Consider the following 144,179-nt stretch of genomic DNA (forward strand, 5'->3'; position numbering starts at 1 on the left):
ATGAATCTTGGGGAGAAAGCCCATTGTTTAACCAACAGCCTGGAAGAAGTCGCCATTTGTAAATCAGCGCGGAATGCTTTTCCCTTGTCATGCTTCGACAGTCATTTTTGTATTTTCTTTGAAAATCCCTAACTTTTGCCTGGACCGCCCTTTCGGGTTTTCAGTCCACCGGGAGTATATTCCTTTTTTGTGCCCCTAATTTTTGCCTGGACCGCCCTTTCGGGTTTTCAGTCCACCGGGACGCTCTCTATTGCCTAAGCCGCCTTTTCAGGTTTTCAACTTAGCGAGCTCTTTTTTTTGTATTTTTTTGTATTTTTAGACTGTGAAAGCATCTTGTTCGAAGCAGAGGTCCTCTTCATTGTGCTTAGCCATGTTTCTCTTTCGGAGTGTAGCCGTTCTCGAGGCGGATGTTGATGTACGCTTCGACTACTCACAAGTTCAAAGAGAGTGTGTTTGTTGTTCACACTTTTCAAAAGATGTAAAAAAAAAGTTTTTGTATTTTGAAATTTTTTGCTTTGAGTATTGCCATTAAAAATAGAAGAAATTTTGCAAATAGAATATATGAGAGTTCCAAATAAATGGGCACAAGCTCAAGTTTGATGAATAGAGTGGTGACCTACCAATGGCGTGGCTCCACGGATCTTTTGAAAATTTTGGAAAATGGTAAATATAATGGGAAGGGTACATTGAACACAATAACCGTTATACTTCCTAACAACTTTGAGTGCCCCAGTTCTGAGTCTTTAATCTGCAGATGCTTCGAATCGGAGGTTCTTTTGATAACATGTATGCCCCAAGCGGATTGTGCCTGACCGGATGCAGTTACTTTGTCATGATCCTTAACTTTTGCATAGATCGCCCTTTTGGGGTTTTCAATCTATCAGAATAATCATCATCATTTTTTTTTGTCTCTAATTTTTGCATGGACCGCCCTTTCGGGTTTTCAGTCCACCGAGACGCTCATTTTTGCCTAAGCCGCCTTTTCAGGTTTGCGGCTTATCGAGCTTTTCTTTTTTGTATTTTTGACAAAGTATTTCTTGACTGCATCGGCGTTCGCAGGACGTGCTAGCTTGTCAACATCTGTAGTCACAAGAGTCATTGCACACGAGCCTTCATAGTCGTCCACTTGTCCCTTGGAGTCTGATTGGAAGGTAGTACAAAGTTCCATTCTTGAAATTCATGGGGACGAACCTTTTTGTTAGAAGCTTGTTTCAAACCTCTTTTGATATATTTGTAGAAGGTCGTCATGCGTTTAAATTTGATCAAGCTTGGACTTTAGCAGAACTCCTATTGATGGGACTTTTGACCTCCACGGGAAGCACGACCTCCATGTTGTATATTGAGGAAGGAGGGGGTTTGCCCCTGTTGAAATGTGCACTGAAGTACAATATCTGAGCAAAGCGAATGGTAGCACCTCAAGCCAGTTTTCGTCAATGAATGCCATCTTCTGGACAATCTTCTTGATATTTTGTTTGCAGCTTCGACGGCTAAGATGCCCCAGTATGCGAGAGATCTTGTCGGGAGTCCCTTCATTCTTATTTTCTTCAGCTTCGGATACAAGGAACTCAAAGTTGGAAGAGAGTACATGATCAACGTGTTCAACGGGTTTATTAATGCATAATTTGATTATTGATATAAACATTATAATTATGCAGATATGTGGAAATGATTAAAAAAAAAATTTGGTTTTTTTGTATTACCATTTTTCCAGAATAAGCACAAAATAAAATCAAAGTCGGGATCAAAACGACATTTTTATTAATGATGGAAAATACATGAAGCGAAAGGCCCTACATGTAACGCCCCATTTTTATTCTATTACTTTTAATAGATGTGTGAATATTTTTATATGACTTTATCTGTTAAATATATGATTTTATGTGAAATATGTGTTTTTGGTGATTTTATGTGATATATGGTGTGATGCTATTTTATTATATGATTTAGGGAGTTGTATATTATTTAAATGAGTATGGCTTTATTATTTGTGGAAACATTAGGAGAAATAAAAATAGGAGTAAAATATTAATTATTTTGGTTAATGGGAGTTAATTAGTAATTATGTGAGTTTAAGGGAGTTAAGAAAAATAAAGGAGAGGTTATGTTTATTGGGAAATAGAATAGAGAGGAGTCAGAAACATTTTTCACGTACAAAAGAAAAACATAAGTTTTGGGAGAAGAAGAGAAAAACCTAGAAGAGGCAAAGAGAAGAGGAGGAACAATTCTGTAAGCTTTTGATTCATCTAAACTAAGGTAAGGGTGGGATTCCTTTCAATAATCATGGTATATAATTCTGATTTTTGATGATTGTGGTGTTTTGGGCATTAGGGTTAGAAAGTTTTAGGTTAATTGCTTAATATGATGAATTGTGTTGTTGATGCATGTTTCTATGTTATTTGATTGCTATATTGCCTAATTGAGCCTGAAAACTACTGTTGAAACGTATTTTGGGTAATCAGGGATCAAAAATTGGGATTTTGATTGAAACGTCGGTGTCTGAATGTTCTACAGACCAGTGATTATGTGAGGTTGGGAAAACGATTTTTTTTGAGTGGTTTAAACTTGAATTTTCCTGTAGAATATGATAGAGCTTAGTGTCAGGAGCGCATGAGCGAAAACGGCATCGAAAACGGATTAACGGTTTAGGTTTTACGCACGAAAACGTGAGAGGTAGAAAATCTGATGTTGTCTGTCGAACTATGAACGTGCCACGATGGCATCCCAACGTGCCACGATTTTTCCAGGAACGAAACCATTTTTAGGCTGTCCAAACGTGCCACGATGGTACCTTAACGTGCCACGATGAAGTATTGACTTAGACTATTTTTGACCTATTTCTATGCCTCTAAAGGGGTCTTAAGATGTATAGTAAGACCCCAAATCAATAAAATTAAGTGTTAGGGATTTAGTTGAGGTGTTTTATGGATATTTGACTTATGTTCTATTGATCAAAACTTAATTGCTTTTGGGGGATGTTTTAGACTTTGAGATGAATGTAATTGATTTATAAATATATATATGTTGTTGATTCCCGTTGTTGACATCGTTGTAACGTCTAATGTCAAAGTTGGGGAGTGTGTCATAATTGTTGTAGGCACATATGTTGTTGTTGTAGTCGTTGTTGAAGTTGTATGTTGATATACACAAGTCGAGTCCATATGCATACTCATGTTCTGTTGGGGGCTTATGCCCTGGGATGCTTTAACCATCCAAATCGTTGGGGGCTTATGCCCTGGAATGCTTAGCATTCAACGCGCGTAGATTGGTACCACCTGCATGATGCATTAGTTGTTGTTGTCGTTGTAGCATTGTCGAGTTGTTGTCGTTGTAGCATTGTCGAGTTGTTGTCGTTGTCGCGTTGTCGAGTTGTCGGTGTCGTTGTGGATAACGTTGTTGTTGTTGTTGTTGTTGCTGTACCTTGTTGCTGAAAATAATTATGGCGTTGCTTATGTGTTTATTTAAATACATTATTAATGATGCCTGTTGTGATATGCTTTGTTGTTTTCATTAATTTGATGAATTATATATTATTATTATTGGATAAGTTTCTCACCCCTTCTGCGTATATGTTGCCTCGACCGTGGGTAATGTGCAGGTACTGATGACTTGTAGGTTTGGTCGGCTCAAGTGTCTAGGGCTCTGATACATACTAGGATGGGGAAATCGTTGCGAATGTCTTCTCATTCTTTTATGTATCACATATTTTGGAAAAGACTTGCTATTAGAGTTCATCGTTGTTGAAAATAAAGTTGAATTATGTTGGGGCCTTTGTGCCAAGATTTTCATTGATGTTGAATTTTGGTTGAAATTATATTTTTAAAGAATTATTCCGCTGCAGTTTATTAAGATTCTTTATGTTGGCCATAAATAAATAGATATTTTCTATTTATGAATTTTTGAAAAGTAGTGTGACACTCCGTTGTGTGATTACTCTGATTATAATAATTAATATTACGTTGTTGGGAGAATGGGGTGTTACAATTGGTATCAGAGCAGGTCGGTCTGTCCGGCCAATTAGTAGAGTCGTGTCGAGCCTAGTAGTGTTGTGTGACAATTTTGTATTGTCCTTGTTGTTGTTTGTTATTTGTTGTGCAATCCCTAGTATGAACTGGTTGGAGTACAACCATGTTCATATTAATTGTTTTAGAAAGACGGTGTACTTTTCTTCTGTTGAAGAAGAAAGTGGAGCTGAGTTCTTGACTACTAAGCAGTTAACGCGTGATGGAATTTCGATGTTTTCTTGATGGCGTATTTGTCTGTGGAGAATCAGTCGATAATTGATAGATTGCCCGTTGTGAATGAATTTCCTGAAGTTTTTCCTGATGAGATTCCAGATGTGCCACCAGAGAGGGAGGTTGAATTTTCGATTGATCTTGTACCGGGTACGAAGCCTGTGTCGATGGCTCCTTACCGTATGTCAGCCTCCGAGTTGGCAGAATTGAAGAAGCAGTTGGAAGAATTGCTTGATAAGAAGTTTATAAGACCGAGTGTCTCACCTTGGGGAGCGCCGGTATTGTTGGTGAAGAAGAAGGATGGTAGCATGAGATTGTGCATAGATTACCGTCAGCTTAATAAAGTGACGATAAAGAACAGGTATCCACTTCCGAGAATTGACGACTTGATGGATCAATTAGTGGGTGCTCGCGTGTTTAGTAAAATTGATTTGAGGTCAGGTTACCATCAGATTAAGGTGAAGGATGAAGATATGCAGAAGACGGCCTTTAGGACACGGTATGGCCATTATGAGTATAAAGTGATGCCCTTCGGTGTCACTAATGCGCCAGGTGTGTTCATGGAGTATATGAACAGAATTTTTCATGCTTTTCTGGATAAGTTTGTTGTTGTATTTATTGATGATATCTTGATTTATTCTATGACTGAAGAAGAGCATGCAGAACATCTGAAGATTGTGTTGCAGGTGCTGAAAGAGAAGAAGTTGTATGCAAAGTTGTCAAAGTGCGAGTTCTGGTTAAGTGAAGTAAGTTTCCTTGGCCATATTATTTCTGGTAGTGGTATTGCAGTTGACTCGTCGAAGGTTGAAGCGGTATCACAATGGGAGACTCCTAAGTCAGTTACAGAGATTAGAAGTTTTCTTGGTTTGGCTGGTTATTACAGAAGATTTATCGAAGGATTTTCGAAGTTGACACTTCCATTGACTCAGTGGGATGCTCAGTGTGAGAATAATTTCAATGAGTTGAAGCGAAGATTGACGACGGCTCCAATTTTGATTTTACCAGAGCTGGATAAACCTTTTGTGGTATATTGTGATGCGTCTAAGTTGGGTTTAGGTGGTGTGCTTATGCAAGATGGCAAAGTAGTGGCTTATGCGTCGAGACAATTGAGAATACATGAGAAGAATTATCCTACACACGATTTAGAGTTGGCTGCTGTGGTTTTTGTGTTGTAAATTTGGAGACACTATTTGTACGGTTCCAGATTTGAAGTGTTTAGTGATCATAAGAGTCTGAAATATTTATTTGATCAAAAAGAGTTGAATATGAGGCAGAAAAGGTGGCTAGAGTTGTTGAAGGATTATGATTTTGGTTTGAATTATCATCCGGGTAAAGCCAATGTAGTTGCAGATGCCTTGAGTAGGAAAACGTTGCACATGTCGGCAATGATGGTGAAAGAATTTGAATTGCTGGAACAGTTTAGAGACTTAAGTCTTGTTTGTGAATTGGCACCTCAGAGTGTGCAGTTGGGAATGCTGAAAATTAATAATGATTTCTTGAAGAGTATCAAAGAAGCCCAGGAAGTTGATTTGAAATTTGTAGACTTGATGGCTGCTAGTAATCAGAAGGCAGATGGTGATTTTCAGGTTGATGATCAAGGAGTGTTGAGATTCCGAGGTAGGATTTGTATTCCTGATAATAATGAATTGAAAAAGTTGATTTTAGAAGAAAGTCACAGAAGCAACTTGAGTATCCATCCGGGAGCTACAAAGATGTACCACGACTTGAAGAAACTGTTTTGGTGGTCTGGGTTGAAGCGAGATGTCGCACAATTTGTATATGCTTGTTTGACTTGTCAGAAATCGAAAGTTGAACATCAGAAGCCTGCTGGTTTGTTGACGCCTTTAGATGTGCCGGAAAGGAAATGGGATAGCATCTCCATGGACTTTGTGACGAGTTTACCAAACACTCAAAGAGAGCATGATGCCATTTGGGTTGTTGTCGATAGATTGACGAATTCGGCACACTTTATTCCAATTAATATCACTTATTCGGTAGCTCAGTTGGCGGAGATTTATATTCATAATATTGTGAAGTTGCATGGTGTCCCGTCGAGTATTGTGTCGGATAGAGATCCGAGGTTCGCTTCGAGATTTTGGAAGAGCTTGCAAGAAGCTTTGGGCTCTCAGCTGAAGTTGAGTTCAGCTTATCATCCGCAAACAGATGGTCAGTCGGAAAGGACGATTCAATCATTAGAAGATTTGTTGAGGGTGTGTGTACTTGAGCAAGGTGGAGCTTGGGACAGTCACCTACCATTGATAGAGTTCACATACAACAATAGTTACCATTCGAGTATTGGTATGACACCTTTCGAAGCTTTATATGGTCGAAGGTGTAGAACTCCTTTATGTTGGTTTGAGTCGGGTGAAAGTATTGTGTTGGGACCTGAAATAGTTCAGCAGACTACGGAGAAGGTCAAGATGATAAGAGAGCATATGAAAGCGTCGCAGAGTCGACAGAAAAGTTATCATGACAAGCGTAGGAAGGACCTTGAGTTTCAAGAGGGTGACCATGTGTTCTTGAGAGTCACTCCTATGACCGGTGTGGGTCGTGCATTGAAGTCCAAGAAGTTGACTCCAAAGTTTATTGGTCCTTATCAAATATCTGAGAGAATTGGCACGGTGGCTTATAGAGTTGGTTTGCCACCACATCTTTCGAACTTGCTTGATGTGTTTCATGTGTCGCAACTTCGGAAGTATGTAGCGGACCCTTCACATGTTATTCCTAGAGATGATGTGCAAGTTAGGGACAATCTTACGGTGGAAACTTTACCTTTGAGGATTGATGATCGTAAGGTGAAGACGTTGAGAGGCAAAGATATACCTCTAGTGAGGGTTGTTTGGGGAGGAGCAACTGGTGAAAGTCTTACTTGGGAGTTGGAGAGTAAGATGCAGGAGTCATATCCTGAGTTGTTTGCTTGAGGTAATATTTCGAGGACGAAATTCTATAAGTTGGGGAGAGTTGTAACGCCCCATTTTTATTCTATTACTTTTAATAGACGTGTGAATATTTTTATATGACTTTATCTGTTAAATATATGATTTTATGTGAAATATGTGTTTTTGGTGATTTTATGTGATATATGGTGTGATGCTATTTTATTATATGATTTAGGGAGTTGTATATTATTTAAATGAGTATGGCTTTATTATTTGTGGAAACATTAGGAGAAATAAAAATAGGAGTAAAATATTAATTATTTTGGTTAATGGGAGTTAATTAGTAATTATGTGAGTTTAAGGGAGTTAAGAAAAATAAAGGAGAGGTTATGTTTATTGGGAAATAGAATAGAGAGGAGTCAGAAACATTTTTCACGTACAAAAGAAAAACATAAGTTTTGGGAGAAGAAGAGAAAAACCTAGAAGAGGCAAAGAGAAGAGGAGGAACAATTCTGTAAGCTTTTGATTCATCTAAACTAAGGTAAGGGTGGGATTCCTTTCAATAATCATGGTATATAATTCTGATTTTTGATGATTGTGGTGTTTTGGGCATTAGGGTTAGAAAGTTTTAGGTTAATTGCTTAATATGATGAATTGTGTTGTTGATGCATGTTTCTATGTTATTTGATTGCTATATTGCCTAATTGAGCCTGAAAACTACTGTTGAAACGTATTTTGGGTAATCAGGGATCAAAAATTGGGATTTTGATTGAAACGTCGGTGTCTGAATGTTCTACAGACAAGTGATTATGTGAGGTTGGGAAAACGATTTTTTTTGAGTGGTTTAAACTTGAATTTTCCTGTAGAATATGATAGAGCTTAGTGTCAGGAGCGCATGAGCGAAAACGGCATCGAAAACGGATTAACGGTTTAGGTTTTACGCACGAAAACGTGAGAGGTAGAAAATCTGATGTTGTCTGTCGAACTATGAACGTGCCACGATGGCATCCCAACGTGCCACGATTTTTCCAGGAACGAAACCATTTTTAGGCTGTCCAAACGTGCCACGATGGTACCTTAACGTGCCACGATGAAGTATTGACTTAGACTATTTTTGACCTATTTCTATGCCTCTAAAGGGGTCTTAAGATGTATAGTAAGACCCCAAATCAATAAACTTAAGTGTTAGGGATTTAGTTGAGGTGTTTTATGGATATTTGACTTATGTTCTATTGATCAAAACTTAATTGCTTTTGGGGGATGTTTTAGACTTTGAGATGAATGTAATTGATTTATAAATATATATATGTTGTTGATTCCCGTTGTTGACGTCGTTGTAACGTCTAATGTCAAAGTTGGGGAGTGTGTCATAATTGTTGTAGGCACATATGTTGTTGTTGTAGTCGTTGTTGAAGTTGTATGTTGATATACACAAGTCGAGTCCATATGCATACTCATGTTCTGTTGGGGGCTTATGCCCTGGAATGTTTATCATTCAAATTGTTGGGGGCTTATGCCCTGGAATGTTATCATTCACCTGTTGGGGGCTTATGCCCTGGGATGCTTTAACCATCCAAATCGTTGGGGGCTTATGCCCTGGAATGCTTAGCATTCAACGCGCGTAGATTGGTACCACCTGCATGATGCATTAGTTGTTGTTGTCGTTGTAGCATTGTCGAGTTGTTGTCGTTGTAGCATTGTCGAGTTGTTGTCGTTGTCGCATTGTCGAGTTGTCGGTGTCGTTGTGGATAACGTTGTTGTTGTTGTTGTTGTTGCTGTACCTTGTTGCTGAAAATAATTATGGCGTTGCTTATGTGTTTATTTAAATACATTATTAATGATGCCTGTTGTGATATGCTTTGTTGTTTTCATTAATTTGATGAATTATATATTATTATTATTGGATAAGTTTCTCACCCCTTCTGCGTATATGTTGCCTCGACCGTGGGTAATGTGCAGGTACTGATGACTTGTAGGTTTGGTCGGGTCAAGTGTCTAGGGCTCTGATACATACTAGGATGGGGAAATCGTTGCGAATGTCTTCTCATTCTTTTATGTATCACATAATTTGGAAAAGACTTGCTATTAGAGTTCATCGTTGTTGAAAATAAAGTTGAATTATGTTGGGGCCTTTGTGCCAAGATTTTCATTGATGTTGAATTTTGGTTGAAATTATATTTTTAAAGAATTATTCCGCTGCAGTTTATTAAGATTCTTTATGTTGGCCATAAATAAATAGATATTTTCTATTTATGAATTTTTGAAAAGTAGTGTGACACTCCGTTGTGTGATTACTCTGATTATAATAATTAATATTACGTTGTTGGGAGAACGGGGTGTTACACTACACAAGTTCACTTTCGTCTCGGGCAGGACGAAAGGATTTTTTTTTTGAAAAGACAAACAACAAACACATTAAATGAGCAGATGAGTAGTAGAAAGAACATTGACAGCGACCCAATTGCGGCTACACGCTCGGATTCAAATTCTTGAAAGGCAAGACGTTGTCATCGATCAGTTTCTGGACTTCAATCTTCAAAGAGAAACAGTGCTCAACATCATGACCTTGTGCCCCTTGATGGAAGACACAAAAGAGATCAGGTCTCCACCAAGCCGGCAATTTCCTCGGTACTGGAAGAGGTGCCTTAGTTTGTACGAAGCTCTTTTTAAGCAAATACGGAAGCAACTCTGCGTACTTCATAGGAATCAGATCAAACTGCAGTGCTCTTGGAGCCTGTTGTTGAGGTTGTGGCTGGACAAGTAGCTGACCTTCGGGGGACAGGGTGTTATCTTGGATTAACCTCTGAACTACAGTCTTGAAAGCAAAACATCGCTCGATATCGTGACCTGGTGCCCCTTGATGAAATGCACAAGAAAGGTCAGCTCTATACCCCATTGGCAATCTTTTCGGCACCGGAGGAGGTGGTCTAGTTTGGATTAGGTCCTCCTTAAGCAGTGTAGGAAACAGCTCCGCGTATTTCACAAGGATTGGATCAAACTTCGATGCCCCCTTAGCCTGGTTTTGAGGAATAAACTGTTGCAGAGCCTGTTGTCGAGGTTGTTGGGGACATAGTGGTTGAACCTGTGTAACCATCAGTGAAGATACTAAGTTAGTTAACTTCTCTACCTCGACTCGAAGCGTTGTTACCTCTCCGCGGAGTTCGTGGACCTCTTGCTCAAGTTGATCCGTCTTTTGTGTTTGCACGAATGTCTGCATATGCGAACTGAAATTGAAGGACGACATCGGACCACTTTACTGTTGGATTGACCTTTTTACGGAAGAGAAAAATTTGTGAGACTCGAAATTGAGACTGAAAAATGATGCATGACATGCTTATGCAAAAAATGGACACATTTTTTTTTTATCAGAGGATTTGTCAAAGTAATTGTAAACATCATAAGGAACATTGTTTCATTTGATAATTTGAGATATTAAAAACGGTTCCCAACAAAGCTAGGGTCTAGTTTAAGACTTTTGAAACTGTATTCCTTGGTGTCCCTCTTTATAAGGTCCACACATCCAATGTTTACAAGAACTTATCTAAGTCCTTCAATGTTTTGATGAATTTTTTTTTTATGAATGAATGCATGCATGCATGATTATGCTAAAGAACGGAGAAAACATGGTGTGGTTAAGTCCATAATGTTGGAGTCAAGGGTAACAACGCCATTTGGTAAGGACTATGGTTTCAAATGTACCTGTATCACGGGTTCTACCAAGTTCCCAAATTACAACTACCCTTATGAATATATCGGTGTATAGGAATGCTCCTAGTCCAATATCATCCACAAGGAAGTCTAGTTTGAGTGTAGTATCGCGTGACAACTAAAGTCAAGAATGCTCTTGGTTTAGCCACCGCACTACGTCCTAAAAAGGCCAAGATGGGTTAAGGGTTACTAAGGTCCACAGCTTCGACGGACACTCACATTGAAAGTAATAACGTCAACACAAACGCTCATGTTAACAAGACTACTACCTTCCGTGAGGCCTCCACCGAGTAGGGTTATCACATGTACACATGGTCCAAGAATGCTCTCGGTATGGCACTACGATTATACCCCGTCCTATCTTATATTTCTCTCAAGTCCGGGTTAGGACTTATCTCACCACTCACGTTAAAAGAATGAAGAAAGAAGAGGAATGGAGAACATATATACAAGTATTTCCATCTTTTATTTTGTTGATTTTTTTAAGCAAGTTATAGCACAAAAATTAAATAAGACCAAGTTAGGCTCAACCCTCTTAGGGGGTCCCCAGTGAAGTCGCCATTTCTGTCGCGTCATTTTTGGAGATCAAGGCTATTTGATTAGCTTTTGACTCGCTTTATTATTTCACGACTGAACATTTAATTTTTTGAGAAAAGGGGAAAAAAGTTCAAACACCCCACATTGAAAAGATTTAGGTTCGGGGGTTAGTTACATAAAGGGAAGGTGTTAGCACCCTTTATGTCCGTAGTACTCTACGGGAACCTCTTGGTTTTATTTAATTAGTGCGCTATAACTTGCTTATTTTTTTGAAAAAAAGAAGGGAATTTAAAATGGAAAAGGGAGGACCTAATTATCTACATTTTATTGATTTGGAAGGACGAGTGTCCTCTGCCTACGTACCCGTGAGGGATCAAAACCTCGTAGTTCGGGGTTAAGAAAATGACGTTTGATTTGTTTTGGTGTTTTTTTATTAATTTTGAAAAAAGGTTTTAAAATAAAAGCCAAGTGGCAAAATGAATTTGTTTGTATTTTTTAATTTGAAAGAAAATGGACTCAAAATAAATTAGATTGATTGATATTTGATTAAGAAAAGAAAATAAAAAAGACGTCACTTGATTTAGGATCAAGGTTTATTTAAGAAAATATTTTTGTGTTTTTTGATTATTTGCATGTTTTTGTTGTTTTGAATAATTGAATATAAACTAATGGAGCAGAAAAATAAAACGTAGGCACCTTATGGTGGCGTTGGACCACCACAAGGACCTTTTACCTAATCTAGCAACATAAAGAAAGGCATACACGCACACACGCACACATGCACCTAACTATTACATTAAACCTAGGATACATGCTATGGTCTGCGAGAAAATAAATATGCATGATAATATTTACATCGAGGCCTAAATATACATTCTAAAATATGCGAAAAAATAAATATGCATGAATTATTTACATCAAAGCCTAGATATACATTCTAAAATCTTGCTATAAAATAAATGCCAAAATAAAAGAAAATGTGAAATATAATAAATCTAGCTTAATAAAAAAATGGAACGTAAAAGAAATAAATAGGATGCGATGTAAATTAAATATGCATGCAAGAGTAATTAAAATGAAGGAGATACCAATTCTGCAATTTCCGAAAACTTTAGTCGAGTATGATTCCATTGCTGAAAGCTATACGCATGTAATCGAAACTGAACGGAACAGCAGTTGCAACACACAGGAACCAGCAGAACTGAAATGACCGCAACAACAACAGAGGCACGGCACTGATGAATTTCGACAGGCACCAAAATGTTTCTAAATAATGAAATTTTTCTCTAAAAGCTTGGTCCAGGCTGCGATGAATTTTTTGGCCCCCCCTGGACTGTGCAGGTTCTCCCTTTTATAGTATTAGCTTAAGCTTTCAAAAGAACAAACTGAATTCCTGGCTTTTAGAGAAGGAAATGCATCTGTTCATGAGTTTGGGATTGAGATGGTGTGCGACAAGCTGTCTTTGGATTGGGATGAAAACCGGTTTTTGGATTTAGATTGTTGAATACGCGAAAGGCTATGCTCCTTTGGATCGGGACAAAATTTTGGATTTTTACCTTTTGGATATGGACAAAGAATAGAAATAAAAATAATTTTGGATATGGACAAAGAATAAAAAATAACTATAAAAGTGATAAAGACTAAAAACAAGATAAACAAAATTAAAATTCATTGAAGACTTAAATAAATTAAAGTTAATTAAAAACTTAAAATAAAAGATGGAAATTAAAATTGAAAATAAAATAAAGAGAGAAGAGGGTCCGACTCGGACAAAATATGAGGTATTTTAAAATACCTCTCTGTCGAATTTTTTTCACTGAAAAGTCAAAGACTGAAAAGAGTCAAACGACACGTGTCAGCGTATGTAAGATCCTTAGGTCAAAAATTGGGGTATGACAATGTTATTTTTGCCTTAAAAGACCAAAAGAAATATTTTGTCTTTATTTTATCAATATCATTATCAATCAATATATGTGTGTAGGTTTTGTTTGCGTAGCGTGTTACACGTGTGTGGATGAGTGGATGAGATGATTGAATTTTAATGTACAGAGAGAGACCCCAACATTTACAGGTAGGCACTCGATTCAATACCATTTGCGATATTTTTTTGGCTGAGAGGGAAACATGTCCACGCATTGAAGTAGAAATTATGTCCCTTCCCTTTACACAAATTATCGAACTTATAAAATGTTAGTAAAAAAGGTATTGTTCTAAAAAAAAATTGAACAAGAAGTATTCTTCTAAATTAAATTGAATATGAATTTGCATAAAAAAAAAACAACTCACACAAAAATAGTATATACAAGTTATTCAATATATAAGTTAGTATTTTTTTTTTTATGTTAAAGACAATTTTATTAGTGAAAGTCTGACAATAAATCAAATGTCAAGACTGCAGAAATACAAGACGGCGTTTCTTCAATCCATATGCAATCTAAATTCTTAAGAGCATATTTTGCTAGATAATGAGCAGATTGGTTGGCTTCACGCCTAATATGCGAATTATATAAGTTAGTATTAGTTTAAAGTAAATATATTATAAAGTTAATATTCATATTGTATAGTTTTTGAAAAAAAAATTACAAAATAAATAAATATATTATATAGATCTATTAAGATATTTGATTTTACAAATATAAAGTATATATTTTTTTTTGAGGGAAACAAGCTTATAGCATTTCATTAATAATGATAGTATCAATACAATTGGGTATATCATAATAAATAGCGGGACTAGCTAGTAACGTGGCTTCTCTAGCAAGAGCATGAGCAACCCCGTTAGCTTGTCGCCTAACAAACTCCACCCTAGAGTTAAAAAATAAAGAGGTAAACAAAGAACGACAAGAAGAAATAATGCAACCAAATTCGGATGTGTCATTCCTGTCATAGAGAAAAACATCAGATGTTAGCTTCGAATCCGTTTCAAAATCAACATTATCGAACTGCATATCACTTAACCATTGCAAAGCAAAGTGCAAGCCGAGCGCTTCGCCCACATCTACCGGAAGAAGACAAGGGTGCGGCACAGTTTTTGCCAACACAAAACTCCCATCAGATTCCCGAATACAAATACCAATACCTGTTCGATTGAGGGAATTAGAGAAAGCGGCATCGATGTTGCATTTATACCTCCCCGGCATAGGGTGCTGCCACTGAGATATCATCACCACATAAATTCCAGAAGTGTTGGTAAAAACCCGGACTATAACCATCAGGACCTGAGCATTTGTCAGGGTGCATAGAAAAAATTGCCGAACGAAACTCAGCCTTAGTGAATGGTGCCGTGAGTGTGTCATTATCAACAGTGGAAACAGAAGACTGAATTACATCAATGACAGGAGAGAAAACACTTCCTTGTTTTTTAAAAATATTCACCAAAAATTTGACGGGCCACATCACATAAATCTTGTTCGTTAGTGACTTTATTTCCTGCATCATCATCAAGAGAAATAATACGGTTTACCTTTTTCCGAGCCGTGGCAGATGCATGAAAAAAATATGTGTTTCTGTCTCCATCCTTATACCAGTGGGTCTTTGCACGTTGTCGCCAGTAAGCATCATCTTGCGATAGTAGTCTCTGCATACGCTTACGTAGTTCAAACATACGACCTTGATCTTCACCAGCAGCGCCAAGCCTTGTTTCTTGTAAGTGTTTGCGACACTCTTCAATATCTTTTTTTAATTTGTGACAATGTAACTTTTTCCACGTCCACATGTCTTCCACGCATGAAGATTACTTCAGCATAAGAGTACTTGTCGAATGTTCCTGCCAAGAGTTAGTAACAAAGTCCCTAAACCCCGGTTCAAGTTGCCACGCATTTTCATAACGAAAGTGTCGTTTATTAACCTGAGCCCGAGGTGTAGGCGCCACATTTACAAGAATAGGATAGTGATCGGAAGAAGGTGCCACAAGAGTCTCAACAACAGCATTAGGAAACATATTAAACCATAAATTATTAGCAAGTGCTCGATCTAACCTTTCTTCCACCGCACGTGGAGTGCCAAGAATTTTAAACCATGTATACGGATAACCTTCCACCGGAACATCGGATAAACTTGAATCCATTACCGCTTGACGGAAACCATTTATAAGCCATTGGGGTCTAATGGTGCGCCCTCTCTTCTCATTGGCATCCAGAATGTCATTAAAATCGCCAAAAATACACCACGGACCTGAAAATTGAGTAGAAAGTTGTCGAAGAAAATTCCAAGCGGCTATTCTTCGACCTCCATTAGGATAGCCATAGTAGCCGGTAAGTCGCCAAGTACCAAGAGAGTTATTAACAATTTCAACAGTGATGTGATTATTAGAAAAGTTAACAAGCTAACAATGTAGAGAATTTTTCCAAAATAAAGCTAAACCCCCGGCTCTACCGGTGCAGTCTACATGAATGCACGCATCGTAACCAAGCAAAAAACGTAGTTCTTCAATTTTAATTCGGTGAGCTAAAGTCTCACTTAGGAATAAAAGATCCGGATTGAAGTGCCGGACTTGGTACTTAAGGTCGGGAATTGTACTCGGGCTACCTACACCCCGACCATTCCACGCAACTAGGCTCATTTATCTAGGCAGGCCTGATCATCAGGTCCTGCCATTACAATTTGTTCATCACCTAAAGGGCCGACAATTACATTCATATCAATATCCCCTCCCCCCGTGACTAACATTTGAACCTATTACAAAATTTCCCACATCCCCATCAGCAGCAAGTGTTTCTCCATTCTGAACGGCCAGCACACGCTTTCTTTTCTTCAAATCCGAGCCACTTACCTCTTGTATGTCATCATTAGATTCACTTGAGAATGGAGCAGCAGGTAAGCCAAGCACCAAAGGACGACTTGGAAGCAGGCTAGTAGCTGAAGTACCTGTGGAAGAAGAAGCCATCAGATGTATTTTGGAAGCAGAATTTGCACCTTTACCTTTTTTAGCTAGCACCGCATTATGGGCAGCAAGCACATCTTGTTGCATAGCAGTAAGTTGCGTCTGAAGAGTGAGCTTACGATCATTGAAAGTTGCATAATTTCCCACACCTTCAGTAGCTGCAGTTCGGCCAACAAAAGCAGCTTGCTTGGTGAGTTTGATGCAACATAGAAGCAGGAATAGGATCTTGCAACCAACGATTTGTGGCAGCGGTTACAAACCTTTGCGTAACTGGTTTCAAGTCAGCTCCCCAATTGCGGACGCCATCATCAGAATCTAATTCGAACAACTCGGGACACACTTTGTCAGTATGACCAATCAATCCACACCTGTGACAAAACACACCCAATTTTTCATATTTAAAGTTAACAGTAACAAAAGCACTGTTTGTGGCACGGACACGCCACTCTTTTTTCAGTGGGACAGTGACATCAATAGCGACTCTGACACGCATATAGGAACTATGAATTGAGTTGCGATTATCATATGCTTTGAAAGTGCCTAAGAAGCTTCCTATGCCTTGACCTACTTTTGGTTGGATGAATCCGAAAGGCAGACCGTGAATATGGAAATTGTCATACAGCCATGGACCCTCATCAAGAATACGTGCAGCATCGACTTTGTGGTGAAACTGGAAAAGGTAACGGTAAGACACTGATTTGGTGATCGTAACCTTCTTTCCTGACTTCCATACTCGAGACATACGCTTGCTGAAATAGGCAAATTGAATCTCACGATCAGCAAGGACTCGACCAATAAGACAATGTTCAAGAATGGCAACAGTATCAGGTTCAGTTTCAAGGTTAAGGGTTAAACCCTCTTCAGACAAGGTGAGACCGTCAAGGTTAAGGTTGGAAGGATCCATGAGATCGGCTGGGAAGGAGGAAACGATGAGGGAAACAGCAAGGAAACAGAGGAGACTCGGTTTAGAAACAGCAAAACGCATACAAAACACAGGAAAACTAAGGTTAAAACGCGATGGAAAACAACAGGGAAATGAGTCTGTATATAAAGGCTATCAGGAAACATCTAGATCATGGATCATATGCAGATCAACTTCTCACAAGGTGGATCCGGCCCAAGGTGCGGCAGCAGCCCAAACAAGGGAGGCGCTAGAAACCCTAAGTGGAGGAAACCCTAGGAGACCATAACGAACGTAACTTAGAAAATTACATTTATAAATTTTATTAATAGAAAAAAATCTGTTAATACAAAAAAGGAGCATACAATCAAATGGAGGACCAAATCTAAACCCCACTTAAAAGGAAAAGGAAAACAAAATAGAGGAAGTGAAGGGGACCAAACTTAAACTCAGTGATCAAAGAAAACTGAAAATTGGGCAAATCTACCAAGTCTCAAACAAAAAAGAGGTGGATAAAGTAAAACAAAAAATGTATATCTGGGTGGATTGTGTTGTTGTGTATTTGTCTGTTAACATTTTGGTTTAATTCTGGATTTTTGTCCGGTTGGTTTTTTAATACAACTTTTGTTAATCTTTGATTATTATCTGTTTAGTGTTAATTTGTGATTGCTAGATTAGATTAATGTCCTCTAGGTATTTTCTATTTTCATTTTATTTATTATATTTTCCATTGCTTAAAAAAAACATAAAAATATACATCTTTTTTATTTCGATCCAACCCATGTTCGACCCAATTCAAACCATTAAATCTTCAATTCGTACCTACACTAGTTCAATTTCAAATCCAATTTTGATTACCTTGATTATGATTATGATGTTGCTAATGTGTGTCATATCTTTTTTTTATAGGAGTCTATATGAAATTATGGAGTCAACTTTTTATGTTTTTATTTGTGACCACTAAGATTGTTTTCTTAACCAACAAATCTGACATTAGTCAAATGTAAACAACTTGTCCTCATAAGAATGAAGATTTGGAGAATTTGAGTTTGGCGTTGTTAAAGTCATCCATATCTGGTGTCTGACAACAAAGAAAAAAGGCACGCTCAATCAATTAAGCCTAATATTAACATGAATTTGATGAAATTGATTTATGAAATTAACATGAATTATTCTTGTATTAATATAAAAGGCGACTATAGTCAAGGTTACCATTACCTTCGTACTAATAATAAATATATAATATATAATAAATAAGAGTAAAGATGCATTTTAGTCTCTAATAAAAATTGTGTGGTCTAATTTAGTCCTTGTAAATAAAATAAACTTTAGCCCATGAGAAAATTAAAATGTTAAAACAACATTATTATAAGAAACAAATTGTAGAGATGAAATGAGAAAAAACATATTTTATCAATTTATATAAGGGATGGGACGAGGCATATTCTCCTCACCCTAAATTCTCTTTCTAAGAAATTTTTTCTTTTAAACTTCTTAAACGACTTAAGTACCGACTAATCTAGAAAAAAATGTATATAAAGGCTGCAAATTGAAATAGCTTTCTAAGTTTTTTAACTCCATATCCTTTTGGCGTCTTGGCCTGCTGTGGACGGTGTGATTCTCATACCTTTGTGGACACGTCCACGCAGTTTTTTTATTGGAGAGTCTCGATTTCTTAATACAAAGGCTTGAAAAGTCCGTGTGGATGACATTGTCTATTCTAGATGAATGACCCATTGTAAGGACAAGCTTATTGACCTCACCTCACTTTTGTAGATTTCTCTTTTCGCGATTAAATGGTGGTCGGACCTCTCTTCCTCGTAGGATCATAGGCTAACTTAGGTGGTGTCGTGGCCTACCTGGTACATACATACATACATACATATATATATATATATATATATATATATATATATATATATGCATGCTAGAGGGGGAAGTTATGAGTCCCACTTCTATCAGTTGACTTGTCACGGGGCCGCTAATGGGTTGCGTGATTTCAATGGGTCCTCCAATGAAGGGAAGGAGGCATCATTCCCTTCATTACGAACTCTTTGTCATGAGTTATCTTCTTTATGCCACACGTCAACGACTTCTTGTTTTCTATCTGATCATTTTTTGTATGTTGGGTTCCCCATGACAAATCACAAATGTCACACAGTTTGGTCACGCATCTTCATGGCAATTTTCTCTTGTTGCTTTGGAATTGTTAGATTTCACTCCATTAGGCTTCTTGCATTGGCAATCATTATATTTTCTAAGATTTCAGTTGTACTTGCGAAGCTATTTAAACGACTTTCATTGTCTCCTTTGTATTTCTCACATTGTTCTTTTACTCCTTGGTTCTCTACTTTCTCGAAGTGATTCACATGGAAGTTTTTATCATCACCACTTTCCTTCATCATTCCCTTATATCGATTTCCCATTCAAGTAAGGCTCTTTCTCTTCCTTATTCTTTAATAATTTATTGTCTTCATACTTATTGCACTATTTAGGGAATGATTGGATTTTAGGTTTCGAAGGGTAGAGTGTCCTTACACATGTCGTTGATCCTTATGGTCTCGTCTATTTGGGAGAGTTTTAGCCCATGCCTTCATCTTGTAGTGATAGATGGAGGTACTTACGTCTCCTTACTATCGATCTTGTTTCCCTCCATCAGGCGATTATGGGTAAGTTCCTTAGAATGCTCAACGAGTGATAATGGTGTTCCTCGTAATCCTAGATTCGAGGTTAGCGGGTTTGTCTTTGCGAGGTAAGTTCCCAACGATTATGGCCGCGAATATGGGACTTGATTCTAGGTTTTCTACGAGTTCGATTATAGCGGTTATGACCACATATAGTTAGAGTGTCGGGGCTTGATTCAAGGTTTGCCCCCCGATTCTTTGCCTTTAGGAGGTATACTCGTTTTCCTTACTTGTCTAATCCTAGCCTCTTTTTTGTGGACATGTCCAAGGATATGACTACGAAGAGGAGTTACCCTTGAGGCGGATGCTTCATTACTGCCGGATTTCAGAGTTGATTTCCTTTCGTGAGTGAGGAACCAAATCACACACACCAATTGAATCGTAATACAAAATCAATATATAAACTTCAGAAATAAAAAACTTAAAAGTGTTTTCCCATTTTTGTATCGCTTTATTTTTTAATAACCTACTAGACTACTATCAATATGATATTTATATTTAAATATTCATTTATCAATTTAGTTTCTAAAATATTGTCACAAAAATTAATGAGAAAAATTTGTTAGGACATTTTTTAAATATTTATAATCTCATTAATTTATTTGAGATTAATTTAGTTCTGACCAACTTTGAAAAGAATTAATACAAGTAAAATTTGATAAAATTGAAGATATTTTTTAATTATTTATAATCTCATAGGTTTATTTAAAAACGACTTACAAAGTTAAGAAATAATTTGTTGGTTTACTTGTTATGGTGTGGTAAATTTTCTCTGTTTTGAAAATTAAACCGAATTGATTGGATCGGGTCAGACCAGACCAAATCCGTTATTGGATTGGTTTATGAAAAGGGTTTTGTTTGTGATGAAGTGAAAGGTAGAACGTGGGTGGGAAGACAACAAAAACCAATAATTATATTTGTCACTACCGCATGTTTTCCTCCAAAAGACCAATTTCATATTTTTTTTTTATAATTTAATTATAAAATGGTCAAATCAATGTGGGTATCATGGAACTCGTTATTCAGTTTTTTGTGGCACATAGTGTTGCTGATAATTTTTGCGGTCTATATTTTTTTAGCTTGTTTTCTGGAGTTAGGATCTTTTTCATTTTCGTTCTCCATTTATTTTTTTCAATACTGACCGTTTTAAACGTTTTAGAGTGCATAAAATATATTTAGACTCGTTTAATGTCTTATTTTTAAAGGAAAGCCGAAATGTGTTTATTTTCAAGCCATCACAGACAATATCAAATTAAAACCGGCGACTTGGAAAGGGTCTATTCTTTCTATCATGAGTCGTGTTCAGCTGATTAAATCAGCTATTCATGGTATGTTGGTTTATTCTTTTCACCTTTATTGTTGGCCTATTAAACTTATGAATTTACTAGATTGGTGGATTAAGATTTTTTTTTTGTGGAGTGGCAATATTATTACTCAAAAAATTTGCACTGTTTCATGGAAGAAAATTTGTCAGCCTTGGGACTCAGGGAGTTTGGATATAAAATCGACTAGAGCGCTGAATGAGAGCCTAATATTTCAATTGAGTTGGAATTGTTTTGCTTCGATTATCAGTGGTCTCATATGTTTAAGCATCAATTTTTTTACGACATGCCTTTGCGCTGTCACTTTCAATCATCAGTTTGGCATGGTATTATAATTCATATTGGCATTGTCGTTGCAAACTCGGTTTGGATTGTGGGTACGGGTGAGCACATCAATGTTTGGACTGATAATTGGTCGGGATCTCCTCTTTTTGATATGTTAACGCTTCCTCAACATTTGTTGTCGTCCCTTGGCAGAAAGATTTCAGAAGTTATTTTTGACAGCAACATTGACCTTCCTCTAGATGTCATGCGCAACCAGGAAGTGGTCTCTAATTTGTCCAAGATTATTTTGCCTCTTTCTTCGCTTACAGACAGATTGGTTTGGCCTCGTTCCACGGATGGGTTGTTATCAGCGAATAATGCTTTTTCCTTTTTGAATCCTCCAACTATCACAATCCATTGGGCATCCCTAATATGACGCCAATCTATCCCTCATTCTCATTCCTTCATTTTTTTGGCATCTTATGCATGGAAAGATCCCCACAAATGATAATCTTTGGGGGATGTACTTTGGTTTCCATTTGTTCTTTGTATGTCGGCTTTTGAGACCTCAAAGCATCTTTTCCTTTACTGTCCTTTTGTCGTAGCTATTTGGAATTTTTCGGGTGCTAGGTTGCATCTGTTTATTGATTTAACATTGGTGGTATATTCTTGATTGTGTTTTAGAGCTTTCTCGTTTTCAAGTGTGGGATGTTATTGTTGCTGGTATCCTTCATTCTTTCGATGCTATTTGAATAGAACGTAACTTAGTCTGTTTCTAGGATACTAAAATTTTGTTGCATGCTACTAAGATTAAAATCATCACGGACATGGCTTTTAGTTGCATGCTATCACGACCTTTCATAATCCTTCTATTGTGCCTTGTCGTTTCCATAACAAATGGCACAATTGTCATCAGCTTGAGCTTCACGTGTTAGCATCTCATGTTTACAGGAAAGAAAATGGTTGTGCGCATAAGCTTGCTAATTTGGGTCATGCTATTCAATATACAGTTTGGTGGGACTCTCTTTCCATAGTTATTAGGGACGACGTTTGTAGGGATTGCTATGGTTTGCCTAACTATCGTTTCCCTTAGTTTTACATTCTCTCTTTATATTTCTCTCTCTCTCTCTCTCTCTCTCTCTCTCTCTCTCTCTCTCTCTCTCTCTCTCTCTCTCTCTCTCTCTCTCTCTCTCTCTCTCTCTCTCTCTCTGTGTGTGTGTGTGTGTGTGTGTGTGTCAATATAAAGTATGAAATAAGTATATGGCCATTGTCCCATTAAGTTATTTACTTATTTAACTAACCTTAATTGTGTATTTTTTTTCCTTAAGTACTCGCTCCAAACTTAAATACAAACAAAGATTTTTTTACTGTATTGAATAATTAATATATATGATCTATATTATAAACTAGAACTAGATACATTATTTATTTCCTAAAAAAAAAAACTAGATACATTATTTATTTAATGAATCGGAAAAATGAATCTTTACTTATGTTTGAAACCAGGGAGAGTATTGTGTGTTATGATATCAAGCGTGTAATAACAACTCTATTACACGCTTAATAATCTTAATTTTGACAACAACCAAAAAAATTACTTGATGATTGTTAATCTTCGCTCTTTATATGCTCAAATTTGTCAAAATAGAGGACCAGAAGCGCAATTCAGGTAAACTGAGACATTTTTAGGAGGGATGAGCATTGAGCAATCATTTTTTACTCTTGCCTCTAATATCACCCAGACTAGTATTTCCTTTCCGTCAAATATAACAGTTCCTAAGTCTCATTTAAATCATTGTACTAAATTCAATATCTCTTTTATTTTTGTCGACAAAGAACAATATACTAAATATTAAGCCATTTCTTATTTGATTTTAGTGTGAAATTGCAACAGCAATGGCTCATACCCTTACATTGGTTCTTTTATTGGCATTATCTCAACTATACTTAAGAGCTCTCTCCATGATGTTGGGAACTCAATTCAAGAGCCTCTATCCTCCTTCATGTTAGGTCAACAGAATATATATACATCGATGTGTAATGTTAGTCCTTAAAAAAAATCGATGTGTAATGTTAGGTCAGCTATCTAATTATGATACAACATTTACAGGAAACTAATATAACAAATTACAACCAAATATTATATTCTATCATGATGTGTACTAGTTTCGTGAAAATAAGATCTCTTAAATCACCTTTAGATTGCAATATATATGCATTCAATGAATCTCTCTCTTTTACCAGATCTCTTTGAGCTCAGAAAATCAAGAATCCTTGCTGCATATTTCTCCTGGTTACCACTTACCATCGTTTTTTGAGTTTGGAATTTTTTAAGTTTACATTACAGTAAATCGAAAATATGGTATTTAGTATTGACACTCTTTCGCGTAGCTCATTGAGGATGAACAACACTAAAGTTTATTAACTTGATTAATGAACTAGGGTTTAGACCTCTTGGTCATGGAGGCTGTGATATAATTCAATGAAATACCTTGATTATATTTTCCATCATCAGTCCTTGTTTTGAATTCAAAAACCAGAGCTTTGACTTCGGCACGTTTATTAACTTCCTACGTTCTACACAATACCGCATATGCTCCTTCAACTTTGGTATAAAACATACAAGTACATACACAACACGAAGGAGCAATGCAAACCATTAAAACTTGCCGAACTATCCATCCATTTTGAGATTTTATGATTTTTGAGTCAGTTACGGTTCTTTCTACGATTTCTCTGCGTCCTGTGGACCAGATAGCAGGTTAATTCTCGGTCGGTTCAATCAAACTAGTCAGTCCAGTCCAATTTGAATACCTTGATCTAAACCAGTGGTGAATTATATTATATTGGATAGTTCATCCAAGTGATATGCTATTTTATACAACAAGTAATAATATATAAGATATTTTTAAATCATCAGTAATGTGACTTGATTTTTTTAAACCTAACACAACATCACAGAACCAAAACCAACTCAGCATACACTTAATTCTAATAAAAAAAAATTAGACCACATGTATTTGGTCATGGTGAAAAAATGATATATTTGTTTAGTGCAAAACAGAAAAGAACAAAACCATTACACAGGTACCAAGGGAATCGATTACAGACAACAGAAAATTTACACACATATTGAAGCTGAAGTTAAATAGAAGCATGCATGGAAACTTGCAATCACATGACAGTGAGACAAGAAGAGCACGAAAATAGAAGCATGCAGTAACATATATAAATGGGATGTGCATATGGATTGAGAAACGGTGGGGTCTAACCAGCTTGCACTGGATCAGGAATAACCAAAACATCTAGCTATATATGAGAAACAACTAGATGAAGATGGCTCTGTATTAGGCTCAGGTTTATTTTTAGGAAGCTGCTTAAAAAATGCTTTCACAGCTCCAGTTACCCCATCCTCATTTTCCATAGCTTTGGCAAGTTCGATTGCATGCTCCTTTACCTATAAATATAAGGAGAAATTAAATGTAATAGTTATCTTCATTCAGAGCGCACCCAACCAGAACAGATGTACACAAGCTTACCGTTGCGCCAAGACTTGCCTTCACCCATCCAACAAATGTAAACCAAACAATAAGTTTTGAACATAGAATTCAATTTTAATTAATCTCGTATAATTAATAGTCCAATTATCACAGCTTCAACAAGTTTGTGACACAGTAACACCCGAAAAAAAGTGTCTTTGTAGAAACTCTACTGTGAGATAGAAAGGTAAAGTGACACCAGGGAGCAGCTACATTAGGTGGTTAAAGTAATTTTGTTGGTGATTTACTCCATGGCCAAGGAGAAAGACTACATCGAGTATATTCAACTTAAAGCTTCCCCGCCAGCCTCTTACTCAGCTACTATTGCCTAATGCCTATAGAATAGATACAGCTTGCACATGTATTTGTTTTGGATCATCAATTAATAGATGAGATTAAATTAAGTAGTTCGAACTTCGGAGTTTTTTCTCATAAGCTTCTTGTATATAGGGGAACACTTCATTTATTTAATAACATGCATTAATAATTTGCAAATCAACGGTCACATCGCATGGAATTTATCCTAAGCATCTACTTATGAAAGAAGAAAGCTCCTTTCATTTGGGTGATATGCATAAAGGTTTAAGGAAGTTAAATTTTTCTTTACCTTTGGATCTAGCATAAAATTTATGGCAGCAATCAACTTAGGAAGTGAAAACACGTCAATTGGGATAGGTAGAGGGCCGACTCCTCTATCATGTACTCTCTCACCCCAAAAGGGTTGATCGCCAAAAAAAGGAACTATGGTCGTTGGACACTGCCACATAAAAATACAAGTTATTAAAAATAAAACCAAATGATATCAAATTTACTAGGGATTCAAGAAGGTATTGTTTCTTACTGCAGCTTTCAGTCCCGCAGCTGTTGTTCCTGCTCCTCCATGATGCACCTACAAAAAATGCATGAAAAAAAATAAGAATTTGCAGTGTTAAATAATTGGGTAAAAAAACTTAAGTAGGAAGAATTTAGAACTTCGATAGAATAATGATATTGTTGTTATCTTCAAATGTGATTTTAACCTTTAAAAAATTGCTGAATTAAGAGTATTGAAATTAATGATCTTACCACTGCTTTGCAGTGTAAAAATAGCCAATCGTGGGGAACGTTATCCAACAAGTATATAGAGTCCTTTGGTTCTGTCACTGGGAAAACAAATTGTTAAAGAAACAAAAAACTAATAAAGAGCTCAAATGTATGCATGAATAAGCAGTATCCTTACAGTCCCCAAGACCTCCCCATCCTTTACTGATGATGCCCCTCTGTCCCGTGGTTTCCAGTGCTTCAACAATTATTTCTGTCATCGCTTTTGGATCTTGAACAGGCTGTAACGGAAATGAGATAAGTATATATAAAGAGGGGGAGGAGGGTGAGGGTGGGGCTGTGAGAGGAAGCCATGAGATGTAAAAGTATAGAAAAATTATTTGTTATAAAGGAAAAGAAACTGTGCAAGACATATACGAAGCAAGGAGAGGATATCTTTGAAAAGAAAACTACAAAAAGAGAGAATTCCTAAGAACCATCAAACTAAGTCACGAAAACTACAGTTGCACATCCCAATTTTACATGCACATAAAAGAAATATCCTTTGAGAGACAAATCCAAGCATTCTCCTTCAACAAAAAGGACCGCAAAATTGTGAACATAGCACATTTTCACAGAATCTTAACCTCTTTCTTTCAAAACCCTATAAATCTTATTTACAGAAAAGTTTCCAGGTAGTTAGGATAAACCCAAGATAGCCCACAAACAGCAAACAGACTTGCACAAGCAATTAGCAAATTAACAGTGAAAAGTAGGCTGTTTTAAGTCTGCATCAAATAACTAGAATTAGTCTTATTCAACCACAGTCAAGGCGAAAGACTCCGACTAAGAAGGTGCTATGAATTTCCAAATATAATCATTCATGACAAGTTTCCCACAATTTAGAGAATGAGTTAAGCTATACAAAGAATGACTTGCAAAAGTGATCATTAAAATGCCAAGCTATCATTAACACATAGAAATCATGTGGATAAGATACATACATGATGCAAATAAATACACTCACCAGGCTACCAAACCCAACGTAAATCGGCCTGTCACCATCTTCAAGCCATTTTACAAGGGACTCGGGAGGTTCGTAGTTTGATGCTAGATCAAGAAAGCAAAATCCTACTACATCAATTTTCGGTCCCCAATCTGCAAATAAAAAAAAAATATATTTAATACTTAGTAGAATGACCTGAGTAATTTTTTTGAAAATATACAAGAGATTGCACATTTATATACAAGAGAGAATCCCTTGCAAAATTAATAACTAATGAAGGGAATGAATAACTACAATAATAAACATTGCACCCAAGTTGAGGTATATGCATTATATGCACCTTGTTAAATATATAATTGATATGAGGTCCTCATAGAGATTAGTGATTGTGAAAACTGAATAATATATTTCAAGTTATGAATAATGTAAAACCACTTATGTGTTCATATAAGCTTTTCTAATTTTACGGGTCTGACTAATGAACTACTGATCTGAATACAAATTACTACTAATAATAAAAATTACTATTAATAATAGTAAAAATACATTCTTTACAGCAATGATACTACTGTAATTGGTCAGCTGATTGTTGGAACTCATGGAGGGATTGTTGATGGTGTTTGAAAGGAAGTTTTATCTAATGAAATGACACTCAAACTTCAATAAATTTAATCCTCTCATGAAAAATTGGGTTTGAGGAAAGATGCAATGTTGATTGGTCATCACAAACAAGTTGCACAGGACCTATGCTAGACTTCATACCACTTACAACAGATCTTCTATTAGAAAGCAATAACCTGAAGTAGATCTTCTTACATTCACATCACTTGCCCAATATGCATATGAATATCCAACAGTATTGATATGGCCTCTGTCTGAATAAGCAGGTCCTTTTTTCAAGTGACCCTTTACATACCTCAAGATCCTAACCACCACGACATTCCAATGGCTATCACAAGGTGAGTTCAGAAATTGACTCACAACACTACCATCAAACGAAATATCTGGTCTAGTCATAGTGAGATAATTCAGCTTCCCAATCAACCTCCTGTATGTGCCTTGGGTCAGGATACGGCTCTCCTTAAAAGCTTCACATTGGGGTCCATAGGAGTATCAACTAGTTTACACTCAAGTATCCTGTCTCTTCAAAGATATCGAGAACATATTTTCCCTGAAAAATAGCAATGCCTTCTTGGGGCTGAGCTACAATCCCTAGAAAATAACGCAATCGACCTATATCTTTTGTTTGAAAGTGGCTGAATAAATGCTGCTTTAGGTCTTTAATGCCTTCTTGATCATTACCGATAATAACAATGTCATCTACATATATTACAAGCTAAATGACTTTGTTCAAATATGAACATTTAAAGAATACAAAATGACATGTTTCACCATGAATCATACCAAACTGTTGAATAACCTTATAGAATTTTCCGAACTAAGCTCGAGGTGATTGATTTAGACCATACAATGATTTTTGTTACTTGCAAACAAGGTCATACACCCCTTGAGAATAATCAACACTCACCTTACAAGTTGGTTTTGAAGGGTTGAATTAGGCCAACCCAAATTCTAAGGTATCAGAGCCTATACATGATCCGTTGGGCCATGTGATATCTATGCACCACCATCAGGCCACTCGTATGACGCTCCGGATGTCCAGTCATAGGCGTGATTGGAGTGTGTTAAGAGTCCCATATTTGATAAGGCATGAGCATATTTGCCAATCTAACACGACTCACAATCAAGAGATATTAAATGTGACAGTTGAGGAACAAACACTTTTGACTTACCCATATTTGGATGACCCAAACGGCGATGAATCGTGATTACAGTTGATGAAGGAGACTGAAGGTGATACAAAACCATGTGATTCAGAGCCTGTTCAAACTGTCTTTGCTGTACTTTGGTCTTGTATAAAGAAAGAGTCATAAGTAAATGTATGGAACAATTGAGGGAATAAGTAAGTTTACTGATTGAAATCAAATCAAAGGGGCACTCAGGTACAAATAGCATGTAATCTAAGGATAGAGATGGCAAAGGTGAAGCTTGTTATGTATTTTAGGAGGCGACAAGTTACCCATAAGAGAAAGATTACCAACTACATGATCAAACATGCCCGAACCAAAAAGTCATGATCCCATAGAGTGAGATATGCAAAAGCCAACGTGACCGAAGTTGAAACATGTCAGCCAGACAACAAATACAAACAACAATGATAAATGTGTAGTGGCAGATATGCACAACAGATGCAAAACACAACAACCAGGTTGGCTCGAAATCAGAACCAACAAACCTCTAAACATAAGTTCATGAGATGAGGTCTGAACATAAGTTTATGAGTACTGCAACACACACCCTCACACTCAAGACTGAACCTCTTAAGCAAGGAGAAATGTGGGTAGCGCCAATCTTTATATGCCACGGGGAATGATTAACATGAGATTGACCCAATACAAATTGAGGATAGACTCCAATATCAACTTAGATTTTGAGTATAACTCAAGTCAACAAAACCAGTGTATAAGGTGAAGGTTGTTCAAGCCTTATAAGTTGTAAACACAAATAAGGGTATGCACACAAGATCTGCATAAAAGATGAAACTAAGATACCAAGGAAACTAACTATACAGATAGAACATAATAGAAAGTATTCTCCTAAATATATGCTACTTTCCAATAGATATAAATAATTTATTAAGCACTATTTTCATTAGTCACAAAGACCACTTAAAAATAGTGATGGTCATGAAAGCACAAAGCACATATTATAAAAATCAAGGGACGTCACTCCCAAAATTATAAAAACAGCAATGAGTGAACTTAATGTATCAATGACTACAAATACAAAGTATGAACATTAGGATCAAAGTAACCACCTTTTGGTTTAGGAACAAGATGAGGACTCCACATATATGCATGAGGAATGTCAGTTTCAAAACCTTGTGAGCCACTTAAATATGTGACTGGTCGTAGCTTCAACTTTTTCTTCCTAAGATCATTAATCATATCTCGCATTCCAAGCCAAATTAACAAGTCGACAATTTGATATGAAACCTGAAGAGTTATGAATGATCAATATTAAATCAAAGATGGTTGCAACAAATTAGGTGGATGATAAGAACCAGATTTAATTAATGAACCGACCCTATAACCAGCTTGTTGCTTTATACGAGACAAAGGATGTGGAAAGTCAGCCGTTGGCCTGGGTGAAAAAGATAAAATGCATACAATGAACTTTATTCACAAGGGGAACTATAAGAAATAACCAATTTTAAAAGAACCAAAAGAAAAATTAGTAACGAAAGACTAAAGGAAAATATGAAAAACTACGATGGTATCACCAAGATGAAACTTACGACCATGGCATTGTGAAAAAAATATGAATTGGAATTTGTAAGGCCTCTGCAACATGGGTATGCCCTGTTTTAAGTATATAACAGTGTCAACAGCAAAAACAATGATATGCATTACAAAGTAGTATCTTCCAATATCATCATAAAAGTAGAAAAATAGGAATAGCCAGCAAGAAAAGTGAAAGAAGGATAGCATTATCAGAAATAATAATCCAAAATTCAGATACAGAAATGAGAAAATATTCTATCATGTACAAATATTTTCTTAGATTATTTGTAATTTTGTTTCCTAAGTTCTAGTAGCTCTGTTAGTATATCCTATCCAACTCTATATGGTAACAAAGCTCGTGTTTTGATCTAGCAACTGTTAGGGAGAATAACCCCAAACCCGTCGACAAGACAACAACGACCATCGCAGCACTTTTCAGGGAAACCAACCCGGACTTTCATCATTCACAATCCCAGTGTAAAGAACTTATTTGAATGGTCGGCTTATGAAATTGACTCTAGATGATAGGGGAAAACTATGGTATCTTACTGGACACACCACAACCTTGAAACAACGACCTTCCCCGCAAAAATGGTTCTGTCCTAAATTATTTTATTATACAGCAACTGATCACATAATAGATTGTCCTAAATTTACCATTGTGCAAGTAACAGCAAAACTGAAATTGCATATGGCCCAATCTCAGCAATAACCAGAATTGGTTCTGTCCCATATTTCATTGATTAACACTCCATATGTCCTTAGGGTGTGTTAGATACGCATAGAAGTACAGTAAAAGCACAACAACATAGAGCAAACTCTTAAGCTATTAGATAGCTCCATAATGTCGTTAGGGTTTTTTTATTCATTTAATATGAACTGTATGATTTATTAATTTTAGCGATTGAGATTTGGTGCAGGTCATGTAACTTACACCTGGTGTCAGTGGATCCTCTCTCACTCTCCGTGTGTGCGGGTGCGTATGCGTGTGTGGGCACGTGTGGGTGTGGGTGTCGTATAATATATAGAGTTAAATTCAAGGACTAAGAATCTAATCTGTCAAGCATATCAATCTTGTCTGCTAACTAAAGGGATGGCAACGGTTGTATTAATTCTGTATATGGATCATATGATGCTTAGAGGATATTTACTAGATATAAACAGGTTAAATAACACATTCTCCATATATTTTGAAATTAAATATCCCAATCCCATAAGATATGTTTGGGTGGGGAAGTTGCAACATATTTTTTAGCTTAGGATCTAAAATATCTCATTCAGATGAAATAATTTTCTGTCTTTATCTCTTGTCTTTTTTATTGGCTAGTATTTTTCCAACTAACTCTGCCTATACATTTCATCTTTGTGTGTGTATGTTTGTGCGCGCATGCCTTGTGTGTATTTATTTCATCCTTTTATTTGTTAGTGAAGTTTTATTCTGACCAACTCTTCTCCAAAAATTAAAAATCAGTACATATATATGTATCTATACACACACTATATACATATACATAAGTGTACATACATACCAATATTTGTGTGTGAAGTGTGTGTGTGTGTTGAATAGCCTTAATACTTGAATATAGCAGCCCCAACGCCACGGTAGCATTGGCTTTTCGATTGCACATAAATCGTTACTAAATAAACATACACAAATTAAACCAACCGTATTATAAAAAATTTAAGTAAAAAGAAAGCATACCTAATGCTGTGGGATTGGCCATGATTGCATCAGCTTTAAAGCGGACACCCGAATCAATATCAGGTTCTTTACAAGCAGGAAGCAGAGAATTAATAATTTCTTTCATTTGACTTCTCTGAACAGGTATCTCAGAGGGTCCCGATGGCAGAAAGCCCTTATTTTTAACCATATCTGCACAAGCATAAAAAATCACAGTCAAATCATAATACATAGTTGTAGGGAGGACAGTTATATTCATGATCTGAACTTTGTAAACAGTTTATCCATGACACAGCACATTTTGAAGCGATTTAAGACATGTTCCCAACTATTTTCAATAAATTATTGGTTAAGAATATACATTAAAGCCAATCAAACACCAGAAGAAAAAACTGCAGTTGGGTACATAGCACATACAGCCAGCAAGGACTTTTGGATCGCCCCCTAACGGATAAAACTCCAACCCAGCTGTCAAAACAAACTCCTTAAAATTTGAATGAGTTGCTAATCTAACACGATGACCATAGTCCTGCACGTGAATGTGAATAAGGACCTCAATTTTGTATACAATAATAGTTTGAATACAATTGTTAACATTAACATAACTTAGTACTTCATATGATATGTTTTTGTCAGAGGATAACTAAATCAAACAATGTATTAATTCAATAAAAAATCAACTGCAGATGGGAAGCTTCAAGCTAACTACACATATCAGAGACAAGTTAAAAGCATTACCAAAAAATAGAATACAAGTTTGTAGTGTCTCTTTCGCTTCATTAGTTTATAAGCTTGTAGGAGCATTTTTCAAAAGAGAAAAGAACACAATTATAAATATACTGTCAAGGATCGACTCTCCAAAAGGCATAAAGTTATTACATGAAGAGTTATGAATTGTTTTATATCTAAAATGCAAAAATTCAACTATTGACAAATTGGGCTTCAAATGCGAATGATGTAGTACTGGCTCACCTTGATCTAATAAAAGCAACAAGGATCAATATATTTACCGATTGGTCATATAGGCTATGATAGTGCATCGCTAGTATCAACGACCAACTATCCACACAAAGCTTAGAGTGTTATGACTTGTGATGAATCTTCGAATTCGTGGTTGAGCCTAACACTTATAAACACTTGTTCAGGCCATCTCTCAACCAATGTAGTACTCTTAAACAATAAAGACTAATAATTGGTTTTAAATCTAGCATATACATAAGGAAATGTCAAAGCATAAAATCACTCGCTTATTGTTACCATAGAACCATACATCACATTCCCATGAACCAACAACTAGCAGCAGATGAAGGAGGAAAAGAGATATTTGGGACATAATAAAATGCCACCATTACTATACCTGTAAGCGTTTTCCTATTGCGACAAATGGTTGTACATCTCCTCGTGTACCAACAATCAGCATCACTATATTCAACGGAGGGATGTGATCAAGGTCTGTTGCATCATGTGAATCATCAATATCATTATTTACATGTCTGGATCCAGCACCAAGAGCTTCAGGTTCAACATCTATGGGAACATCAAATTCTACAGTTCCGTCATCTTTTACGGTAGCTATTCTGTTCAACAATCTAAGCTGCACAGTTGTAAACAAAAAAGGAAAAGATGGTGATGATGGTCAGAAGAAACAAAAAAAGGAAAAGAAAATAAGTTATGGTGTAATATAATCATATAACAAAATCCTTCACCTACAATGCAAGGTAATTACACAGATCGTATAATGCAATAATGTATTATCAGAAATCATGTCTATTAACACATCATTTGTACCAATTTTGATAAAACTTTAAGTGGGAAAATAAATAAATTATGACATGGATTTAGCCTTGGAATACTTTTAGTCTTCTCTTTTTTTTCTTCCATTCTTTTTTAATTTATACACCTTTAATTTTCATACACCCATTAACCGCCTCATTTTCTCTGTATCTCTTTCTTCTCATCACATCACTAACATATCATATCTATCATATCACCCTCTCTATTCCTTTCTCTCTCAACGTGTAGAATGGATATCAGATGTCTATCAAATATTTCCATTCCTTAATGGTAAGTTTGATCAGAAGAAGGTTGTCAAGTAGCAAAGCCGACCATAGCAGGAAGTACAGTTAAAGTGACCCTCTAAGAGAATAAATTATTCAAAAGAAGATTTAAAGTGAAAGGGTGAGGTGCCTAACTCTAATTTCAACTACTGACATATGCTTAATGGTAAAAATTTATTACCACTAACAGGAGAGGAGCATGGTCTCACTTGAAACGCTCCATTGTCCATGCATATTTCTTGGTTTAAGTTGATCGTGTATAAGCTAGCTACCATAATTTTTAAAACAAATCACTAGTACATTGGTTAATCCTCCAAAGTCTTCCAAATAGTGTTGCTTTAAAATGCTCATAAAGTAATAATAAGGGAAATCAAGTATTACGTAAAATCTGGTAGTAACCTAGATGGTTGAATGCAAAATTGAAAACAGAATTCCCAGAGAATGAACTACAGAATATCGATAACTATATTATTCGACACTAAAGGAATATCTACATGTCACTAGCACAACTAACTCTTTGAAACCAGCATGCCACCTGTTTCTTATTTCTTTATCCTATATTATTTCAGTATTATAGGTTTCTTAACCCCTGGACCAAGCATTACATACTTTTCTGCATTTAGTACCTTATCAAAATCCCCCATTTTTCTGAAACTCCTCAGAACAGGTGAGGTTTACTTGAAATCTGTTCAAATATGTATTAGATTTAAGTTATATTTGTTCAGAAAATATCCCTGTGATTAAGTTTGTTGGTTTATGCTTGTAATCTTCCCAACCCTCATTTTCCTAACCACATCTCCTCATCCAAACATGACAAGATATTTTTTTTATTTCTTTTGGGGACCAGAACATTTTAAATTACGGACGTACATACAAATATTTAACACTTTTAGGGAATCAATGCCATCATATAGATAAGTTTCCACAGACATAAGGGAAAACAAAAAGATAAGAAACATCATAGATGACAATAGCATACCTTTTCTTGTACAGAAATTTTGTCATTAAAAATTTGTGCTGCATCCTCAGGCCTTAGATATCTCTGCCGATCTGATTTAGATCTTTCTAACTTAAACTTACTTGGACTTGACTCCAATTTATCGCCATGGGATATATTTACGGGCAATGTGGTCATTTTGCGCAACCCCTTTCTTGGAATGCCTAAATACAGGCAGAAAACAAAACCATCATAGTTAGAGCTAAAAATGAGCAATGAAATCGAACAAAACAGTGGTATCAAATATAATATTCAGAGAAACGAGATGAAGTGTATTAAAATTCTAAACGAACATGGCACATTCAATTTTACTAAGTTAAGAGGGTTTCACTTTTGGATCTACAAAGACATTGACAAGCTTTTCTCAGCTAATGAGTTTTTCATATGTCTCTGCCTCCGGTTTCTGCTATCGGTTTTTCATATGTCTCAACTAATGAAATTAATTAGGTACTTATCAAATAAAAAAAGATCAAAATGCCATGATACCACTGAAGCAAATAATAATGTTAAAATGAGTAAATGCTTGTATAATAATTGAACATATTTATACGTGATAATGAAAGTGAGACAAATATTAAAGTGATAGCTGGATGAGCTACTGTCTCTGCAGTTTGTTTCTGACACAGCCTAATGCGTGCCTCTTAACATTGTGGTGGTCATGCAAATTTTTCTTATGGTCTTGCCTTTTCTTATATTAGTAATGGACACTTAAATTGGACATTTGTAAGGATCACCAACTTGCTGAACTCCATGATTTAACATGGTAAGCAAGAGGAAACATTGTGAAAGGTTCTGGATGGCTTTGACTTGTGAAAAAATGCTAACTACGCATCCCTGCTGCATAGTTTATATCCGTGTTCTATCTTTTGATAATTTATTCTCCGGAATATTATCTTCGGTTGTAAGGAGTTATGCTCCCTCCTGCTAGATATCAGAACATTAAGTATAACATCGACGATTGTTGGTGATAGGATAATGATGGTAGTTCATCTAACATGGAAGGTTTATATAATATATACTGGGTTTGGATACTCCAAATGAGGATGATTTGATTCAAAAATTAAGTTTAACATAGATCACTTACCAACAAAATCTCTCTTAATAGTTTGACTATTGTACTTTTGTACTATCCTCCAACAAGTCAATCCTCCACTCCACACAGCCCAAACAACCTAATAAGAAGAGAGGTACTCTACGATTTTTTATACACCGGCAACTACCAGAATTTTCTTCCTAATATGAGACAACCAAATTAAATGAAAATAAGTTTTATACAAAAAAGGAATAGTTTAACCGGCATGCATATTTAACACTGTCATCCAATAAAAAATCATCAATTTGTCATATCATAGAACTAATTTCAAATTATCTTTGTGGCGGAATACAAGATGCTCATTGAACGTTGGAGTAAAACTATTTTACACTATCAATGTATTTACTATTTTTTCATAAAAGAAACTATATATAATGAAACATACGGACGCATTAGTTTGCGCCTGGTGCAATATACTTACTCTTTCTAGGGTCACACTCCCTAACACACTCTTTAACACACTCCAATAAAAAATAGCCACATCACCCATTATTTTTAGTCATTTAACCTGCAACCGGTACAAACAACAAATACTTTTAACTTTTAAAAAAACATTTTTTTTTTGTTCACCATCTTCCTCCACTGACTTTCTTTTGTGCCGATGGTGGTGGTGGTGCTAGAGACATCAACAATATCCTCCTCCTTCAAAAGCAACGGTACTATACTAAGAAGACCCATTTCTGTTTTGCTTCAATTTTTGTCCCTTGTACACCCCTTTTCAAGAAGAGCAATGACGATGTTTCCTTCATTGAAGACCCATGGAAACGTGTCATCATCCTCAACTTTCATCTTTTCTTTTAGGTTGCAATTCCAAAAATTGATAAGAGGGGTTGTTGTTAGAGATTGAAAACGAAATTGAATTAAAACATGAGAAGAATGAGGGTATTGAAATTGAGAACCAGAATGGGGAGAAATGGAAATGGATCCTTCACAATTCTATTTTATTAGATGAATTAAATTGATATGTAACCCATAACCCAGATCTATTTTATGAGATGAATGGAACCCATATATAAAAAAGGAATGGAACCCATATATAAAAATTGATTTAACTCCCCCATCAACAGGAAAGCTCACAGCAAAGAAACATGTTGCCAGAGAAATGGGTTGTGGTTGCAGCTCATGACCCCTTGGAGATGACGAACCAGCAATTGAATTCATAAGAAATAAAGAAAAAAAATAATGTTATTTTTCTTCACCTGTAGATCCGGTTACCAGGTAAAGGAGTTAAGAAAATGGATGACGTGGCTTTATGTTATTGGAGTGTGTTATAGGAGTGTGTTAGAGAGTGTGATGGTAGCATTTCTCCTCTTTCTATAGGGGGTTGAGTAGCTAGCTACTGACATTTATCATTCAAAAAAAAAACTTCATCTTTCTATCTAAGGAAATGTTATAAATTGTAAACGAAAGAAAGAGATTGGTAATTTTACTAAATTAATCTAATCAAATATTGGTGCATTTGTATACACTTTTTCAGTCTAAAATTATTCTACATGTGCATCTAATGTCTTGCGACTTGAATTAATAAATACGACAACTCATGTTTTCAACCATATTAAAAAGTGAAAATCATGAGTAAAATAATTTTACTAATTAATTAAATTCTTTAACATTATTATAAATATGCAAAGTATTTGTGACAATTTAATTTTTACAAATTTGTAAGAATTCCAAAAAAATGCTTGACATGTGGTACTATACTCCACAACTCATTCCCATAAACTTATCATGTGGCACATTTACAATAATTTTATTTGAAAGACATTTACAATAATTTGTGACGTGGTTCATACTCTCATTTGCATAAACTTATCTTGTGGTCCATATTTTTTCACGTCATTTCATTAACAAAAAATAAAACGCATAAATCCAAAAAGTAAAAACAAAACCATATCAAAGTAAGAACGAGAAAGTAACCAAAAAATAAGTAAGAACGAGAAACACTTCAACTTTCTATTCAAATTCAACGCCTCTTTCTCTAAATCAATGAACCATTCACAAATTCAACATAACAAAATTGAACTATATATATGCATGAACTATATATATATATATATATATATATATATATATATATATATATATATATATATATAGAAAGAGAGAGAGAGAGAGAGAGAGAGAGAGGAAGAGAGAGAGAATTGTAGAAACCTGATTTTGAAGAACTACTTTCACCAGAAGAAACTCCAATGGAAGAAACAGCATCAGTACTATCCACAATTTCATTGGCAGTGCTTTCGTTTCCGGTACTGACTTCATGCTCAACTCTGATCGATTGATTGCTCGAAGAAGATGAACTGGAGGAAGAACGCCGTTGATGCTCCGGCAATTCCGCCATTAATTACCTCCGTCGTGTACGACGCGCGCGGGAAAGTGATTATCAATTTCGCGTTCGGGGAGTTTGTTTGGTGAAGAAGGTGGCTTATATACTACTATTACTATATCTGCTGCTTCCCTTTATCATACAATACCATCGTACCGTTGTAAAAATCAAACCGGACTAATTGGACCGAACCGGAACGACCGGATTAGATGGTTTATTGAGTAAACCACTTAGTTAGTCTCTCTCGCATATTTATTATATTTTCAAAGATTGTTTAAATTTATTAAACGATTTTTTATATTTAATTAAGTACTATCAATTAGATAATTATATTTTAATAATTTATTAATTTGATCCATATATTTAACTACATTTGTTATAAATTTAGTGTTTGACATACTTTCAAAAAATTAATGTCAATAAAATTTGATAGATCCAAAGACTTTTTTGAAATATTTATAATATTATAAATTTATTTGGTATCAATTTAATCTTAACATATCTTTTGAAGAATTAATACGAGTAAAATTCAATAATAACTTTTATAAAATATTTATAATTGTAGAAAATTATTTTAGAGCATTCTACTACCTATGGTCAATTTTTTAAGTAAAAAAAACCAAATTTTTTTTTTTGTTTATTGAATCTAAAAAGTGTTTTTTTATTTATAACAAATTAATAATGATCAAAAGGATTACAAAGTTAATAATTAATTTGGTTTAATTTACTTTGTCGTGAAAATTGAACCCGATTGATTGGACCGGACTAAACCGTTTGTTGGATTTATTTATGTGTGGGTTTTTTGTTTGTGATGAAGTGAAGCGTGTTACACGCGTGAATGAGATGCTTGGATTTTAATGTACAGGTTGCGGCAATCGATTCCATAGTATTTGGAATACTATTTTTTATTTTTTTGGCAGGAACGAAAGGGAAACAAGTCCACGTAGAAGTAGAAATTATGTCCCTTCACTTTACACAACTTAACAACAAAGTTTAAGCAACAAATAGCTTTAATTTAAATTTTTATACCTGCATCTACTATTAATATTTTTATATTCTTTATGCCATTTAAAAGAGAGAATAAAAGCATAACGTGAGTATGACATAGAGAAATATCTAAAAATTGTCACAAAATAATTGTATAAATAATTATATAAATATCATTTCTCTTTTGAAAAAGAAAATCATTTTTAACCGTAAATTCTGTTGCAAAAAAAGAATATAGGACCACCAATTTCATGTTTTATTCAGATATTTAAACTATCTTATAAATGTGTATTTGGCAATGACGAATCTAGATAAGCCACATTGGGGCATGTGCCCCACTAAACTTATCATTTCATTGAATGATTTATTTTTTTTCAACTAAAAATTCAAATGTCACCTAGTTTAAGAATTTATTGAATACTCCCTTCAGACTATTTAAAGATTATTATGATGAGATGAGATGTCACAGCGAGAGAAATCAACTTGTAGAAAACTTTGCAATGCTTAAAGATTCAAGAGTGTGGGTCAAGAGTGTCTGCAAACTTTTAGCAAACTATGATAGATGTAAAGTAAGCACACTAATACCTTATTAGAGTTCAACAGTCTTGAGTTGTAAGAACACAATACAACTTCTAAAAGAGGAATGTGTTTCCTTGATTGTGGGCAACATACTCCCACATATAAAAGAAGAGTTGGTTGCCCATGAGTTTTCAGACTTGAGTCAGCCGGCTACCAAAGCGTCTAGGATTGAAAGTTTCATCCAAGAGAATGATATTGAAACATCTAACCATACAACAACCTCTAATGATTATTATGATGTATTTGAAGACATATCTGATTGTCATGGTGCTTAGGCAGCTAATAACATGGCAGCCAATAATATGGCTCAACGGATGTAGTTAGAAGAAAGACTGCTGCATATTGGTTTCTCGCTGCATTTTCTAAAATAATCTGTTGTCGGGCTAACAATTTCCAATTTCAAAGGTAAATGGAAACAGCTGATGTGATAGAATGTAAACAGAAAGGCTTGTCAATTGAAGAAGAAGACCGAGTGATAACACATTTAGTTGCGCTAAACCGATAGCGCATGACTACAATCTATAAACCACAAATCTTGGTGACACATGAGTTTCCCAGATCAGGTGTGGACAAAGGGAAAGAATATATGCAAATTGACAATAAAATGAAACAAGTAGATAAGGCCTTGTAGTAGTAGACAGGGATGTCGATTTGCTCTACGCAAACCTACTATGTAAAATTAACTCATTTTCCTTTATCTATATTGTGTCCTCCATTTTTCTCAAATCCGTCACAGCTAGCTAGCAGTGTGTAAATATAAATACCTTAAGGAAAACGAGTAGCATAAAACAAACTAATGATCTACATGGTGTTAAGAAAAATTTACTTTAACTTCTCTTAGAGGAAAAAGTCAAAGTCAACTAAATAAACAAGATATAAAAAATCAATAATTGAATATCGGATTATTATTTGTAAATATAGGATGAATAATACTGTATCCAAATATTACAGCTTGTCAAAAACAAAGTCTCCAATATATTACAAAGAGACCATTTTACATCTCATTTCACAAGACATTCTAGTTCTTAGACAATTGACACTAAAATTCCAGAAAAAAAATATCAATTTTAAAACGAATGAAGTATCGTTCATAATCGATACACATCTTTCAGCCAGTACTCTTGAAACAGTGTAGCAAAAAGTTGACTGATACCAATTGATTATACAATCAAAAGAATAAAATATGGGACATGAGAAAAAGAATTTGAAGCTGTGCTCCTAAAATCTACTGTCAATTGAGTAACACATTCACCTTAATTGTGGAGTCTGTTAAGATAAAATCCCTATCATTTTCAGCCTTAGGATGATCAGAAGTATTTATTCTTACTCTGATGTGTACTAGTTTCGTGAAAATAAGATCTCTTAAATCACCTTTATATTGCAATAGATATGCATTCCATGAATCTCTCTCTCTTTTACCAGATATCTTTGAGCTCAGAAAGTCAAGAATCCTTGCTGCGTATTTCTCTTGGTTGCCGTCGTTTGAGTGTGGAATTTTTTTAAGTTTACAATACAGTACAGCGAAAATAATAACCTGCATCAAATGAAAAATATAGTATTTAGTATTGACACTCTTTCGCTTAGCTCATTGAGGATGAGCAACACCAAAGTTTATTAACTTGCATTAATGAACTAGGGCTTAGACCCCACTTGGTCATGGAGGCTGTGATATGATTCAATGAAACAGCACCCACGAAAGGTTATCGTGCATTAATGGTGTTTTTCAATCACATGTCTAACAACCACCGAAGAAGATAATCAAAATTATACATTTTAAGACGTGAGCTGATAATTTTGGATGAACAACAGAGAATTGAACAATGATTCAACTGACGAATAGAAATTTTTTGGCTTTAAAGAAATGGTTCAATGGGAATTTTACGAAAGTTGTCGGGCGAGTGGAGAGGGAATGCTTTGATAGAGAACAAAACAGAGACCATCAGAAGCATACCTCACTTGTTCCTGGGCTAGTTCCGACACAACTGTTAATGCGAATTTTATCATCTTCAATAGCTATATTTTTATCCAGGTCATCTTCAGTCACTTCAGATTCAGGATCAGCTTTTGGAGAGGCAAGATCATCCAATTCATCGTACCACTGTTGTGCAACACCAACCTGAACCAAGAAGGGGGAGTGAGTGTAAATGCATAACCAGACTGCTTTACTAAAGAAAGTCTCCATTTGCAAAAAGGACCTTATCTATGGATCGTGGATCATCCATTCCAGTGATTTCAGCTGCTGCACCTCTTGCTTGGCGCCATATACAGGATTCATGTAATGGCTCTACAACCTCAATATCAGCAGGAACATCCACACACAGCTGTATGTCAATATTGCCTGCAACAAATGGCACAAAAGTTCTAGATCAAAAATGATACTTGAGAAGTAACAATTTGCAGTGAAGTATACTGTTGTTGATGATCAAGTACTAAACACAAAATCTAAAAGATTTCAGAACAGCAAATGCAGAATGTTTAAATTCGGAAATACCCAATTTTAGAATGCCAAACTGACCTGGTAGCAAATCAAATTGTTGAAGATGATCAATGCCTGTATCTGAAAGTCCGTTTCCACTGCACAATCAGTGATATGATTGAAAAGTTAGTAAGTTAAACATATTCAACAAATAATGTAAATGTATACAAACAAAAATGAAGAGTTTGGGCATAAAAGAACCCATAAAGTTTCCAGAGAAATAATAACTTACCCAGCATAACATGTCTCCAGAGGGGAATTCAACCAATAAGGAAATCCAAGTATCCCAAAATTAGATAGCTGGAAATCCAAACAGACCCCAGATTCAATATTGACCTTCAGAATCCTTTGTCGAACTAGCGAGACAAAAAAATAGGAGTGAACAATTTATGAAATTGCATATACACGACAACATTTAGGGAGCAAGGAGAAAATGATTACTCTTATCACAAATGAACATGTGATTCTGCAACTTTGTCAATGAAGATAAACGATCAGAATGTGGGAGGTCATCCAGCGCAAACACATTATTAGTTTTCTGTTGAAACTGGTCACAGGGAATCTTATCGAAGGTGGATAAATTCTGTCTGATTAGCTGTCCGCAGATCTCAAGAATTTTAGGAGAACCTGCTTTTAAATAATAAATAAATGTTAAACAATCTATTAGCTATAGCAAGATAAAAGATGATTTTTTAATGTGACCATTCAACTAATACAAATCAAACCTTCACAAATTTTGTCAACTTTTCCTGAACCAGAATCCATGGTCCATAAAGTTTGAAACCTGGAAGTACAGATGATACGTATCAATGGGAGAGAAGATCAAAACTTGAACCATGTACTTGAACATCATGATCAATACCAAGTAGGGGGTTGAGGTGTAAATGTATATATACCAAAAAATGTCAAAATTACTGAATCGCTCACCTGCGATCTATAATATATATAGTGTCATCATCATCAGTTTTCAACAGATGCCATGGGAAATATAACGACTTCGGATCAAATACTTCAGATTTTTCCATATTCCTCACACTGGTTTCTAGACCAAGCTTATTCAAGATCCAGTTGAATATTCCACCTCCCTTGTTATCGGTGCTTATCGGGTGAAGAGTTTGTACTAGACGTGCTTCCATGTCCGCTCTCCTTATAGCATGGTTCTTTCGAAAAAGCAACAAAAGAAAATAAATGATAAGGGATAACTCTATCAAGAGACAAATGTATATAAATTTGCTAAATAAATCCACAAAAAGAATGAGGAACCGCAAATCAAATAAATAAGCAATTATTTTTTTTTTTGCTATAGACAAACAAGTGAAGAGAAAAGTAGCAGTCATTATGGCCCACACTCTCCATTGTAAAATCTAGTAACAACTACTAGTTCGAAGTCATTCCCCTAAAATTTAATATGTAGAGTGTTAGGTCTCTTGGTTAACAGCAAGTACTACTCCATCCGTTTCAAAATGAGTGTCACTTTAGTAAAAAAAATTGTTTCAAAATGAATGTCACTTTCAATTTCCAATGCAATAATAACTTTTTCTTTCCAATTGTAACCTTCAATTAATACTACATTCACTGCTTCCAAAGTATAACTTTTTCTTTAGTGAAAAACAAACCAATAGTTAATAAGGATAATTTGGTAAAATAACAATTCTCGTTCTTTTAATCAATGCATTTCTTAATATGTGCTTAAAAAACCTAAACGACATTCATTTTATAGAATTATTGAACCTCCCACAGCTTATCGATGAGAAGACGTGAGGGATGTATAGTGGAGGCACAGGGTGAGAAGTATAAATCATGACATAAAACAAAAGGATGGGCTATAAGGCTAGGTTACATGAATGGGGAGTTTAACCTCTATCAAGAACAGGGGAGGCAGATGCTAGAAGCAGAATGTGAAGGGGACGGGGAAGGGCATAAGAGGATAATCGTAAGGTATATCAATAATTGATAATGTACATAAAATTCCCATCAAATGTACAAAGTTGGCTAGAAATTTGATGATAATTGTTGTATAAATCCAAATGCATACCTCTGAATCCAAAAAATATAAGCAATCCTCAGTAGCATTGTAATAAGAACCAGCCGGACGCCTTAATTTAGCAGATTCAAAGTCACCATCTTCGAATCCTGGGGAAAAGCCTATCTGAAGAAGATACATGAGAGTATAAATGTAAAGTCTTAGTTTTACTATATTCTCTAGATACCAATAATTAAAAGAAAAAGGTTAATGCCTTTTATCATGATAAACAAATGAAGCATATTACAGGGGAGATAAATGGAGCATGCACATTGATGTTGAAAGCCATCTCTGTCTTGCTATCAATAGACAAAATGGAGAAATAATAATGATTTATAAAGGATCTGGAATAGTTAATTAGTACATACACAGTCCATAATCTTCCCATTGTCATCGCATACAATAATTCTATGATGATTGCAATCAGAAATGAAGAGGCGGTTCGCACTTTCATCTGCAGAGACACAACCTGTAAAATTGGACAAATGATGTAGAAATATTAAATTAGTTAAAAAAAGAACCAGAACCAGAAACGTGAAATATAAGTTACCATTTCTTAACAATTCTGAAGTTATCAATTCTTAAATATCCTGAAGATTATCTATTAGAAATCTTGCAATTTAATTTCTCGACGTGATATTCCAAATGATACTTAAAGTCTAAGAGACTATTAACTTGAATATCCCCGTTAGCAAAAGGAAGAACAGTCTACACATACATATAGTTATATATATCTATGTAGTCAATGCAGATAGCGGAAAGCAGTATGACCGTTACAATAGAGTTTAGGGAAACGATACAAGAAATTTATACTGTACACACAATTTGAAAAATAGTAGAGAACCCATCATTAACGACATATATCAGAATTTACGCATAATGTAAATCCTATTGAATTTCAGCTGGTGTTCCTTGTTTACATTCAATTCGGTTAAACCCACATCAACTGATCGATAAGAGATAGACACTTTATATTCACATGTATGCATTTCTAATTGGGAGGTGGAAGAAATACAAAAAAAAAAATTAATTGACCTCTTGGTTACCTGGGTAATATAGAACTAAATTCTGTAGAGGAGAGCATAAATATTCATCCTTAGTGATAAGATCCTGCCTCCAAGTTGTAGACCTCACAACATTAAGCCAATCAGAATCATCACTTGGTTGCATCTGTAATTCCTGAATATCTAAATTTGATGCCAAAGTCAAAAACAGTGTAAATCCACACATAAAACATGAAAAACAAACAAGTGACACATTCTGTACAGTGTTGGAATGTGCCATTACCTTGGCATAAAATTTCGGGACTGACGTCCTTCTCATTGTAAATCTTTGGGCTCTTAAAATTTCTAAATAATATGTAGCATGCACCTTCCTTTATCTAAACATATCAAAAGAATTATTGTAAGTAAAATGTAGGCAATAAAACCAAATATATGTTTGTAAACAGATAACCAAGAAATAAGACAGCTGGTGCAAGAAAACTGTTAAGGACGAAACCAACTCTCCAAGAAGAAACTTAAGTTATGTCAATTTTAAACAAAGGTTCACAATTTTATTTTTTTTTTTAAAATGGTCAATGTTAGATTAGTTTGGTCTCCTTAGTAAGCCCCCACCCAACAATTCACAAATGCTGTTAAATCTAGCATGCAGCACGCTCTTTATATAAGGAACTTTTCGACTTGGTGCATGAACATTACACAAGCTAATTCTATCTTAGGTTGAAATTCAACTTTTTATTTAGAAGAGTGAGGATGTCAAGGATCGAACTCATTGTCAACTCATCAAAGAGGCCATGTTAAAGACCAACTCTAAATAGCCAAGATTCATTGTATGGTAGAGTAGATTCAATGCACCTTCTGAAATTGATTTAGCCTAATTATTCCTCTTATAAATTGTATCTACAATTTATTAGCCTTGTAAATCTTGGTTTATATAAACTGACATTATGCCAAGTGATCTAATCATTGAAGCCTATTCAGAATCATTTCATCTTATACATCTCAAAGTTCAAACATCTCAAGATGTTTCCGATAAACATAGAACATTTGTCACGGTAGATATATTAGTCTCTACATGCACAAATAATAATGTATATCAAAAGCTACAACAACAACACCTACTAGGTGAGATTGGATACATGGATCAAATCAAACAATTATTATTCAAAAGCTAAACAATGGATTTTACCACACCTGAGGAAATGTCCGCTGAGACAACAAAATAGGGAATGTGATATTTTCTGTCATCAGAAACTGGATTTGGTTCTCGCGATCCGAAGAATTAATTAGTTTAATGCCCATAATAGTGATATGAGGGAACCTGCAACAATTATTTTTTATTATTATTATTATGAAAAGTCCATCCCTAATTCCATCAAGTTTAGGAGGAATGGAAATAATAACCTTCCTATACCTCTCCTGAATTGCCTTCAACTTTTGAAACATAATGCCGCAATCAAAATCGTTTGCAGCAAGAACCAAAAAAGTTCCATGAATTCCATGAATTGCAAAAAATTCTTCGTTTTTAACATATCTGTTTAACCAGTAATGATCGGTGCCTGAAATTTCAAATGAAAAAGGAATTATTTATTGGAAGAACAGTACAGATATGGATTGTTCGATTAATTAAATCCCAATTGTTTTAACCAATGTGTCTTAGAAATGGGTACATGTGAATTGTAGCACAAAAAATGTTGCATACAATTCAAAACAGATAAGTTTAACATAGCAAATAATTATCTCATTCAACTGAAAGTGTTGCCAACCACAGAATGAGGAAAATAGTGGTTTGTTCAAATTCGTCTACACTACATCACTATAGCACCGATATTTTACAACACTTAGTACTAAATCGCATATCACAGAACAATAGACATTGGTTCAAATTTTGCAATGCTATAGCTGCTATTTGACAACACTATGAAAGACAAAAACAAATACCTTCGAGTTTATCCAAAATTATAACCAACACTTAAATGGATTAGCAAGACAAATACCTTCAAGTGTATCGAGAGATGATTTTATGAAAGACAAAAGATCAACTTCAGGAGCATGTTTATTTAATAGATCAACTGATGTTGAGAACCTGAATATGGCTGTCAATCAGAAGTCAGGAAACCTAACAAAGCAAGAAAATCATGAAAAGCAAGGATTCCAAATTCAGCAGCCTTAAGTAACTTTTCAAATTTCAATGCCTATAATATACACTTTTTTCAGCTTAGTCCCTATATAAATTATTGTCAATTATGATCCCTCTCAAGCATAGGAAATTTAACTTTTAGTCCTTGTTGTTTTGGTTTTAACCCTGTTACTTGGACAGGGTTTGTTCTATAGGTTTGTACAATCGTGTCCTTGATTTCTAGGGATACATGAACACAAGTTGGTGGATGAATCATGACCGTGAGATCAGAGAGTGATTAACGGCCAAGATGATCTCCAAATTTTAATTTCTACAATATTTGTCTATGTTGGAATTAATCTTTCAACTTCCAATTTCCAAAGACTAAGTTTATCTAAAAAAAATTCCAATGACTAAAATCAAATTTGTCAACATATTACGGGCACTAATTCCAACATGCATGGATAAATATTACAAAAACTAAAACCAAAACAACAACAACCATAATAAGGGCCCATTTGGATTGGGCTTATTTTGAGCTTATGCAAATAAACAAGCTTTTTATGAATTATCCATAAGTTTGTAAATGTAGTTTATGAAAAACAGTTTATAAAGATACAATTTTTGTTAATGACAACTTATAACTTAACATACAAACTTATTTATTTGCATAAGCTCAAAATAAGCCTAATCCAAACAAGCCCTAAGAGTTTACACTGATAGTGTATATGAATAAATTTCCAAAAATAAACCATTTTTTCATCTGATATGAGCATTGTTGCCTTTCTTTCTTACCGGCTTTTAGCTTTTTGTTCTGTTTTCTTGGGGCCTAGCCCCCCTTTTCCTAAAAGAAAAACAATTTTTACACAAACTATAGACAAAACCAACTTATTTGCAGCTTATAGCACAAGATAAGCGCTTATGTATAAAGTCAAGTTGTTTTTGTATATGCTATAAGTAGTTTTTATAAGCTATATTACAGAACTTATTAAAATAAGCTGAAAAAAGCTTTTGAAAATTGTCATAAGTTGTTTTGAAAATCACCATTACATGAATAAGTTGAAAGTTGAAAAAAGCAATTAATTACCTATGTTGATGAAAGTGAAACCCTCTGACTAAACTATGATTAGCAATTGGTTTAGGTGAAAATGGCACCGAGTTTAAACCTTTGTCACATTGCTGCTTATAACAATCACCTACAAAAAATAAAATATTAAATTGAGTTGATAAAACTAAATTAAATGAAACGTTCTTCTCAAAGTTGTGAAAACACGGTATAAGACTATCCTAAAATTTCAATACATTCAAGAACTATGATGGCTACTCGGTACACAATGATCAAAATGACTATTTTTTCTACTTCATCATCATACCCTTCTATTGATTCTCTAAGATTTCAACGTTATTCACCATTACAAGAAAAACCAATTAATATTTCATGTAGAGAAGCACGGTTGTGCTCTTTTCAAGGGTCAAAAACAGTGAATTGTAGAAAAAAGATTGGTGCTTGAAGCTACTAATAGTGAATGTATTGAAGTTGTGTAAAACATGGTACCTGAGTAGTAGAGAAGTGTTGAGATTTGTTTTACACGGCGGCACCTCAAAGACAGAGACACAGACATCTCTCCCACGATGGCTATGTGGGGTTTTCTGAGGTTTTATGGTGGCTGCCGTAATGAATGTTTTGTTCTGAGAGGTGAGGGTGGGTTCCCGACCCGATCCGATAAGCAGATCTGTGTTACGTGAATGATCCGACCCGACCCGACTTTAAATATTAGTGAGTGTCAGAACCAAATTTTATGAGTTCAGTGACAGTGTAAACTGAATTTTACACTGTCATCCAATACTTCAAACTTATTTTACTGAATTTAAAAAATATTCTATATCAGGTTGAAGATCTCTTGTTGAGGGGACGACACCAGTGCAGAAGTTTCTAGCCGAAGCAGAGGAGTAAATACCCAAATTTGTCCTTGAATTTTCACGAATCGGACAAAAACGTCCCCCAATTCATCAAAATGCACGCTTTGTCCCTGAATTTAACAAATGTCCATCAAAATAGTCCTTCCGTCCAAATGCTCCGTCAGAGTTGCTGAGCTGTCATCCTGCATGTCATGTTGTCTTGTACACGTGTCAACAGGGAAAGCCAATGTGTACAAGGACCAATTTGATGGAAACGCTAAAAATTTCATTTTTACTTTTTAAATTCAATTTTCATGTTTTTCCAAATTTACCCCTCTATTACTCATACCTTTCCATCCTCACATTTCAATCAAATTATCAAAAACGTCCCTGACCTTTCTCCTCCCGCTAAGACCTTCATCATCTTCACCTCTCCAAAATCATCATCATCTCCAGCGAGGAACGTTGCAAAAGATTCCGTTTTGACAACATATTTCGTCGTTTCTTGTAACACCCCGTTTTCCCAATATAAATAAATATAAAGAATATCAGAGTTTTCTCATCAGAAAACGGAGCATCACATTCGTCTTACAACATTATTCACAATTATAATAATAGAAAATACTATTTATTAAAATAACCAGCCTTTATAAAAAAATCCAATAATCATATGCAGCGGAATAGTTTTACATCATCTTATAAAATCTTTGGCACTAAAAGGCCACAACTTAACATCTTAAAATAGTCTTCGTGAAATTAGTCCAACAATAATAAAAGAAATACGTAACAAGGAAAACAATGCATCAAACAAATCCCCCTGTTACGTATCAGAGCATCCTAGACGACACGACGGAGATCACTCACAACTGCACTATTCGTCGTTACCTGCAAGTTACCCATACGAAGAGTAACATTTTCAAGCAGAAGGGGTGAGATACATAATCAAAAATAATAAGCATGCAATTCATCAATGGAATTTAACAACGTAACTACAACCTTTAGCAACTTATTACTTCACATAACTCTTCATTAACAACTCATTGATAGCAATCAATTTAACAACAACAGCAAAAACAACTTAGACATCGACGACACCAACTCGACTATGCAACATCATCAACTTAACATCATTTAATAAGGATAAAGCAACCAACAACATCTTAAACATCAACATTATGTATATATTCATCATTATATAACATTAACTAATATCATCCATTAAGGTCAGAACAACAACAACATCATCAAGGGCAGCAACAACATCTTAAGCAATCATCATTTATTTCATGTTATGACGACTTTACAATGCAACAACAACTCCTCATCTTAAACAACAACATCTTAGACAACTTCAATATGCATGTGGTACCACCAGGGCATTGAGCCCCCATCTCTAAGGTCATAAATGGACCTGTCGGGCATTAAGCCCCCATCTCTAAGGTCATAAAGGACCTGTCGGGCATTAAGCCCCCATCTCTGACTATGCAACGACACAACTCTAATGCAACGACATAACTTTCGTACAACAACTTGAATGACATAACATCATAATATTATGTATCATATAATACTCACATAATGTATTCCAACATATCAACAACAAAAACAACATATACATTAATCAATTACATTCATATCAAAGTCCAAAACATTCTTCAAAAGCAATTCAAGTTTGATCAATAAGACATAAGCCAAATACTCATAACACCTCAACTAAATCCCTAATACTTAAGTTGAAGTTGGGAAACCAACCATAAGTTTTTGGACTAACTTGGGATTAGTTATGCTAAATTTTCTTAAAGTTTTCTGAAGACCCACTTGGACTATTTTCATCATAACTCAAAATCTACAAATAATTTTCTAGTCACTCCAAAGCCATTAGAAAGCTAACTCAATTATCTACAACTTTCATTTTTACACCAAAAGCTAATTCAAAACAGAAACGGGTGAAAAATGTGAATATTTCCTAGATTGGCCTGACAGAAAATCGATGGCCGATTTTGATAATCGGAGGCCGATTTTTCCAGAACTAAAACTGGAAATTTAGATCAGAAAATGGTGGCCGATATTGACAATTCGGTGGCCGATTTTGGGCTTCTCAGCAGTTCAAAAATCAGTTTAACAATGCGTTTTTCGCTTAAGAATCACTCTTAAAACCCAATTTTCAATTACCCAAACCCCAAATTTGATAGGGAACATTGCCTATGATCATCCTAAGACCTGAACATCAATTCAACATAGCAATTCATGGGAAATTCATGCACTTTCAACAATTAAATTCATAATTTAAAGACTTAATTTCTCAAACAACAAAACTATGAACAACAACATAAGATTAACCCTAATCCCTAAAACTCACAACCTACAACTTCTGTCAAACCCAATTTTAGAAGAACATACTTAAGATTAGAGAATATGAATCCCACCCTTACCTTAGATTATTTTTTTGAATTCCAACGGCTGCGTTCTTCGTTCTTAGGGTTCTCTCTGACTCCTCCTCTTTTCTCCAATTGTACGTGTTATTATTTTCTTTCTCTATAAATGACTCTTAACCCTTTCTCTAATTGCTCTTCTCCCTAAAAACTACTCTCTTCCCTAATAATTATTTATTTCTAATAATAATACTCCTCCCCCACATAATAATGATATTAATACTTATAATATCAACTATTAATATATATATTCCATCAAAATATATATAATAAATCATAAAATATTCTACTAAAATGCAATAAATCAATTAAATAATAAATATTAAAAGTAGGGCGTTATATTTCTTAAGGTAACGTCGTTTCGTTTTCCATTAAGTCTTGTTCGTTTTCTCCCTTTTTTCTGTCCGTTTTTGTGATTTTCGTCTTCAGTTTTTAGGCATTTTATAAAAAGGGTTTATTTTGTACTATGATTTACATTTTTATGTTGTTTTGCTTGTGATTATGACTAATGTTGGCAAAATTTTGTTGCTGAAAATGTTAATCCTGGAAATCTTGTTGCTGAAAATGATGGACAAGTTGCAGAAACTGCTGAAAATGTCAATGTTGGAAATGTTGTGGTTGGAAATGTTGCAATTCAGGGACAAAATGCTCTCAATGTTATTGCAAATGAAGTAGTGCATGTACAGGTATGACTGTTAAATCTTAAGGATCGATTTGACAGTTAGTGATATAATTTAGGGACTTATTTGATTGCATGTTTTATGATTTAGGAACTGATATGATTGAAAATGTTGTTGCAGGGTGTTCCTGCAAGGAGGTATGACATTAGACGACCAATTATTTCAAATGAGAGGCCTAAGCAAACATCAGTGAGGGGTCCTGCACCAACACATCCAACTGTTCCTGGCGTTATTAGAGTTCCATATCCAAATTATGGTCCATCCGATTCAACTCAATCTATGTTCATGGTGTTTATCCCAACCCCCGAATTTCCAAAGAAGTGATACTTGATGCATGTTTAGATTATGCTTTTGGAATATTTTGACTTTTTAAATTATGCCCCCTAGTTGGGTTTCTTTTTGGTTATGTAATATTTAACTTGTTAATGCTCCATAGTTGGGTTGCTTTTGCCTATGTAATATTTCAAACTTAAGACATATGACTTATTTAATGTTATTTTCAAGGATGAAGTTGTGTGTTATGTCATTTTTACTTTGTTTTGCAAATATATGCTTCAAGGATCAAATCGGATATATGTTTATATAATTCAAGGACTTATTTGAAGGTTTTTTAATATAATTTAGGGATCGATTTGATAGTATGTAAAAATTAACAGGGACTTTATTGCATAATATTTTCTGAAATCAATCAATTTCGTCCTTCGAAATTTTTGTCACTATCGATCAATTTAATCCCTGCTTACGTGGCATCTGACATGGCAACCCATGTGAGAGGTTAACAGCCACGTCATCGCCGTTAACACCCCAAATGGATGTAGGGACTAATTTGATTGAGATATGACAAATTCAGGGACAAAGCGTGCATTTCGATGAATTGGGGAATGTTTTTGTCTGATTCGTGCAAATTCAGGGACGAATTTGGGTATTCACTCCGATGCAAAGTGATCCCGAGTCTTCCAATAATCAAATAATTCATATAAATCGATTTCTTGAATAGAAAAATTTATTTTATGTTTATATAATTATGTTTTAACATGTTCTAATTATAATATGATTGGATGAACATAAAAATTGTAAATAATTTTTACATTAACTTTGAATAATTAAAAAATAATAATAATTTATACATTTTAAAATTTTAAACTAAATTCATTCATATTTATTAAGTTTATTTATTTAAATATTTTTTATTAATAAATTTTAAATTAGTTGATAATTTTTTTAAAAAAAATACTGTATTTTTAACAAAGCCCGATGGCCCAGGGCCAAATGGGCTTGGGGAAAAAAACCTGAGTGCATTTTTGGGCTAGTTTTTTTAGGCCTGACCCGGCTCAAGTATGGGCTGATGGGCCGGCTCATTAGTCCGACCCATTTTTGACAGCTCTACATTTAACTATGTGAAATGGAGTGAGTAAATAGGCAATTACTCCCCTGAAATTGTATGTTTCATCAATTACCCCCCTGAAATTGCACAAAGTTAATCAATTTACCCCCTCCGTCAAATACTTCTGTTAGTCAACATGACGTTTTACAAATACCCCCCTGAAGTTTTGCACTTATGTGCAAAATGGCCCCCGAGCATAAAAATTTATATATTTTTTTCTTATACTTTACTCAAAAGATATTAAAGACAAACAAGGAAGCTTGAGAAATGCATTTAGGATTCAAGGAATAGCTTAAAGAGTTACTTGGTGAAGGGTACTATGGTAAAGGAGGATTATCAAAAATGTTTTTTGAAAAGAAATACATTGGCGGAGATGAGGAAATTCAAAAACTTCATGATGACAAGAAGCTTGAGAAATTGCTTGATTGTTGTGAAAGGATTGATGACATTGAAAGAGGTGATGGTGGATGTGAGGCTTGTGGTGATATAAAGTTTGTTCCTTGTGAAACATGTTATGGAAATTGTAAAATCTACTATGAAGGTGATTATGAAGAAGATGATAATTGTGAGGTTAGTTGGCGGGTGTGGATTCCAAAGGTGTTCTCATTGCAATGAAAATGGCATAATAAGATGTTCCATATGTTGTTTCTAGTTCCATATTTCATTTTGACATTTAACAATGAAAATGGCATAAGTTAATTGTTAATTGTTTGCCTTTAATATCTTTTGAGAGTGTATTTGGTTTAGCTTTGGATAGAATTGATTATGGTAGAATTGATTATGATAAAATTGATTCTGACAAAATTGATTTTTAGAGAATTGTTTTGTGTTTGGATGCAATAATGTAGAATTGATGAAACAGAATGAATGTTGTTTGGATAGTTTTGATCAAAATTGCTTTTGAATGCATCATTACTAAAATGGACATAGCTAAATACAAATAAATGGACATAGTTGAATGTATGTGTAGATCAATACTAAATGTAGATATATTATTTAATTTATGTTGTGAAAGTGACTCAAAATTGGAGTTTGGAGGCCAAAATTCATGATTGCTGGAACCGGGAAAATCGGCGCCCGATTTGCAAAATCGGGGCCCGATTTTGGACGCATGTTGGAAGCTGTTGGTGCTGGAAAAATCGGCGCCCGATTTTGCGTGCTGCTATTTTTAGAAACGTATTTTTTGGGCCAGATTTGGTACAATTTTATGGGAGTTACTTTTACTATAAATATAGGCATTGTATCAGTGTAAACCTGTTGATAGAGGGGGCTGAAACAAGGGTTTAGAAATCAAACTAGGGTTTGTATAGAGTTTGTCTCTTGGCAACAAACTAGGGTTTGAAGGTTGATTCACCTTGGGAAACACTATTAGGATTGAGTCTCTTGGTTACGGGAAGAGGCTGGGATTTGGGTAGAATTAGGCGGGAGACTTATTCTTGTAACCCATTGATATCTCTTTTGTAACGTTACTCATCATATAGTGGAACAGAGGGCTGCTCTCTCCCCCAGACTAGGTCAATTTGGACCGAACTGGGTCAACAAATTCTTTTGTGTTCTTTCTTCTTTTCTCTCTCTCGCTGTTTTCTACTTTTGGCTTGTGTTTATAATTGTTTCTTACACTTTGATTTTGGTTGCTTAATTATCCCTTGCTCCACACATCAAGTTGTTATTGGTGTGTTTTCTCATCGAATTTGCAACAATTTAAATAAATAATTTTTTTCTATATATTAATTTAAAAAATAATAAATACGATCATTAAACCAAATTTTTTTTGACAAAATATTTGTTCTATGTATTTTATATTTTTTGATAAAATATATTTAAGTTAAATAATAATAGAGTTGGTTGCCAAAAATTAAAAATATAGCGTAAAAGAAAAAATACAGTTAATCTGAACGTAAAAACCGTAAAGAAAAATCCAAAACTTAGTAACTCTTGACCATAAATATTTTTTTGGGGCTTTTGGTTAGTTAAATTTTTTGATTAAATTTGGTTCATCAAATTAAATACAAACCAAAAAGAAGGAGAATCGATAAAAGAATAGTGCTAATCTGCGTCCAATAAAACCAAAACGACCGGCTCAAAAAAAATAGTACTAAATACTAATACAACTTCGTGCACAACAATTCTTCAAAAAAAAAAAAACTTCGTGCACAACAAAAGAAACCACCAATTGCATTTTATCAAAATATACTGAAAAGAGACTTGAACATCAAAAAGTTCTTCATAGTTATATCCAAAATACAAATTAAGCATCTGGACAAATATGCTAACAAATCGATTTTACAAACCTTGAAGCTGCATTAGTTGGTCACGACATCCATGAAATGTGGGTCACTTCCCATTGCCTCCAAAACCTCGTAAGGAAGACATACTTGAAGGTCAATACTACCTTCTTCTATTCCAGCAAATACATTTACAATTCCATTTATTTTATATCCACTGCGAACTGCTATAGGTTTTCCCCATCCGAAATCATTACCATAAACATCAAACCATGGAGAACTACTAATGGATAAGAAATTATTATTGGACATGCTAGCAACCCTAACAAAGCTTGGATTTCTTAGCCAAGACTCATAGTGATTCTTCAACTTCTCATCCGTGTGTGAAGCAATTAACTTGTTCATCTCACAAGCACCTTTATATAATCCACCTTCGTCCAACAACTCACCAACTTTCATTTTGACCATACAACTTATAATCGAGTTTCCAAAATAATCTTCTGGTAACGGTGGAACAAACCTTGGTCCAACTCCTATCACGACTAGATTATATACTTCTTCTTGTGGGTCAAATTGTTTGCAACGGGTGACAAAGCACCAAAGGTGAGTTAATAGCGCTTGTAGAGATGATATTTTGATTGTACTAACCTCTTCATTGATTTTCGATTTCAGTTGAATGATTTTCTCCTTTGTGAAATGAAATAACCTATTTGATAAACAAAGTTTTTCCTCATTAGACGCTGAAAAACTCAACCCATCACAATGGCTATTTTGTTGTTCCATAGTGAAAGGAAATCGTATGGGAAGTTGAATACCATTTGGAAACCAACGCTCTAGTGTTGGGGGTTTGGATATTTGATCACCACAACAACCACGTGATATTTTAGCCCATGAATTAATGAAATGCCACACGGACTTTCCGTCAACGACAACATGGTTGAAGGAGCAACCAATGAAAATACCGTCAACTAGCTCCGTTACTTGAACAGCCAACAATGGTTTTGACGTGCCTTCATAGTTTTTATCTCCGATAAAGGCAAAAAATGAATCGACAATTAGAGGAACGTAGACCGGTCCCAAGATGTCATCAACACAAGTATTCTCTGCTGCAGCGTGGATAAAGAGTACACCTGCATTGTTGCATATAACAGAACACGAGACAATATTGTCTTTGTGTTCCGTTATTTCAAGACGGCCGACAAGAGGTTGGAAAAAGGAAAGGGCAGAGGATAGAGAGTGTCTCAGCCGTTGGATTTGGGTTGCTACCACCGGATGGTGATAAAGAAGGCCCTTTTTGTTGGTTGAAGCAAGTAGAAAACGGAGATCCCATGGAGTTAAATGGATTGTATGATCACTTGATTTTGGTGCCTTGATTGTATCAGTGGAGAGAACTCGGACGACATCCATTTAATTATTTCAGGTTATTTTATACGTTGAGGGCTTGGAAGGACATATATATAGAGCGATTTATACAAGAATATTTTGTTTTGAGGTAATATAAGAAACTTGATCACCGTTAAAAAAATATACAAGAACTTGATCAATTAAAAAACTTGGTATATATTCTTAAAAAAAACACTTGGTATATATTAACCGAGTATAAAAAATACATGAGAATATTGTTAGGGGATCGCGGCATAAACATGGAACTATGATGTTCTTATGTCTTATGACACAAATATGTGGTTGCTAGGCTTATTCAAACAGAATATAAGGTTGGTAGGTTGTGGTAAAAGATTCCGTGATAACTTAAACAAGTGGAAGGGTTTGGTTTCTGTTTATTCAAATGTTTTTTTGTTGTTGAAAAAAAAAAACTAGGTTTGAAGGGGAGAATCTACTTTAAAGGCAGAGGCAACAAAAAAAAAAAAGTGAATGGTAGTGAAAAATAGAAATATAGTGAGGTTCTCGTTGAAGCATCTTGGTTACATGAGTTGTCTCCGATGAACCGCTAAGTGGAGGTATTATCTTTTAAATATTTGGGTTTGTCAATTGGTGATAATCCTAAAAAATTATCCTTTTAGAAATTTGTGGTTGATCGAATCCGAGAAAGATTCTCTTCTTGAAAATGTTGAAATTAACTTGTTGATGAGTGGTCGCCTAATTATTTTAAAAGTTGTTTCAACCTCTCCGGTTATATATTTTCTTTCATTTTTCAAAGCTTATTTAGGTTCCATTCTTAAAATTGAGTCTCTTTCAAGCTTGCCACATATATAACTTGTTCTAGGACCTCGCAGAGATTTTGTAAAAACATCTGCCAACTAGTCATTTGAATTGACAAAGCTTGTGACAATATCGCCTGATTTAATATTCTCTTTGACAAAGTGGCAGTCTATCTTAATATGTTTGGTCGTCTCATGAAAGACTGGATTTGAGGCAATATGCAACGCGGCTTGATTGTCACATATAAGTGTCATTGGTAGAGGTTCTTCGAATTGAAGTTCCCTGAGTAACTGCTTCAACCAAATGAGTTCACATGTTTGTTTCTTACTCTTCTAGGATATCAGGTTTCCTCCAACAAGTACACAATACCTAGAAGTGGATCGTCTATCAATAGGTGAGCCTGCCCAATCAGCATCTGACTAGTCAACTATCCGAGTATGTCCTCTATCTTCATAAATGAGACCTTTTTCTGGATCCCCTTTGATGTATTTTAGAATCCAGATAACAACATCCATGTGTTCTTGGCAAGGAGAATTTAAGAGTTGGCTTACCACACTAACTGCAAACGAAATGTCCGGATGAGTGACTGTAAGGTAATTCAATTTCCCAACCAATCTCCTATACCTCCCTGAATCAAATAACGGCTCCCCATGATTGGGTAGAAGTTTGACATTAGGATGCATAAGAGTATCAACTAGCTTGGCGTTCAAAAGACTTGTTTCTTCAAGAATATCCATAGCATATTTTCGTTGTGATATTACCAGACTATCCTTTGATTGGGCTACCTCAATCCCCAAAATATAACAAAGTTTACCAAGGTCTTTTGTCTGAAATTACCAGTGTGTGCAACCGAAGCAGTAGAACCAGGATTTGGATTACTCTGACACCATCAGACAAAATCTTCGTAGCTGAACTGAGACCCCTGAGTTTTAGATGTTGGTTAAACATTGTCAGAAGGAGGATCTACCTGGGCTGTATTCACTTGAGGCTTACCATGCAACTTCCAACAACGACTAATTTTGTGTCTGAATCGATTGCAATGGTCACACTTGGGACGAGACTTGGATGAACCTCTGCGAGAGAGGTTCTGATTATTACCAAGAGATCCAAGGGCAGCTGTATCACTTGGGGCAGGAATTGCAGATGACTCAGTGGAATACTTTGATGGCACTTGAAGAAGGATAAATGTGGCAATATCCATATCCGAAACATCAACAAACACCAAAATTTGATCCTGGATGGAAGAATACTCGGGAGGTAAGCCATAAAGAGCTAGTAGCAAGAAGAATGTGATGCGTTGCTTAAGCTCCTTCACCTGTTCAGCAGGATTACTGGCGGCGAAAGGGAGAAGCTCATTAAATTCATTAAGCGTAGTGTGAAAATTACCAATATTGGTATTGATAGAGCCTTCTATCGTCTTTGAATGAATGATGTTCATCATTCGGCGACATACTCCATAAAGAAGTTGTATGTCATTGGTATAAATTTTCTTAGCCTGACTCCAAATCGACTCACATGTGACATGAGGACGAAAGATCGGTTTGATGTCTGGATAAAGTGTTGACTAACTAACACTGCACAACTGAGCATCAATCTTCTTTTACATTGATTTCTCACTTGTAGGTACCTTGTCAATCGATTTAGTGAGACGGTCTTCATATTTTTGACCTTCAACCCATAGTTTTATGTCACCAGACCAACTTTCGTATTTTGACCCGTTCAATTTTTCAACTGAAATGGGACATGTGATGTAGTTGGTAAATATACTTTTGTTAGCATCAGAGGTGGTACTTTTGACAAATTCAGAACTGTGTGATGGAGAAGTGCCAGGCATGGTGAACGGTTAAAAAAAAGAACAATACGTTTTGTACTATATCACACAATTCCGTGAATGAAAACTGAAAACTGACTCCAGATCTAGAATCAGGGAAGAATTTCGAGGCTGACGATCAAAGAAGCAACCAGAACATAAGCTGCACGTGCTTTCACGCGCGATGGAAGTAAGTAGCTCGTGAGAGGTTGTTTGCGGCAGCGATTTCGGTGGTAGGTCGGATTCGTCAAGACAATTCAGATGGTGGGTTTATTTCTCGGAAAAATCGTCGGAATAAGCAACGACGCCGACAACAGCGGTGGTTCGGCGAGGAAAGTGGGCAAACCGGAGTTGAAACACGGTTTGCTGAATATTTTTTTCACCGGAAGACAGTGGGTCAACCTGGTATTCACAGTGTAAGGTTATCTCTCAATAGACTCTAGATACCATGTTGAATAAGAGAGAACAGAGAGGCTGAAATATCGTGTGTCTGAATAGCACTACAGAATGTCTTTTTTATATAGGAGTTAAGTAGCTTAAAGACTAAACTATGGTATATTTACATAATTGTGATAGGTTGATGAAATAATAGGAAGATAAAAATAAATATAAAATGAGGTGTTGAATGAGCGCCGAAAAATATACAAATGCACAAATATTCTACTAAAATATAAGCAAAAGTTTAATTTTTATTTTTATTCTATAGTTGAGTGCTTAAGAGTAGTACAAACTATAACATTTGATGACGACAAAGAAGAGAGTATACAATACATCTTAGTGCACAACACAAGTAACCACATGTACTGCATCAACTGAGTGTTTAATTTATTTATATTGTACTAATCTTGTACTAGTTTGCTCGTTCTTAATAAAAAAGAATTTGCTTATAAAAAAAGAAAGAAAACACAAACTGGAGATCAAAACTTCTTACCATAAATAATGAAGAAAAAAAACCTACGACTTGAACATAAGGAAATTATTCATGGGTTGGCATCTGAACAATATTGTACCAAATTGATTTTACACACCTCACGTTGCATTAGTTGGACACAACATCCACAAATTGAGGGTCACTTCCCATTGCCTCCAAAATCTCGTAAGGAAGACAGATTTGAAGGTCAATGCTACCTTCTTCTATTCCAGCAAACACATTAACAAGTCCATTCATTTTATATCCACTACGAACTGCCACAGGCTTTCCCCATCCGAAATCATTACCATAAACATCAAACCTTGGAGAACTGCTAATGACTAAGAAATTGTTTTTGGCTATGTTGGTTATTGTTGGAACATGTGTGGAAATTGAGTTAAAAGACTAAACACAAATTCCCATGTTGGGTAGAACTAGTGTTGTGTGAATTGAAAAAAGTGGAAGTCCCACATCGGATGGAACACACACATTAGTAGTGTTTATATAGTGGGGGTGTACCTCTAATTAATGGGGGTACATAAGCACTAGAGAAAAAATATATATTGATATATATATTTTATTATTTGGAAATGATAAATTTAATCATTATTAGAAAGTGCTTTCTTAGTCCCCAAGTTTTGCTAAAATATTTTGGTACATAATATAATATATTTTTGTACTAAATTTAATATATTTTAGTACTCAATTAAGATATTTTTGTACTAGATCTAATATGTGAATTACTTAATCGCAAAGTAATATGTTACTTGTTCCCAAAGTTTCTCATATTACTTGTTCCCAAAGTTTCTCACTTATTAGTTGTGAGTTTTCCCTATAAATAGAGAACTCACATAGTGCATTCCACACACCGAAAAGAATTTCATTGAGTTGTCGGGAATTCTTTTCTTCTCTTCTCCCTCCGACTTGTGTTAACAAGTTTCTTCTGCTTCTACTCCTTTCTGTCCCTTTCGGTTTCAAATAGAGCGGTTATGTACCGTATCGAGTGGCTTCGATCAATCGATTGAACCATATTTTTAAGAGTGTTCTTAAGACCATAGTCCCTTTTCGGTTTAATGTCCCTTCGGAATTAAGAGTGGTCTTAAGTTCATAGTCCCTTTCGATAATATATGTCCCTTCGGAATAAAGAGTACTATTAAGATCATAGTCCCTTTCGTAATAATAATGTCCCGTCGGAATTATGAATGATCTTAACAGTATATAAATTATTTAAATATTTTTCTATATGAGGAGAAATGGTGGTATCACCATATTTGAGTGGTCGTAATACCATATTGAAAGTTTGGAGAACTTAAAGGTTAGAATGGTGGAAACACCATATTTGAGTGGTCTTAGCACCATAATAGAATGGTAGTAATACCATATTAAAGTGGTTTCAGTATTAAAGAGTGGTCTTAGTACCATATTTGACGGTGTAATTCTCGAACGATTTTCTACAGTGCAGTAGTTAATCGAACAGTTGTAGCTGGACTTGTTTTATCCTGGAGGCGGCGTGGTTGATAGTCTACCTTGCACAATTTTGGGTAGTGCCACGAAACGTCTTAAAGAGAGCGACCTGGTCGTGACTCAACCTAGTAACAACTTCGGTAGATAATAGAATTTGGAAATCCAAATACAACAGTTTGGAAATCCAAAAACAACAATTTTAAGACGTTTCGATCTGCTATGTCTACCGAAGGAATTACTTATTGAGATTTCGTTGTCCCTAAATACATTAAGGATAAATCAAGCTATAAAATTACATCTTTCGACTGAAACAATGAAGTGTATGTTGTTATAACAACAACACTAAGAAATTCACAATACGGTTCTGTGAATAAATAACCTTAATTGGTACATGAATAGAACCCCCGAGTGTTGATGCATCGTTTCTAATTTTCTATTGAATCTTTGATGATTGACAAAGACAAACATTTAACGTAACACAGGGCTGATCGAGTAGGATAAAACTAATTGTCAAGGATTGGGAAATTTTGTACGGTGCATTGACAAATGAAAAAGGATGCTACGGTTCTAATTGAAAGATGAGTGTACATTGTTAGAATCAATGTGTGCCTGCTCTGCCAAAATTGCTTCAGTTCAGCACGTGCACTAAATAAATTTCTTTTGGTAAATGAAAGCTACAACATATATTATATTTATGTTATCGATTAAAACCATGTGCTAGAGCATCAATTTTGGCAGACGGATATAAATTTGAGCACTCAATTATTTTAGGATGTTAATCCTATAAGAACAGGTCTAGTGACTTGTACTCTATGCATTCTTATGAGAAAAGACTGCACTTTGATGACATGATCAAAATTAAATCCTGCTTCTATTTTATTAGTTGTGTGATTTTAATATTTGACATGTGAACAAGCTTTTAATTTTAAATTTGAGTAACTTGGATTTAATTCCAACGTTATATGATTAGACAATTTTATTTATTGCAGTCAAGATATATGAACCAAAAGTTCATATAAATCAGAATTTAGAGAATATGAATCTCTAAACATAATAAATTATGATATGTGTGAATTTGATGACACATAAACTAGAAATGATAAAATGATATTTTATCATATTTATTGATGACTGTGCATTTTGGAAAATAAAATTGATATGCTTGAATGTTCAATTTTTATAACAAAAATTGAAATTTATGTTGTATAGAGAACCCAAGTCTAAGAACAAAAATTCTAATTAAGAAATTTTTGAAGAAAAGACAACTCAACTTGTCTTATTTTTTGAACTTGGGATTGTCTGACATAAGTTCGGACTTTGAACCCAAGAGAGTTAAACTCACTAATAGAGCCTGTGAATGTGTATTCATCGGGTATGCGATAAATAACGAAACATATAGGTTTTAGGACCTAAATGTTAAAGTGATCATAGAATTAAAAGATGCTGATTTCTATGAAGTAAGTACCCCTGTAAATTAAAGGATAGTGGGGGCACTAGTGGGGGTAAACTAAATTCCGTAATTAGAAATAGTTATGAGAACATCGTACGGGATGTTATAGAACCTCAAAGAGGTAAGAAAGCAAGAATTGCTAAAGAGTATGGACCTTATGGTTTATACATTGGAAGAAGATTCATTAAGCCTTAAACGAAGCTATATCCTTATTTGGATGTCGAATTTTGGCTAAAAGCAATAAACGATGAAATGAATTTTCTAGAGTCTAACAAAACATGACACTTTGTTGACTTGTCTCATAGTTGCAAAATCAATCGGTTATATTTGGATTTTGGAAAAAGGAACTAAAACCTGATGGAACGGTTGATGAATACAAGGCTCTCCTTGTAGTCAAAGGTTTTAGACAAAGAGAAAAATATAGACTTCTTCGACATTCATTCACCAGTCACGAAAATGCTATCCATGAAAGTACTAGTCCCTTTAGCCGCCGTTCATAACTCGATAGTACTCCAAATGGATGTGAAAGTTGCCTTTTTTATGGTGAATTAGAAGAAGAAATCTATATGAAACAACCTAAACGTTTTGCGATTCATGGACAAGAAAACAAAGTCTGTAAGTTAGATAATTCTTTGTGAGGTCTAAAATAAACTCTTAAGGAATGACATGAAAAATTTGACATTCTAATGCTATCGAATGAGTATTAAGTGAATGAAAGTGACAAATAATATTTGCACGATCATATGTCTCTATGAAGACGACTTGCTCATATTTGATTTAAAGATTCATGTTATGAATTATGTGAAATCATTGTTTATCAACAACATTGATAAGAAAGACCTAGACAAAGTTGAAGTAATTCTTGGTTTCAAGATTACTAGATCAGAAAAGAGAACTTTTTTGATAAATCTCACAAAGTTGAGAAGTTCTTAAGGAAATATTATTATTTCACCGTAAACTTGCAATCATATATTATGATCAAGTGTAAGAACACTTGAGATGGAGTTAGAAAAACTGATGCGAGCATCTTTGGCAATACTTAGGTATGTCACTGAATGTATTAGACCCGACATTGCTGATGTCGTAAACCTCTTGCGCAAGTTTACTAGTAGACGGATGAGAAGCATTGCCATGCTATAGAAAGAGTCATGAGGTGCCTTAAGAAGACTATGACTCTAGAATTACTTCATGAGGAGTAACCTATTGTACTTAAATGGTACAAGATATAAAATAGAACATCTTTCAGATGAATATTTAGCGACTAGTGTTTGCATATTGAGCATCACTAGAGAAGTTATTTGTTGAAACAAATGATATTGACTCAGTCCACTATGGAATGAATCTGAGATGAGAACGCTAGAGAAAACTAGTGAAGAAGCAAGTTGATAAGATACTTGCTAGTTGAAATCCCTTAGTGGATAAAACCGTTTCCAGAAGTGTTAATTTATTGTGATAGTCTGCAGCTATTACAAAATTGAGAATCGTTACCACAATGGTAAGAGGCGATTATTAAGGCACGAACACATAGAGAAATAGAGAGCTAGCTACTCTCAAAAGGAACGGTTAAACTAGATCATGTACGTACTGATAAAGAATTAGTTAATCCTTTGACGAAAGGAATTACTAAAAAGAAAGTCCTAAACACATCCAATAGGATGGGACTTATGCCCAAAGGTCACAAGTGATGGTAACCCGACCTACATGACTGGAGATCCCAAGAAATAGGTTCAATGGGTAATAACAAGTCACAAGTGATAGAACATGCTATGATAAAAGTAAGAAAGCATGATTCCTGCAGTGCAGTGATAGAAGGATGAGATAATAGAAACTCTTAATGAGATCTATACTCTATTTGGAGTGGAGTACATAGCTACAGGAGTACTCTTGATAGACTCACCTATACGAATGTGGAACTAAGGGCCGGTTCCTATGGGATTCGGGGCAGAATACCTAGAGCGTTCGTTAAAACCGGGATACACGTGCAAGGCCATAAACGCACGGGCTTTTAGAATACACCTTATGAAAAGGTTTGTGTGTGAGTTCTATGTCTGAGATAGAGTTCAATGCTGTAAGCAACTCTTGTTAATCAGAATTTTACTCGCTATGCAAAGGTTCAAGTTGTAAGCGACACCTTTGTTTACTAGCAAATCTTATGGAGACGTTTTTGACGTTACTTCTGAAACCATTTTTTAAATTCAAGTGGGGGATTGTTGGAACATGTGTGGAAATTGAGTTAAAAGACTAAACACAAATTCCCATGTTGGGTAGAACTAGTGTTGTGTGAATTGAAAAAAGTGGAAGTCCCACATCGGATGGAACACACACATTAGTAGTGTTTATATAGTGGGGGTGTACCTCTAATTAATGGGGGTACATAAGCACTAGAGAAAAAATATATATTGATATATATATTTTATTATTTGGAAATGATAAATTTAATCATTATTAGAAAGTGCTTTCTTAGTCCCCAAGTTTTGCTAAAATATTTTGGTACATAATATAATATATTTTTGTACTAAATTTAATATATTTTAGTACTCAATTAAGATATTTTTGTACTAGATCTAATATGTGAATTACTTAATCGCAAAGTAATATGTTACTTGTTCCCAAAGTTTCTCATATTACTTGTTCCCAAAGTTTCTCACTTATTAGTTGTGAGTTTTCCCTATAAATAGAGAACTCACATAGTGCATTCCACACACCGAAAAGAATTTCATTGAGTTGTCGGGAATTCTTTTCTTCTCTTCTCCCTCCGACTTGTGTTAACAAGTTTCTTCTGCTTCTACTCCTTTCTGTCCCTTTCGGTTTCAAATAGAGCGGTTATGTACCGTATCGAGTGGCTTCGATCAATCGATTGAACCATATTTTTAAGAGTGTTCTTAAGACCATAGTCCCTTTTCGGTTTAATGTCCCTTCGGAATTAAGAGTGGTCTTAAGTTCATAGTCCCTTTCGATAATATATGTCCCTTCGGAATAAAGAGTACTATTAAGATCATAGTCCCTTTCGTAATAATAATGTCCCGTCGGAATTATGAATGATCTTAACAGTATATAAATTATTTAAATATTTTTCTATTTGAGGAGAAATGGTGGTATCACCATATTTGAGTGGTCGTAATACCATATTGAAAGTTTGGAGAACTTAAAGGTTAGAATGGTGGAAACACCATATTTGAGTGGTCTTAGCACCATAATAGAATGGTAATAATACCATATTAAAGTGGTTTCAGTATTAAAGAGTGGTCTTAGTACCATATTTGACGGTGTAATTCTCGAACGATTTTCTACAGTGCAGTAGTTAATCGAACAGTTGTAGCTGGGCTTGTTTTATCCTGGAGGCGGCGTGGTTGATAGTCTACCTTGCACAATTTTGGGTAGTGCCACGAAACGTCTTAAAGAGAGCGACCTGGTCGTGACTCAACCTAGTAACAACTTCGGTAGATAATAGAATTTGGAAATCCAAATACAACAGTTTGGAAATCCAAAAACAACAATTTTAAGACGTTTCGATCTGCTATGTCTACCGAAGGAATTACTTATTGAGATTTCGTTGTCCCTAAATACATTAAGGATAAATCAAGCTATAAAATTACATCTTTCGACTGAAACAATGAAGTGTATGTTGTTATAACAACAACACTAAGAAATTCACAATACGGTTCTGTGAATAAATAACCTTAATTGGTACATGAATAGAACCCCCGAGTGTTGATGCATCGTTTCTAATTTTCTATTGAATCTTTGATGATTGACAAAGACAAACATCTAACGTAACACAGGGCTGATCGAGTAGGATAAAACTAATTGTCAAGGATTGGGAAATTTTGTACGGTGCATTGACAAATGAAAAAGGATGCTACGGTTCTAATTGAAAGATGAGTGTACATTGTTAGAATCAATGTGTGCCTGCTCTGCCAAAATTGCTTCAGTTCAGCACGTGCACTAAATAAATTTCTTTTGGTAAATGAAAGCTACAACATATATTATATTTATGTTATCGATTAAAACCATGTGCTAGAGCATCAATTTTGGCAGACGGATATAAATTTGAGCACTCAATTATTTTAGGATGTTAATCCTATAAGAACAGGTCTAGTGACTTGTACTCTATGCATTCTTATGAGAAAAGACTGCACTTTGATGACATGATCAAAATTAAATCCTGCTTCTATTTTATTAGTTGTGTGATTTTAATATTTGACATGTGAACAAGCTTTTAATTTTAAATTTGAGTAACTTGGATTTAATTCCAACGTTATATGATTAGACAATTTTATTTATTGCAGTCAAGATATATGAACCAAAAGTTCATATAAATCAGAATTTAGAGAATATGAATCTCTAAACATAATAAATTATGATATGTGTGAATTTGATGACACATAAACTAGAAATGATAAAATGATATTTTATCATATTTATTGATGACTGTGCATTTTGGAAAATAAAATTGATATGCTTGAATGTTCAATTTTTATAACAAAAATTGAAATTTATGTTGTATAGAGAACCCAAGTCTAAGAACAAAAATTCTAATTAAGAAATTTTTGAAGAAAAGACAACTCAACTTGTCTTATTTTTTGAACTTGGGATTGTCTGACATAAGTTCGGACTTTGAACCCAAGAGAGTTAAACTCACTAATAGAGCCTGTGAATGTGTATTCATCGGGTATGCGATAAATAACGAAACATATAGGTTTTAGGACCTAAATGTTAAAGTGATCATAGAATTAAAAGATGCTGATTTCTATGAAGTAAGTACCCCTGTAAATTAAAGGATAGTGGGGGCACTAGTGGGGGTAAACTAAATTCCGTAATTAGAAATAGTTATGAGAACATCGTACGGGATGTTATAGAACCTCAAAGAGGTAAGAAAGCAAGAATTGCTAAAGAGTATGGACCTTATGGTTTATACATTGGAAGAAGATTCATTAAGCCTTAAACGAAGCTATATCCTTATTTGGATGTCGAATTTTGGCTAAAAGCAATAAACGATGAAATGAATTTTCTAGAGTCTAACAAAACATGACACTTTGTTGACTTGTCTCATAGTTGCAAAATCAATCGGTTATATTTGGATTTTGGAAAAAGGAACTAAAACCTGATGGAACGGTTGATGAATACAAGGCTCTCCTTGTAGTCAAAGGTTTTAGACAAAGAGAAAAATATAGACTTCTTCGACATTCATTCACCAGTCACGAAAATGCTATCCATGAAAGTACTAGTCCCTTTAGCCGCCGTTCATAACTCGATAGTACTCCAAATGGATGTGAAAGTTGCCTTTTTTATGGTGAATTAGAAGAAGAAATCTATATGAAACAACCTAAACGTTTTGCGATTCATGGACAAGAAAACAAAGTCTGTAAGTTAGATAATTCTTTGTGAGGTCTAAAATAAACTCTTAAGGAATGACATGAAAAATTTGACATTCTAATGCTATCGAATGAGTATTAAGTGAATGAAAGTGACAAATAATATTTGCACGATCATATGTCTCTATGAAGACGACTTGCTCATATTTGATTTAAAGATTCATGTTATGAATTATGTGAAATCATTGTTTATCAACAACATTGATAAGAAAGACCTAGACAAAGTTGAAGTAATTCTTGGTTTCAAGATTACTAGATCAGAAAAGAGAACTTTTTTGATAAATCTCACAAAGTTGAGAAGTTCTTAAGGAAATATTATTATTTCACCGTAAACTTGCAATCATATATTATGATCAAGTGTAAGAACACTTGAGATGGAGTTAGAAAAACTGATGCGAGCATCTTTGGCAATACTTAGGTATGTCACTGAATGTATTAGACCCGACATTGCCGATGTCGTAAACCTCTTGCGCAAGTTTACTAGTAGACGGATGAGAAGCATTGCCATGCTATAGAAAGAGTCATGAGGTGCCTTAAGAAGACTATGACTCTAGAATTACTTCATGAGGAGTAACCTATTGTACTTAAATGGTACAAGATATAAAATAGAACATCTTTCAGATGAATATTTAGCGACTAGTGTTTGCATATTGAGCATCACTAGAGAAGTTATTTGTTGAAACAAATGATATTGACTCAGTCCACTATGGAATGAATCTGAGATGAGAACGCTAGAGAAAACTAGTGAAGAAGCAAGTTGATAAGATACTTGCTAGTTGAAATCCCTTAGTGGATAAAACCGTTTCCAGAAGTGTTAATTTATTGTGATAGTCTGCAGCTATTACAAAATTGAGAATCGTTACCACAATGGTAAGAGGCGATTATTAAGGCACGAACACATAGAGAAATAGAGAGCTAGCTACTCTCAAAAGGAACGGTTAAACTAGATCATGTACGTACTGATAAAGAATTAGTTAATCCTTTGACGAAAGGAATTACTAAAAAGAAAGTCCTAAACACATCCAATAGGATGGGACTTATGCCCAAAGGTCACAAGTGATGGTAACCCGACCTACATGACTGGAGATCCCAAGAAATAGGTTCAATGGGTAATAACAAGTCACAAGTGATAGAACATGCTATGATAAAAGTAAGAAAGCATGATTCCTGCAGTGCAGTGATAGAAGGATGAGATAATAGAAACTCTTAATGAGATCTATACTCTATTTGGAGTGGAGTACATAGCTACAGGAGTACTCTTGATAGACTCACCTATACGAATGTGGAACTAAGGGCCGGTTCCTATGGGATTCGGGGCAGAATACCTAGAGCGTTCGTTAAAACCGGGATACACGTGCAAGGCCATAAACGCACGGGCTTTTAGAATACACCTTATGAAAAGGTTTGTGTGTGAGTTCTATGTCTGAGATAGAGTTCAATGCTGTAAGCAACTCTTGTTAATCAGAATTTTACTCGCTATGCAAAGGTTCAAGTTGTAAGCGACACCTTTGTTTACTAGCAAATCTTATGGAGACGTTTTTGACGTTACTTCTGAAACCATTTTTTAAATTCAAGTGGGGGATTGTTGGAACATGTGTGGAAATTGAGTTAAAAGACTAAACACAAATTCCCATGTTGGGTAGAACTAGTGTTGTGTGAATTGAAAAAAGTGGAAGTCCCACATCGGATGGAACACACACATTAGTAGTGTTTATATAGTGGGGGTGTACCTCTAATTAATGGGGGTACATAAGCACTAGAGAAAAAATATATATTGATATATATATTTTATTATTTGGAAATGATAAATTTAATCATTATTAGAAAGTGCTTTCTTAGTCCCCAAGTTTTGCTAAAATATTTTGGTACATAATATAATATATTTTTGTACTAAATTTAATATATTTTAGTACTCAATTAAGATATTTTTGTACTAGATCTAATATGTGAATTACTTAATCGCAAAGTAATATGTTACTTGTTCCCAAAGTTTCTCATATTACTTGTTCCCAAAGTTTCTCACTTATTAGTTGTGAGTTTTCCCTATAAATAGAGAACTCACATAGTGCATTCCACACACCGAAAAGAATTTCATTGAGTTGTCGGGAATTCTTTTCTTCTCTTCTCCCTCCGACTTGTGTTAACAAGTTTCTTCTGCTTCTACTCCTTTCTGTCCCTTTCGGTTTCAAATAGAGCGGTTATGTACCGTATCGAGTGGCTTCGATCAATCGATTGAACCATATTTTTAAGAGTGTTCTTAAGACTATAGTCCCTTTTCGGTTTAATGTCCCTTCGGAATTAAGAGTGGTCTTAAGTTCATAGTCCCTTTCGATAATATATGTCCCTTCGGAATAAAGAGTACTATTAAGATCATAGTCCCTTTCGTAATAATAATGTCCCGTCGGAATTATGAATGATCTTAACAGTATATAAATTATTTAAATATTTTTCTATTTGAGGAGAAATGGTGGTATCACCATATTTGAGTGGTCGTAATACCATATTGAAAGTTTGGAGAACTTAAAGGTTAGAATGGTGGAAACACCATATTTGAGTGGTCTTAGCACCATAATAGAATGGTAATAATACCATATTAAAGTGGTTTCAGTATTAAAGAGTGGTCTTAGTACCATATTTGACGGTGTAATTCTCGAACGATTTTCTACAGTGCAGTAGTTAATCGAACAGTTGTAGCTGGGCTTGTTTTATCCTGGAGGCGGCGTGGTTGATAGTCTACCTTGCACAATTTTGGGTAGTGCCACGAAACGTCTTAAAGAGAGCGACCTGGTCGTGACTCAACCTAGTAACAACTTCGGTAGATAATAGAATTTGGAAATCCAAATACAACAGTTTGGAAATCCAAAAACAACAGTTATCCTAAGAAAGCTTGGATTTTTTAACCAAGACTCGTAGTGATTCTTCAACTTCTCATCAGTGTGTGAAGCAATTAACTTGTTCATCTCACAAGCACCTTTACAAAGTCCACCTTCCTCCAATAACTCCCCAACTTTCATTTTAACCATACAACTTATAACTGCATTTCCAAAATAATTTTCTGGTAATGGTGGAACAAACCTTGGTCCAACTCCTATCACGACTCTATTAAATACTTCTTCTTGTGGGTCAAATTGTTTGAAACGGATCACATAGCACCAAACGTGAGTTAAAAGCGCTTGTAGAGAAGATATTTTGATGGTACCGTCTTCTTTGTTGATTTTTGATTTAAGTTGCACGATTTTCTCCTTTGTAAAGTGGAATAATCTATTTGATAAACAAAGTTTTTCATCATTAGATGATGAAATAGTCAACCCATCAGAGTGATTCTTTTCTAACTCCATAAAGAAAGGAAATCGTACGGGACTTTGAATACCATTTGGAAACCAACGTTCGATTTCTGGAGGTTTAGATATTTGATGATGACAACAATTACGTGAGATTTCAGCCCATGAATTGATGAAATGCCACAAGGATTTTCCGTCAACAACAACATGGTTGAATGTGCAACCAATAAAGATACCGTCAACTAGCTCCGTTACTTGAACAGCCAACAATGGTTTTGACGTGCCTTCGTAGTTTTTATCTCCAATAAAGGCGAAAAATGAATCGACAATTGGAGGTACGTAGACCGGTTCCAGGATGTCAGCAACACAAGTATTATCTGCTACAGCGTGGATAAAGAGTACACCTGCATTGTTGCATATAACGGAATACGAGACAGTGTTGTCTGTGTGTTCCGTTATTTCAAGACGGCCAGCAAGAGGTTGGAAGAAGGAAAGGGCAGAGGATAGAGAGTGTCTCAGCCGTTGGATTTGGGTTGCTACCACCGGATGGTGATAAAGAAGACCCTTTTTGTTGGTTGAAACAAGTAGATAACGGAGATCCCATGTAGTCAAATGGATTGTTTGATCACTTGATTTTGGTGCCTTGATTGTATCGGTGGAAAGAACTCGGACGGCACCCATTTATTTATTTTCAGGTTAGTTTATACGTTGAGGCTTGGAAGGACATATATATAGAGCGATTATACAAGAATATTTTGTTTTTTGAGGTAATATAAGAAACTTGATCACCCCAAAAAAAAAAAAATATAAGAACTTGATCAATTAAAAAACTTGGTATATTAAAAAAAAACATGAGAATATTGTTAAGGCATCACGGCATAAACAAAATAAATGGTTGGTAGGTTGTGGTAAAAGATTCCGTGTTAACTTAAACAAGTGGAAGGGTTGGTATCTGTCTCTTTAAATGTTTTTTTTCGTTGAAAAAAAAACTAGGTTTGAAGGGGAGAATCTACTTTAAAGGCATAGGCAACAAAAGAAAAAGTGAGTTCTAGTGAAAAATAGAAATACACTGGCTTGTGTCAATACAAAAGGGGAGATTGGTCACTTTAGTCCCTAAGTAGGAAAGGAATCGTCACTTTAGTTTCTGAATGTAGATAAATTGCAAAATAGTTTCTGAATGCAGACTTTGTTAGTCAATTTAGTCACTGAATGCAGACTTCGTTAGTCAATTTAATCCCTGAATGTAGACTCCATTAGTCACTTTAGTCCTTGAAATTGACCAACAGAGTCTACATTCTGGGACTGTTTTGCAATTTCTCTGCATTCAGGGATTAAAGTGACTACTCTTTACCCATTCAGGGACTAAAGTGACTAATTCCCCATACAAAATACTAAAAAAGGGCCACATAGGGCAACTTTTTAGAATGCACAAGGTTCTCGTTGAAGCATCTTGGTTACATGAGTTGTATCCGTTGAATCGTTAAGTGGAGATCTTTTAAATATTTAGGTTTCTCAATTGCTGATAATCCTAAAAAATTATTCTTTTAGAAATTTGTGGTTGATCGAATCTGAGAAAGATTGTCTTCTTGAAAATGTTGTCTTCTTAAAAGATTGTCTTCTTAAATTTGTGGTTAACAAAACTTTATTCTTCAATGATATTTTGTTTCTAAATACAGCTTGCAGAACAGAACACAAACACACCATGTATAGTAGGTCATAGCTGTTAAGACTTTCTTTGTTCAATAGGTTTCTTGAATTGACTGATTCAGTATACGCTCAAATGCATTTACACTATAATTTTTATATTTGCAACATAGTAGATTTACACTATAATTTAACTACATATGCTCATTAATTCCTCATGCTACAGCAACACAAGTATTCTCTGCTGCAGCGTGGATAAAGAGTACACCTGCATTGTTGCATGTAACGGAACACGAGACAATATTGTCTTTGTGTTCCGTTATTTCAAGACGGCCAACAAAAGGTTGGAAAAAGGAAAGGGCGGAGGATAGAGAGTGTCTCAGCCGTTGAATTTGGGTTGCTACCACCGGATGGTGATAAAGAAGGTCCTTTTTGTTGGTTGAAGCAAGCAGAAAACGGAGATCCCATGGAGTCAAATGGATCGTTTGATCACTTGATTTTGGTGCCTTGATTGTGTCGGTGGCGATAACTCGGACGGCACCCATTTATTTATTTCAGGTTATTTTATACGTTGAAGCTTGGATGAACAAATATAAAATATAGTTGTGGTTGTGCGCTTTCATATTCCTACATTATGAGTGCGAAACACTCAATTCATAGAACGATTATATAAGAAACTTGATCAATTAAAAAACTTGATATATAATAAACGAATATAAAAAAGACATGAGAATATTGTTAAGATAACATCATGGCATAAATGTAACTATATTATGTGGTTGCTAGGCTTATTCAAACAAGATAAATGGCTGGTAGGTTGTGGTGAGATATTCCATGATGACTTAAACAAGTGGAAGGGTACGGTTTCTGTCTCTTCAAATATATTTTTATTTATTTTTTAAACAAAAAGTAGGTCTGAAGTGGAAAATATGTACTTTGAAGGCAGAGGCAACAAAAAAAAGTGAGTGTTAGTGAAAAATAGAAATACAGTGGGCTAGTGTCAATAGGAAATATTAAAAAGGGCCAATCAGAGGAAACATTTTAGAATCTTGGTTGAAGCAGTTGTCTCCGTTGAAGCATCTTGGTTAAATGAGTTGTTTGAATTGCTAAGTGGAGGCATTACCTTTTAAATATTGGGTTAATGGTGCTTTAACCCCCTGTAATATAGGCCATTTTCAGGTTTACCCCTGTAAATATTTTTTTTGATTTACCCCCTGTAAAATATTTTTTTTTCAGAATACCCCCCTAATAGGCATACAAAAACGAATTTTTATTTTTATTTTTTACAAAAATTTTGGTTTTTGTTTGGCCTATTAGGGGGTATTCTGGAAAAAAAAAACTTAGTTGTGCAATGAAACATCTAAACATGTATTCTTTGATTGTCTGTTCTTTGAAAAAAAATTAGGTGGATGTTTTATCTTGGTTGATAATTAGTTGTGCAATGACAAACAATTGTTTGGATCATGCAGTTCAGTTCAGTTCTCAAGTTTGGTTTCTCATAGAATGAAAGTGAATGAATGTTTTCATGAATTTAGGATCTTCTCCATTTAGTGTGCAAATGAAAGTAAATGGAGAGCACACTAAATGGAGAAGATCCATTACTTTCATTTAGTGTGCAAATAAAAGTATTAGGATCTTCATTTAGTGTGCTCTCAAAATATTACAAAATAATGATTCAAATAAACGGAGAGCACACTAAATGATCTTCATTTAATCATCAAAATATCATGAAAACATTACGGAGATCAAAGTAAATGAATGTGCAAATGAAAGTAAATGAATGTGCAAATGAAAGTAAATGAAGATCACACTAAATGATATTAGGATCTAAATGATCTCCATTTAGGATCACACTAAATGGTTCAAAATATTACAGAACTGTAATCTTTCGTTAATCATCAAAATATTACAAAAGTCAGCTATCAAAATTCAAATAAACGGTTCAAATACTTAATCCTAAGTCAATCATGATCACAATCAACGTCATTTGTTGCTTGCCATAAAACATGATTAGAATATGACTTAAATCCCAAGTTTTTCAAATTCAGAACTTAATAAAAAAAGATCCTAATACTTCTTAGCCTTTTGACATAAACAAAAAGGATCACAAAGTAGCAAACTACTTGGAAGGGGAGGAATAATATGAGGATGAAGAGGTTGATGGCTTTGCCATAAGCATTGTCTCCAAAATAAAATCAGAAATAGGTGGCTTAATTGGATAAGGAAGCAAAGGAAATAACTTGATAGAAGCGCAAGTCTTCCAATAACTTCTGGGAGATTTCTTGTTCATCAAACAACTTGATGTTCCTTATTATCTATCTGGAACTCTTTTCCAATTCACTTTTAGTCTGAAGTTCCATAAATTTTGAGGAAGTAGAAGGTTTATATTTGGATCCTGCTTTCTCATTGATCAAAGTATCAATGGATCTAAATTGAGTAGGAAAGCTTGGAAAGACAAAAGTGCTAGATTTTAAAAATGGATTTGACATGATTGGGGCAGATGACAATTAAGGTTGACTTTAAAATGGTCTATAAACACGACTACGAGTCTATACAAAATTAAAATTGACTTTAAAAACATATGTTAGTGACACATAAATGACATATATATTTATAATAGAACACCAATTAACATAAAAATTAAAATTTCAAACTCCATAAAAAAAATTAAAAGAAAAACCCACAATTTTTTTTCCCGAGTTGGATACCATCGAAGACTGTGGATCTCACAATTTTGGTGATCTTTGACCATATATGGAAGAAATTGGTTGCGTTTTTAAGATTGTGTTTTTGGATTATTATTGCCATATTTCTTTCTGAATTTTATATATGTATTGTTAGGATGTATCTCACTATCTTCATTGTTAGTCTTGATTTCAAATTGTGGGTGGGGAATGTCCCAACTCTTGCTTTTGATTGTATTATTTTTGGTTTTGAATGAATGAAATTATTTTACTCTAAAAAAAGGTAGAAAAGTAAGTAGACAATATCCTAGTTCCTTCCTAGTTGGTTACTGTATATACCAAACAAATCATAAAACATATATGTTTATGGCTTCAAACATCCAAACTCATGTGAAGTCTTGTTCGTCATTAAAATCACCACCGTCGTCATAGTCACCATCATCTTCACCAACATCCTTACTATCATCATCAAGCACAACCCCAAATAAAATACCTTATTCATCATTAACAGGGACCTAACTAGGATTATTTTAACCTCCACCTAATTCAACATTGCATACACCACTTTGCACATCATTATTAAAAACATCAGATTCCACAATATACATAAAAAGAGAACGTCGTCTATAAAGGAAGAAGAAAATGTCGTCGGCGTAGGTGAGTATGACATGGATTCTTCTATCTTTGGTGAAAGTGGGAGTTTTGTTTCTAAATCGAGAGTGAGATCGAAAAAGAAAAGAGGTTTCTAGATTTTTTTTCCTTTCAAATTTTGTTTAGTTTGAGCTTAAAAAAAAAACAAAGAATAGTTTTTTCAAAAATACTCATGGACTCATAAAATTGTTAGACTCAGGAGTCTATGCGAGTCTGTATGAGTCTACATGAGTCTACCACAAAAATGATTCTATGAGCAAATCCATTCGTTTTACCCTTCTAGACTCGTAAACTCGTACGAGTCTACGAATTTACTCGCGAGTTTGACAACCATACATGACATTTTTAGATTTGGTGATATCTGATATTGTTTGACCATACCAGATAGGTTCCTGATTGGTGCTTATGATCGAGGAATTGAACATAAGCATGATGTTTTCAAAATGGTGAGCTTTAAAACTCACACACACATGTGAGGATCCCAAGTTCAAACTCGTATCGCGACGTTCATCTCAACAATTTTAATATTTGTCAGTTGAGTTAAAACTTCTATACTATTGATTACTATTTCTTGACAATAAATTAAAATCGATCAATTTTAAAAGTATGGCCAAAATCAAGTGTGACCTAAAGTTTTTTTTTTTTAAAAATGACAAATATTAGTAATTAGTTGTTAGATAAACTTTGCTCCCTCGTTTGAGTTCAAATCCAGAACGTCGAGCTCTTTATCTCTTAGCTGAAACCAGTTGAGCTACACAATCTCGAAAGGTGTAACCTAAAGTATTCCTACACCTAACTTGATGACTTCCTAATAAAAAATATATAGATTACTTAGTATTTGTTTGGCAATGCCACATTTTGAGCTTTTGCCTTGTAGCTTATATAGCCTAGAGCTTATAAGCTCGTACGATTAAAAAAATTCGTTTTGTAACTTTTTCTTTTCTTCTCATGAGTTTATAACTTATCATTTTTCTCTCAATTTTAACCTTGTCATCTTACTAGAAATCCAACCATTAATTTTACCAAACACCATAAATTATATCACCTAGTTTATCCGGTATAAGTTAACTTATAAGCTATTCGTCATAGGTTCATCAACTATAATCATATCATATTGACTTTTTCAAAAATAAAATTGACATCATATTGGTTTACTTCTTTTGAAGTTACATTGTACGCTCAGCACGAAGCTAGTTAGTAATCCAAGAGTTAGACCAGCGCATGTTCATTACCATACTATCATGTTCATAATAAGATAAACTGCTTATTAAAAAAAATAAACATAAACTGGGGATCAAAACTTCTTACCATAGTCCCATATATAATGAAAAAAAAAAAAACTAAGACCTGAACAATATTGTACCAAATTGATTTTACACACCTCTCACGTTGCATTAGTTGGACACAGCATTCATGAATTGAGGGTCATTTTCCATTGCCTCCAGAATCTCATGTGGAAGACAAACTTGAAGGTCTATACTACCTTTTTCTATTCCGGCAAACACTGTAACAAGTCCATTTGCTTTATATCCACTACGAACTGCTACAGGCTTTCCCCATCCAAAATCATTACCATAAACATCAAACCATGGAGAACTGCTAATGGATATGAAATTATTTTTTACCATGTTAGCAAGCCTAACAAAATTTGGATTTCTTAACCAAGACTCGTAGTGATTCTTCAACTTCTCATCGGTGTGTGAAGCAATTAACTTGTTCATCTCGCAAGCACCTTTACAAAGTCCACCTTCCTCCAACAACTCCCCAACTTTCATTTTAACCATACAACTTATAATTGCATTTCCAAAATAATTTTCTGGTAATGGTGGAACTAACCTTGGTCCAACTCCTATCACGACTCTATTAAATACTTCTTCTTGTGGATCAAATTGTTTGGAACACATCACCGAGCACCAAAGATGAGTTAAAAGCGCTTGTAGAGAAGATATTTTGATGGTGCCGATCTCTTCATTGATTTTTAATTTCAGCTGCACAATTTTCTCTTTTGTGAAATGAAATACCCTATTTGATAAACAAAGTTTTTCATCATCAAACGACGAAAAACTCAACCCATCAGAGTGATTCTTTTGTTGCTCCAAAGTGAAAGGAAATCGTATTGGCCGTTGAACACCATCCGGAAACCAACGCTCTAGTGTTGGGGGTTTAGATATTTGATGATGACAACAACTACGTGAAATTTCAGCCCATGAATTGATGAAATGCCATAGGGACTTTCCGTCAACGACAACATGGTTAAATGAGCAACCAATGAACATACCGTCAACTAGTTCCGTTACTTGAACCGCCAACAATGGTTTTGATGTGCCTTCGTAGCTTCTAACTTTGTTTAAAACAAAAAATGAATCGACAATTGGAGGTACATAGGTGGGTTCTAGGATGTCAGCAACACAAGTATTCTCAGCTGCAGCATGGATAAAGAGTACACCTGCATTGTTGCATATAACGGAACACGAGACAGTGTTGTCTGAGTGTTCCGTTATTTTGAGACGGCCAGCAAGAGGTTGGAAAAAGGTAAGAGCAGAGGACAGAGAGTGTCTCAGCCGTTGGATTTGGTTAGCTTCAACTGGATGGTGATAAAGAAGACCCTTTTTATTGGTTGAAGCAAGTAGAAATCGGAGATCCCATGGAGTCAAATCAATAGTTTGATCACTTGATTTTGGTGCCTTGATTGTATCAGTGGAGAGAACTCGTACGGTTCCCATTTTTTTCTTGAGCAATATTTCTATTCTATTATTTGAGGTTGATTTTTTGAGGTTGATTTGCTCAATTGATCACAAAATCATGATATTTATTTTGTTGCGAAGTGAAATCACCCAAATCATTGAAATAAAGCTGAAAAATTTCTATTTGAACGATCATTTGTCCATGTGTATAACAATTTCTAGAACAACTATAAATTTATAACCTTTAAAAAAAAAAACTATAAATTTATCAATTGATATCTTTTTTTGGTGGTAGACGGGATACATTGTCTATACCAACTGAGACAATAAAATGATAAAATAAAAAAATAATTTAAATATGATAAAAAAAATTATCGCAAAAGTTATACAAAATGATCATCCAGATATCATTTCTCAAAAAAGTTCAATCACACAAATAGAAAAATATTATTATCTCCACCTATCGTTATCTCCACCTGATTTCCTTATCTCCACGTACAGTCGCATGTTGTTTATCACATAAAAACAAAATGTTGTTTAATTCGATGAGATCATGAACAAATTGGAATTCTGCTATTTACCCAGCAGTTTTCGCTCATTCCCAACTGAAAAGATCATACTCCTGCGTGAGTTAACTTACGCTAGTGTAAAATTTGTGTGAGTTAAAATTTCTTCTTCCCTTTCTTCGGTAACAATTTTTAATTTTTATTCTTGGTTTGGTGTCACTTATTCTTTGTGCGCTTTTGTTTAATAATTAGGCTAAAGTGCAACTTTGACCCCCTATCTTTCAAAAAGTTGCGATTTTGGCCCCCTAAGTTTAAAAACTACAATTTTGATCCCCTATGTTTTAGTCCCTTTGCATATTTGGTCCTTTTGGTCAATTTTGACCAGGTCAACGCATACGTGGCATGCCACGTGTGTAATTAATTAATTAAAAAAATAAAAAATCGAAAAAATAAATTTTTAAATTAAATAAATGAAAAAAATAATAAAAAAATATTAAAAAATTCTGGAAAAATAAAAAATAATAAAAAAATATTAAAAAATTTTGGAAAAAAGAAAAATAATGAAAAAATAAAAAAATTTAAAAAACGAAAAAATATTACAAAAAAATGAAATAAATTCTTGAAAAATAAAAATATTAATAAAAATGATTAAAAAAACGAAAAAATTTTCACAAAAATTCATGGACAATTCCAAGAATCACTTATTCGAAAAAGTAATGTCATGGAAACATTTATTTCCCTAAAGAAGAAATATGTACCAAATTTGTGGCCAAGTTGTATTCTCGTCGGTGTTTTTGTGTATACTTTTTTCGTTTCCTTGCGCCTTTAGAATGTCAAATTTTCAACATTAGAAAATTCTGTAAAAGATTCTGGAAAAAATTTGAAAAAAAATATTCAAAAAAAATAATATCAAATTTTCCAGATTTTTTTAAAAAAATTCCGTATTTTTTTTTAAAAAAATCTGGAAAATTTGATATTATTTTTTTCGAATTTTTTCATTATTTTTTATTATTATTTTTTTCATTTATTTAATTTAAAAATTGATTTTCTGGATTTTTTTTCATTTATTTAATTTAAAATCTGGAAAATTTTTAAAATTTGTTTATTTTTTAATTCGAAAAAATAAAAAAAAATTCCGTATTTTTTTTAAATTTTTTAAAAAATCTGGAAAATTTGACATTATTTTTTTCGAATTTTTTCATTATTTTTTAATTTTTTTTATTATTTTTTTCATTTATTTAATTTAAAAATTGATTTTTTGGATTTTTTTCATTTATTTAATTTAAAATCTGGAAAATTTTTAAAATTTGTTTATTTTTTCATTTTTCCAGAATTTTTTAATATTTTTTTATTATTTTTTTTCATTCATTTAATTTAAAAATTGATTTTTTCGATTTTTTATTTTTTTAATTAATTAATTACACACGTGGCATGCCACGTATGCGTTGACCTGGTCAAAATTGACCAAAAGGACCAAATATGCAAATGGGCTAAAACATAGGGGACCAAAATTGTAGTTTTCAAACTTAGGGGGCCAAAATCGCAACTTTTTGAAAGATAGGGGGTCAAAGTTGCACTTTAGCTTAATAATTAATGTTGCAACTTTTCGATCATATCATTCCTTATGCTATGATCAAGAGCATCTTTCTCAAATGCTCCTCAAAGTAGCGAACAAATCTTGTAATTATGAGTTAATTTGGTTTGATTAAAAAAAAAAAATGGCACCAAAGTTTCATTCTTATAGCTTATAGCTTATAAGCTCATATGATTAAAAATAAATTTGTTTTATAACATTTTTTTTTATGAGTTTATAACTTATTTTGATAAGCTAATTCAATTAGTTTATATTTTGTCGTTTTTTCTCTCAATTTTAACCCTGTCATCTTACTAAAAATCCAACTACTAATTTTACCAAACACCGTAATTACCACTAATAATTTTACCAAATCCCGTAAATTATCTTAGCTAATTTGTCCACTATAAGTTAGCTTATAAGCTATTCGTCATAGGTTCTTCACTTTTAAGATATTTTTAGTGGCTATCCACTATTATTATTATTTTATCAAACAAATCTTAATCATATCATTTTGACTCTTTCAAAAATAAAATTGACATCATATATTGATTAGTTGGTTTACTTTTTTTGAAGTCACATTGTACATTCAACACGAAGCTAGTAACCCAAGAGTTAGCCACCGTATGTTCATCACCATACTGTAGTGTTTCCAAACATGATGTTAGACGCCGCCGACCTAATTTGATGTTCATAATAAGATAAACTGCTTATTAAAAAAAATAAACATAAACTGGGGATCAAAACTTCTTACCATTGTCCATAGATAATGAAAGAAAAAAAAAACTAAGAACTGAACAATATTGTAGCAAACTGCTTTTACACGCCTCTCACGTTGCATAGTTGGACACTATGAAGCATGGACACTCCTCGGATGAACCGTATTCCGGTGTCGGACACGACACGCCACCGACACATATAATTACACTGAAATATGCGATTTTCTAGAATTATTAGCGGTGACAGTGTGTCAGTATCCGTGTCGTGTCCAGTGTCCATAAATGTGCTTCATAGGTTAGACACAACATTCATGAATTGAGGGTCATTTTCCATTGCCTCCAGAATCTCATGTGGAAGACAAACTTGAAGGTCTATACTACCTTTTTCTATTCCGGCAAACACTGTAACAAGTCCATTTGCTTTATATCCACTACGAACTGCTACAGGCTTTCCCCATCCAAAATCATTACCATAAACATCAAACCATGGAGAACTGCTAATGGATATGAAATTATTTTTTACCATGTTAGCAAGCCTAACAAAATTTGGATTTCTTAACCAAGACTCGTAGTGATTCTTCAACTTCTCATCGGTGTGTGAAGCGATTAACTTGTTCATCTCGCAAGCACCTTTACAAAGTCCACCTTCCTCCAACAGCTCCCCAACTTTCATTTTAACCATACAACCTTGGTCCAACTCCTATCATGAATCTATTAAATACTTCTTGTAGATCAAATTGTTTGGAACGCATCACCAAGCACCAAAGGTGAGTTAAAAGTGCTTGTAGAGAAGATATTTTGATGGCACCGATCTCTTCGTTGATTTTCGATTTCAGCTGTACAATTTTCTCTTTTGTGAAATGAAATATCCTATTTGATAAACAAAGTTTTTCATCATCTAATGACGAAAAACTCAACCCATCAGAGTGATTCTTTTGTTGCTCCAAAGTGAAAGGAAATCGTATTGGCCGTTGAACACCATTTGGAAACCAATGCTCTAGTGTTGGGGGTTTAGATATTTGATGATGACAACAACTACGTGATATTTCGGCCCATGAATTGATGAAATGCCACACAGACTTTCCGTCAACGACAACATGGTTAAATGAACAACCAATGAAAATACCGTCAACTAGCTCCGTTACTTGAACCGCCAACAATGGTTTTGATGTGCCTTCGTAGCTTCTAACCTCAGTTAAAGCGAAAAATGAATCAACAATTGGAGGTACATAGGTAGGTTCTAGGATGTCAGCAACACAAGTATTCTCAGCTGCAGCATGGATAAAGAGAACACCTGCATTGTTGCATATAACAGAATACGAGACGGTGTTGTCATTGTGTTCCGTTATTTTGAGACGGCCGGCAAGAGGTTGGAAAAAGGCAAGGGCAGAGGACAGAGAGTGGCTCAGCCGTTGGATTTGGTCAGCTTCAACTGGATGGTGATAAAGAAGACCACTTTTGTTGGTTGAAAGAAGTAGAAACTGGAGATCCCATGGAGTCAAATCAATAGTTTGATCACTTGATTTTGGTGCCTTGATTGTATCAGTGGACAGAACTCGTACGGTTCCCATTTTTTTCTTGAGCAATATTTCTATCTATACTTTGAGGTTGATTTGCTCACTTGGATGGACATATTTGGATTTGTGGCTGTGCGCTTATATAAAGAAACTCAATTGATCACAAAATCATGATATTTTTGTTCCGAAGTGGTATACCACACATTCACCCAATCATTGAAATAAAGCTGAAAAATCATGATATTTGTCTATGTGTATAACAATTTCTAGAACAACTGTAAATTTACAAGTTGGTATTTTTTTTGTGGTGGCTGGTGTTTCAACCCGAGACTTTACATATATTATATTCCCTCTGTGTCACAATATTAGTTGTTTAAGGTTTGTGCACGATTATTAAGAAAATAATTAATTGTGTTGATTTCAATGGTAAAATTTAGCTTCTGTAACCAAAAAAAAATTTCAATGGTAAAATTAGTTGTATTTACTAAAATATCCTTATTAATTGTAGTGGAAAAAATAAGGGTATAATAGTGGAAAAAAATAATAAATTCTGCATTAATAGAAGAAAAAGATAGAGAACGATAAAAACTACAAACGTTAACAACACCAAGTCATATCAACCTTTTCGAGTGAAGCTTGAAAATTGTATCAAGCGAAATTTTCAAATAACTTTTAAATTAACCTTCTCTCTCATGCTTTAATTGTGTTTACATTTCTTTCTCTCTCTCTCTCTCTCTCTCTCGCTTTCTCTCTTTACTGTTTTTGTTCAATAAGAAGAGGGAATGAGATTGAGTCAAAAAAATTTCCAAAAAAAAAAAAAAAATTCTCTAAAAAATTGTCACAAAATGATTGACAAATATCATTATTCTTTTATTAAAGCACTGCAATTGATATTACTAGTTGTTCTTACAAATGACATATTTGAGCTAGCAGGGGAGTAGTTGATGATTTGTCCAAATGTAATGAAACATGGCTATATTATAGATGCTTGTGAAGTTTTCTTTTAAGAGAGAAAAATAACTTTCTTAACGAGAAGAACAAATAATATACCCTAAAATCATAGAGAAGTTTAAGGGGTACTCGACAAACAAATAAATAGATCACAAAACCCTAAAAATTAAGACTAATAAGAGGACCAGAAAACCACTGATAAAACATACACACTAGTGCAAAAATCACTTTTTAAGTCAAAGATTTTAAATGGGTGGATATCCACCTGATTTAAAAACTCAATTCAGGGGCACGGTTGTAAATAAGAGTCAAACTCAAAATGGTGATAATGATAATAAATCGGTCCACATGATTTAATTTATTGAAATTAAAATTAAAATAAATATAGCATCAAACTTAACCAAACAACTAGATCTACACCCTTCTTCCAACAAAAAAAAAAACTAGATCTAGATCCTCTTCCAAACCCAAACGCGAGCTGCTCGTCTCTGTGAAACCTTCACGGGAAATCCGCGATGCTCGTTCTACCTCTTCTCCAACTCATCGGAATTGTAGCTACTTTATCCAGCTCCGAACTCTTCTCCAACGAAGGCTTCTACCTCAACCTCTTACGGGAAGTTTGGTAAAGTTTCTGCTCAGAGAGATCCATCTCCGGCGGGGAAGATGAAGAGATCTTCATCACCTGTACCATCGAAATGTGTGGTTCCGAGTTTGGTTTCTGCTCGAGAGGAGAATCGGAAGGTTTCACGGGAAGCAGCTATCATTGTTCCGTCGAGGTATAGACAGCCGTCTCCGAGGGCAAGGAAGCAGCCTTTGCCAAATCCTAGAAGCAGCCGGCAGAAACACTAGAAGGAGAAGAAGATGCCGACTGGTCATGGTTTGAGATCTCGCACGAGAGATTCTTTCTCTCGTCCATTCAGGAAGAAGGGTACAATCGCTCTTGCCACTTACCTCAGAACCTATCACATCGGCGATTATGTCGATATCAGAGTTAATGGTGCCGTTCATAAGGGTATGCCACACAAGTTCTACCATTGGTGCTATTGGTGTTGAGGTTAACAAACAAGTAAGATTCTCATCAAATCTCATTTCCGAATTTTAGTTCTGTGGTTTTCTTTGCAAATGTTCTCAATCCCTGTTTAGAGTTTTGTACATTTGAAATTTAAGCCGTTTCTTATTGATTTATTGTATTTTAGGGTTTATGATTTTCTATGCGGATCTGTGTGTTTTGTACTTGTTTAATTACATTTTGGTTCAATAATGTTTATTATTGTTCTTTTCATAATTTTAGTGATAGTTTGGTATTATGTTTGTATTGTTTTATTTTCTTGTTATTTAACTTAATGATACTTGATTTCAGTTTTGATGAGTATATTGTATTATATTATTTTTATTTCAAATGAATTATGTAAGTATTTGAATTTTGTAAATATACATGTGGAATTTATGTTGTTTCATTTTGTGCAATTTAGTAGTTCACTGGGTATGATTTTTTATGCTAATTTGTGTAATGTGTACTTTTCATGTATAAGTTAGAGAATCTTTTGTTTTGTTTAATTCATCCTGTGTATGAAGCATCCGTTTGATCAATGTAATTATATGTTGTTATTTATCTGGTTCATTTCGTAGTGTTTGCAAGAGAGTTTATCCGGTTCTTGCTCTGCATGATTTTTAGTATATTGAAATATTGCTATTTGTGGTTCAGGTGAGGAACAAGATTCTCAGGAAGAGAATCCATGTTCGAGTGGAGCATGTTGTGCCATCTAGGTGCACCGAGGAGTTTCGTTTGAGGAAGAAGGTTGTCTGGGGGAATCAAGTTTTCGCCGGCTGTTGGAGATTCCACTGCAAAGAAGAAGATGGTAGCTGGGATTTCTAAGATTTCTGATATGTTGGCTGGGTCCGCCAAGACCGCGAGGAAGAATTGGGATGAACAAAATGTTGAAGGCCAACCTAAAGATATGAGTGTTGGTTCTAAAACTAGGGTTGATTCTCAATCAATCTTGAGAACTCAGGTAAATAAACATCAAATTTAAATGTTAATTTTTTTTTTTATATATATGGCATGAATTAATTAATGAATGCTTAATTGAAATTCAAATCAGAAATTATGAATTTAGATGGAGCTAAGAATGGAAAGTTTCAACATATTTAGTGTGATTTGTATTGAAGTCATTCTGATTTTTTTTTGTCAGGTTGCAATGTCAAGGAGATTGAGTGATGTGAAAAGCCGAAAATCAGATGACAATGATTCTTCTTCTGTGGATGAGAATACTATAGACTCTTCTCCTCAAAGTTGTTTGGAGGTAGAGAAATCCAAGTTTGCAGCTATTTGTGGCATTACAATTCATGAATAGAAATGGACTGATGGAAGTGTTCCTCTTGATGCTGTGTTTGGCAAACTTTCAAGGCTTGGAAAGGTATTAATTTTGGAAATTTAACATTGATTTGTAGTGGTCATATAATATGGAAATGCACAAGTATGATATAAACAGATTGTGCCACCACTAAAAATTGCAATCTGTATCTGACTCTCACTTTTCTTATAGTACAAAAATGCATGCAGTGTGATTGATTGTTTATGCATTAGAAATGATAGGTTTGTAGATGATAGCCTGGCTGGTTTCTTGTAACCTTGGATTGACCATTATTTTACTGTTTTTCTTCTTTTTGATTTGAAGGCAAATTTGATTAAAGGTTTTTATTTATTTATTGTGAACTGAATCCAGGATGCAATGGAAAGGAAAGCTCTTGCTTCTGCAGCTGCTGCTGCAGCATTAGAAGAGGCTAATGCCACTGAATGTATAATAAGAAATTTAAGGTAACGATTTCCTTTGACCTGGTTTTAAATATTGGAACTGCGTCTTTTATATACCAAAGTTAAGTCCATTGGCATTGTTTTCATTGTATTTAAACTTCAACTGAATGGTCCATTTTCTAATGGCTGACATGAATTTTACTTTTTTTTAATGTTCTTTCTGCATGCTTCAGCATGTTGTCAGACCTTTGCTCTGTTTTCAGACCTTTAAATATGTTATTTCAAGCATATAGTGAATATTCTAAGCATGAATGCTTATTTCTAAAATGGATTCTTGTATTATCTTATCTGATATTTATCACCAAGTCACAAATTTGAGTCAGATTTTTGAATAAGATGCAAATCACACATGGAGCTGAGTTCATGGTTGTTTGGTCAATTGCACTTCAATTATAATAATGGATATGTTGATGATTTAAAAGTTGGTTTTATGAAGTGTAATTGCAATGTTTGAGTATGTGACAAACTGCAGGTAGATACTCATGATCATGATGATCTTTCATATGGAGTGGCCATGAAATTATTTATCTGACGGTGTGGCTTTCTCCAGGTATGGATGTGATTGAATTGATGTATGCATACCTGATTTAGTTACTATTTACAATGTCCAAGTTCTGTATAACCATGGTTTTGTGCATTTGTCTATGCAGAAGATAGCTCTTGCATATAGTGTTGTATCTTTAATGTAGATATGTTTACCACTAAGATTATACCTACAACCTGTTACCCCTCTCTATCCCTCTCCTTTTCTCTGCTATTATCTCAAACACATAAATTATATTCATGTATTAATTTTTTAGTAAGATAATCAATTCTTGTATGATTAGTACTCTTTGATTGTGAACAAATAGTAGTCATGGTACATGTTAAAAATATTACTACTCTTGGTTAAGAGGATATAATTTGTTCATCCTACTTGTAAGTTATAAACCAAGAGCATTCTAAAAAATAAGTAACTTACACTAGTACAAAAATCACTTATTAAATCATACATTTGTTCATCCTACTTGAAGGTCGTGGGGGAGTTTTAGATTTCAATACATGTGCTGAACAATTACTCTATGAAATTGGGGACCCCAATGCTTATGTGACTCCTGATGTAGTAAGTTAGATTGTTTGTTATGAAGCACCAAACATTGATGATTTATGACTAAAGGGTAAAATATAAAAAAATAGAACTCTTATTATTTTTAAATTTATTTGATTCTACTGCCTGACAAGAGATACTACTATACTATCCAGCTTACTTCCAATTAATAATATATTATTCATTTGCTTTATTAGGTTAGATCATGGATGGAAGAAATATTTCCCGGTCTTCATCAATCCATAATATTCATTCACTTCATTTAATATTTCCTTGATATTAATTTTTTTATCTCCATTTATTGGTATCTAGATTAATCGGAAACATGCAGGAGAGCTTGTTGATGAAACACAGGTGAACATCGCATTGAATTTCTACTAGGAGATTGTAGAAAGTACAAAAAAATATGATCCGATACACTGCAGAAACAATGATTAAGGAGAATGAAACATTCAATTTTATGTCGAGTATGTCAAGGCTTCAAATTGGATAGCATGTTTTAGTATCTTTATATTGAATGTATTTGGCTAAGAATGGCCAAGGTCTTGCCATGCACTCTTCTCATTGGTGGTCTTCACCTCCTTCCTTTCTTCCCCAAATCTTGTATAGGGATAGTTTAGGTCTTTCTTTTACTAGAACCTCTATGTCAGTAACTATGCTTTGAAACAATGTTAAGTTGCTTTTGTTTGGTTTTATATATTGTAACTTTGGATTTGTTTGATATTGTAACAATGACAGGTTTGATATGAAATTTGATTATATGATATTTCATATTAGTGGCTATGTTCATGAATTTTTTTATTATTATATTAAATTCAGTACCATAATTGTGTTTTAAAAAAATTTAAAACACATAGATTTTAAATGGGGTGAACCGATTTAAAATATCAGATTTTTGACTCTTGTTAACCTTTTTTAAATGGGTTCATCCGATGTAAATTAAAAGATTTAAGATCGGTTCAACAGATTTAAATTAAACGATTTTAAATCGGGTAAAGGGGGCTGACTTAAAATCAAATTCACTTTTTAAATCGGCCACCTATAAATCAGATGTTCACCCGATTTAAAATGTCATATTCACCCGATTTAAAAAGTGTTTTCTGCACTAGTGACAAGGCCCCACTTTCTCTCTAGCGAGAATCCACCTCTAAGAGGTGACTTTGATTGCATCAACAATTTCCTCTACCCTCTAACTCTTAGCAGAGAAAATAATACATGTTCTGGATCAGCCAAAAGCATAGTTTGTCGTCAATAAGAGCACGCTTTTGTAAAGGCCCAAGTGAGCAAGATGACACCTCATAATATGACAGTTGTACTTATGTTTTCAAGTTTTATTTTGCAATTTGAGAACTTTCTAGAGGTTTTAGAGTGAGTTACTCATGGTCTGGGGAAAGTTTTGTAATGTTTTAATTTGAGTCATTGTAATTCACTTTCTTCCCTAACCAGACAACTTCATAGGCGTTTTGAGTCCTTTTTAGTATAAATTATTTAATTCTGCAAAGCAAGACATCTCGTGAAAGTTATGGAAGCTAGATGATAAAGCACAATGAAGATTTCAAGACAAAACAACTTAGAGAAATTTTGTCTCAAGTCCCAAACTTATATCAAGGATGGGAATCACATGAAGAACCAAGTAAACAAGGGATTTTGCCTCTGGTCCATGCGCCCCACACATAAACCCATGTGCCTGATAAGTACCAAATTACATTTATTTTCTATAGAACTTATCAATGTATTTTGCAAGTAATATAATATAAAAACCCTCAATTATATGTAAATATAGTTTATATAACAAATTATACCATAATGTTATTATGTTATATTTCCCACACCTTGTAGTAGGTTTTGGACATGATTACACTGGGACGAAGCATTGCGATGCAAGTACACTCGATGGAAGCCAAGCCAAAGCATATCAAAGGCATTTGGGAAAAACCCGATTCACTAGGAAAGTTGCAGCAAAGTGAAAGTGAGCCAAATCATCAGAGAGTTCTAGGGGGATTTGCAAAAGTCGGTTCGCTAGGCGAGCAATGGTTAGCTAGGCAAACTAAGGTGGTTTTAGATAATATGAGAAGACAATTGACTTTTCCCTCCAAAGAAGAAAGCTTGATTTGCTAGGAAAACATCACTTTGCCTAGTGAATGACCACTTGCAGAAAGACTATATATAGACGTGTCATCAGAAGCCAAAAGACTATTTATAGATGTGTCATCACAAGTTTTCACTAGTACTTATCATTTGTAACTTAACACTTTTAGAGAGAGGAAGGCGTGAGCAACACCATAGGAGGGCTAAGAAGTTTGGAATCATGTAAATTAGCAAGTGTGCACTTTTTCATTTAAACCAAAAAACCATTTTTCACTATTTGAAGTCACGATGAAGTCAAGTATAATTTTGTAAATTTTTATCAAAGTGAATGTAAATTGGTAAGGTGGGTGTAAATTAAGGTGGATATTTATAATTTACACCTTAATGTTTTTAAGTAGATGTAAATATGCAGCCTCACATATTTTTTTTTTTTACGAAATATATATATATTGGTTTTGTTAACAAATAAAAAAACAATATATATCGTCTCAATGAATTATTCAAATGTCAAATTTTTTAATTTGACAAGAATGTCAAGATTTTAATATTCAAATGTCAAATATTTCTCCATAAAAAATGTCAAATGCGTACCAATATATTGTAAGAAATAAAACTTCGAAGAGTTTAGTCTAATTTTAATAAAGGCTTAATTGCATGTTTGGTCCCTTATGTTTATTTTAGTTTTCAAGTTGGTCCCTTATGTTTTGAAAGTTTCAAGTTGGTCCCATACGTTTATTTTAGTTTTCAAGTTGGTCCCTTACGTTTTGAAAGTTTCAAGTTAGTCCCTTATGTTTATTTTAGTTTTCAAGTTGGTCCATTATGTTTATTATTTTAGTTTTCAAGTTGGTCCCTTATGTTTTGGACCGACTTGAAAACTAAAATAAACATAAGGGACCAACTTGAAAACTAAAATAAACATAAGGGACCAATTTGAAACTTTCAAAACGTAAGGGACCAACTTGAAAACTTTTAAAACGTAAGGGACCAACTTGAAACTTTCAAAACGTAAGGGACCAACTTGAAAACTAAAATAAACATAAGGGACCAAACATGCAATTAAGCCTTTAATAAACTGGTCTTATATTCAAAAGTTTGGGATGCAAACTCCGTTTTTGCCCTTGAAAATACATACGTAAATTCCTTTATAAAGTACATACGTAAATATTCTTTATAAATGAAAGTCCACGATCACAACTATATATATATATATATATATATATATATATATATATATATATATATATATATATATATGTTCATCCAAACCTCAACCTTATGTAATACTCCTTTACAACTTAAAACAATATGGGTGCATTCCAAGTACTCTCCACCAATACAATCAAAGCAATGAAATCAAGTAATCATAAAATTGATTTAACTCCATGGGATCTCCAATTTCTACTTTATCCAACCAACAAAAAAGGCCTTCTTTATCACCATCCTGTAGCATCAGACCAAATTCAACGGCTAAGACATTCTCTTTCTTCTGCCCTTTCCTTTTTCGAACCTCTTGCTGGCCGTCTCAAAGTTACAGAACACGAAGACAGTACTGTCTCGTGTTCTGTAACATGCAATAATGCAGGTGTAAACTTTATACATGCGGCAGCAAAGAATACTTGTGTTGCTGACATCCTAAAACCCACATATGTTCCTTCGGTTGTTCGTTCATTTTTTCCTTTCAACGGAGTTACAAACTACGAAGGTACATCAAAATCATTGTTGGCAGTTCAAGTGACGGAGCTAGCTGACGGCATCTTCATAGGCTGTAATTTCAATCATGTTGTAGCTGACGGACAGTCCACATGGCATTTCATCAATTCGTGGGCTGAAATGTCACGTGGTTGTCATCATCAAATATCTAAACCCCCAACACTAGAGCGTTGGTTTCCAAATGGTATTCAACAGCCCATACGATTTCCTTTAACTATAGAGCCACAAAAGAATTACTCTGAGGAGTTGAGTTTTTCGTCATCTGATGACGAAAAATTCTATCTATCTGAGAGGATATTTCACTTCACAAAGAAGAAAATCATGCAATTGAAATCAAAAGTCAACGCAGCGATTGATACCAAAAAAATATCTTCTCTACAAGCGCTTTTAACTCATCTTTGGTGTTCAGTGATTCGTTCCAAACATCTTGATCCACAAGAAGATGCGCTTAATACGTTCATAATAGGAGTTAGACCAAGACTTGTTCCACCATTGCCAGAAGATTATTTTGGAAACGCGATTATAGGTTGCGGGTTTAAAATGAAAGCTGGGGAGTTGTTGGAGGAAGGTGGGATTGGTAAAGGTGCTTTGTTGATGAATAAGTTAATTGCTTTGCACTCTAATGAGAAATTAAAGAATGATTATGAGTCATGGTTGAGAAATCCAAGCTTCATTAGGCTTGATAGCTTGAGCACTAAGAATTTTTTGGCCATTAGCAGTTCTCCATGGTTTGATGTTTATGGTAATGATTTTGGATGGGGAAAGCCTGTGGCAGTTCGGAGTGGAAATAGAACAAATGGAATGGTTTGTGCCTTTGCTGGAATAGAAGAAGGTAGCATTGACCTTCAAGTGTGTCTTCCTTACAAGATTTTGGAGGCAATGGGAAATGATCATGAATTCATGGATATGGTTAACTAATGCAGCGTCAAGATTTGAAAACTTGATTTGGTACGTATCAGTTTATAGATATGCTTGAATTTGTATTGTGTAATAATCATCTTTGAATAATTTTATAATGTTCAAGTCTTTGTTTTTTTCATAGGTAGGTAAGAAGGTTTGATTTTGGGTTTCTTTAATCAGGGATTCAATACATGTGGTTACGTATGTTGTCCAATAAGTTGTAGTAGATTTTTTTTTTTTTTTTTTTTTGGACTTGTAAGTGGGGTATTATAAATAATCTTATGTGTGATAAGTACTCAACTATGTAAGGGAAACATCTATGCTATTTTTTTTTTTTTTTTGAAATCATCTATGCTATATACATTAAGAAAATACATGAATTTGAATTGCATTTTTCCTTTTTCAATATTTCCCTTTATTTAATGTATTTTATTTACCATTTTATCTTTTTATAATATTATTTAAATTATGAATTCGAAAAATAGTTAAACCTCGTTAAAATAGTAACTTTATACCCCACTAAAATAGGAACAATATTATCTTAAAAATGGAATGGGATATATTGGGCTGGATTTTCAATATTCCAACCTTTAAACAAATATTCCAATAATAATGTTATATTTTTGGTGTCATTGATAAACATAAAAGTTTATACTATTATATTTGCAATATTGTTATGAAATTGAAAAAGATAAGCATGATTTATTATAATAAGTCAGAAATTTATGTTATATACACTAATGAGTGTAAAATACGAACAATAGTTTTTATGAAATTTTGATTAAAAATTAATTTGATATTGATTAAAAATGTGGGTATAAATAATATATATTTTGTACTTTCGTATTATAACAAACTATACTTGTCTTTTTCAATAATATCAACATTAATATAACAAATATAATATCTTTCAAAAAATATAACAAATATAATATAAATTCTTCTCTTTTTGAATGACACCAACAAAATAACATTCATTTTTTTTTTTTGAACGGCAACATTCTTATAATCTAAGTTGCTTAAAGGTATAATTGAAAGGAGAAAAGTAAGTTCAAAACGGACTGCTTTCTTTATATATAGTATATATATAGATTATTTTAAAAAATTATTATTATGAAATTCAAATTTTACTAAAAATGGTAAAGATTATTAATATAAAATATTCCTTCTAGTTTTTATTTTTTCAAAATGTCATTTTATTTCATTTTTGTTTTTTATATTTATGTTTAACGAAACAAAATATTAATTTTATACAAAAATATATTTATTTATTGTATATACCTTAACTGAATAACAAACTCTGGTTAACTAGTTAGCTTAAGTTGTTAAAAAAAAAAAAAAAAACTAGTTAGCTTAACTCTAGTTAGAATCCGTTAGATTTGACAAGAAGTAATGATTAGAATCGGTTAGATTATTAAATTCAACTTGAAGAAGTAAGATTATTAAAAAAAAATTAGAATAGTCTTTTTTTTTATTTTTTTAGAATAGTCTTATCTAGTTGAGATTCCTAATTAAAAAAAAAAATGTCTCTTATAATTGAATATTGTGTACTTGTACGATGTAGTTTTTTTAATCATTTGAGTATATTCTCTTGGCGATAGCTTAGGTTTCTTTGAGAGGAGCTTATATAATAAAGTATCATAGATTCATAGACCTCTTTGGATCGGAAAAAATATATACTTATTTTACATACTTATTTAAGAGAATATAAATATAAGTCAACTCAGTGACTCACCACAACATAAAATAAAGAGAAATGATATTTTGACAACCACTTTTCGACAACTTTTGGACAACTTTCTCTCTCATACTCACATGATGTTGTTATCCTCTCTCTTCCTTCTTCTCTCTCCATTGTTTTTGACCAATAAGAAGTGAGAAAAACAAAGTTGTCAACAAAGTTGTCATCAAATGGATGTCAAAATATCATTACTCTAAAATAAAAGAGTAAGGGTCATATTAACCAGTACCCCTGGGGCACTAGTTAAGGAATCCAAAAGTGGAAATTTTAAGTAAAAAAGACTTTAAACTTTTAATGCAATGACTGCACAATTTTCAATGCAGCATGCTACTATATTTGACTTCTTAACCAGTGCCCCGGGGGCATTGGTTAACAGACTCTAATTAACTATTATTATTGAAAAAACGTACTCTAATTAACTAGTTAGCTTAACTCTAATTAGGTTAGATTAAGTAAGCATTGGTTAGATTTCGAAGTATTACATAAAGGGGAATGCTACAACACACCCACTCACTTTTGTGAAGGTGTGTTTTAGCATGTTACACCTTTTTCATCTAGACAAATAGATCCTTTAGTTTATTTTAGAAAAAGACAAAATTAAGGGACACAATTGTAATTGACATTAAATGTTTATTTTTTATTTCTAAATTCCCTATTCTTGGGTCCACCAAATTCTTTTCCTTAGTCTCTTGGTCACTGTTCTTCAATCTCTCTTCCCGTTTCCTTCTTGTTCTTTACTCTCCACTATTCTTGCATCCCCTTGATCACCAGCTCTCTAAATTTGCGAGTGATTTGTTATATATAGATTATGAAACAAATCTTAAACAATCAGAAGCTTTTGATATGAACAAAACCAGTGCTGCATATTTTTTGTTACTTGCGGGTACAGTGAAAGATATACGATTCTATGCTAAAAATCATGAAAAACTTAGAACACGAAAATGCATATCAAGCTTTTTCTTCATGGCATCAAATTTTTTTTGTCCATTTCATACTAAAATGATAGTATGATATGTATAAATCATAGGAAATTTAGAGAGCTTAAAAGCTTTTGATTTGTCCATTTCACTGCCCACTACTTAAAACAACTTTTAAAAAGAAAAAGTGGTTTTTTTGTCCATTTCATAAAGGTGCATCATGCTAAAACACACCTTCACAAAAGTGAGTGAGTGTGTCGTAGCATTCCCCTTACATAAATAGGTCTACACCTAATTATTTAGATACACATAGTTACTTACAGCTTAAGCTATATCACATCACTACTAATTCTTTGTATCCAATACTAGCTAGTACACCTTAGTTAGTGTGAAGATATCATTTGTATGTAAATATATGTTATAAACACTAATCATTCATGAAAAGAATTCATTTTCGTTCAATTTGTTCCTTCATAATATCAGATTTTCTCCCCTTCCTCGAGAGAAAGTTAACTATAATCCTAACCTTTCATCGTTTTCATTGAGCTTCATGGTCTTCGTTGAGCCTCACTCACTTCATTGATTTTGCAGCAAATCTTATTTTCTCGTTTGTTCTTGACATGTTCAAGATTATATAGTTTCTTTGTGCCATTCCTTTCTTGTTCATGTTTTTCATCAAGTTTGGTGCATTTGTTTTTTTTTTATTAATCTTCGTCATTTTCGGGTTTCCAATCTTGCAAGTTATCAAGATTTTTGTTATTTCTTTAATCATTCTCGATTTGATTGATTGTTTTCATCAAGAATCTTCGTATCTCTGCAAATTCATCATTCCTCCGCGCCAAGTACCTCTTCACAATTTGATTAAAACTAAAAATATAAATGTTTGTTGCTTTGAAGTTATAATAAACCAAAATAAGTATGATTATCTATTTCAATGACACTAACAATATAACAAAAAAAATATAATCTAATTTTTTTTTAATGAAACCAACAACGATCTTTATTATAGAAAAAAAATGTTTAAGGGTATAATTGGGATAACGAAAAAGTAAGTATAAACATACTCTATATTCACTAGCGGAAAGGCGGGCACTATCGTGCTCGTCTGTCCGTTCTTTCTACTGCGCTAACGCATGTGATTATTTTATTATGTTTGTTTGTATAATTTTGATTTAAATTTTTAAAATTTTAAATATTATGGAAATTATTGATACATTGATTTATAAACAAATATTGTCAAGGCATATAACAAAATTATTTTTGAACTCAACATATTTTAGTTTGCCTGCATATAAAATTAAGGTAAAATAATGATCATTTATTGTTTATTCTAATAGTAATTAGTAACATCATAACATAAATGTGTATATTGTGTAAAAGAAACATCGTAAATAAATGTATAAATGACATGTTATGTAAAAGAAACATTGTTATGATTGTGATAAAAGAATATCTTTAAAAATTACATTTTTCGTAAAGTCTTCATATTCTCCTTCTATTTTCCCTTCTTTAATGAGAACTTTTGTTGAATTTGAGAAACTTGATGAGTCAATAATTAGTCTAATTTAATGCATTATTTAGTTTAGTTTTATAAAGATTTGATTTTATTTTATTGCATATTTATTTCCTTTTTTAATATTTTACTTTAAATTGCTTTTTATTATATTTTAGGAACGAATATATGGTGGAAGGTGTCTTGGAGCAAAAGAAAGAGGACTGGAGCAAATACAGTGCGAAAATACGAAGATACGGAACAAAAATATGTTCCCACCAAGTCAGAAGCTTGGCACGGCCAGTGCCAACATGTGGCACGGCCGTGCCACCTCCAGAGGCCTCTTTTGCTGCTTTTTCTTCGGGCCCAAGTTACCCTGTTGCAGCTTTACTGTTTTGCCCTTTTAGTTGCTTAGTTTCTAAGTCAATTGTAAAGCTATAAATAGAGTAGCTCTCCACCATAAACATTCACCCTTTACCTTTTACTTTGAATATTGCAAGTATTATTTCAATAAAGTCTTTATTTCCTTTTACTTTCTTTTCTCGCAATTTACTTTATCGCATTCTCTCTTCTTCCCCATGTCTACGATGAACATGAGTGAGTAGACTTCTTTGTCTTGGGATTGTTGGATAAGACTAATGACATAATCCAGATCAAGCCAAGCCTTAAACCCTAATTATTTGTTACCTTAATTCCTAATCTAAATTCACCGCTTTAACATGAATTAATTATTATCAAACTGTGGAAGCGAACGCGGAGGGTTTGATAATGGTTAATTCATCATCTCAAATATCAATTCATAAAGCGAACGCGGAGCTTTGATATTCGAACAAGTGAATTTAGACAAGGTTTGCGAAACATGAGAATAGTCTAGCAAACCTTGGGACACATAAAGTTTCGATCTTCAAGGGTCCCAAAGGCAATCACCCATGAGAATAGGTGTGGTTGTTGGAGGGATACACTCACTGACTTCGAGAGAAGCTGTGATATGCTAAAGAGAAACTTGTCCTTATAAATTAAGATTAATGCATAATTATAAGTTTAAGGCTTGCTTGTGAAAAGAATCGTTATTATGATGAACCAATGATCCCAAAGCTTTTTATTAATATTGTTATTTACCTTCAGCAAACAAACCTCCCTTTTACTAAACTTTCTCCTCCTCTAATCATTCTTTTAAAGTTAGTTAAATTAAACAACTCCCTAGCGGAACGATACTCTTCTTACTACTGTTACTTCGATAGGCCGTGCACTTGCGGTTTGGCCCTATCAAGTTTTTGGCGCCGTTGCCGAGGAGTTAACTAATTTGATTAACTTTTTCTTAGTGATTAGAATTCTCTCTTCTTCTTTCTCTTTTCTTTTTATTTTTAACTTTTTATTTTTCTGTTATCATTAACTTCTTGGGTTCTCAATTTTTTATGCGAAAAACCATAAATCGAGTGGTTATAATCAACGCGATCGAAAGGTAGTTGCATAAACGAAAGAGAGACGCACGAAATAACACCGTCATGGCCAATCGCACTCTCAAAGAGTATGCAACGCCGTCTACGGCTGAGCCACAAGCTGTTATTGTGTACCCAACGGTTGAGGATGACAACTTCGAAATTAAGCCTGCCCTACTTAACTTGGTGCAGCAAAACCAATTCTCGGGATCCCCCACTGAGGATCCCAATCTTCACATCTCTGTTTTCCTACGAATTAGTGGAACCATGAAGGAAAACCAAGAGGCCGTAAGACTTCATCTCTTTCCCTTTTCCTTAAGGGATAGAGCTAGCGCTTGGTTCCATTCCCTCGAAGTCGGTTCCATTACTTCATGGGATCAGATGAGGCAAGCATTCCTTACCCGATTCTTTTCACCATCTAAAACCGCTAAACTTAGAGACCAAATCACACGGTTCAACCAAAAAGATGGGGAATCTCTCTATGATGCATGGGAACGTTTCAAAGAAATGCTAAGGCTTTGTCCCCACCATGGCCTAGAGAAGTGGCTTATAGTCCACACTTTTTATAATGGCTTGTTTTATACCACTAAGATGTCTGTTGATGCAGCTGCAGGTGGAGCACTTATGAACAAGAACTACGCGGAGGCATATGCCCTGATTGAAGACATGGCTCAAAATCATTACAAATGGACCGACGAGAGAGCCATCACTAATTCTTCATCCTCCAAAAAGGAGGCAGGTATGTACGAAGTCTCTAACTATGACCACCTTGCTTCTAAAATTGATACACTAACCGAAAAACTTGAAAAACTCAATGTTAGTGCTATCAATTCTGCTCCTACTCCTTCTGGTGAAATATGTGGTATAACTGGTCATGCTGGTGTTGATTGCCAACTAGGTAGTGCTATTAATGGTGTTGAGCAAATGAATTATGCTCAATACAACCAAGGGATGAGACAAAATCAAAATTTTTACAAAAACCAAAATCCCTATGGACAAGTAGCACCACCCGGTTATGCAAACAACCAAAGATTCACTCAGAAATCCAATTTGGAAATTTTGTTGGAAAATTCTATTGCCAACCAAACCAAACAACTTCAAGAACTTAAAAACCAAACCGGATTTCTGAATGATTCTCTTTCCAAGCTCAATACCAAGGTTGATTCTATTGCTACTCACTCTAAAATGCTTGAAACTCAAATCGCTCAAATAGCCCAACAAGTGGCTACCTCTTCCCAAACACCGGGAGTCTTTCCTGGTCAAACCGAAGCCAATCCCAAAGCCCAAGTTAATGTTATATCTTTTGGGGGTAGTAAGTTAGGCGAAACTTTTGCTAAGGTTAAAAACATTAGAAAAGAAAGTGTCAAGCCTTTAGGTGATAAAATTGTGATAGAAGAAGCAAAACCGCTTGAAGAAAACAAAACTCCATCCCCCTTAAATCTTGATAAGCTTAAACTAGAGGGTAAGTTTGAAAAATTTGTTAACATACTTAGGAAGATTTGCATTAAACTTCCCTTTGCTGAAGCTTTGTCTAGGATGCCTCTATATGCCAAGTTTTTAAAGGAAATTTTTTCAAAGAAAAGGGCTATCGAGCATAATGAGACAATAGCCTTGGCCAAGGAAACTAGTGCAATCATTCAAGAAGCACCCCCTAAGCTTAGAGATCCAGGTAGCTTTGCCATACCATGTGAAATTGGGAATGAAACCATAAACAAAGCCTTATGTGACTTAGGAGCTAGTGTTAGTTTGCTGCCTTTGTCTCTTCACAAAAGGATAGGGATAGGAGAATTGAAACCTACCGAAATAGAGTTAAAGCTAGTTGATCGTTCTACCATGAAACTTGTAGGATTTATCGAGGACATACCCGTTAAGATAGAATGGATATATATCCCAACTGATTTTGTAGTCGTTAACATTGCGGAGGATAAAGACGTCCCTATAATCCTAGGTAGACCTTTCCTCGCCACTGCGGGAGCTCTTATAGATGTCAAGAATGGTAGGATAGTTTTTCAAGTGAGTGATAAGATGGTAGGATTTGAGTTGGAAAATTTAATGAAGGGTCCCGCTCTTTACTCTTGTTGTATGCTTAACGATCATGTTGTGAAAGAACGTTTTATAGCGTCATCTACACAATATGACATCTTTGATCCATTCTAAGGACTCTTTCTAACCGTCAAGCTAATGACATAAAAAGAGCGCTTCGTGGGAGGCAACCCACGCATTTAATTGCTTTTGTTTTGTTTTTCTTTGTTTTCAGTTGTTTTGTAGGTAATTGTCTAAGTGTAGTTCGAAAAAAATCAAGAAATTGAAGAATTCTGAAGCCCCCAGGACCACAGAGGTGGCACGGCCCGTGCTAGGCATGGCACGGCCGTGCCAAGTTTTTAAAGAAAAACATGAAGGTTGAAGTCAGAAAGATGGCACGGCCCGTGCCAATAGGTGGCACGGCCGTGCCCGACCTCTTGCTGCATATATACATAAAATTTTCTTTCTTCTTCCTCATTCACAAACAACAACCCTCTCTCTACCTTCAAACTTCTCTCTAAACCTCCATAACTTCAAACCTTCAAACCTTCATATCTCACTCGAAACTTAACCAAATCACTCAATTCTTTCACCAATCAATCACAAACTTCTTCCTAAACACAAACCACCAATCAAAAAAAACTTTCATCCATCCAAACCTATAATTCACCAAAACCCTAATCTTTCAAAACCTAACCCAAACACCATAAAACCTTAACCAATCTCCACATCTAAACCAACAAACATTAAATAAACATCAACCCCAACCCTAAACCAATCCCTTCCACCAAAAATCTTCCCAAACCCTAAACCTTCAAACCAATTCAAATAAAGGTATAATGGCTTCAAGAAGAAGTGGTAAGGAACCAGCAAGCTCTCAAGGAGGTCCTCCCCCAAAGAAGCAAACACAAGTCAAGAATCATGGAATTCAGTTCAGAGACAACAAACAAAGGGACAGGTATAAAATTCTTACTTCTAAAACCTTACATCCCTCTGGATATCCTGATTCCTATGATTTGCAAGTGCTAGGGCTTAGAGATGATGTTTTCAGGTTGATAGGTAGGCTAGGTTGGACTGATATGCTAACACCTATGAGCGGTTATGAGAATTTTACTTATGAATTTTTAAGCTCACTTGTTTTTACCAAAGATAAGTTGAATTTTGATAACCCTAATCATAGAGTTGTTTTCCGGTTATTGAATATTGATTATAATATGTCTCTACAACACTTTTGCGAAGCCTTAGGTTTTGCCAATGAGGGGTATATTCATGATCATTGGGATGATAGTCTAAAACCGGATAACTATGACCCAGCTGCCTTTTGGAACCGTATCACCGGCCTTGATAACTATGTCCCTAGAGCCAACAAAGCTAGCAACATTCACAACCCCGTACATAGGTACCTTCAGAGGGTCATGGCTTGCACCATTTGGGGTAGAACCGAGCTAGGAAACACTAGAACCGATGAGTTGTTCATGTTATGGGCAATGCTCTACAACCACCCGGTTAACACTTGCTTTTATTTGGTTGACTACCTAGACTCTGTAGCTACTAGACCAGCCGGTAGGGGAGACATAGTGGTGGGTGGCATCATTACATACATAGCTAGGTGTTTTGGTGTGAGTGAGGATGAGGGGATCAAACCAATTGAGGGCAATAATATGGTTAACCGAGAAACCCTCATTGCTATGAATTTCATTAAACATCGTCCACCAATCCATTACCAACTTAAGCTAAATGTGCCAATCATGTTTTTATTGCCTAACCCATCTCGGACTACCACCGAGGTGGAAGAAAATTGGTTGTATGTTGATGATGTGCAGGTTCTTGGTGAGCAAGATGATGATGAGGGAGAAGGTGCTAACTTGCACCATGATGTCGGAGAAGGTGCTAACTTGCACCCAGAGGAAGAATACCATGGCCATGAAGCCGGTGAACTTAATGAAGACCAACGATGGACATGGATTCATAATGAGATCGAGAGGATGAGCACCGAGCAACAAAGGCAAGGTGTTGAAATATTCGGCCTTCGCAATGAAGTTCAAAGGGGCAACCGTGTCAATGATGAAAATAATGAGATGCTCCGTCGGATGATGCAACACCTCCAACTTCAAGGTCCTCCTTACGGACCTCAATAAACAAATGTGAGCTTTTCTCTTCCTCTCTTCCCTTCTTCTTCTTCTTCTCTCTAAATTCTTCTTCTTCTACTCCTACTTTCTTCTTCTTCTCTTTCTCTTTTCTTTTAATCATTGAGGACAATGCTTCCCCTAAGTGGGGGGGGGGGGGGGGGGGGGGTGGGGGCTAATAAAGTATCTAGAGTCGTCGTGTCCAAACTCCCTTGAACTTTATTCTTTTGTTTTGTTTTATAGCAAAAGGCAAGACTAGTAGCTTGTTTTTAATGTAAAAAATGGCATGAAATTTTTTGTTTTGTCTCTTCTTTAGGTTGCTTCTTGTACATAAAAGTAGTTCCTTATGTTTCTTGTGTTCTTGCTATACCCATGTCTTGTTTTATTGTGAAATTCTCCAATGAGAAAAGCACCCGGTTGCAATCCTTGAGCAAATGTATGAATAGGTATTTTAAGGAACACGTTCTATCTTTAGTGTTAACTTAGACCCTTTAAAGTCTTAAGAGTAAAAGTAGTATAAGTTTGTGTGGGAAATTAATCAATTGTTCCTTATTGTTATATTCTTAATTGTTAAAGTTAAAATGGAGCGGGAGAATGGCACCAACATGTGGGGGAAAGGACAATACCTAACTTCCTAATTGTGGTGGTGACTCCCTAATTTGAACCTAAAGTGAGACAAATTCATCAATGCTAGGGGGAAAGGACAATTACATCCAAAAAGACTTCCTACGCGGAGATGAAACAAATAAAATTTTGCAGCACTGCTTAGGGTGATTTTGAATCTAGGGGGGAAGGACAATTACATCCGAGAATACTTCCTACGAGGATAGATAGCCCCTAAGCATCTGCAGCCCCTTGTGCTTAATTGTTAATCTAACCTAATTTTAACTTAAATTCCCATCACTCTTATACGAAATGAAGAAAGGACTTTTCTCGGTTACTTTAGCACTAAGGATAGAACCTATTCCTCATAATATCTGTCTTATACAGGAGAAAGAAAAGGGTTGGACTGCACACACACACTCACTTGAGACGTGATGTTGGGTAGAATAGGTTCATGAGAAGTATTTGAAATTGTAATTAGTGTACTTGAAGCAAAGCCTTTCTTTTGAGACATGTGTTCTTAATATTGCCATGAATAATCTTTTGTTGCTGCTATGTCTACTGCCTTTTGCTTGAGGACAAGCAAAGATTCAAGTGTGGGGGAGTTTGATGAGTCAATAATTAGTCTAATTTAATGCATTATTTAGTTTAGTTTTATAAAGATTTGATTTTATTTTATTGCATATTTATTTCCTTTTTGAATATTTTACTTTAAATTGCTTTTTATTATATTTTAGGAACGAATATATGGTGGAAGGTGTCTTGGAGCAAAAGAAAGAGGACTGGAGCAAATACAGTGCAAAAATACGAAGATACGAAACAAAAATATGTTCCCACCAAGTCAGAAGCTTGGCACGGCCAGTGCCAACATGTGGCACGGCCGTGCCACCTCCAGAGGCCTCTTTTGCTGCTTTTTCTTCGGGCCCAAGTTACCATGTTGCAGCTTTACTGTTTTGCCCTTTTAGTTGCTTAGTTTCTAAGTCAATTGTAAAGCTATAAATAGAGTAGCTCTCCACCATAAACATTCACCCTTTACCTTTTACTTTGAATATTGCAAGTATTATTTCAATAAAGTCTTTATTTCCTTTTACTTTCTTTTCTCGCAATTTACTTTATCGCATTCTCTCTTCTTCCCCATGTCTACGATGAACATGAGTGAGTAGACTTCTTTGTCTTGGGATTGTTGGATAAGTCTAATGACGTAATCCGGATCAAGCCAAGCCTTAAACCCTAATTATTTGTTACCTTAATTCCTAATCTAAATTCACCGCTTTAACATGAATTAATTATTATCAAACTGTGGAAGCGAACGCGGAGGGTTTGATAATGGTTAATTCATCATCTCAAATATCAATTCATAAAGCGAACGCGGAGCTTTGATATTCGAACAAGTGAATTTAGACAAGGTTTGCGAAACATGAGAATAGTCTAGCAAACCTTGGGACACATAAAGTTTCGATCTTCAAGGGTCCCAAAGGCAATCACCCATGAGAATAGGTGTGGTTGTTGGAGGGATACACTCACTGACTTCGAGAGAAGCTATGATATGCTAAAGAGAAACTTGTCCTTATAAATTAAGATTAATGCATAATTATAAGTTTAAGGCTTGCTTGTGAAAAGATTCGTTATTATGATGAACCAATGATCCCAAGGCTTTTTATTAATATTGTTATTTACCTTCAGCAAACAAACCTCCCTTTTACTAAACTTTCTCCTCCTCTAATCATTCTTTTAAAGTTAGTTAAATTAAACAACTCCCTAGCGGAACGATACTCTTCTTACTACTATTACTTCGATAGGCCGTGCACTTGCGGTTTGGCCCTATCAAAACTCCTCTTGATAAAGCTACATATAATTGACCATGGCTGAAAACATGTCGTGTAAGATAGATTCCGACATTGATAATGGTCGGCCCTTGTGACTTATTTATGATAATAGCAAAACTTAGTCTAACGGAAAACCGTTTTCTACTAAGCACAAAGGAAAGTCATGAACTCACATTTGTTTTTAATTTAATTTTGGGCAAGAATGCTCTTTTTCCAGCATTGATTCCTGCTAGGATTTCCACATCCAACGTATTTTTAAATAAACCACGACATAATAATCGTGTTCCATTACACATGCCATATATAGGGTCTATGTTTCACAACAACATCAAAGGTGCACCTTTTTTTACCTTTAAAATATGTGGTGGGATACTTCCTTGAGCAGTTGAGTTTAGGAAATCATGTTGATATAAGTTATGAGTATCTCTTTCAACTTCGTTAAATGACAACAAATTATGTTATTCTTCTGGACACTAATTGATAATTATGTCATTCAATTTTTGAACATCATCATTTGTATGTGTAATTATGGCTATTTCGACCATATATGAATTATGATATTACTCCTCACCTATGAATCACATACACTCCTCGTATTAGATGTGTCTGAACACGTGTTGCATCCGCATCCACAAATATAATTACCCTAAATTATGTGATTTTCTCAAATTATCAACGTTATTGGCGTGTCAGTATCCGTGTTGTATCTGGTGTCGGTGTTCATATACATACTTCTTAGCGGTCCTCTCTTTTTATGGCCTCTCAGATGGTGATTTGAATGTAACCAAAAATAAAAGAAGGTGGTTTGGAACTTTCTAGTGTTTCTATTTGTAGTTGTTGGTAACATGAATGTGATTTCCGTTCAACAATTTTGAATTGTTTAAATCGTTTTAACACTTTGATTTCACTGTATTTTGTTGAAAATTGGATGGGGGGCCATGGGAGCAGTTTATCAATTGTATACATCAGAACATTTGGAATCACAAAGAAAGAAGCAATGCTTTTATTCCTTTAAACGGCAGTGGAAGGAGCTTAACAACAGAGTATGTTATTGCTTATTTTCCCTTTATTTAATAATTAAAAAAAACCACGGTTATCTTTATATAAAAAAAAGTCACGCTATCATAGTTTGTATAAGCAATTATAAACCAGCAAAGTCTAATAATTCTTAAAATTAATCTTAAACAATTTGAATCATAATTGCTTATAAACCAGCAAAGTCAAATATAAAATCTATAAAATTAATCGATTTTGATTAGTTGTAACATGAAAGAAAAAGAAAAAAACTAAACAGGTAAATTCTGAATTCTGATGTAGAGGGTTGAGAAAAACTAAACAATGCGGGAACGAACTATTAACTGTGAGAACCCTACTTATTAATATTTAATATAGCTCTAACAAATCTTTTTTCTAAAATATTTTGAGTCCTAATCTTTTTTATTAGATTTAAAGTCTAATCTTTAACATTATTTTTTGCTCAAGTTTGTTACTAATCTTTTTTTTACAGGATTTAAAGTCTAATTTTTAACATTATATTTTGCTCACATTTGTTACTAATCTTTTTATGAGAAGATTTAAAGTCCAATCTTTGACGTTATTTTTTGTTCACGTTTGTTACTAATCTTTTTATGAGAAGATTTAAATTTTAATCTTTAACATTATTATTTTTTACTCACGTTTGTTACTAATATTTTTTTAGAGGATTTAAAGTCCAATCTTTAACATTATTTTTGGTCATGTTTGTTACTCATATTTTTTTTAGAGGATTTAAATTCTAATCTTTAACAATATTTTTTACTCACGTTTGTTACTAATCTTTTTTTAGAGGATTTAAAGTACACTCTTTAACATTATTTTTTGCTCACGTTTGTGTTACTAATCTTTTTTTAGAGAATTTAAAGTTCAATCTTTACCATTATTTTTTGCTCACGTTTGTTACAATTGATCAAAGGCTAATGAAGAGAAACTTATATTAATAAAATAATATGGAAATACTTTTTTTTAAGTAATAAAATAATATGGAAATACTGGTTTTTGTGGAAGGGATATGAAAATACTTGGCAATCTTTGTCGGTTGTATTGAAGGGAACAACACAGATGTACAACATAAAATCGGCTGATAAAAAAGTAACATGAGTTTTTGTTTTGTGCTCGTTTTATGTGAGTTTGATCTGTGGTTAACGGAGGTAAAAGAGGGTTAACGGGGACGATTAGTGACATGGATTAGTAATCCACATGTAGTTTTATAATTAGCTAACAGGGACGATTAGTGACATGGATTAGTAATCCACATGTTATTTTATATTTAGCTAACAGTAAGAACAATTCATAAGGAATTGTGCGTAAGTTTTCTCCTTAAATTAAATTTGTTCTTATCCTTATTTATTAATTTTGTTACGTCTGCAGCAACTTAACCTAATTTTTTCCCGCTCATTTGCTTTATTAGGTTTGCAATTTTTTAACCTAATAAATTCCATTTAAAAAAATGCATTGCACACCAATTTCATTCCTATCCGCTTGCCTTTTTTTTGTAGAAAATATTTTCTAACATATCAATGATCACGTATGATCCTTTTATTTTATACTTTTTTTTTTGTCAAGAATTTTACACTTTTTTTTTTGGATTTTTTTTAATTTCATGCCTTTTTTTTAACATCCTTATTCATTAATTTTGTTACGTCTCCAACAACTTAACCTAATTTTTTTCCGCACATTTGCTTTATTAGGTTTGCAATTATTTAACCTAACAAATTCCATCTAAAAAAATGCATTGCACACCAATTTCATTCCTATATATTTTCTACCATATCAATGGTCTTACGGGTTAAAGATTATTTATTGGTCTCTATTATAGTTGAGAAAACCCGTGCGACGCACGGGTCAAAAGTCTAGTCTATTTGTTACATGTGTTATTTGTATTTAAAATTAAAATTAAAATTAAAAATTAAGGGTATTTTTGGAAAGAAAAGTCCAACCCAAAAGTATGCTGAAAGGGGTAGTTTTCTTTATATATAGTATAGATATAGACATTATGTTTGTTACATTTGTTTTAATATTTAAATTTGTTCTTATCTATTTTTGGAATGAAAAATCCAAGTGCTGAAAGGGATAATATGTAAATATGAAACTTGCTGAACAAAACACTCACTTTTTTTTTTAATGATCAAATTAAATTGATCATTTTCTTCCACAACACACAACACTTGCTTCTCCTCCTTCTCCTTCTCGCTGCACCGTTTCAAGAACACATGGCCGCGTTGCGACAGATATTTAAGGTTATTCATTCTTTCTCTTTGAATCATCATTTTCTTAGATCTCAGTTTTTTCGTTGTGGTGTTAGGGTTTGTACGGTTAGTTTCAAAACGTATTTAATCACGTTTGAATCAGTTTTTGTTATGATTTTTTTATTTTCTAATCGTTTTGTTAACCCTAATTATCTTAGGTTGGATTAGTATAAATTATTTTATATTGGATTACAGATTCAGAGGGTGTCATCCACCTGCCCGGGCATGTTTTCTACACGCTTTCTGTCAAGCAAGACACCCAACAGAAAATGGACAGAAAAAGCAAATCATTGTTATTGCAAAACAAGAGAGCAAAGCAAAACAAGTTAGTATCGCAAACCTCCCTATTATATATAGTTTACTTTTAATAATAATTTTTAGTACTTCAATTTTTGAATTAATTTTTTTTTAATTGTTTATAGTGAGCATTTGGGAAGAACTACTTATTCGCACTATAATAGTCACGGGCGGCGGGTTTATTGTTGTTACGGTTCACGAAAAGTATCTCTCTTAAATTCACGCATTACATGTATGTTGTGGCGTTACATGTATGCTGTGGTAATTTTCTGCAATCAATGTGTACCTTGATTTTATTTGTTGGTTAATTGGTATTTTATTCCATAATATAACATTATGTAGACTGATAGAGTCAAATCTTTCATTTGAAATTCAGAATGATGGAAGTGGGTCGTGCTTATATATGTGGTCATCAAATAGTTGAATATGATCATAATTTACCTATCTTTGCAACTCAAAGATTGTTACTAGCATGCAATTTTTTTTTTCCATTCTATTTTTTCCTAGATTCAAAAGCTTTGTGATACAGCTAAGAAGTGATATAAGATTTTACCCGAAACCAATAAGTTCTTTTATTTAAAAGAAAGAGTTGTCGTTTGGTCTAGAAATTTGGATGGAAGAGGAATAAAAACAAGCCGACAAAAATCTTTTCTTTTTTGACAAACTAGTTACAAACCCGTGCTTCGCACGGGTTGATTTATATTGGATGATACAAGCAAAGAAGATAACTTGCGCAGCAAGTTAACTACTGAAGCTTAGTTTCTAGTTTCTATTAGATACAGTTGCTTCATCATAGTTATCGTACACTAGATTTTATGTATATATATGCTTGTACTCATCATTATCCATTAATAATAATCACTATTTTCTCTATTCATAATATGGTATCACGAGACTCTCTCAAGAGAGAGAAGTTTGTTACGATCCTTTCGTTCTTTCTAACCGTTTCCGCCATGGAAGCTTGAAGCTTAAGCTTCTTCATTCTCTGATTTCTCATAGTTTTTCGTGTGATTCTTCTTTGTCACCGATTATTCTTGCTTCTTGATCTCAATTTCTTCATTGAGACTCTTTCTTCTTGATTTCTACGTTCTTTTTCAATCCCCTGTTTTTTGATTCATTTCTAATTGATACATCATGGTTCGTTCTCAACAATCCAATCAAGATACTGAATCTCCTTTCTATGTTCATCCTAGCGAAGGTCCTCATTCTGTAGTGATTTCTCCAAAGTTCAATGGTTCCAATTACCTTGCATGGAGTAGATCAATGCAACGCGCTCTTGGCGCGAAGAATAAACTTTCATTCATCAATGGATCTATTCCTGTTCCTGATGATGATGATCTCAACAAAACTGCTTGGGAAAGGTGTAATCACCTGGTGCAATCTTGGCTCATATCTTCTCTCTCTGATCCAATTGCACAAACAGTTGTTTTTCACAATACTGCTTTTGATGTTTGGCAAGATCTCAAGGAGAGATTTTCCAAGGTTGATCGTATTCGTATTGCAAATCTACGTTCCTCCATTAACAATCTTAAGCAAGGTTCTAAATCTGTGTTGGAATATTTCACTGAATTGAATGCATTATGGGAAGAACTTCATTCTCACCGTCCAATTCCAACTTGCACTTGTCCTCATCAGTGCAGATGTGCTGCTATGAGAGTTAACAAAGAATATAGGATTGAAGATCAAATCATTCAGTTTCTAACTGGTCTCAATGATCAGTTTTCAGTTGTGAAAACTCAAGTGCTCCTACTTGATCCTTTACCTTCACTGAACAAAGTATTTTCTCTTGTTGTTCAGGAAGAGAGTAACAATGTGCATACTCCTTCTCTTCCTTCTCTGGAAGAAGGCTCTGTACTTGTGAATGCTTCAGATACTAGAAGACCCCAAGGGCGTGGAAGGGGATCTTCTAACAAATCTTCTGGCAGATATTGCAGCTTTTGCAATAGATATAACCATACTATTGAGTATTGCTATCTGAAGCATGGTTTTCCTAACAAACCTAATCCACAAGTCAATATGAATTCTCAAGCTAATGCTTCTTCAGCTGAATCTTCTGATGCAAGCAATTTATCTGGTAGTATTGGTTTGGCTCAGGAGAAGATTGATCAACTTGTGTTGCTTCTTCAACAAGCAAATTTGGTTTCCTCAGTATCTAACCCTTCCCCTGGCCCCACTACTAACCATATCAGTGTCTCTCCCAATATCACTTCTGGTTATTCTGCTTCTTCTTCATCTGCAGGTATAACCACTGTTAATTCATGTTCTTCAGTTTCCAATTCTTTTTGGATTCTTGACTCTGGTGCAAATGAACATATATGCACTACTTTATCTTTGTTTACTTCTATACATTCTATTCCACCTGTTTATGTTAATTTGCCTAATGGTTCTTCTGTTGTTCTTAATCAAGCTGGTACTATTGTTTTTAGTCCTCAATGTTACTTGACCAATGTGCTTTATTCTCCCACATTCAAGTTGAATCTCATGTCTGTTGCTAAAGTGTGTCAAAGTTTATCATGTGTTTTTCATTTCTCTGCTAATCAGTGTCTTATACAGGACATGAAATCATTGAAGATGATTGGTTTGGCTAGTCAACAAGATGGACTATACAAGTTTCATGTTTCCAATTTAGCTTCTTTTGATTCAGTTTCTAGCAAAATAAATGTACCTTGTACTTCTATTTCTTCTGTTACTTGTAATTCAAGCATTTCCATTCCTGTTCAAGCCTTATGGCACTTTAGATTGGGACATTTATCCCATCAAAGATTAAATAAAATGTCATCTTTGTATCCTGCTATTACCAATGATAATAAAGCTATCTGTGACATTTGTCATTTTGCTAAACAAAAACATATACCTTTTCATACTAGTTTGTCTCATGCATCTTCTAATTTTGAACTTCTTCATCTTGACATTTGGGGACCCTTATCTGTTTCTTCTATACATGGTCATAAATACTTCTTAACTATTGTTGATGATCATAGTAGGTTTCTTTGGGTCATTTTACTTAAAACTAAAGCTGAAGTTGCCCATCATGTTCAGTCTTTTATCACCATGATTCAAAACCAATTTCATGTCACCCCTAAGTTTGTTAGGTCTGACAATGGACCTGAGTTTATGCTCTCCACTTTCTATGCCTCTCATGGTATAATCCATCAAAAATCTTGTGTTGAGACTCCCCAACAAAATTCTAGAGTGGAGAGAAAACATCAACACATCCTTAATGTTGGCAGGGCTCTTCTTTTCCAATCCAAATTACCTTCCTCATATTGGTCTTATGCTCTCTTGCATGCTGTTTTCCTCATCAATAGAATAACCACTCCTGTCCTTCAAAATCAATCCCCATTTCAAGTTTTATACAATAAACTTCCTAATGTTTCTACCTTTAAGGTGTTTGGTTGTTTATGCTATGCTTCATCCTTGCAAGCTCATAGAACTAAACTTCAATCCAGATCAAGAAAATCTGTCTTTCTAGGTTATCAATCAGGATACAAAGGATTCAATCTCTTAGATATGCATACTAGAGAAATCTTTGTATCCAGACATGTCATATTTCATGAGCATATCTTACCTTATCCCAGTAATTCAGAGTCTATTACTTCCAATTGGGAGTATTTCTCATCTGTTTCTTCACAATTATCTTCTCCCAGTTCAGAAGATACCATTATTCCTCCACCTATCATCATTGATGACCTCCCTATTGTGACCTCCACCCCTAGTCCTCCTCCATCCCCTCCTTTACCTATTCCTGTTAGACATTCCTCCAGACAAAGTAATACTCCTTCCTATCTCCAAGACTATGTTTGTAATAATTTTCATACTTCTGCATATCCTATTTCTGATTTCATTTCTCATAATAAACTGTCTGACCATCATTCTTCTTATATCCTCTCTTTACACTCCAACCCTGAACCAAAATCATATACTGAGGCAACCAAATTTGAGTGTTGGAGACAAGCTATGCAAGCTGAAATTTCTGCTCTTGAGTCAACTGGTACATGGAAAATTGTTGATTTGCCAGATCATGTCAAACCTATTGGATGCAGATGGATCTATAAAGTGAAACACAATGCAGATGGAACTATTGAAAGATATAAGGCCAGATTGGTAGCCAAGGGTTACAATCAAATTGAAGGTCTTGATTTCTTTGAAACATACTCTCCAGTGGCCAAAATGACAACTGTCAGATTAGTTCTTGCTTTGGCATCTATTAAGCATTGGCATTTACATCAGTTGGATGTGAACAATGCTTTTCTTCATGGAGATCTGCAGGAAGAAGTTTATATAAATCTTCCACCTGGTGTTTCATCCTCCAAGCCCAATCAAGTTTGTAAACTGATGAAGTCTTTATATGGTCTTAAGCAAGCAAGCAGAAAATGGTATGAGAAATTGACTTCCATTTTACTGCAACATCATTTCATTCAAGCAGCTTCTGACCACTCTTTATTCATCAAACAAACTGCTTCATCCTTCACTCTTCTTCTTGTATATGTGGATGATATTATATTGGCTGGTGACTCTTTAGCTGAATTTGACCATATTAAATCCATTCTGCATGCATCCTTCAAAATTAAGAATCTAGGTCAGCTTAAGTATTTTCTTGGTCTTGTGGTTGCTCATTCCCACAAGGGCATATCTCTATGCCAAAGAAAATATTGCCTAGATTTGCTTTCAGATTCAGGTTTTATTGATTCCAAACCTGTATCCACACCCTCAGACCCTTCTATCAAGCTATATGCTGATACTTCACCTCTTTATGAAGACATTTCATCCTATAGAAGGTTGATTGGCAGGTTACTTTATCTTACCACTACAAGGCCTGATATTACTTTTATCACACAGCAGCTGAGTCAGTTCCTTTCTAAACCAACTCAAATTCATCATCAAGCTACTTTAAGGGTGCTCAGGTACCTCAAGGGTTGTCCTGGCAAGGGTCTGCACTTTTCCAGAAGTTCAACACTCCAGTTACAAGGATTTTCTAATGCTGATTGGGCAGGGTGTTATGATACCAGAAGATCTATCAGTGGCCAATGTTTCTTTTTAGGACACTCATTGATCTCTTGGAGAACTAAGAAACAATTAACTGTTTCTAGATCTTCCTCTGAAGCTGAGTACAGGGCTCTTGCTTCTGCTACATGTGAACTTCAATGGCTCCTCTATTTGCTCAGAGATCTTCACATTCAATGCCCTAAGCTTCCTGTTCTCTTCTGTGACAATCAGAGTGCCATTCACATAGCTTCCAATCCTGTGTTCCATGAAAGAACAAAACATTTGGACATTGACTGCCATATTGTACGAGAGAAGCTCCATGCAGGCATCTTGAAACTTCTTCCAGTTTCCTCCAAAGAGCAACTTGCAGATTTCTTCACCAAATCACTTCTCCCTCAACCTTTTGGTGTTTTATTGTCCAAGATGGGTTTGCTAGATCTCTACCAACCTCCATCTTGTGGGGGGATATTGGATGATACAAGCAAAGAAGATAACTTGCGCAGCAAGTTAACTACTGAAGCTTAGTTTCTAGTTTCTATTAGATACAGTTGCTTCATCATAGTTATCGTACACTAGATTTTATGTATATATATGCTTGTACTCATCATTATCCATTAATAATAATCACTATTTTCTCTATTCATAATAATTTACGTACTTATTAAAAAAAAATTACTCTAAAAGAGAGATGTTAAAATTACGTAATATTGTCATTCTTTGTAAATTTGAGAACGAATGTCGCATAATACAAATATTTGTGATGCATTGGTCTAAGGCATGACATAAAAGATAACATAACAATCATTGTCATTACATACATAATGTACTGCAACTTAAATATAGATGCTGCCATTACATATTCAATTAATTGCTTGATTGATCATCCAAAAAATTTCCATTTCAAAATTGAACACAATTATTTCCACCCATTCATCTTTTATCTCAAAGTATTGTCCTTATTTTCAACATATATAAATCAAAGCATATATTAATAATAGAGGCTAATCCCAAGCACAAGATGTGTCCAAGGCTAACTGCCATAGTCAGCAATGAGTAACAAAATCAAACAACTAAATGGAGACAAACTATAAACATCATTATACGTCTATATTGAAAGCTACACCAACAGCAGTGGATAAAACCATGAAAAGAACTCCAAGAGTGCTTTATCAATTCCAACCCAATACGTCTTTGGTAATATTGAAGTCCTGGATTCAAGACTTACACTCTGGAAAAGAATTTATCTACTTCTCACTGCTGGTCCTAAATATTGCCTTTGATTCACTAAATTTATCCTCTAAGATCATCATACCCACAAACACATTCTAAGAGTTAATTTAACAAAGATGTGTGCAACATTACACAAATAATGTTTAAGAGTCAAAGGGGATCAACCAAACCAATATTACAGAAGTTCTCTCATTCAAGCACACTCTAATTAAAAGTTACCTGATAAAGACATGAGCAACAATACACAATGTGTTTTTTTTTTACAGAAATACACAAATAATGTTGAAGAGTCAAAATGGGATAAACCAAATAACTGCTGAGGTTTTTCCAAAGTAAAAAGTTGTCTCCTCTGACTCATGATTACTTTAGATTTCGTTTTTCAAAGTAAAAAATACGCAATGTTGTTGAACTTATTGTGGTTTGCATCATGTTATTTTATTATAACATGATGTAGCAGTAAGTAGGAGGGATAGAAATCCGAGCAACAACAACTCTGAAAATAATGAAAATTGATCAGTGAAAAGATACACATTACATGAAATTAATACAATGCAAAGGTTAGCAAGGACTAAAAATAATGAATGAAAAAGAACTCTTATTCATATTTCGAAGGATTTTCGGCACAAAATGATTTGCGTGCGTACCTTCTTTCATCTTCTCCACAGCTTCAAGCATGGGTTTTCTATTAGTTTTCCGCAACCACTACAGCCACATATAAGAATTCATGCCAAAGGAACACTTTATTCACAAACTCTTACAAAAGGGAAGGTTTGATCCCGTAAGACTTATATATGATTAAGATAGAATCAAGCAGCAATTGCATTAAGAGATACTTCTTCCCTTACAAATAAATGCAGTACAGATAAATTTGTCATAGAGAAACATTAAATCCAAAAAAGAATCTAACCACGCTTAAATATTTGCTAGGCAAAATACTTTTTACGCTAAGTCTTAATTCTTAAGTTAGCAAAATGCCTTAAAAATGGAACAAACTTCCAATTCCTACCATGCAACTTTTCCCTACAACTACATAGATTAACACAAAAGATTTAACAAATAACAAATAGAGCCTACATAAACCTATTTAAAACTGATACTTCAAATTGAAGACATGACAGATACTGAATAGGTATACTGTCTAACACAACACAACATTGATACATACATGATACAATAACTTTGAAAATTATTGCAAGGGTCAATGTGTCGGTATCAATGTCATGTCCGGTATCTATGTGAGTGCTATAGAAATAGAAATACATAACAATCTCAAGTTTTCAAAAATAGCATTAAAAGTACACAAAAAAAAAAGATAAAAGGAATGAAGACTCACCCTATCACAGCCAGGCACAAGTTGATGCAATATCTTCATTCTTTCACTTATTTTCTCTCTTCTCACCTGAAATCCATTTTTTTGCAACATTTATTAACAATGAGACATGAACTTTGAGGCAATTGAGGAATTCCCTTTCAGTTGTAAATTGTAATAACCTATATAGCTCTGACAATTTTGCAACCAATGAAGGATCCAATAAAGAGCATATCAAAATGAGTAAAGCACTATTAACCCTTCAAAAAACTAATAACAAATAAACATGATTTATAATGGTTAAATTGAGTCTTTCAGGCTTTAAAAAATCAGTTGCTTACTAAAAAATTCACATGATAATCAGTATTTTTAATAATGACTGAAAACCAAGTTGTTGTTGAGACTGCAAACTTTACCAGGAATCACAAATGCTTGCTGAAAAGCCTGCATCTTTTGCTTCTTCCTTGCTTCTTTCTCAGCCAAATTTTTCAAATAAAGCAATAAAATTTATAATCTATCATAAAAGCTCTTCAATACTATTCACCACCTCATCCTTATGAGTTTCACAGAAGTTTACCTTTGACAGATAATGAGATATAACATCAAAACCATGAGATATAACATCAAAAATGGACCTTTGAAGATACAATAGGTGGTGACTAATATAGTCTATCCTTGGTTTGTCATCAAGTCACCTTTTGCCATCATCAACCTCATCAATTCCTACATATATTTGAATGATTAGATTCTAACAAACAAAGTATTGTAACATGGTAAAGACGCAGCGTTAGGGAAAAGAATGATATAGGAGATCATTATAAATACTCATACCATTTTCTGTTATGTAAATAATTGGATTGCTTAAATTTTTGCTTGGTGTATTCTAGAAGTCCTTGAATTCCTGGTGGATAGACATAGAGCCAGTCCGAAGCATACAAACCGGAATCACTACACAATAGCTGAAAACCAATAAATCAAAGCCGACAAAAACTGAAATTTCTGAAACATACAACAACAAATCAAAGAACAAATACCAACAGTCAATCACATAACCAGCAAGAACAAAAACGCAGAAAAAGCAAACCTCTAACACTCAATCACATAAGAAAAGAAAGAAAAAACATTAACACTTGTTCAATCATCTAACCTTCTCACTAATATCATCCTGAACCATAACAGCATCAGTGTTGATTGCAAAAACAACATCTGAAGTTCGAACCTCGGTGTCAAAGAATTCAATATCTTGTTTCAATGCAGCTTCTAGATACTTGATCCTCATCTTGGTTGATTGTCGCTCTCCGGTCCACATCCAACATGAAATCTCTGCAACAAATCCAACCCTCTTTCAATCATCCATTAAACATTTGAAAATTAAAACATAAAAAATTCAAAAGCAAAAAATCTATTAAAAACCAGAAATATGTCCTTCAATTTAAATTTTTTCAATTTAAATTTCTTTGATGATGAAGATCGATCAAAGTTCTGCGCCTGCGAAGTCGACGGCGGCGACGGCGAAAACACACAAAAGGGAAAACAAAAAACTTCATCAAACCAAACTTATGCAGAAAAGAGGGACGATGGGTCACTTTCATCGCCACCGTAAAATGTGATCCTTTCACTTGTTGTATCAGTATCACTAGAAGTAATAATTATATCTTGGAAGCCTTATTATTTCATTCATACTTTTGCTTATGACACTGGTTCATTTATCACATGTTCCATTTTGTTGATATGGGGTTTCGTTTGGTTTGTGGGATGCTATTGTGTAGCAGAATTTTATGGTTTTGGGGTATTGCAGCTGCAGATTAGTCGTTATTAGTTTACTATCAGATGTAGCTCTTATTCCGATAGAGATCCAAGCATTTCAACTCTTATGCAATTCATGGTTACAATTTTTGTTATGTATTTCCTGAGTTAGTGCAAGTATCATACTATGATAGGCAGAGGCTTATTTGATTGTGTATATATACTGTTGTTATTTTGTTTAATATATAAATGTATATTCTTGTGTGTTTATATCTATAAGCATTTAGAAGTAAAATCAAAATTTTACGGTTGCATTTTTTTTTATTCCTCAACAAAAAATAGAGACCGATATAATGACTGATTTGCCTATAACTTGATAGAGTGGTCACTCAATCAGTCACCAAAATCAGTCACAAAAATGGTCACTAGGTACTGTCACTACTAAACTCAGTTATGGTCGCTGAGTATCCGTCGCTATATTGGTCACAAAGGATACGCGACTAGTGATTTAGCCACTCTTATTTTTGGTCGGAATTTCGGTCACTAAGTCTGTTAGTGACCGAGTTTGATGATATAGCGACCGAATATTCGGTCTCTAAAACGCTGATTTCTTGTAGTGAACATTCATCGACAACCAGATTCTGGTCCCATCTTCTATGCGCATCCAAGCAAAGGACCTAATTCAGTTGTTATTACTCATAAGCTTAACAAACTACCTTGCACGGAGTCGCTCTATGCAATGTGCATTTGGTGCTAACAACAAGATTTCCTTTGTAAATGGTTCTACTCAAATTCCAGATCAAATTGATATGAATCGAGGTGTGGAAATGTATAACAACTTGTTGATGGAAGCTGATGTTAGCTGAGGTCGGTTTATTTTCCTCAAATGTGATTCTCTTTGCTTCAAGCGATTAACGTTGAGGAATGAACTATGTCCCTCAGTTGTGGGTTGCCTACTTATGACTAGTAGAGTGTTAGGTATAGTTGTTTTTGGGTTTAAGCTACGCTGATAAATGCATAAATAAAAGCATAAAGAAAAAGGGATAAATTTGCAAAAATAATCTTGTTTTATTGATTGGATGTGACTATTAAAATGTATGAACGGAGAATTTATAGTGTGGTTATTTCATATTAGCCAAACATCGTGGCCTACAATGTATAACCCCTATTCGGCTAATTTTTGCGGGTGTTGGGTGATAACCCCCTTCGGGTATTATGAATATCCCACTTTCTCATGATTCATAGTATAGGTGAGTCGATGAGAATTTTTTTTTGCAGAATTTTCATGATTCTTGGCTTTTCTTGTGCATAGGCATGTTTAAATAGTCGCCTCTCATATAGGAATTGAAGAAAAGTAACTTGCTAGATGAAATACAAAGAACATCCCCTTCGCTTCCAGAAACAACAGGTTGGATCACATGTGTAGAATTTGATCAGTGCCTTGCATTTTGTTTGGACACTGCCTCAGCCAATGTTTGATTCGCTTGCAACTTAAGCACTCTAGTGTTTTCGTGTTCTTGGATTTAGACCTCATTTTCCAGTACATGCTTTACTCTTGTTCCTCCCACGCCCTTCACATATTGATTGTCACCTTGAGTTCCTTGCTCTACACTCATCTCCTTTCGGAATGAGTCAAGAGTGTACCAATATTTAAGTTGAGATTGGCTACTAGATAGGTAACATTTTTCAAATGCAACTAATAATACTTTCACTTTGTTTCTAAAAATATTTAGTGACATATGGTTTACCTTAACATTATTCAAATGTTACTAAGTCCAAGTAGCAACATTTTCTTGATTTAGAACATTTTTCAAATGTAACTAAATCTCATATACTCCCTCCGTTTCAAAATATAAGCAAAATTCACTTTGTAGGTTCATTCATTTAATGATGTATATGGTCCATATTATTAACCACATACATCATTAAATGAATGAACCTAAAATGTGAATTTTGCTTATATTTTGAAACGGAGGGAGTATGTTGTAGCGACACACTCTTCAACAACCCCATTTAATCTCTACATCTCTTCTAATCACATCATCAATATATCACATCTATGACATTCTTCTCTATTTTTTTTCTCAAAATATAAGTTGGATAGATGGGTGTCTATCAAATATTTTCCAATCTAAAATGCCATATCAGACCATGATATTAATATTGTATTGGGGTTTTGCTAACCAGTGCCCTAAGGGTAATGGTTAAGGAATCCATTAATAGAAATTATGTCTTGGAAATGCAAGCTTTTACTTTTGTTTTAGCAATGATTGCACAGCTTTTTATTGCAAAGTTACTTATTTTAGTACTCTAACCAATGCCCCAAGGGCACTCATTAGCATTCTCCTATTGTATAATAAGTGTAATTCAACTTTAAAAACATCAATGGCCTGGAAAACATTTTTCCTACCCAAAATTCTAATGTTGAGATATAAACTTATTGGAAAAAGGTGAATGAAAATTCACATTATCTTTCATGACTTGTAAAAAATAAAATAAAAACATCGTGCAACATAGGTACAAATTCATGCATTTCATGTTGGCCTTTTATTTTCACCCTAGAAAGACAAAAACACCATATCCCAAATAAAAATTATTCTAACAAGAATAACGTAAAACTAAAATTGGTAAGCCTTTTATTTTCAAGGTGTTACGATTTATGTTCACCACAACCTACAAATGACACAAACAGTCCAATATTAATAAGTATACAGAACATAAAAAAGCTAAGACATTAGAGTAAGGAATAAATAAAAATTCTGCCCAACTGGGACATAAACATAAAGACAAATTTTATGGTGGACCAGTTTGACATGTGGTCCACCGTGAAATGTTATTTGAAAATGGTTTGAATCTCTAAGCATATGTCACCTTCTCAATTATAAGTTCACGGTCCTTTTCGTCGTTATGGCCGAAACTTTGACTTAACTGGTGGCAATTCAATAAAAATAAAGGAAAACGAATATGTGTGTCTCAACTCAACTCATATTCATTTTACTTTGCTTTTGTCGACCCGATACATATCAGATAATTATTTAAAAATCAAGAACGTGAAAGACTGTGTACTTCTACTTTCAAAGGATGACGTGATAGCTATCAAAATTTCAAATGATTTTTAACTATTAGTCCATCGCAGACCACCAATAAACGTGGTCCACAGTAGAACCCGCCTAAAGATAATAGTAGTTATGTAATCCATCTCTTACCCATGGCCAGAAATCATCCAATTAACAAATTGTGGAAGAGTGAACTTCAAAAGAGCTCTAGCTACATGAATGCCAGGGTGCTTTATTTGCATATCTGTTAGCTTCTAACAAAGAAAAAAAGTGTGAAGTGTTAAAAAAAAAAATATCATTTGAGGCAATGATTTTGACACTATTTAAGTAAGTTGGAAAGAACATACTGAAAGAGGCCAAAGTTGAAATTCAATGTAAGGTCTATAGTTGACTAGCATTTTTGATGCCATCCTGCTAGCTGTGTGTAACACCCTAACTCTTGGGATTCTTTTCTTCTCATATCTATAACAAGAGATGAAGCAAGATAATTTCAACTATGTGCTTTTTGTTGAGGTTGCTCCTTTTTTTTAGTATAATGAGTAAACACTTAATTAAGAACTTATTGGATATGTATCTATCATATAAATATTTATGAGTAAGTCATTTATACAATCAAACAATAAATGTGATTAAATTATTTTATATACGTTGGTAAGTTGTTATCACGTATTATGAGTCCTGATGAGATTCGGTGTATCAGTGCTGATAAGATCGCACCTATCATTTATCATGAGTTATTCTAAGATCATATTCCTTTGAAATAAGCTGAGAATAGTTTAGGAACATATCATAAGCTATTTTTAAGTAGTTGACCTGAGACATATCCAAAAGAGTTTGACTGAGGTTAAATGTTCAAATTCTGGTTACCAACAATAAATAGAAGTATTTCGACAAATTCTTATGCCATAAAGTAAACTCAAATAAGCTGCAAAAAAGTTATTCCAAGCGCACCTCGAATAATCGAGACACAAGTTCTTTTCAACAGAGTCATGTTCTCTGAAGATGACAAAAAAAAAAAAAACACATAAAATTCAAATCAAAACAAAAATGATACCTTCTTAAAGCTGAGGTAACTTCAGACTCCTCAAAACCACTTCCAACCTTGTCTAGTTCAAGTATTAATTGGTAACAGTCCTGCAAATGCAATTGCAACAAAAGAAAGGGACTTGAGAAAATAACCTATATACATTTCTCTCCCAGTTGTTTAAAATTGCTCTATGCAACACATTTGATACATTAAAATTGCTCTATTATGAATCGTAAGACACATTACTACAAAAGTAAGATATTTTTAAATAAAAAACAGACCTCATTTTATTTTTGCAGTTGACAATTAGAAATAGCATACCTCAATTGCCATACATCCCCCTAGACCAAGATTTGGTTGCATTGGATGTGCTGCATCACCTAATAAAGTAACTCTCCCAATTCCCCAACTGTTTATAATGTCTCTATCATATATATCCCTCTGCATAATCATATCCTCTGGTGTTTCTGATATGAGTGTTTTCACTTCATTGCACCAGTTTCCAAATAGATCCATAAGTCTTTTCTTCTTACCTGCAGTAACTTATACAAATCTATTTGTTTCGGTTACCATCAAGTTTATAAGCAACGGACACCAGACACGACATGTAGACACTAGTAACATGTGTCGAACACTCAAACCTGCTTTCAATTTGAAGTGTCGATGTGACATAGATTGAGACAAAGAGTAAATATACCTTCTGGGAAAGTTCCGCATGATGGGGGTTCTCCGTGAAAAGCATACCATTGCATCTTCCCATAACCAACATCTGAAGCAACAAAGTACTGGTTCAAGCCCAAGAACACCCTATACCTTCAAGTTTAAACATCAAATAAGAAAAAAAATTAACATATTTTTATCAATCTTTTCTCGAGGTAAAGGCCATTTTTTGTGAATCCATAATGCATTTGACACAACCACACAATTTGGACCATTGAACCAAGATCAAACGACTCTCGCTCTATAGTAAATCGAGGTCAAAATACAAAGCCTGAACTTGAATCGTCTAATCTTGATCTGACAGTCAAAATCGTGATTGTGAGGATATGTAGAATCCAAATTCATTTTTTTTTTCCTTTCAAACTAATAGTTTTAGACAAAGTATTCTAAGTTATAACCTTGTTGATCAAATAAATGACTTGATTTCTTTCTCCATCTTTTCCACGTTACATAATTCAATGACAATAGACTTTATTCAACAATAGAAATCTTTAATTAATTTTCTAAAAATGTTAATAGAAATTGAAGTACATACCCAATAGTATTGATATATGGGGGCACATAGTTTGTTAATCCACTATAACATGTGACACCTGAGTACTTAGCTTCTTGCCAGCCAAAGAGTTTTGAACGTACCTAAAGAAATAAACAAAAAGAGATAGAATACCAAAAGCAAGTATCAAATACATTTGTAAATAAAAAGGTTTAAAAGCATTTTGGTCCATTTTGTTGATTCAAGATTTTTGTCCCCTATTTTTAAAATCCGAAAAAAATAGTTCACTGATATTTCAATTTCAGAAATTTTCCTATTCATTGAATTTTTTACTTTCTTTTGTCAATGTGTAATGAAACGACAAGTCAACAAGTGATGTGGAAATGCATATTTTTTAGGAAATCTGCAAATTCATTATTCAAGTTGAGACACTAGCAAAAATAAGCTTCAAACTTAGTGGTGGATAAATTTTTAAAAATTTTAAAAATTGAGAGACGATATTTTTAAATCTAGAAATGAACGGACCAAAATTGTGAATCAACGAAAATATATGTACCCAAATGCATTTAAACCTAAATAAAACAAAGAAAAGGATGGTATATTTTACTTCTGACCATATTCCATCAGCCCCTACTAAAATATCACCATCATAGTGCTGTCCATTTTCAAGGACCACTCTAACCTTTTTGTAAATCAAAAATAAATCAAAATTAGAATACAAATCTTTTGTTTTTTTTTTTTACTCAAGAATACAAATCTATTAAGCATTGAGAAATAAGTTGTTTGGAGAAACTCAAACCTTGCTTGGTTCCTGAATAAAATCCACAACTTTAGATTTGTTTCTAAGTATATTAGAACCAACTGCATTGACTAATATATCTTGTAGTGTCATTCTACATATGACTAGAGTAAGAGGAAGTCCTTTCCTTGAAGCAGGAGTCAAAAGATCTAACTCAGTGAACCTAAAAGTGTAAACAAAAGAGTAGTGAAAATCAAATCTTTTTGGTATTTATTCTTCACACACAAGTTATCTACCAAACCCCTTAACACCTTCCAAGCTTGTCATGAACAATATACACAAATAATTTTCTTTTTTGTTGAAAGAATCCAAGAACTCAAGAGATTTCTTCAACTACATGGTGAACCTAAAAGTGTAAACAAAAGAGTAGTGAAAATCAAATCTTTTTGGTATTTATTCTTCACACACAAGTTATCTACCAAACCCCTTAACACCTTCCAAGCTTGTCATGAACAATATACACAAATAATTTTCTTTTTTGTTGAAAGAATCCAAGAACTCAAGAGATTTCTTCAACTACATGTTTAGGGAACTAATTGGACATATAAGGCCTCGTTTACTATTTTCTTAAGAAGCTAAATTAGCCCATCGAAATTAACGTGGGGAGAATCGAACCTGAAACCTTGAGGAGGAGCAGACTCCAATTCTCAAGCCAACACCACCAGATTAATCCAAATGGGTTAAGGCCTCATTTATTTTCTTCAACTACGTATTAATTTTACTTAACAAAGAAATAATAAGGACATAAATGAAAACCGATAGAAAGGACATAAATGTCCAACATTTGTAAATTAAGGAACCAAAGTGGAACGAAAAGATTTAAATTAAAGGACAAAAGTGTATACCATTTGTAATTTAAGGAACCAAGATAAAACGGAAAAAAACTTAATCAAGGGACAAAAGTATAACCTAAAAATAACACAAAAAGTGTAGTTTAACCATCTTTGTATTACCATCTTGTGTTTAGAAAGCTTAATCCTCTACCTAAAGCAAAGAATGGAAAGTGATCATTATGATAAAGTACATACTCCTTCCGGTCACATTTATAAGCAATTTTTGTTTTTTTAGATTCATTAAATAACTGATGTATCTGAAATATAATATAGTACAATTACATCATTTATTTAATGAATCTAAAAAATGTAAAAGTTGTTTATACATGTGACCAGAAGGAGTATTTGAGATAATTAAATAGAAAACATACCACTCTCCAGAAACACCATCAGCAAGACCATTAATCCTATTTCCAGTGACACAACCTACCTCCATGATCTTCTTCACAACACTCTCATCAATAGCTTCCAAAACAGAAAGAGCACTACTCATAAGTTGAATTGGACCACGATGTCTACCTTCACCTCTAATAGCACTCAAATCCTTTTCAAATACCTTCACTTCATAACCTCTATGCTTTGCAGCCAAAGCCAAAACAAGTCCACCAATTCCTCCACCAGCTATTAGTACGCTCAATTTCCTCTTTTCTTGGTCAAAATTTTGAACTACTCCACCTTGAAATCTAATTAGATTATACCTTTTTCTAGTATTGATCTTGTTTGATTTCATATAAGAGTGTTTGGAATTACCTTTGTGATTAACTTGATTACATGACCAAAGGATTTGTATAGAAGCCATTGATCAATATTCAATAATGAATTGTGAAGAAGCAAATAACATATAATATGACTTGTTGTTAGGTAATGTCAATTTTTGTTTTTTGTATGAAATGAATTGAAAAAGTTGTTGCACTATTAATAGTGGCATGGGAAGTGATGTTATTCTTTTTGGAAGGGTTTTCTTCTTTTGCACGTTGGAAGCCATGTGTAAACTCTTCAGAGCTCACTCTTTTAATAGCTAACATACACATGTATTTTAAGGGCTAGGCTAACCAATGTCTTTGTTGCATTTGTTAAAGAAACAAAAAAGTAAATTTTTTATCGAAAGGAAGTATGTTTTTACACTTTTCAGATATCGGCTGTACAAGTTTTAAGATATTTTTATTATATTTGATTCATTAACAAGTGTCTCTTGTCAGTATTTTTCATATTTTAAATAGCATACTATTGATAAGATATTTTAAAAGATCACATAACTTTATTTTAATCTCGATTAGGGTTGATACTTCAAATAACCTTTGTAATTTGAGTTAGACTTGAAAATAACCCCCCGTAAAAAATAGATTTCACCTTTATCATTTTAGATTCATCGTATTTTAACTCTCACCCTAATAAAAAAAGTATTTGAGCGAAAGCATGAATCAAAAGTGATAATATAAAACTTTTAGACGACCAAAAGTTAAAGAAGAAATTTAAAAACTAAAATAAAAAGTTAGAATTTTATAGAGAATATAAACATATTTAACCCAAAAAATTCAATAAAAACCACTTGAGCCTGGTCAAACTATATGGGACCCAACAAGGAATATAGGATTGATACGACAGTTATAAACACAATAATTGAACAAAGGCTTTAACTGCATTATTTGGTGCCTTAAAACAACTGCAATATTTGGTCCACTCTAGTACACTACTGTCAAATCGATTATTATTTCGCAGTATCTAATTACTCAAAATTTTTTCTGGTAAACAAGACGGTATGCAAATGCATCATTGTAGATGAGAAAGATCCCAAATATGTTGCTACTTCAAACCTCTATCAATAATTTGCAGCACACCTTAAAAAAAATTATAAAGTACAAAATTTGGAAGACTACCCAAAATTCAATTAAACTATGAAAACGATAATTTGATAAACCCAAATTATCTCTAATAAAATGCTTCCTAATTAAACTAGATAAATCAGTCCACCGTTGTAATCCCTGAATATTATGGCAATGACGAGCTAATGCATATGCACACTATAGATAAATCTCGTGATATGAGTAATTAAAAAGAGTATTTTGTTATCATTATTCTAGATCGTGATTTGTTGTAATCTTTGACAATACACATTCATACAGTCAATAACTATGTAAAGAAAATCTCTATCCGGTGATAATCTCATCACACGTTCTAAATCTCTCTATTTAATAATTTTACTTTTTTTAAAGAAAATCAAAATCTAGTTGATATATGAACCGTCCGATCTCACACTTTCACTAACTGCATCAGTGAGTGACCGCAACCAATCCAATTTCCATTATTCTATCAATATCAATTCTCACAACTTTTTTGTTTCAATTCATTAGGATAAGAATGCTATGATATAAAGTGGGTGACCAAAATATGGTGAGCTCATCATCACTTTGTGTGTGTTTGGAAATGATTTTTCCTAATTACACTTGCACTGTGCGTTCAACACGAAGCTATTCATTTAAGACTTAGACCACCGCATATTAAACACCATCATATCGTGCAAACATGACGTTAGTGCCAACATGTAAATCAAGTTTAGTTAAAACTTGTCATGACCCAAAAACAAAACAACAATATTTTGAATAGATACAATTGAATTGTTGAACCGTGTTCATCTACTTTCCAAAATTATCAAGTTAGGTATGTCCCTTTGTTTTTTCGGGGAAAAACATTCATCTCATTTCAATAGATAATAAATCCTTAATACGGCGGTACATCAATAAACAATTTGGAAGCTATCTTCCAATTCGATGGTGTCTGAAGATTGAGTGCTATAGTTATGTGTTCGTTTAAACTACAAGTGTCGGAAGAGTTGGGTTGGTTAAATTGTGTTTTGATTTCAGTTTATGTAGTTAACTTGCGTTATACTTTTCTATTTGAATGATGTTTGTCCTATCGTTCTATCTCTAATTATGTTCAATTATTGTTGAAATAATAGTTTTGGTGTACCGTTGTTGAGTTACAGTTGTTGGATATTATTTTTGGATTATGAGTGTTGTTAATTGTGCGATGAAAATAACGAAATTAGTGTGTTGAATGGATCAAGAGTTAGGGTCTGAACTTGACTAGATTCAGATCCTAACTCCGGAACCAAGGTTTAATGGAATTGAAGACGAGAGTTACGACCTAAGAGGGGCTATTTTGGAAATTCAAGGAGCCTGTGGCAAACCATTGCAGTGAATTCCCCCATCAAAGATTGCATCGTGTCAAAGAAGAAGGAAACCACTAGTTTTTGAAGAAAGATATTTTAAGAAATGAACAAAAAACATAAATTTTGGTTCATAACCATGCACACCCCTACAAGAATTTTGACACATCAAATACAAGAATTTATACACTAACACACATTAATCACTATGTCAAATTTTAAACAAGTATCAGCTGGTCCTACGTCAAATTTTAAACTCGATACTAAATAATTATTACCAAACTACAACAATTGCCATCCTAGATAATACCTAATCCACAAGAACATGGCTAGAGCTATAAATTGTTAAAAGGGAAAGTCTTTTTGTCTTGATAATACATGAAAAATACACCCTTTTTTCCAGAGTTATGCTACCATAATGCCTTATCTTCTCATTGTACAAAGGAACAATTTCGTCATCATTCTCGATCCATAGATCGACCGTGTGGAAAACGGTGGCCAGGCCCATCTGTATCAACAATAAAACACACCAAGGTTAGACAAAGTAACTTTGTTCAGAAATAGTCACTCTGTAGCTTTGAAAAGCAAACAATGTCGTAATTACAATCACAGCTGCATCATCAGTAATAATGCTATATACTCTTGGTTGTGCTGCATCATACTCTCGTATCACAGTTCATTTTGTACTAATGTTTCATAGCTATTACAATCACGGTGAAGGAGAATATTTCGAAATGAAAATCACTTCATATATTTTGATACAACAAAAGTATAGTAACTTGTCGGTTTTAGTTTTTGAAATTCTTGAAGTTGGGTAATTAAGGTCTTAAAACTAACGAAATTTCAAAATGATTTTTGAAATTGAAAATTCTTGATCATGTATGTCTATTTGGGTCGATCAATTTAGTCCCTTGAATTCTCCTGCATGGACTAATGTGATCGAAGATTTTCAAATTCAAGAATCATTTTTTTAATTTCTTTATTTTAGGCACTAGATTGTCTAGTGCCTACAATTTCATGAACTAGAGTGATTCATTCACTCATAAAAACAAGGAACAATTGAAGGTGAAGTGCAACTCATTTAAAATCCTACTACAACTGTTGGTCAATCCTTTTTTTTTTTGTTTGACAAATCCTATGGCTTGTTAGATGCTAGTTTGAAACCATCCACCAAATAACATCTGCAGAAACTCGAAGGCCAATAGACAAATGTTAACAAGTTAGTTCTATCCACACCAACATCTCTAACAGTCATACTAACGGATGTAGTCAGTGCTGGATAGAAGATGTCCCCAAAACGCTGCTGCAGTGTTAATATGGCCGCTGCACCAAAGTTTAGGTACGATACAAGCAACTTCTATTTATTTATGGTATACACATGTAAGTGCTCAAGAATACGACGATAACATTGTGATCTCAAAATATGTCACAGAACCGGTAACCAACAGAACTCAGTATTGTGCTAATTGTGATTGGGATTGAGAATGACACCATAACAATGGCAGACTGAGAACAAAGATATCAAGAACAGAGATAATAGGCACAGGAACAGAGCACAGGCACTGAAACTTGATGTCACAGAAACAGAATATTTTCTGATATTGGGGAGGGTTTCAGCGCTGAATTCACAGAGTTTGGAAGGCCATGGCTGCTGGGTTTTGTCGCACCAAAAAAGAAGGAAAAATTGGATGAATAGGGTTCAATCACTCCAATCAGTTTTAGTCTTTTTTGGGTACAAAAAAGCCAAAAAGTTTATTAAAAAAGAAGCGAAGGGAATTTCTGGGTTATCACTGCATCATCACTGTAGCAGCTGGTCCGGCCACAATTTTTTGCATTTTGGCCACTTTATGTTTATAGTTAAAAAAGTAAACCAAACCAATTATTAAGATTGTATGTTTTGCGCAACTTTTTAAGTATTTCATTCTAGTTATTATCTTTGGTGGAGCAACCACTCTGTAAGCCGGAATACCACTGCAGCACTTTTGGGGTTGACTATCCACACTGTACCAGTTCCAAAACTAATTAATGCAACTAAGAAGACTAAACAATAACATGACAAAGCTCATGAGTATTTCTATAAGGAATGAAAACCGAGAAGTACCACTTTCACCATCAGAGAGATCGGTAAGTCTTGCGAGCGCATCAACAAGAGCCTGCTCATGATCCTGCATCGAATTATATATAGATAGATCAGGCATTTAAACGCCATTTTTTGCAAGAAAATCAAATAGTCAGCACCTTTTCACTATCAAAATGGAATAGGAAAGTACCTTTAATACTTTCTTCGCTTTCTCAATTTCAAGGGGATCAGGATGATTTGCATTAAACACCCTCTCCACCTGTGAAATTCAACAGAAACTTAAATATACGGAATATAAGATCAAACAATCTCAATGAATGATTAATTAAATCAAACTTCGTTTTCAGCCACCTCCTTTATTAGTGTGTCTGTGTGTAGTATCTGAATATCATCGGGAGCCTTTCCTATGCCATTCTGTGATGACAAAAAATCTTTTCTAGATTGACCCTTTGGAACCCCTCTACCTCTTCCAACTCCTGGACCACTCTCACGCCCTACAGACCTATTCATCCCATGACCAGGACCCCCAAAACCCCCGCGATGATTACTTTCAGGATCCTCCTCATCTACCAACTGAATATCTTCAGGAGATATCTGCAGTTAAAATACTGCATCTGAATTAGCAAAAACAATACAATATCAACATGTGCTGAATCTATCAACAGCAAGAGAATCATTTCTAAAACCATCTAGATATTATCGAACGTTCCAGATACAAGGAAAGAGCATATCTGCAATCTTGGGAAAATCAAAGAACCACAGTTCAGGAAATAAATTAAAGCTTTAAACAAATCAAAGATTTGTTTGTTTCACTTTGTGATTGCTTTCATACAATATAAATGGCCACAAACGTTAAGTTGAAAAAAATTATATTATGGAATACTGACTCTTCCATTAATGCAGTGGAAAAAAAAAAGTATGCTATAAGCCTGTTTGCCTACTTAATTCAGCACTTAATATTCAAATGTGTAGATTGAAGTCAAAATAGTGGTCCTGATCCCTAATTAATATATGTAAACTCAAGTAAGAGCTTAAAATACTCGGTACTTGAGGTTAGTGTCAGCATCCAGCATCAACAATATCGTTGTCTAAATCACAAACTGACAATCTCCTTTAGTACATCTCTAGTTCCTACTCATTATATTCATTGCTCTTGGTTTCCTTTAATACTATTTCAGATTTCAAAAGGAGTTTTTCTAAGACTACAGATTTAATGCTTAATTTTCTCTTCACAATAGAATTCAGCCCTGTGTTAGTGCCTAACAGCCCTAAGTTAGGCATTATACGTCTTTATCCTAATGCGTGAAAGGGATAAACCAAAGCAAAATAAAATGGAATTGTAAGATGAGTTAAGCTCAATAAAAACCTAAAAATCAGTTATACTCAAAAACAACACGAGCTTTCGGAAGCAAATACCATCGCAACACACTGAAGTGACCACAACGCAATCAATCTCTATTGATGACTCCAGTCTCGAACTAGCATAACAGCCTATATTTTGCAAGGTCCAGCCTTTATTTCACAACCTATACTAAATATTTCCCTTGGTTATTAGTCTTAATGAAAAAGATTGGCTAAGTTTTATGTACCCAATACCATTTTTGGGGGGTCATTAACTACTTTGTAAAAAAGGATGCTTCTGGATCATACACTTATACTTTAGATATGCAGGTGTACTAATGTGACAACTGGAGTATGACATATCAAGTACTCAAATGCTAATCGATTTGGCAGGCTGTCAAACATAGTGCATACCCAAAGCGATAAAACTTTTTCGATACTCGAGTCTGTCAAACATATTAAATAGTAAACATTTAAAATATATTCTAAATCTAGAATCTAGATAGCAACAACCTTACATGTGATTTTGTTTTCGTTTAATTTCCACATTCCCGAATATCATTATGGACTATTTTCGTATCGTTGAATACCATTTGATACCAAATATAACTTTGAAATAGTTATGCGTTATGATTGCAAACTCAGTGAATTGACAGAAAAATATGGCAGGATTTCACCACAACAGGATAATGCATCAGATGTACCTCTGACAGTTTAACCCATTCCCATGTTTCATTTGCAGTCCCCATGTCATAGACCAAACTGTGCCGTCCCTGAAAAGTAAGAGGAATATAAGTAAATATTTCAGCTACATATTAGTGGAAAACAGATAACCAAATATTCCAGGGTTGTAAATACATCATTTGGATTGTAATCACAGATAACAGCTTCATAGAAGTTATTGTCGTCAGGCCATCTTGTCCGCACTTTTCTACCGATCAGTGGAGCATCGAATGATCCACCCTCAGCACGTTCACCCATGACAGCTCTATTAGGTACTTGATTCCTTCCACCAGGTCCTGAAGGAGGAAACTGCTTCACTGAAGATACACCAGGTAATATTTGACCCTGCAAATAAAAATAAAAAATATATACATATTAATGTCGCCAAACCAAAGCTAAGAGAATGTATACAAATAAAAAAATAAAAAAATATCAGTCTAGAGTATATATGTGGTACTCACAGGTTTTTGCTTCTTCCCCTTTGATCCAGGACCAGATCCTCGTTTTGCAGAAGAAGAAGATGGCTGGTGGGGTGCAGTCACCGTTTGGGGGTGAAATGAAGGAGAAGGCCCACCAAAAGACCGTGATGGTACGGGTGGCGTAATCTTCTGCTTTTTGCGAGATGCAGAAACTGTCGGGCTGGGAATTGAATCATGTAGAGCTTGACCAGTACTCAGCATGCCGGTCTGATGGCCACCTGTCTGTCTCCATTCCCTATGTCATTATCCAACAAAGCATTGATTAGCAAAATATCAGCACACTGTTTCAAAAAAACAAAACAAAACAAAATATCAGCACACGTGTAAATTCACGACAATCTAAATTTTAAAGCATAGATAGACAAACCAACAAGAAACCTTGTTTCATATTTTTATCAGACCTTATCCTCCGTATTGTGTCATCCGCATTAACCCGACCTAGAAGTTCTCGGTGTTCCTCATTAGATAATCTCAGCTCTTTTCTCAGCTCTGTAATCAAACTTTCTTTCTCCTGGAGAAAATACATGTCATTTAGCAGTCATTGAAACCTGATCACAAACATTAGGTATGAAGAATTAAAATAGTAAAATATACCCAAGTAATGGCATCAGCTTGAGCTTTAAAGGCTCTCAGAACTGAACTGTATGCTTCCTGCTCAAATTGATGAATTTGGGCTTCCATATCAATTTCACCATACACCCTGGGGTATGGAATTGAACCAACAGCAGATCTTCCATTCCCAGCAAGACGTCCTCCCCTGGGAATTCTATTTTGATGGGTTGGCGGAAGATCATCATCGGTACCTGCGATTGTAAAAAATCAAATCAAGTCAAGGGATAATACATGAAGAAAATATCAGAAAAACTGATGAACAATTAATCTCATGAATTAAAAATATATTGCAACCAATATTTCTAGGCAAAAAGAGAAGTATAATCAATTCAACAGCAGCATGATGACATACGCATGGCAAAACAATCAACTAGGTGTGATCAATTTGTTTGGTATGGAAATGGTATTTCAAATACCAACTTCTCACCACATGAAAATTGTTACGAAGCAACAGATCAAGTATTTCACCAATGAAAAAATATATTTATATATAGTGTAGCATTCTGAACTGAAATTCAAAGCTAGTCAGTTTTGCAATGCATAAAGATTTACGCCAACACGGATTAAATTCTCAAGCCGCACTTATGACAGAGAAATATTAAAAGAATCAGGTAATAAATGTTTTTAAACAGTAATAACTCCTTGTAGAAATTAGAACTAACGTCTGCACCTGAATTTTTCAAAACCCTCTCTCATTGTAATTCTATATAATTATATAAACATCTATAAGCTCAAAGACTTTTTCATAAGAGAAGAAACATATAATTAGATTGCACAACTCCACTTTTCTAAAAGATGTCATAAATTCTCTAGAAACATCTATAAGCACATGTAAAGACTTTCTTTGCGTGTGAAGAAACGTAAACTTATTTTACCTAAGCGCTTACAAAGACTCGTTACTAAGTAGCTCACTAGGTCTCATTAAGAAGAAACTAATCCAAATGGGACCTGAACATAAACTAACACAAAAAACTCATTGCTAATCCCCTACCCTCCCCCTACTTTTAAAGCCCTCCCGAACAATACCACCCTTCCTCAGTTTTTAAGGTATTTATACATTGTTTTCAAATTTCAAGCTTACGTCAACTACTTTATCGGCAATTATACAATTACCTTATAAACTACTTTACACTTAGATTAATGAAAAGAAAGATCAAATGAGTAATTAAAACACTAAAAGGTAAGCGAATATTTAAAAATTGCATATTAATCAAAGCTATTTCTTAATTTGTACAAACCAACCTTAAAAACAAGTATATAGGAATGGAGGAAGTAACAATAAGATGCAAAAGCTCAAACGACTTATCTACAACAACAACTAAGCCCTACCTCATCATTAAGTGGGGTCGGCTACATGGATCAAACGATGCAATAATGTTCTATCATATACCATATTTTTCTATCTAACTCATTAATCTATAGATTTTTCTCGATAGTTTCTCTTATAGCTTTTCCATGTCTTCATCTGCATCTAGTGATGTGACTACCCTCCATCTGATCTACTTTCCTTACTACACAATCCTCACTTCAGTTCTTCTTTCTACATACTCAAACCACCTCATACAAAAAAATAAAATAAATTCTAGCAGAATCTACAAGTCTTTCCTTAATAGTTTCTCGTATAGTTTTTCTAGGTCTCCCTCTGCCTCTAGTGACGTGAGTACTCTTCATCTAATCTACTTTCCTTACTACATAATCTACGGTCTTCTCTCTACATACTCAAACCACCTAATACCGAAAAATAAAATATAAATTCTAGCAGAAGTAAGAACTATTTCCAAACCAAAGTCATGTGCAAATTAATATCTAAACAATAGTATACTCTCTTAACTCTAATAACTTAATCTAACAAATCAAATGCATACATAAACTCGTCATTCTCTAAATGTACTTCAAACTTCAAAAAAAAAAATATATTTTTGATAATTGCCCATTAAAAAAAATAGAAAACCCAATAAAATTGTCTAAAATATCTCACACTATTGAAGCTTAAAACTTTGGAACAAAAAAATAGGTAAAATAAAAATCAAATTTTGATAATTGCACATTAAAATTAAAAGGAAGAGAATGAAATAGAAACCCTAACCCTAAAAAAAAGGGGGGAAATGTGAAAGAGAGGAAGAAGAACTAACCGCTACTGTCATAGGGTTCGTAATCCATAGCCAGATCGAGGGGATTGGAATTGGGTGTGGGGAGGTGCAGGAAGAAGAATTTACAACCCCAAGAAGAAGGAGGATGAGTCAACTCGGTCGGACACCGTGAGAAAATCAAAGTACAGTTGAAGAGTTTCGTCGTGTTCGACGCCAATTCAATTCAATTCACTTTCACACTTCCGAGAATTACCAATTCCAAATTTTATTTTAATTTTTTAACTAAATATTTTTTTCTTTTTTTTGGTTAATTGTTGAAATTGACAATATAGTTTTGTAAAATAAAAAATACATCTTTGGCTTAAATGTGTGTTTGGTCCCTACACTTTCACCTAATTTTGGCATTGGTCCCTGCGCTTTTTTTTGTTTGGCATTGGTCCTTGTAGTTTGTAAAACTTTTGGTTTTAGTCCTTCTGTTAAGTCTCAGTTAAAAAAAAAATCAAAACTAACGGTGTGCCACGTGGACCAATCATAACACGCCACGTGGCACACTAAAAGACAAATTTTTTTAATTGAAATAAATAAATAATAATAATTAATTTTATAATTGAATGATAAATTAAAATCTCTATTATATATATTTGCACTATTTTATTTTGATAGTACACATGGCATCCTTATATTGAAAAGTGCATTTAATGTTTTGTGTAATTGGTACATATTATGTGATTTGTGCAAGACTTATGTAATTAACATGATTATGCAAGTTGACTAAAAGGCTTATAATGACAAAAAAATAAATGGAATATTTTATTCAAATTATTTTTGCTATTTAATGTGTTACTAATTTCATTACTAAATTAATGGCATAATTGATGTGACTTACTTGCTTCTTTTTTTCTATAAATATTGTTTGTTCGTCTCAAACATCTTCACAACATTTAGAATTCATACTAAAATTTTAAAATTATTCTCAAAATCTCTCTTTTATTTTATTGAAACACTTTTCTTCTTAACATATTTTTTTCATCACTCTAATTTCAAAAATTGATTCAATTTATGATATTACTCCACTACATGTTGTATATATCCATGTATTTTGTTCAAATTCACATATTCATCCTATGATACCCTCGAGTTCTAACGGCTTATGACAAGATATGTACCAATTACATGTTGGTACATAATTCTTAATTATCATCCAATCAAATTGTAATCAACACATCATCATATTAAGTTAGCCAATCTTGAGTTTTTTTCCTATATATAGTCAATTTGTCTTTCATCATTTGTATATGCATCTTCCTTTCGTACAAATTGTTTATAATATCATTTATTTGAAATGCAAATATTTCTACCTCCTGACCAATTCAATTTTATTGATTTCATTATTATCAAATTGATTTAGGCACCTTTTTTTTTCCTTCGGAATTTTGATTCCCTTTTATAGGTTTAGCTGTCGGCTCTGTTAATTTTAGGGTTTTCATCCCCATATATATTTACATCTTTTGAAAAAGTTTGCTTCACGTTTTAATGAATTTCATTATTTTTCTATTAATTTGAAGCGACGTAATTGAAAGACGTTTTGAATCAGATTTCTTCATTCCAAAACTATTTTTTTTTGCCACTATTAATAATGAGAGATATGTGAAAGGCATGTCAATGTTTTGTTCTTCCAACGTTGAAGTTGTGCATATAAAAGAGAATTCTTCCTTAAAAAAAAAACAGAATACTCAAGTATTTTTGGGTAACATATTAGTTGATAGTTCTCAAGATATTATATTTTTATCTTACATTTTTGTGGTGCAAACTATTCATGTATGTTGTAGAACAAGACCGACCCCTACGAAAATGTAGAAAATTTATTTTAGTTATTTTTTTTCAATGAATTTTATCTAAACCTCACTATTTTCTTTATTATTTTCATTTGCTCCTATTCAAAAGAACTGATTTAATTTATTAAGTTTTTTCGTTTCTATTGTCAATCACTCATTTTCACTAAACATGGCGTTGATATATATTATTTCACATAAATTATTTTAACATCAAATCTCATCCATTCATTTCATTTGATAAATTAGCTCACATGCATCAAATACTCTTTATCACCTAATCAAGCATTCCATTTTTATCTCCCGATATTTATTTATTTCTGCCATCAACACATACTCAAACTTCTTTGTTAATTTTTTTACATATTGCATGATAAAACACATACTTATGGTTGTTTGAGTCACTCATCAACATCGATAATATTTATTTGCCTTTATTTCATACCCATATTTTTTTATTTATTTTAAAATTATATTAAAAAAAAAGACAACAATCTCGGCTAAACTATCAATATCTCTATCCGTATCCTTATCTACATCAACAATCTACATCTACATCTACAATATAAACAAGTGAAACCATTTTCATTCAAAAGTACATGTGGCATGTTATAGTCTCATTCTAATTAATGTCAGGCTAATTAATGCTAGAAAAATTCAAATTTCCATTACATGGCATATGCTTAGCACCTGGTATTTCAGTCTCAACACATACTTCCATATATTGCCTCTATTTTAAGAAATCATTCGATTTATTATTATGATCAAAATGATATCTAGAAATTTAATTGCCTGATATCAAATCAAACAAGAAACTGCCCATAAAAAAATCAAACAAGAAACTATCAACTGCCAATTAATGAAATTAAATTCAAATTATTCAACACTTATAACAGTCCTAAAAAAGAATGTTGACAATTGGTCTAATTCAAGACTATCGTTGAATTGTTTCTCACCTATTAAAATCAAATTAAAACCAAAATAAAATAGTGAAAGGTAATGATTCTTTTTGTCACAAAAAGGAAATAAAATAGCTCAGATCTTTATCTACCATCCTATTCTCATCACTATTACTATTTTTCAAAAATGATTTTGAGAACGGTAAGAAGATCAAGAACACCTTTAGTTCCTACAATTCATCAAATTTTATTGTTGATTGCATCAGACCGTTCCCCTTCATCATGGTTTGTGACCATGGTTTAGGATTTTATTGCTAATAGTTGGATTTTTAGCTGTACAGGAGAAAATAAGAGGGAGAATGTTAGTTATCAAATAATTTGTTGAGAAATTGATTTTGAAGCTGAAGAAAGGCATAAACGAAATTGATTTTCTCTCATGATTTATATTTTGTTCCAATTCTCTCATGATTTATATTATGTTCCAAATAATTGTCTACTATATATCATTTTTGAAAATGCTTCATTTGAGACATTATTTTCATCATATAACGATATGATCTTATTCATTAAATTTCTTTTGCTATTAATGTAACATATTTATTTTCCCATATATTTGTTTGCGGATAACCATATTGCTACTCAATGTTCCTCAAAATTACAAAGAACTTATCGGATTTATAACTAAAATATACCTCAGTTTAATCGACTTTAATTCCTTCCAGTTTGGTTGTGTTTCTTCTAATTGGGAGGAAACTCAACATTATTGAAATTTCTTTCATCGGTTTTGTTTACAATGTGTTCATTATTTTGCAGAGACCTTTATAATATTGAGAACAAAGTAGTTTCCTATCTATATATTCAGTTCAAGGTCGCGCATCCTATATTAACTGTCAGGGCCAAACTTTAGTTTTTTTGGTAATTTGTCATTTACTCATTTTATACCACGAATCATATGTAATAAGTGTGTATTTTAGTCTTTTTAAGGCTTTTGTTTATTTTTCTTCTTTGTGTTGTTTGGATTAGTGTTACATTATAAGAATTTTGAATTAGGGTTTCATTTTTCTTTGTTGCAGCTTCTCTTCTGGATTCTTAAGTTTCTTTTTTGACATATTCTAGATTCTTACGTTGCAAAAGTTTTTCTGAATTTTATTACTATGATTATTTCTGAATTTTGCTAAAAAAAAAATCTAAATTTTTATTGCAACTTTATTTCTGAATTATGTGTTCTCACGGAATTTCATATATTTTATTTTCAATATTAAATAAATACAAACATTTGAAGAAAAAAATTCCACTTTTATTTAAATGCAGTTTTGGTCGAACCAAACCGTACACCATCGATTCAGTTTGGTTCGTTTTCACTTTTAAAAAATGATAAAAACCCAAACCTCATTTGACTTTGAAGAGCATGTAAATGGTAATTTAAAAAAATCATTATAACAATCAATATTTTGAATAAAACACGTTTACTCAATAATATAAGTATTGTACTACCTCTCATACAAACAAAGTTGTAAAGAGTGTATATACACATTAATCAAAATATATCTATTTTAAAAGGGGCACTAGCCAACAAATGTGTATTTTTTTTTTTTATGTTAATTTTAAACCGAACCTCCATTAGATAGAACTAGAAAATTAGGTGTAGAACATATACAGTGGCTAGACCTATGGGTTTTTAGATGCAATATTGCACATGTTAAAGCAACTGAAAGTGATAACTTCTTATTGAAAGCAACTATTATTTATTAAAAAACTACACATTTAATATAAAATGCACAACAATTATTTATTACTAAGACCCATTTAATATTTTTTGAAGTGTTGAGTTTGAGAGATTTTTTATTTTTTTAGTTAAATGGGGTTCAATTATGAACCAGCTGCATCATTTTATAAATGCATAAATAAAAGGAAACAAGAACAAAAGGAGTTGGGGGATGGACCAAAACCTTCTCAATAAAGCTAAGCAAAAAGCTGAGGGGAAAACACCAAACCAAGAAAAAAGTAAATAACAAGAAAATAAAAAGTAAAGAAAACCAAAAGAAAAACAAAAGGAACGAACTAAGAGAAAGTCCTTGAGTTATTCTGGTAACATATATACTCCTAGAGTTTGAAAGATTAAATCTTATTAAGTATTAATTATAAGAGCAAGTGACATGTACATAGAGACTCATTTAAGCAACCAAAAGGAGAGGTCCATTGTGGATGCTCTAACAATCGATTAACTTATTGATGAAAATTTTTGGTCGAAAATAATACAAAATAAATGCTTGCTGAAATTATCAATTTTTAAATATTATTGTTATTATTATTATATTATTATTAATAATAATAAATATTAATTTTTAATGTTTATTAGATATACTAATTAAATGTATCAATTAAGTTTGGTAACTAATTTTATATTTGATATTTTTTCGAGTTATCATGAAATTGGTATAAAGCTTACATCACCGCTTAGCAGTGACTAATCTTAGTTGGAAAACATGTGGGATACATAAGACGAGTTCTCTCATCTCAGCCGAATATTTTCCATACACATGAGGCAGAAATTGAACTGCTATCCACATACTTACGAGGCTCTAATCTATTATCAATTTGACCATTTTTTCCTAGGGTCATAGCTTACATGTTAATTCCAAGTGTTCGTACAATCAGTTCATCCTTCAATATTCCATTGAAAATCAATGAAGCATTGATACATGGATTTGAAAAGAAAATACGAGACCTTAAAATTGATATGAAGGCAGCAGAGAGAATCAAACACGAGACCTTAAAAGTAGTCCCAGGCCAAAACAAGTGGGTTAGATCAAACTTATTCATTGTGTTCCCTTATTGACTTTGTTTATCCAAATAATTTGGAAAATATATAGATCTCCAAAAAAATCAAGAGCGAGGGATACTTGCTCAAACTTTGGACCCATTTGAGCACTTTAACAATATTATTCTATCGTTGTTTCCAGAAAACGAGAAGGAAAATATTAGCTTTGATTTGGTTTGTCAATCTGACCAAAATAAAAAGCTACAAAGCAAATGGTATTCAATTGAGTTCTTGAATGATATTAACAGTTGCATATTTCAAACCACAAATTAAGATTTAAAGTTGGATGTCCAATAATATTGATGAGGAACATATACCAAGGTATTGTGTTTCAAAATGAGAAACCCCGCATCTTCATCCAAAACCTTAAGACAATATGTATATTACTCATCTCATTTATATGTTCATAAATATCAAATCTTGCTGGCAATATAGAATTTTTACTCACACATGACAAATTAGCATTTCTCCCTTAAACATGAGACTCTCTATGTCTATGATATGATGAAATAGTCAAATAAGGCCAGAGGCACGACATGGTAAAAAAGGTGGCTTGGTGATGGTTTCATAGAGATGTGTTCTTTTTTTTCTCATTTATTTTATGAGAAGAGAGAAATTAAATTAGAAAAATTATTCGAACTAGAAAGAAATGACAAGGAAAACGAGTGAGTTGTGGGTAGTTTTATGAGTTTGTTGAAGGAGTTGGATATTACTGAGTAATTATTCTACCAAAAATATTAGACTCATTAAAAATGTCACATCAATTTAAAATGTACAATAAACATGTATTTTTCAACTCAGCATAACACATAAACGTTTTTCCTTTGTCATATCCCACTAAAGACTAAAAGTGAAGGAACTTAAAATAATAGAGGTTAAATAAAAAAAATTTATCGCCTTGACAAATAAAAATTGCATGAAAGCGAACGACTTCCAAAATATAATATTTAACATAAAAAAATTAAACAAATGACATTCAAAAGCTAACAAAACAAATCATCATAATTTCGGGACTGCAAGTGTAACCTACATTGGGTTGTATCTTTGCATTAGGCTAAAAGAAACTAGACAAATGATATCGACACCACAATTTCTCCCAAATTATTTAGGCACACGTTTGTGAGTCATCTCACTTATATCTTATTCAATATCTACTATTCCTTTCATTGTAGAACTTTAACTCTTATTTTACACGATAACATATCTCCCTCAAGTGTGACATTCTCTGTGTCCGTAATTACGTGACATAGCCAAATAAGGTCAAACTGATGTACAACATGATCAAAAAGGTAGATTAATGGTAATTTACTAAAAGTGTGTTTTTGTTCCTTTATTTCATGAGAAGAGATCAAAGAAATTAGAAGATGAAAAATAAATTTGAGATTGAGAGAACTGATACCGGTTAAAAAAAATAAGAATTGTGTATTTTGTCCATGAGGTTATAAAGAACGAAGTAAGTTGCAAGTGATTTTATGAAATTGTTGAAGGAGTTGAAGATTTTTATGTAATTAATTTACCAAAAAGTTAGATTGCGTTAAAAAAAACTAATTTACCAAAAAGTTAGATTCGGGTAAAAAAACGCAACAACATATAAAGAGTTTACTAAGCACATATTTTGTTAACTCAGCATAACACTTAAGTGTTTATCTATGGTTAAATTCAACCAAAGATCAAAGGATAAGGAATTTAATATCTTAGAGATTGATTAAAAAATATTGCATGAAAGTGAACAACACCCAAAAACATAAATTTGATATAAAAATTAAATATTTGGCATCCCAAAACTAACGAAACCGTTTATCGTAATGTTGAGAGTTCTAAGGGTGTCTACAGTAGGTTGGACTATCACATTAGGCTAAGTGAAACCACACAATTGTGATTGACATCACATCACTATCCAAAACCTTAAGGCATTAGGTGTATTGGTCATCTTACTT

General features: G+C 34.0%; 10 protein-coding genes, 2 long non-coding RNA genes, 1 other non-coding gene and 2 pseudogenes across 29 annotated transcripts; 3 read left to right on the top strand and 12 right to left on the bottom strand.

Moving 5' to 3' along the window:
- Nucleotides 1-15,089: 15,089 nt before the first annotated feature.
- Nucleotides 15,090-17,142, bottom strand: LOC146926956 (uncharacterized). The gene is made up of 3 exons (XM_085706998.1): nucleotides 16,510-17,142; nucleotides 16,023-16,424; nucleotides 15,090-15,680 (listed from the first exon to the last, which is right to left on the bottom strand). The coding sequence occupies exons 1-3, from the start codon at nucleotides 17,140-17,142 to the stop codon at nucleotides 15,090-15,092; spliced, it is 1,626 nt and encodes a 541-aa protein (XP_085563124.1).
- A 7,272-nt stretch (nucleotides 17,143-24,414) lies between these two features.
- On the bottom strand, nucleotides 24,415-38,574 carry LOC146926957 (sterol 3-beta-glucosyltransferase UGT80A2-like). Of its 3 annotated transcripts, none has more exons than XM_085700392.1 (14): nucleotides 38,298-38,574; nucleotides 35,036-35,217; nucleotides 33,357-33,593; nucleotides 32,417-32,528; nucleotides 32,021-32,191; nucleotides 30,336-30,396; nucleotides 30,121-30,178; nucleotides 29,853-30,030; nucleotides 26,996-27,126; nucleotides 26,168-26,270; nucleotides 26,014-26,090; nucleotides 25,790-25,837; nucleotides 25,556-25,705; nucleotides 24,415-24,866 (listed from the first exon to the last, which is right to left on the bottom strand). In XM_085700392.1, exons 1-14 carry the CDS (start codon nucleotides 38,482-38,484, stop codon nucleotides 24,696-24,698), a joined length of 1,866 nt encoding a protein of 621 aa, XP_085556518.1. In that variant the 5' UTR covers nucleotides 38,485-38,574; the 3' UTR covers nucleotides 24,415-24,695. The 3 variants fall into 3 exon arrangements, with proteins under 3 accessions (XP_085556518.1, XP_085556517.1, XP_085556519.1); XM_085700391.1 differs by having other exon boundaries at nucleotides 30,333-30,396; XM_085700393.1 differs by lacking the exon at nucleotides 38,298-38,574 and adding an exon at nucleotides 36,138-36,293 and having other exon boundaries at nucleotides 30,333-30,396.
- A 2,348-nt stretch (nucleotides 38,575-40,922) lies between these two features.
- Nucleotides 40,923-49,285, bottom strand: EMB1974 (NHL domain-containing protein). 7 transcript variants are annotated; one of them, XM_085700384.1, is made up of 17 exons: nucleotides 49,210-49,285; nucleotides 48,742-48,850; nucleotides 47,533-47,621; nucleotides 46,950-47,094; nucleotides 46,730-46,856; nucleotides 45,822-45,915; nucleotides 45,581-45,721; nucleotides 44,903-45,003; nucleotides 44,547-44,660; nucleotides 43,439-43,671; nucleotides 43,237-43,295; nucleotides 42,953-43,138; nucleotides 42,744-42,867; nucleotides 42,551-42,609; nucleotides 42,231-42,373; nucleotides 41,987-42,151; nucleotides 40,923-41,569 (listed from the first exon to the last, which is right to left on the bottom strand). In XM_085700384.1, the coding sequence occupies exons 1-17, from the start codon at nucleotides 49,274-49,276 to the stop codon at nucleotides 41,267-41,269; spliced, it is 2,259 nt and encodes a 752-aa protein (XP_085556510.1). In that variant the 5' UTR covers nucleotides 49,277-49,285; the 3' UTR covers nucleotides 40,923-41,266. The 7 variants fall into 7 exon arrangements, with proteins under 7 accessions (XP_085556510.1, XP_085556513.1, XP_085556511.1 ...); XM_085700387.1 differs by having other exon boundaries at nucleotides 46,940-47,094; XM_085700385.1 differs by having other exon boundaries at nucleotides 47,533-47,631.
- A 6,914-nt stretch (nucleotides 49,286-56,199) lies between these two features.
- Nucleotides 56,200-58,008, bottom strand: LOC146926959 (uncharacterized). Its single transcript, XM_085700394.1, has one exon. The coding sequence runs from the start codon at nucleotides 57,679-57,681 to the stop codon at nucleotides 56,353-56,355; it is 1,329 nt and encodes a 442-aa protein (XP_085556520.1). The 5' UTR covers nucleotides 57,682-58,008; the 3' UTR covers nucleotides 56,200-56,352.
- A 2,905-nt stretch (nucleotides 58,009-60,913) lies between these two features.
- Nucleotides 60,914-73,534, bottom strand: LOC146926960 (uncharacterized). The gene is made up of 2 exons (XM_085700395.1): nucleotides 72,315-73,534; nucleotides 60,914-61,521 (listed from the first exon to the last, which is right to left on the bottom strand). Exons 1-2 carry the CDS (start codon nucleotides 73,403-73,405, stop codon nucleotides 61,284-61,286), a joined length of 1,329 nt encoding a protein of 442 aa, XP_085556521.1. The 5' UTR covers nucleotides 73,406-73,534; the 3' UTR covers nucleotides 60,914-61,283.
- Nucleotides 73,535-74,583: 1,049 nt separating this feature from the next.
- LOC146926961 (putative acetyltransferase At3g50280) lies at nucleotides 74,584-74,913 on the bottom strand. The gene has a single exon (XM_085706999.1). It carries the CDS (start codon nucleotides 74,911-74,913, stop codon nucleotides 74,584-74,586), a length of 330 nt encoding a protein of 109 aa, XP_085563125.1.
- A 3,984-nt stretch (nucleotides 74,914-78,897) lies between these two features.
- On the bottom strand, nucleotides 78,898-80,494 carry LOC146926962 (uncharacterized). The gene has a single exon (XM_085700397.1). The coding sequence runs from the start codon at nucleotides 80,424-80,426 to the stop codon at nucleotides 79,098-79,100; it is 1,329 nt and encodes a 442-aa protein (XP_085556523.1). The 5' UTR covers nucleotides 80,427-80,494; the 3' UTR covers nucleotides 78,898-79,097.
- Nucleotides 80,495-83,200: 2,706 nt separating this feature from the next.
- Nucleotides 83,201-84,854, bottom strand: LOC146926963 (putative acetyltransferase At3g50280; annotated as a pseudogene).
- A 1,009-nt stretch (nucleotides 84,855-85,863) lies between these two features.
- On the top strand, nucleotides 85,864-90,331 carry LOC146926964 (protein CORTICAL MICROTUBULE DISORDERING 3-like). Of its 3 annotated transcripts, none has more exons than XM_085700400.1 (6): nucleotides 85,864-86,719; nucleotides 87,359-87,665; nucleotides 87,846-88,070; nucleotides 88,380-88,471; nucleotides 88,941-89,018; nucleotides 89,868-90,331. In XM_085700400.1, the coding sequence occupies exons 2-3, from the start codon at nucleotides 87,510-87,512 to the stop codon at nucleotides 88,005-88,007; spliced, it is 318 nt and encodes a 105-aa protein (XP_085556526.1). In that variant the 5' UTR covers nucleotides 85,864-86,719; nucleotides 87,359-87,509; the 3' UTR covers nucleotides 88,008-88,070; nucleotides 88,380-88,471; nucleotides 88,941-89,018; nucleotides 89,868-90,331. The 3 variants fall into 3 exon arrangements, with proteins under 3 accessions (XP_085556526.1, XP_085556525.1, XP_085556524.1); XM_085700399.1 differs by having other exon boundaries at nucleotides 85,870-86,719; nucleotides 87,846-87,956; nucleotides 89,753-90,331; XM_085700398.1 differs by having other exon boundaries at nucleotides 85,870-86,719; nucleotides 87,846-87,956.
- Nucleotides 90,332-92,892: 2,561 nt separating this feature from the next.
- On the top strand, nucleotides 92,893-98,935 carry LOC146926965 (putative acetyltransferase At3g50280 pseudogene; annotated as a pseudogene). The gene is made up of 2 exons (XR_015005560.1): nucleotides 92,893-94,301; nucleotides 98,583-98,935. The product of XR_015005560.1 is annotated as a putative acetyltransferase At3g50280 pseudogene (transcript).
- Nucleotides 98,936-100,271: 1,336 nt separating this feature from the next.
- On the bottom strand, nucleotides 100,272-100,378 carry LOC146926966 (small nucleolar RNA R71). The gene has a single exon (XR_015009088.1). It is a non-coding gene; the product is annotated as a small nucleolar RNA R71 (small nucleolar RNA).
- Nucleotides 100,379-109,568: 9,190 nt separating this feature from the next.
- LOC146926967 (uncharacterized) lies at nucleotides 109,569-110,459 on the top strand. Its single transcript, XR_015008155.1, has 3 exons — nucleotides 109,569-109,694; nucleotides 109,899-110,028; nucleotides 110,126-110,459. It is a non-coding gene; the product is annotated as an uncharacterized LOC146926967 (long non-coding RNA).
- Nucleotides 110,460-115,751: 5,292 nt separating this feature from the next.
- On the bottom strand, nucleotides 115,752-119,056 carry LOC146926968 (uncharacterized). The gene is made up of 3 exons (XR_015005561.1): nucleotides 118,673-119,056; nucleotides 118,357-118,473; nucleotides 115,752-118,248 (listed from the first exon to the last, which is right to left on the bottom strand). It is a non-coding gene; the product is annotated as an uncharacterized LOC146926968 (long non-coding RNA).
- A 2,655-nt stretch (nucleotides 119,057-121,711) lies between these two features.
- On the bottom strand, nucleotides 121,712-127,086 carry LOC146926969 (zeaxanthin epoxidase, chloroplastic-like). Of its 6 annotated transcripts, none has more exons than XM_085700405.1 (10): nucleotides 126,571-127,086; nucleotides 125,367-125,529; nucleotides 125,175-125,249; nucleotides 124,610-124,710; nucleotides 124,052-124,161; nucleotides 123,676-123,887; nucleotides 123,382-123,461; nucleotides 122,675-122,789; nucleotides 122,478-122,578; nucleotides 121,712-121,944 (listed from the first exon to the last, which is right to left on the bottom strand). In XM_085700405.1, the coding sequence occupies exons 1-10, from the start codon at nucleotides 126,996-126,998 to the stop codon at nucleotides 121,935-121,937; spliced, it is 1,395 nt and encodes a 464-aa protein (XP_085556531.1). In that variant the 5' UTR covers nucleotides 126,999-127,086; the 3' UTR covers nucleotides 121,712-121,934. The 6 variants fall into 6 exon arrangements, with proteins under 6 accessions (XP_085556531.1, XP_085556530.1, XP_085556529.1 ...); XM_085700404.1 differs by having other exon boundaries at nucleotides 122,478-122,581; XM_085700403.1 differs by having other exon boundaries at nucleotides 124,052-124,167.
- A 2,403-nt stretch (nucleotides 127,087-129,489) lies between these two features.
- LOC146926970 (protein EMSY-LIKE 3-like) lies at nucleotides 129,490-136,930 on the bottom strand. The gene is made up of 10 exons (XM_085700409.1): nucleotides 136,733-136,930; nucleotides 134,583-134,791; nucleotides 134,390-134,499; nucleotides 133,971-134,223; nucleotides 133,645-133,854; nucleotides 133,491-133,559; nucleotides 131,797-132,039; nucleotides 131,636-131,704; nucleotides 131,467-131,530; nucleotides 129,490-129,873 (listed from the first exon to the last, which is right to left on the bottom strand). Exons 1-10 carry the CDS (start codon nucleotides 136,758-136,760, stop codon nucleotides 129,824-129,826), a joined length of 1,305 nt encoding a protein of 434 aa, XP_085556535.1. The 5' UTR covers nucleotides 136,761-136,930; the 3' UTR covers nucleotides 129,490-129,823.
- Between the last annotated feature and the right edge of the window lie 7,249 nt (nucleotides 136,931-144,179).

Source organism: Medicago sativa, chromosome 4, assembly GCF_051527215.1.
Source record: "Medicago sativa cultivar Bolivia chromosome 4, Bolivia_mono, whole genome shotgun sequence".
NCBI classification, from domain to species: Eukaryota; Viridiplantae; Streptophyta; class Magnoliopsida; order Fabales; family Fabaceae; genus Medicago; species Medicago sativa.

Bases quoted from the DNA above. Each gene is read 5' to 3' on its own strand.
- LOC146926957 (XM_085700391.1), bottom strand. From the start codon at position 38,484: ATGGCGGAATTGCCGGAGCATCAACGGCGTTCTTCCTCCAGTTCATCT. The intron at 26,271-26,995 runs GTGAGTGTATTT...TTTCCGTTACAG, and splicing joins ACGTTGGGTTTGGTAGCCTG to CCTGTTCAAGATCCAAAAGC. The intron at 24,867-25,555 runs GTAAAGAAAAAT...TTATATTTATAG, and splicing joins ATTTTATGCTAGATCCAAAG to GTAAAGGAGCATGCAATCGA.
- LOC146926969 (XM_085700402.1), bottom strand. From the start codon at position 126,998: ATGGCTTCTATACAAATCCTTTGGTCATGTAATCAAGTTAATCACAAA. The intron at 124,711-125,174 runs GTAAAATATACC...TTATTTCTTTAG, and splicing joins CTGATGGAATATGGTCAGAA to GTACGTTCAAAACTCTTTGG. The intron at 123,462-123,675 runs GTATGCTATTTC...TTGCATTTGCAG, and splicing joins GGGGATGTATGGCAATTGAG to GACTGTTACCAATTAATACT.
- LOC146926970 (XM_085700409.1), bottom strand. From the start codon at position 136,760: ATGGATTACGAACCCTATGACAGTAGCG. The intron at 134,500-134,582 runs GTATATTTTACT...TATTTTCTCCAG, and splicing joins AAGCTGATGCCATTACTTGG to GAGAAAGAAAGTTTGATTAC. The intron at 129,874-131,466 runs GTACTTCTCGGT...TTGTTGATACAG, and splicing joins TCTCTCTGATGGTGAAAGTG to ATGGGCCTGGCCACCGTTTT.
- EMB1974 (XM_085700383.1), bottom strand. From the start codon at position 49,276: ATGTCTGTGTCTCTGTCTTTGAGGTGCCGCCGTGTAAAACAAATCTCA. The intron at 43,672-44,546 runs GTATGCATTTGG...CTTTTTCGAAAG, and splicing joins TATATTTTTTGGATTCAGAG to AACCATGCTATAAGGAGAGC. The intron at 42,152-42,230 runs GTCCTTTTTGCA...TTCTTGGTTCAG, and splicing joins ATCCACGATCCATAGATAAG to GTTGGTGTTGCACAACAGTG.
- LOC146926959 (XM_085700394.1), bottom strand. From the start codon at position 57,681: ATGGATGTCGTCCGAGTTCTCTCCACTGATACAATCAAGGCACCAAAA.
- LOC146926964 (XM_085700399.1), top strand. From the start codon at position 87,510: ATGGTAGCTGGGATTTCTAAGATTTCTGATATGTTGGCTGGGTCCGCC. The intron at 87,666-87,845 runs GTAAATAAACAT...TTTTTTTGTCAG, and splicing joins AATCAATCTTGAGAACTCAG to GTTGCAATGTCAAGGAGATT. The intron at 87,957-88,379 runs GTAGAGAAATCC...AACTGAATCCAG, and splicing joins CTCCTCAAAGTTGTTTGGAG to GATGCAATGGAAAGGAAAGC.
- LOC146926960 (XM_085700395.1), bottom strand. From the start codon at position 73,405: ATGGGTGCCGTCCGAGTTCTTTCCACCGATACAATCAAGGCACCAAAA. The intron at 61,522-72,314 runs TGTTGTTTTTGG...TCCAACAATAAC, and splicing joins CCAAGCTTTCTTAGGATAAC to CAACATAGCCAAAAACAATT.
- LOC146926956 (XM_085706998.1), bottom strand. From the start codon at position 17,142: ATGGATCCTTCCAACCTTAACCTTGACGGTCTCACCTTGTCTGAAGAG. The intron at 16,425-16,509 runs GTTACGCAAAGG...AAACTCACCAAG, and splicing joins GGGGAGCTGACTTGAAACCA to CAAGCTGCTTTTGTTGGCCG. The intron at 15,681-16,022 runs GTTAGTCACGGG...CTACATTGTTAG, and splicing joins ATTTTGTAATAGGTTCAAAT to CTTGTTAACTTTTCTAATAA.
- LOC146926962 (XM_085700397.1), bottom strand. From the start codon at position 80,426: ATGGGAACCGTACGAGTTCTCTCCACTGATACAATCAAGGCACCAAAA.
- LOC146926961 (XM_085706999.1), bottom strand. From the start codon at position 74,913: ATGGGTGCCGTCCGAGTTATCGCCACCGACACAATCAAGGCACCAAAA.